The following is a 144,179-nucleotide window of genomic DNA, read 5'->3' on the forward strand; positions in this document are numbered from 1 at the left end:
CAATATTATAATAAGGATATCTACTGGCAATTGAGGCTGACTCTGCATAAGTTTATGGTAAACCACAAATCTTCATTTTAAACTGTTTAAGGCTGAGGACACAACTATCTGAGCGATTTACAGTCACAGCGCAATAGATGGGATGATAATATGATTATGTGAACCCCTACACCAGATGGTTTCGTACCTCTTACCTGTTTTGTACATCAGTGGAAATCACTGCAGAATGTTTGCATTGGACACTTGCCCACATTTATGAAAGTGTTTGCACCAGTTTTCTGTCTGACTTTGTGATGCACGCAACCGTTCTAGTGAAGCACTGTTAGCAGAGCACTTTTAGTAAAGTTTCCTACATTCTTATTAAATTTGCCCCACTGTGTCCGACAATACAGAAAAAATGTGCACCAAAAGGGCTGTGCGAGTTCTTAGTGAGACCGTGCCCACAATTCTGCAGCATGAACAAAGTGCACCAAAAAAATGGTGCACACTTCCAGAGCAGTGCAGGTGGTTTGTCAGATTCATGAAGAACACGCACCACAATTCATGAATCTGGCGCCCTCTGCACATTTAATGTAGTTCCGTTTGCACTGTTTTTGATAAATGTGGGCCATTGTGTGGCTTTTCTGATCTGTGTCTTCCCAGCCTTATATAGACTTTTATTTAACTTAAATAGGACCTGTCACCAGATTTAGCTTATAAAGGGTTACAAGTCCTCCCCATATCACCTAAAATGAGCTCCCAGTGGGGCACTGTACCTTAATTACAGATTTTTTCTAATATGCAAATTAGCTTTTGTAACTCATGCCTGGTATCTGTGAATCTTCTCACTCAGGCTTGCAGTGAACCACGCCCCATTATTGTGACTGAAAGCTCTGTGTCTCTTCAAATCACTGCCCTTCCTCCTTGTACTCAGGGGCCGCCTGCTAATATTCAGCTACAGACATATAAAGCTCTATGTACAGATAGGAAATGTTGTGTCAATTTATTTACACAGAGCCTTGTGTTACATTCATAACATGTGACCAGTGACATCATAGCAGGTCCTTTACCCTTCTAAGAATAGCAAATTGTACACCGTGTATGTGATTACTTGAAATCACAGCAGGAGTAGAAGTCCATGGAGGCTGCTATGACTTCATGTGGTCAGATACATGCATGGGGTACAGTTTGCTTTTATTAAGAGGCTAAAGCATCTTAGATGATGTCACTCTGGTCACATGACATGAACTGTGACCAGTAAGGCATGGGGAGGATGAGATGGGAGGGGTTGGATGAACAGGACACGCCCCCTCTGATGCCAGGTGATATAAGATAAAAGGTGATTTATACAGATGTGAGCAAAACTATTTTTAGCTAAAAGAAGGGGTCAGTAAGTGAACAGGGCTCTACAGGAACATATTACTGGCTGTATATGTGCAAATGTGGTGACAGGTTCCCTTTAAAGCTGAGTTTTCCCCCCAATACTTTTTTGTTGAATTCAGTTATTTTATTCAAAATTAAACCTAAGGTAGAGATAATAAGAAAAATATCAAGGCTACTTTTTCCAGCATAGATTCACTTCTGAGAAGCTCACACTTGTACGAGAGGGAATTGCAGTATTCCTTAGTATTCTTCTATTATCAGGATTGCTCAATTTATAAGCAGGAGTGAGCTTTTGTAAAAGCCTGTGTCTGCTCATGGCTGCTAGGAATCAGTAGGGAATATGATTTTTCTAAGACTTCCCTTTTGTATTATCAAAATTATGTCCACTAGGGCTCTTATTGCCATTTGCAGCAACGTAACCACAGGCAACACAATTTTCTGTGAGCTAAACACAGCAACACAAATCACTCCTATGTCCTGGTCTCAAGGCTAATAGCTGTTATCTACACAGATGCATTGCGACAAACTCTCAGCTCTCAGTAAGGAAATATATTTACTATCTGAATGTAAAGATTACTTTCATTCCCTGAGAATGCAGAAAACACATTTAAGAAAGTTTATGGCTGGGTTTTCACAAATTGCAGTTTTGTCACATTTTTTGCAATAAAACATACATTTTCAATGTCATTTTGATCATTATGATATGCATTGTGTGAACACAGTCTAAAAATTACATTATACAATGTTTAACCCCTTAAGGACGCAGCCATTTTACAGCTTAAGGCTCAGCCCGATTTTTTGGATTCTGACTTGCTTCGCTTTATATGGTTATAACTTTTGAACACTGTTACTTATCAAAACGATTCTGAGATTGTTTTTTCCCCACATGTTGTACTTCATTTTAGTGGTAAATTTTGGCAGATAAGTTTTGCGTTTATTTACAAAAAAAAGAAAATATGATACATTTTTTGAAAAATTTGCCATTTTCGAAATTCTAAATCATTGCGTTTTCAGGCAGATAGATTTACCACCTAAATAAGTTGCTGAATAACATTTCCCATTTGTCTACTTTACATTTTCATAATTTCTGAAATGTCTGGATAATTTATTTTGATGTCACGCGGCTTACAAATAGAATATCGCTTTTCCGGATTTTCAGAATTGACTATTTTGGGGATAAATACAGTTTTGAATGAAATTTTACATATTTAGCATCAAAACCCCCTATATAATCTACCCATTTTCAAATCTGCACCCCTCAAGCTATCAGAAACAGCTTTTACGAAGATTGTTAACCCCTTGAGATCTTCATAGTAATTGAATCAAAATGGAGGTGAAATTTAGAATGGTCATACTGTTCCCTTATACGTTCATTTAGCCCTAAAATTTACACATTTCCAAAATATAAAAAGAGAAAACCCACCATACAATTTGTTCTGCAATTTCTCCTGAGTACAAAGACCCCCCACATGTGGCTGTGACTTGTTTTATGGGCGCACAGCGAGACGCAGAAGGGAAGGAGAGCCCTGCAGCTGCCAGGATTTTAGTTTCCTCATTGGCCCCTTTTGAAGGCTATAAAATTTTCGCTTTTTCGTTATTGGGGCCATGTGATGGCATTTTTTTTGCGGGATGAGATGCTTTTTCCATTGTTACCATTTTGGGGTTGGTATCACCTATTGTTGAAAATTTAGGAACTTTTTTTGAGGGCAGGAGTAGAAAAGCATCAATTCTGTACTGGATTTTTGACTTTTTTTTTTTGGTGTTCACCGTATAGACTAATAATCCTAATAAATATCTTTATTCTATGGGTCGATACGATTACGGGGATACCAGACATGAATATATTTTCTTACGTTTTACTAAATTTGTCAAACAAAACCCTAATGTGGGGAAAAATCTATAATTTTTGTATTGCCATCTTCCAAGTGGCATAACTTTGTTACGTTTTTGGCTACGGAGCTGGTTGATGGCTTGTTTTTTGCGGGACATGTTGTACTTTGCACCAGTATCATGTCTAAGTACATATGGTTTTTTGGTCGCATTTTATAGCATTTTTTGTGGGATTGAAAAGGTAAAAATCATAATTTTTGGAGGGTTTATAACAGTTTTTTTTTACGGCGTTTATCGTGGGGGTTCAATAATGATTTACTTTTATTCTACGGGTTGTAACAACCCGTAGAATAAAAGTAAATCATTATTGAACCCCCACGATAAACGCCGTAAAAAAAAACTGTTATAAACCCTCCAACGGTGACGCGGTGATACTATATATGTGGGGTTTGTGTTATGATTTAGACTTTTTTTTTGAGTTATATGTCTCTTTATATGTTTTGGGGGTTTGGGGCATTTTTAGTGATTTATGACTTTATTTTTTTATTGAATAACTTTTTTTTTTACTTTTTTACTTTTATACCATGGGATATGAACAAGCAATCCTCTGATTGCTTGTTCATGATAATATTCTGCAATACTCATGTATTGCAGAGTATTATCAGTGTCAGCCTATGCACTTGCATAGGCTGGCACTTTGCCAGTAAGATGACGTCACAGACGCCATCTTACTGGCAATTCTTGCTAGTAACTCTGGGGTCCAGATCGGACCCCAGAGTTACTATAGCAACGATCGGCGCCCCCCGAAAACGGTTCGGGGGGGCCGATCGTGGGGGAAAGACACCCCAGATGCTTGTTAGATGCCGCGGTCGCGCTGACCGCGGCATCTAAAGGGTTAAGCACCCGCGATCGGAGACAACTCCGATCGCGGGTGTTACACTGGGGTGCCGGCTATTAGTTACAGCCGGCACCCCGTGTTTCCCGATGCCGGTTCGGCTCTGATCCAGAGCCGAGCCGGCATAAGCGCCGTGGCGGATATATCCGCCACTGAGCGCTAAGTCACTGCGCTCCGTGGCGGATATATCCGCCGCGGAGCGTGAAGGGGTTAAGGACTCAATGACCAATCACTTTTTGCCATTTTATCTCTCCAAAAGGCATGACTTTTTAGATTTTCTGTTATCAGAGCCATATGACACCATTTTTGGGTGTACATAGAATTTATTGCTGAACTTTTATTATTGTTTCAATTTGTTCTTCAGGCTGTACGTATAATTCTTGGTCACTATAATTCTGGAGACATCGAATATGTACACTCGCGGCCACTTTATTAGGTACACCATGCTAGTAACGGGTTGGACCCCCTTTTGCCTTCAGAACTGCCTCAATTCTTCATGGCATAGATTCAACAAGGTGCTGGAAGCATTCCTCAGAGATTTTGGTCCATATTGACATGATGGCATCACACAGTTGCCGCAGATTTGTCGGCTGCACATCCATGATGCGAATCTCCCGTTCCACCACATCCCAAAGATGCTCTATTGGATTGAGATCTGGTGACTGTGGACGCCATTGGAGTACAGTGAACTCATTGTCATGTTCAAGAAACCAGTCTGAGATGATTCCAGCTTTATGACATGGCGTATTATCCTGCTGAAAGTAGCCATCAGATGTTGGGTACATTGTGGTCATAAAGGGATGGACATGGTCAGCAACAATACTCAGGTAGGCTGTGGCGTTGCAACGATGCTCAATTGGTACCAAGGGGCCCAAAGAGTGCCAAGAAAATATTCCCCACACCATGACACCATCACCACCAGCCTGAACCGTTGATACAAGGCAGGATGGATCCATGCTATCATGTTGTTGACGCCAAATTCTGACCCTACCATCCGAATGTCGCAGCAGAAATCGAGACTCATCAGACCAGGCAACATTTTTTCCAATCTTCTACTGTCCAATTTCGATGAGCTTGTGCAAATTGTAGCCTCAGTTTCTTGTTTTTAGCTGGAAGGAGTGGCACCCGGTGTGGTCTTCTGCTGCTGTAGCCCATCTGCCTCAAAGTTCGACGTACTGTGCGTTCAGAGATGCTCTTCTGCCTACCTTGGTTGTAACGGGTGGCGATATGAGTCACTGTTGCCTTTCTATCAGTTCGAACCAGTCTGCCCATTCTCCTCTGACCTCTGGCATCAACAAGGCATTTCCACCCACAGAACTGCCGCTCACTGGATGTTTTTTCTTTTTTGGACCATTCTCTGTAAACCCTAGAGATGGTTGTGCGTGAAAATCGCAGTAGATCAGCAGTTTCTGAAATACTCAGACCAGCCCTTCTGGCACCAACAACCATGCCACGTTCAAAGGCACTCACATCACCTTTCTTCCCCATACTGATGCTCGGTTTGAACTGCAGGAGATTGTCTTGACCATGTCTACATGCCTAAATGCCGCCATGTGATTGGCTGATTAGAAATTAAGTGTTAACGAGCAGTTGGATAGGTGTACCTAATAAAGTGGCCGGTGAGCGTATAATGTTTTGAAAAGGTATTGTGACTTTTGCATAATGAAAAACACCCTGGGGGAATTTATTATCGACTTTCAAACAGAAGTCCCCGGGTTACGTACAAGATAGGGTCCTTGGGTTTGTACTTAAGTTGAATTTGCATGTAAGTCAGAACTGTATATTTCATAATTGTAGATCCAGTCAAAAATATTTTTTTATCCCAATGACAATTGGATTTTCAAAATTTTTTGCTGTAATGGGAACAAAGGATTATCAATAAAACTTCATTACAGACAGCTTACAGCTGATCATTGGGACTATAGTAAAGCATCCAGAGAACTTCACCAGAGGTCACAGTGGGCAGAGAGGTCCGTCTGTAACCATGAGCCGTCTGTAAGTCGGGTGTCCTTAAGTAGGGGGCCACCTGTAATGTAATTTAAGCCACAATTCTGTCACATCTCCCTATATGGTCTGCTGTTGCATGGAAGCTTGAGTGCTTACTGTAAACCACAAAAATAATGCATATCATTAATAGATATGGTAGTAAAAAGTTATTTCATATATCTAAGACTCCCAGAGATGACAAGGTTTAAGCCCTCTTTTATAAATAGAGTAGTAGTTTTTCCAGTTATGTTCAATGGACTGCTGTAGAAAAGCCTCTGCAGAACTTGGTTATCTACATTAGCTTCTTACAATTGAATGGTTGCATGTGTGCATGAAGACCACTACAATTAAACAGGGGTAGCATATTACCTGTGGATTTACCTGCTCTTTTAATCTGAAGCAGAATATAGAACAACAGTGTAGTGTATGGGATGAATGAAAATCCCATGCACACATTGCAAGAAAAAACCTTTCATGGTAGAGATATCAACATTTGCAATGCAAACTCATTTAATAAAATGCCTCAGCAACCTGACTATTTATCTATTAGAACCTGTCAAGTGCTGTTGGACAAACACAACATTTGAGAATTGAATCTTCATTGAGTCATCCTTCATTGAGTCAGCCAAAAATTTGGGAATTAAAGACTTGCTTATAAATACCATAATTGGTAACAGGAAATACATAACATTTCTTGACTCAACATTTAAAATGGTGGATGGTTGGTTGGAATACAATAGAAAGAACAAATACCTGTATTTTAAGCTCTCCGATCTGACAATTTGGACTTTGTCTCCCGGATTTGAATGCTAGCATATGGGTAAAAGCTGGTATTTCAACGTCGGATTTATTGCTAGATAATGGGAAATGCCGTTCATTTGAAGATATTTCTTTAAGGTTTAATTTAAAGAACATCTACCATCAGATTACCTGGAGGTAGATGACTATTACGTACCTCCCCGTCCTATCCCCGTGTGTCCCAGGCTGCATTTTTTATATATTTGTATGGCCGTGTTTTTTAAAAAAAATAAGTTTCTGAGATATGCAAATTACCTTGTGTTGCTCTGCAGAGCACCATCAGGCTCTACTGTAATATAATTTATGCTCAACCCAGGGCCGCGCCAGCCGCATTCTGAGAGCCGGTGAGATTTGAAAAGGGAACCAATGACATCAACGGCTCTCAGAACGCAGCTGGTGCAGCCCTGTGGTGGGCATAAATTATATTACATTGGAGCCTGATGGTGCTCTGCAGAGCACCACAGGCTAATTTTCACATTGGGACGGGGAGGGACGTAATAGTCATCTACCATTAGGTAATCTGATGGTAGATGTCCTTTAACTCCATCTGAAATTTCTCATACAATGTAATTTAATATTTTTTTTGCAAAAGTCAGATTGATGGAGGAAAAAAGTGCATCACATCAACATAAAATTCTTAAGTGGTTGTAATAAGGAGAAAACGGGCATTGCTTGGGCTTATTCTGACTGCCTAGATTGTACTGTTGATGGCAAAACTCTTTCCCATGAATGGTTGGATAAGTTCAACTCTTAGAACTCACAAAAATATGTTTGGTTTATTCAACACCAAACCTTGTTTGAAATACAAACAAGATGAGTTTTGTCCCCAGCAAGATAAGCTAGATCTTATCCACACTATTCTGACCAATGCTGGAGAGGCTGTGGACAAGTGGGAGACTTGCCCTTATTTATGCAAATTCTAGGTTGAGTTGTCAAACTTAAAAGCTATTAGTATCAAATTACTATTAATAAATATTGTTCTTCCAAATCATGGTGTTGAATATCAAAACGGTAACCTTTGGATTATAGATACGATTTGCACAGCAGCAAAATTCTGTTTGATAGCATTTTGAAAGACAAGGACAATATAATCAAATATTATAAAACTGGAATTGGAAAGTTGAACAATCTATGCACAATCGGTATTAAAAACAATAATAGCCTGGATAGGCTTTGGAAGTCTTTCGTTCGTAGCTAGGTTGGACTTTATAGGATATAAGGCACCTTCTCTCTCCTTCTTCCTCCTCCTTCTTCTATACCCCCATTGATGGTGAATTTATATGTAAATTACTCTTCCCTTTTTTTCTTTTTTTTTTAAGTAATCTGAATCATGATTCAGATCTCCAAGGTCAAACGAAGTTGGTGTACTGGAAATTTGTGAACAGATAGTGCGGATCACCAAGGCAAAGACTAAAAAATTGTAATTTTCATGTACTCACAAAGATAGAATTAAAACTGTGCGTATCTCAAAGTTTCTCTTAAAAACACCAAACAACTCGCCCAGCCTAGGTTTCACCCTCTCCGGTTTCTTCCGGGTCCTGGTGTTTGACGTAATGTCCGATGTTTAAATCCAAAATACGGTGCATTGATTACATATGACTCTATACAGGGGCGGACTGGCTGGCTGTATCCTGAGGGGGGCTGTCTGTATACTGAGGGGGGGCTGGCTATATACTGAGGGGCGGGCTGGCTGTATACTGAGGGGGCAGGTGGGCTGTATACTGATGGGGGCAGGCGGGGCAGGCCAGCTGTATACTGGGAGGACTGGCTGGCTCTATACTTGGAGGCAGCTGGCTATATGCTGGGGACTGGCTAGCTATTTACAGGGGGCTGACTGGCGGTGTTATATGGCATAGTAGTTGTAGTACTTGTTATATTCCTGTACATAGGGGGCAGTATTATAGTAGTTATATTCCTGTACATAGGGGGCAGTATTATAGTAGTTATATTCCTGTACATAGGGGGCAGTATTATAGTAGTTATATTCCTGTACATAGGGACATAGGGCGCAGTATTATAGTAGTTATATTCTTGTACATAGTGGGCAGTATTTAACAGGGAATTGTGTTGCATGCGATTGGAATTTGGCACAGCTGCGCTGGCTTCCATGTGGCAGAAATGGGGGGGGCATCGGACGATCCGACTGAATTGGACCGAGCGCAGGATTTACCTTTCAAATTGTGACGCAAGATCAAGCACTTACATGTACTAGGAAGAAGAAGGTGAACTCCGGCGGTCCTCAGCGGGGAAGTGACACATGCACTTCCGCATGATCTTTGTGTATTGCGGCAGAGTGCATTATCGTTGGAAAATCTGTGAACTCCTCTGGATGGGTAAGTAAATGTGACCCATTGATTAACCTTGAAGGGAATGGATAAGGGAAAATTACAGAGCAGGTATGAGCCGGTCACTGCGCCACACACTATCACCTCTACATTGCATTGGATTGAGGAACACAGTCAAGTGACTTCCCAGGGTTCTTAGTTTAAAAAAAGTTGAAGAACATATAACTATAACTAAGCCTAAAGGCAACATTACATACTGTTATGGTTGCAGTGGACTCTCTGAAGTCCAGTGTAATATCAGCTTTCCTACGCTTGTCGATACTTCATCACTTCTTGGTGCCAGTAGCTGAGCAAGTTACCTTTGCCGTGTGGCCGTTTTCATTTGATTATTGGCCCTGGGGAAGTTAATACTGTCAGTGAGAAAAAGAAAATATTCATTACAATAAAAAAGGTGAATGCCCCTCTCATGGTCATCTGACAGATTGACAGCTGTGGAATGAATATTGTATGTGTAACGTTGTTCATCACACAGGGGGTCTGACTTTTAACTTCACCGCTCATCAGTTTTGACAAGATAATATTGCGCTGTTATCATTACAGCCATAGCATCTGGCTAGATTCAGAGCTACACTCTCTAAGTCAGGGGAAGCGCCAAACGTTTAGGCAAAGTTCTAATGTTAACTCATTCTTCTTAGTGAAGCAAAGGAAAAAGTAAATCTTTCAGCTAGAACACATCATGCACTTTATTATGTGTCTCCAATCTATTAAAAAGCTAGTTTACTTGTAATAATTTCCTGGTCTCCCATCCCCCACGTGTCCACATCAGGAATGGGCACAGTTCTTGTAGTACCAGTAGATGTAGTATAAAGAGCCTCTGTGTGTGCAACTGGATTCAAGCCACTGCAGCATAGGAAAGGGGCCATGCAACATACAGCTGAGGCCTGCAATATGATACCTAAATCTTTCATAGAAAAGCCTATGTATGTGACAAGTACATGTACTGAACAATGACAGACCCGTGCATAAGTGATATACATTATAGGACATTTCTGTGTGTGCAAAGTCTTTTACTGCTTTGACTTTCATTTTCTTCCAGATTAGTTCCAGGGGTTGTCTGGAATGAGGCCAGGTAAGGCAGTGATCTCATGCAGCTGGATTTAGGGGAAGCTAACTTATCCAGGTTATGAGCTGAAGACGCATAAGACTTTCAATGTTAGGCCTGCACTGGAGTTATTCTAAATGTTTAACCTTATGTGTTTAGGAATTATAGTCACTCCTGCAAATGATGCAACTAAGTATTATAGATTTCAGTTCCAGGACTTGTGACAAGCGATTCAATCCTGCCTATGGTGTTGTGTGCCATATTGCCTTCATCTGGTCGAATGATGAGAGCCATCCCATACAATAGTTTGTCACCCCATAAGTGGTACAAATGACATCATGGCACACGTGTGGCTGGGCTTTGAACTGGCATTCCAGGTAAATCTCCACAGATTGCTTCACTTCCTTTCCCTGTCTGCCCATCAAATTTATCATCAGGCGAGCATGTATGGGACCGACTGGGGCAACAGATTCCACAACCTATAAGTGTGTAGGATCTATAGATGTAGCAATGGTTAACATGACTTAAGGTGTATAATGGACTATAACTGTGTGTCGGGGCCCCACATATCCAAACTTGCATTCTGCACATTATACTGGAGCAGAAACATACACTTTATAAACACTCCACACAGATACACATAATTATATACCAGCATTTAATATGCTGTGCATATAAATATAGAGGTAATAAATGTACAGAGCACCAGGGCTGAGATTCATATAGCATAGATAGACCTCACGTACTGATTAAACCAGTAGCAGCTCCTGCATTCTGCTTCTGGCCTGCTCCATCCAGTATCCTGGTGGACTCTTCACAGGTTATGATTCATCTCCATCAGGTATACTGCCTCATTATAACTGCCGCAGGATTTGCCACCCAGTTGTTTTTAGTTCCTTGCTGCACCAACACATTTTTATACAGCACCAGCACTCAGTTCATTAATTAATATGCTGAGCCAGCACACCTAATTAAAAAGCACCACAGTATCACTACTCAATTATTTATATATTTAATAGCAACACCTCTCCGATAGTTCATAGCAGAATTCCTCATATATTTAATAGCAAAACCCTAATATATTTAATCGCAGCTCCCGTTGTATATTTAATAGAGGCACTCATTATTTAATAGCAGCATCCTTCATTAGTGGCCAGTTAATAAAATCAATACTTAATTAATAATACAAATTAATAATAAAATCAATACTTACCTCTAAATTGTCGGTGATGCAGTAGCTTCTTTTGCCTGGGCTCTTACAGAAAGACGCAGGCATGCATGCCATCATCATGCACGCCTGGGTCATAGGAATGCCGCAACCACTGGCACTGGCTCTATCGCTTCCTCCATCTTAAGTGATGGGGGGACCCGGTCCTACCTCAGGCAGATGCGAGCCCCCTCCACCTGTGGGCCCAGCCTCAATATCTGTGAGCAATTGCGTTGCAGAATACTATACTAAACCTGTATTCTTCAATAGCTTACCGCAATATGGTCTACAAGTGTCTCATCTGGGCACAAGAGCCTCCTTTAAATTACATAGTTTTTGCTATTGAACTTTTTATTCTCATATTGTAATTACTTACTATCAAATTTGAGTTTCTATCAACTCCTTTTTGGTGCACTATTTTTTGGTCATTGTGAGAGATATATTTTTCTACAGACGCCATTTTGGTATAAACTCACACCATCTTGACTTAGCCGGGGGTTATGCTGACCACTGTACAGCCATATCATGATTCAAACTTAATTTTGTGTGAACGGTTTAGAAATTACTGTGTCCTCTCTCCTCTCTGCAGCTTCTCTGTTTGAAGGCCATGTTGTGACTTATACAAAGCTAACACAAGGACAATTAGTATAAACATTCTGTTTAGATGAGAACAAGGCCTCTGAAAGAATGTTTTAAAGGGAATGTTCTGGTAAATTCAGCTGACCTATAGCATTGCAGTATTTTATCACCTTTTCACGCCCCTATGCAGATGATTTTCTGTGTTTCATATATGTAGCTGCATGCTAATAAAGATTATGAGTCTGGATTTTCTAAGAGACTGGTGTGTCTTGGTTTCTGCTCTCATCCCGAAACCGGTACCCATTTTTGGCTAAAAAGGGTTAATTCAAAAGTCATCTTACAACTGCTAAGGATTGATTTGAGTCCTAGATAACAATCTCTCTTACAGTCATCGAGTACATATCCCTCTCCTGTAGCTACAGTAATGGGATGTCCAATGACTGGACCCACCTACTGCATCAAACTCCCAGCTGTAGCTGCCATGTTATACCTCCAAACCACAGCCTATGTTGCTGCAGCTACATTGTCACAAATCAAGTCAAGCCTCTGGGCTGTACCTTCAAATCTCTGCACTCTGCACTGCACATTAATGGCAAAGTCTACATAAAGAGTCTTCTCACTTCCCTGACCTAGTCAATAGCATCTAACTCAGCCAAATCACTTCCCTACACCATTTTAAAGAGATGCACTGGTTGAGCTATTATTCTGCATCATGTCATTAGGCTTTCTAATGTCTTGCAAGGTAGCCAAGAGGCAATTTTTTCCCATCCTGGAAAATGTGCATTTTTTAAATTTCCCAGAATTTCCCTGTTAGAGTATGAATGGCTTTTAGTCTCCACATGCCTATAGGGGTGGCCTTTAATGGCAGTATATCCTTAAGGAGTCTTCTCACTTCCCTGATTCACTAGCTCTACACTCAGGACTCAGACTGGGCTTCAGCTACTTTGTCATGCTGGACTGCTATTGTCCTCTACTGCTAAGCGCCACCATGAGCCCACAAATAACTGGTACCTGACCTTATGGTATGGTGTAGCAAGTAACCTAGTTTAGTTCACTAAATATATAGAAGAGAGAAAAATTAGAGTACAAGGTTGAAACAAGTACCATATTATCTCTATCTTAAGATATTATCACAACTTTAGACTTTAGAAGCAATTACATCTTTCTGAACTACAAACTACTGAAATCTTCCTTTTTATCCAGCACTTACACAAAGATGACAGTATTCAGGATAAGATTATACCTAGGGGAATAAATAACACACAAGACAAGGAAGTTGTGGAACAATTGCTTGCAATGTCTATTAAAGGGTAATGCAAAAAATAAAAACATAACTTGAATCTGATAAAAAAAACTACTAAATGTCCTATTAGTTGGGATGATTATGGGCATTTAGTGAATGCTTATTGACAATAATAAGTTGAGAGCCCTTCATACAGATTTATATATTACATGGGGATTCAGGCAATAGTTCATGCTCCTTAGTTTTCATTATCCGGGCATCACATCTAGTTTAGATACCAAATGCACACATTGGGGCACATTTACTAACAACAGTGCAAACTGCACTAAATGCATTTTGCCTGTGTAGTGTGCAGAGGGTACCAGATTTATGATTTATGGAACACATTCTTCATGAATCTGGCCCCCCCTGCACAGCTCCGACAACACTTTTTTTTTCTTACACATTTCTGTCGGACTTTGCATTTTAAATCTGACGAACGGTGCGACTGAGCAATGAAACGCCCCCTAATTTGTGTCGCTTGATGCTTAATTCAGCGACGTGACAAAAGGGTCATGTGCGACCACATTTGTGGTGCAGACACTTCTTAAAATGTGCAAGAAGTTTGCACTAAAAAGAATGTGTAAAGTCCGACAGAAAACTGGCGCACGGCACGTAGTAAATATGGCCCATTGTATGTAGCCTGTGGAAATGGGCTCATACTGTATGTCAGGCCAAGGACTGCATACTTTGTACAGGACTGGAATCCTTGCAGTACACCCAAAATATGATACATTGATTCCCACCTGCCGGCAAAACTTTGGTTCTGCCTCAGTTACAGAAAATACAGTGCCGACACTGCAGTCTGACTGGCGGATTGGAAGTCCTTGCATCTTATCATATTTTGATATAACGCATGTATTCCTCTTCTGTAAAAGTTGTGCATTCCGTGGGATCGAGATGATATTATTGGCCATGGCCTCCACACGATCCCTTACACAAGGGAATGCGTTGCCCTCCGGCGCTAAAACAGCATTTGCTTATTTGATAATTCAGGATATGCTTACACTGACATATCATCAGTAAACACATATTCCCTACTACTGGCTTATCTATTAGGGACTTAAGGATGTTTTAATATGTGTATTAAAAACTCCTGTTGCGAGCTATTGTATCTTACAGAGTCATTCCTTTACGCAGCATTATTATTATCATTAGACCTCAAAAAGTGTCAAAAATGACAGCACTCCTGACAGACCTTTTGTTAGTCAATGGGGTCCATTGGTGCTCAGTGGTATTTATGTCACAGTACAAATATAAATATTATTATTGAAACAATAGAACAAAAACACAACCTAGTAACATAAACATAATGACATTTAAAACACCAAAAGGTCAGAATTGCCCTTTTTCCATCCATGAAAGGAGTTAATAATAGTTATCCAGTAAATCCCTGTAAGGATTTAAAAGCAGATGCTAATAGTTACCTGCTGCAGGGTATTTATATTTGAAGGTGCTTAGAAGTCAGATCTTCCTAATTTTTATCTCCATGGCTCTGGTGAGGTAGCGAAGGGGTATGCTTTCAACAAAGGGGCGGAGGAGAAGCACCTAGCCCCATGTAAACTTTGGTTGATGAAAAGTCAAGGAGGGGGCAACACAGTTACTGTTTGAGGTTATATTCTTAGGTCACATAGAGCTATGTATTGACTTCTCTATTGAAGTCAGAGGTAGGACCTTACAGTTCAGACCTTAGGATGATGCATATAGCTAGGCTTATAAATCACCTTATGGTTTTATGAAGCATTTGAGGGGTCTGGATAAAGAGTCTGTATACAGTTCCACCTGTTCTCTTTTATTGAATCTTTCTTAGTCTCTCTTCCCTTGTATCGAGGGTCTGCTATATTCAATACCTTTATTTACCATAATTTTTTGGGCAGATATATTTGGCCAAATATATAACCTTGGCAGTACAGCAATTAATGAAATTACTAGTTACATATTTTGGTTCCAGTTGGGAATTTTAGAAGTATGTGTTTTATATGCCTTGTAGCCGGACAAAGTCACATCCGACACATCTTTGGTGCAATTTTTGGTGCACACTTAGAGCTACAAAAAGCTAGTCTACAGAGTTCTATTTCACCTTCATCAATATGGAGTTTATGCAGATCATTTTCAGCTGTGCGCCAATTCATTAATCCCTTATGCCACAATCTCGCATCCCAATGGAAATTATAGCACGGTTGGTGTGACAAAAGAATGGACCCTGTGCCTGGATGAATGCCTGGAATGGTGTTTTAGGTTCAAAAAAATATTTGCTCAGTGAATTATTATATACAGTACAGTATAAGACTTATGAACTGATGCTGTCTCCTTGATCTGTAAATTTAACAGGTTTGTCAAGTTCATGATATTATTATAGAGTGTTATTCCAGAAAAAGGCAAATATATTGAATAATATATTCAATGCTTTTCAATTTGAAATAATAAAAAATAAATACGGAACATGTTAATTATTGTATACAGCAGAATGGAAGTCACATTATTGGTTAAAATATTCTGCTTCTGTAATTTCTAAGGATTTTCATTTGTAACTTCAACCTTTCACATTTAGATCAAGGAACTACTTTTTCTGACTATACAAACATATATTCTAAAAATATTAACAGAATGAACAGCCAGAGAATCTTTCTTTTCCTTTCCTCCCACACACTTGAAAGAGTGGTGGGTGGAGATCCTTTGTAGAAGGCAGCTCACAGCACAGATCTCAAATTGGTAGCTTGAAGGGCCTTGAGCATCCCTAAACTTTTAGTTTGTGGTTGTGGCATAGCCACCCTGCTACTTGTATAACGAGGACAAAATTTAATTACTAGAAGATGATCACACAATGGGGATGACAAGATTTAATTTATTTAGGTTACTTAGATGTAACAAAATATTAGACTATAAAAACCTCCAAACCAAGATGTGAACTTATTTTTCAACAAATCTGCACATCCAACTGTATAACTAGGGGGCTTGGTTTGCCTTGAATATGCATCTTGTCATATTTGATTATTAGTCTTTATGCCCTCATGACTATGGAGGTTATTTATAATTAGGACAGTTCTATATTTGTTTTTGGAGCTTTGCTGCCCATCAGATTCATTAAAGGGGCTTTAACCCTTAAATAAATGTTCTTATGCTCTACTTTCTGTCTGGGTTTATTTTTCTCAAAAAGTTGCAATATGCATAAAAATTACCAGTACATACACCAGCAGGGGCCTGGATTGACAATTCAACTTTTTTTGTGACTTTTAAAAAAAAATGCAAGTCATGAATCTGGCTTTGTACTACTAGCAGTAGCTCTTATGTTAATGCAGTTCTTTATGTTCCCCTAGGCTCTGTGGACACAGTACATAGGGGCTCATTTACTAAGGGTCTGAATCGCATCGGGTTTCCCGAAGCTTTCCGATTTGCGCAGTATTGCCCCAGGATTTTGGCGCACGCGATCCGATTTTGGCGCAATAGCGCCGGCTTTCACGCAACAGAAATCGGGGGGGGGGGGGCGATGGATTCGGAAAAAACGCAGTATTTAAAAAAGAATTTGTCTTGCAAGATCAGCACTTACATGCATCGAGAAGAAGCAGGTGAACTCCGGCAGACCTTGCCGCAGCAGCGACACCTGGTGGATATCGGGCACACGGACCTTAGTGAATCCCGGCAGATCCGAATCAGCTTCGGACAATGCGGGAATCGGGACTGTGGCCAGTTAAGAGGGGAGCAGAGTCAAGGGGTGCAGGGTCAAGAAAAACTGGTTTGGGTCAGGTGTTGGTGGAGCAGGCGCTAGGCACATCTGCTTCACAGACAATTGATATTGATTTAGCTGGCTGCAAGCTTCCTGCTGTCGGAGGAAGAAAGGAGAGGGAGAGTTCATCTAATCAGCAGATTAATCCCCCGATGTCCTCCATTCTTGACAAGTGTGCAGCCATCCATAATCAAGTTGAGTATATGTATCTGTAACATCCTCACTGGGGCCTAGACAGTTCCTAACATGGAGAGGGCGCTTTCGCAACAACTACCTACCTTATGCATTGGCAGAGTTGTTGCATATATGTGACCTGTAAGCGTTTAAAGGAAATCTACCTTTTGATTTCATGCATTATGAACCAAACATACCTTGAGAATGTTAGAGCTACACTGATGCAGAAGCATATCTTGTTTAATCCCTGAGCTGAGCGGTTTTGCTGAAAAAAACAGTTACATCATTCTCTCAAGCAGCACATACTTAATGTGAGAGGAGAAGCGCCAAGCCTCAGCACAGGAGTGACAGAGTTCATTATCATAATTGTATAATTGTTATTTCAGCAAAACCAGCTCAGGGATTAAACAAGATATGTTTCTGCATCAGTATAGCTACAGCATTCTCAAGGTATGTTTGGTTCATAATGCATGAAATCAAATGGTATTTCCGTTAATGTCTGTGTATGTGTAACCTGTGTGTATTTATGTATGTGGTAGTCAAAGCATATGTGGATGTAAATATAAAGGATATCTGTATGATGCTGTTGTGAATGTATGGATGTATTTATTGCTAGATAGGTGTGTATGAATGTGCTATAACTGGGAAGAGGAGGCTGTGTATAGTATAACTGGGTAAGGGAGGTTGTATATAATGTAACTGGGGATCAGAGGCTGTATATACTATAGCTGGGGAGGGGGCTGTTTATACTAGAGCTGTATATACTATACTTGGGGATGGAAGGATGTATGTACTATAACTGGGGAGGGGAGGTTGTATATATTATAACTCAGGAGGCTGTACATACTATTAATGGAGAGGTGAAGCTATATATAATATAACTGGGGAGGGGAGGCTGTATATACTATAGATGGGGAGAGGAAGCTGCATATGATATAATTAGTGTGTGGAGGCTGTATATAATATAACTGGGGAGGTGAGGCTGCAAATAATATAACTGGGGATGGGAGGCTATATATATTATAAATGGGGAGGTGAAGTTGCACATAATATAACTCAGGAGGGGAGGCTGTATATATTACAAATGGGTATGGGAGGCTGTATAAAATTCTGACATATTTGCAATGCAAATGCATTGGGCAAAACTCAGCAACATGTGTTTTGCCTTTCAACATTAATAGTGATCACTAAAATGTCATCAGCAACACATGTTGCTTCTTAGAAAAAACATCTACATGTGATGATACATTTTGCCCAATTCATTTCAAAACGCAATGCGAACACATCATGTGAACACATTCTAAAGCTGTGGGGTTATAGACAGGTGTTATCTCTATGAATTTCTCTATATAGATATACCTCCATATAATAGTACATGGAAAAGATTGTTATTGAGGTTTTAAGACATCCTCATTCTATTATTCAGCTTGCGGCTCAATATTTTAATAGTCAGCTTGTGGTTCACCAAACTATGTTGCTTTCGCCAAAACCAGATTCATTGACCTTGGATTTTGTATATAAGATGATGGCTGATGGCTGGTTAAAGCAGTAGCAATTTTATTTATTAAATTATTTTATTCTGTTGCCTTATAAGGAATGGCTGGACCATTATACAAGCTCTTATACCTCCTGTGTCACGCCCTTCATCCTCATAGACTGTTGATCCACATGTCTGTACTCTATAATGTAGTATTTTATTTCTATATGTCCCCAACGAGTTGTAAAATGCTACAGAATATGATGGTAAATAAATATAGATTAATAAATAAAGATTATTATTATCATAAAAAATTTCCTGAAATGATTAAAAGCATCTCAGGAGGATCATGAGTGTTCAGAGGAGTGTAACTCTCTGGTGTCCAAATAAACGCGAAGTACTCTCTACTCCTGCCATAGAGAATCTTCCTGTCAACGAAGAGGCTGAAAAACTCCTATAGGATGTAATAATGAATAATTACATTATATGAGGTGTATATTTGGCAGTAATCTATCGTTTGCACCCTTTTGTTTTTACTGGACAGTCCCTTTGAGCAGTTAAGCTTATTCAGCGGCGTAGTTATCCATAATGCAATAGCTTGGGGCCCTAGAGATGAGGGGAGCTCAGTTGATAAAAACCCAGGACATTGATATGGGTGGGGTAAAGCTGTGGATATATTTTTGTCATAGTGCCAGTGTTGACAATTTTCCATACCTGATTTGCGAAAGATAAAAGACAAAATGCTACCGTACATATATTAATATTGGGCTAAGGTCCCCTTAAGAACATGCGGCCTCAGCCCTATAGATATAGAACAATAATATTAGATTATTTGTTGTATTGTCTGTGACTTTTAAAGAAATTATGAACAAGCGAAATGATTAATAATTACACAAAAGGACAAACAGTTACAAAATCAGATGGTGCCTTCCTACCAGGGCCGGCTCCAGGTTTTAGTGGGCCCCTGGGCGACAGAGCTCTAGTGGGCCCCTTTATGGGCCGCCCTCCAGTAGTCACACTGCCCCCCCCTCCCGTATACACACTGCCCCCCTCCTCCTGCATACACACTGCGCCCCTCCTCCTGTATACACACTGCCCCACTCCTCCTGTATACACACTGCTCCCTCCTCCTCCTGTATACACACTGCCCCCTCCTCCCCCTGTATACACAGTGCCCCCCTCCTCCTCCTGTATACACACTGCCCCTCCTCCTGTATACACACTGCCCCCCTCCTCCTGTGTACACACTGCCCCCCTCCTCCTGTGTACACACTGCCCCCTCCTCCTCCTGTATACACACTGCCCCCTCCTCCTCCTGTATACACACTGCCCCCTCCTCCTCCTGTATACACACTGCCCCCCTCCTCCTGTATACACACTGCCCCCTCCTCCCCATGTATACACAGTGCCCCCCTCCTCCTCCTGTATACACACTGCCCCCTCCTCCTCCTGTATACACACTGCCCCCTCCTCCCCCTGTATACACAATGCCCCCCTCCTCCTCCTGTATACACACTGCCCCCCTCCTCCTGTATACACACTGCCCCCCTCCTCCTGTATACACACTGCCCCCTCCTCCTCCTGTATACACACTGCCCCCTCCTCCTCCTGTATACACACTGCCCCCTCCTCCTCCTGTATACACACTGCCCCTCCTCCTCCTGTAAACACACTGCCCCCCTCCTCCTGTATACACACGGCCCCCCTCCTCCTGTATACACACTGCCCCCCTCCTCCTGTATACACACTGCCCCCTCCCCCTGTATACACACTGCCCCCCTCCTTCTCCTGTATACACACTGCCCCCCCTCTTCCTGTATATTCCCTGGCCCCTGTAAGTCTCCCCCTCACCTCACTGATGCAGGTCTCTCTGTGTGGTCACTGCTTTCCCCGGCAGGTCATGTGACCATGACATCATCACAGGTCCTTCAACCTCTGATGCTGCAGCTCCTGCCGGGGAAAGCAGTGAGTGACTGCACATGTTCTCATCGCGATCGCGATGAGAGAGGGAAAGAATCTCCCGGGCAGCGGGGCAGATGTCCTGCTGACCCGGGGAGATCGGGGACCTGAGTGGGCCCTTCTAGTACCCCGGGGCCCCGGCACTTGCCTGGGGTTCCGGGTGCTGGCGCCGGGCCTGCTTCCTACAACAGCTCACAATCTAACTACACAACTAGAGATTATCAATTCCATTTGCTGGTGAGTTTTAAAATAGAACTTATTGTAAATTGCCCTGTATGTAAGTATTTTAGCTCAGAGCTGAAAATTTTGAATTTATTCTTTCACCTATGACTTGTAGCTCTATGGTAATTGTTGCACCTTGGCCCCTGTGTCTGAGTGGGCTTTATGACCACATTGGGAACAATTAGGGTACTGTAGCTTCACATACAAGGCATGTCTCATATGCGACATACAACTAAGTTCACTCTGCCTCACGAATGTGCCGGTTGCGGCAGATTATTGAATACTCAGTCTTCACTTACCTGGAGCTCCCTGCACTACTCAGAAATTGTGCACCTTCCTTTCTCAGCTGCATATTTAACATACAACATGCAATGTCGATGTATTAAACTTGTTGCAAACTCCAACAAAGCTCTAAAACGCCCCTTAAAGGAAATCTACCACCAGGATGAAGGATTGTAAACCAAGCACACTTACATACTGATGTGAGCCCCCTCTGTCAGGTTCTACTTTTCTTTTAGCTTCTTAGGACCTTGTTTTTACAATAAAAAGGTTTCACAAATTATGCAAATGAGCATCAGGGGCTCCAGACTCCATAAATGTCAATGGAGCTTGGAGCCCCGAAGGCTCATCTGCATTGAAAAGCTCTTTTCTTAAAACAAAGGCATACAAAGCTACAAGAAGAGCATCTTCTGCCAGAGGAGGAACACACCAGTATGTTAGTGTGCTTGGTTTACAATCCTTCATCCTGGTGGTAGATTTCCTTTAAGTGCACATTTTTTCTGTCTTGTCAACACAGTGCAGCCACAACACAAAAATAGAGCAAACGTTTCTTAAATACGTGTGCAAGCTTCTAAGATGTTCATTCTAATGCAAAGTCATAAAGACAGAAAACTGCCAGTCTAATAGATCTGGCGCTATGTGTGAATAATTTGGATTGGAATGAAAAGTATGTGAAATGATGAGGCCGTAAAATACTGTATACATGGGCGGATACTCATCACAGAGAAGACATTGAGGATGAAGTGCTGGTAGATTATTGCATTAAGTGGAAACTAGATAAACATTAACAATGCACAGTGATGTACACAGTAAAAACCTCAGGATGACATGAATAATCTGTGAAAAAGAGAATGGAGTCTACACAGTTAATACTATTGGCAGCCATTGACTTGCCTTGTCTGCAGTATGATATATAAGTAGTAGTCTATGTTTTTGGTTTGTCACATTGTACTTGAGTACTTAAATATTATAATAGCGTTATTATCTGATTGTATTAAAACTTAAGGAAGAAGAAAATAAAGAATAAAAAGCAGAGTGTTAACGTTTGAGGGATTATACATATGATTCAGCTGAAATTTTGCCACTCTCTTTAGCTATGTAAGGTTGCAATAATTGTTCAAATACCCATATGTATTTTCTCTATAACATATTTATTTAAATGTTTTACATTATTTACTTTAATGTGTTACTTTTTTTATAAATTAATTGCAATGTTGTTTACATTTTTCACTATTGGATATATCACCAATGTGTAGGCAGAATATAGACAGAAAAGGTTGAGTTAAGCCAACAAGAGATAAAGTGGCACACTACTTTACTAGTTCTGCTGCCACTAGTGATGAACCATCTTTGGTTGAGGGAAGCCATATAAATAGAATCTTCTAATAATATTCTGACACATGGGCTTAAATTCCATGGAAAGTAAATTGAAGAGAAAGTTAGTTGCCTCTTGCAGGCCATACGCTGTTTTATTCATGGCACAGGGGGATACAGCCAGTTGTTTAGACTAGATTAGGAGAAATGTGATCTGAGTGTGGAATGAGTGTTGATGCCATATGGGTTGTCACCATAAGTGGACAATTAGATGAGTGTTTCTACAGCGTGAATTGTGTTTCAGTGGATGATAAAAAAAGGCTTACTTTCCTTCCCATTCCCTCGCATTCTAGTTCATAACTGTAATCTGTTAGTTAGTTGGAAAACCCCTTTAAGGATTGTGAACGCCATTGGTCTTATGGTCAGGATCCTTAAGCTGTTTTCATGCACATAATAATGAGTTTAATTTACTACAAGGAACAAGAGAACCTCTAGAAAGTGCTAAACAAAAGATCTGTACATTGAATATGGAGAACATGGAAATTTTGAAGACACTATAAGATGCTATGGCAACATGTACTAAATTGGTAAGGAAAGTTTCATGCAAACTATTGAGTCTATGGGCAGATAATACAGGGTGTTCTGAGGGAAAATCAGTGGGAAGTTCTTACCAAATATGGAAAAGATAGCTGATAAAAATTGCTCATAAAGTGCTAGAAAGTTATACCATTGTGTGCATGACTCGAGAGAAATGCGTCTGTCAGCAAACAATGTGATTACCACTAATCTTTTTACTGATGAGAACTACATAAGAAGTTAAGTAAGAGCACAAGGTTTCTTTTTTTGCACAAAGATAGACATGAAGTTGATCTCTGTAGTTCTAAGTGGTTGATGAAATTTTAGTGTTAAAGATATAAAGCTACATTTGTTTCATAAAATCATAAAGTGCAGAGTGATATGCATTTCAATAAAGTCTAATGTTGTAATATTGTTTTCAGGCCATTATATAATTTACAGTCTGCATTTTATATTGTTTTTCCTTCCACAGGATATCTTTAGTTCTTAGCTTTCCCTGAGTTAGTGGGTGCAGGCTAGTTGCTATGATGCTTCCCAGGGAGGATCCAGACAAGTTGTGGATTCCTCCTGTACATTCAACTGATGGGATTCCCTAAAGCCCTCTACTGTCAGAATACAACTGTAAGAAAGCCCAGCAGCCCATTGTCTACATTTCCTACAGTAGAGAGCAGCAGTGAGCCCCGGGACCTTCCTTACTTGCCAGGTGCACATAGTTTTTATTATGTACATTATTTCTCCCAATAGAAATATTGTAATAGTGATTAATATGGGATCAGTTCCAATAGTCATACCTTATCTTCTCTTTTTCCATATCATACTCTGACCAAAATATTCTGGAATTTGGTGTTTTGGCATCTGTCCAACAGTAAAAGCTGGCCCAAAACTGGGTCATGTATCAGGAAAATGATCCAAGGCAAATCTATAACAGAATGACTGAAAAAAATCATGTTGATGCAATTGATCAAAGTCCAGACTGTAACCTTATTGAAATGCTGTTTTGTAGCCTTAAAGAGAACCTGTCAGGCAAATGAACCCCCTAAATATATTTTCATAAACTGCCATTAGAGAGCATTGCCTCTATCCCTTTATTGTCCCTCTACATGCCTGTAAACCTAAGCAATGAGGTCCTAAAGCTGTATGCAAATGACCTGTGAAATGTCCAATGAGTCACTATCATATTCATGAGTGGGAGGCACAGCCACAACCCCAGTGCTTGACTGACAGTCTGTATAATGGTGTGAGGTATAATAGTGTAATGGCTCCTCCATGTGCTTCCTGGTGCTGGCGCCCCCTGCAGCCTGTGTGTGTATGAGATGCTCCTATACACATGACTGACAGCCTGTATAATGATGTGAGGTGTAATACAAAGAGCACATATAGGGTATCGCCACGTCCGAACAATAAAATAGAATAATTACTGAACCTGTATGGTTTTTGCTCATCAAACCAAACAAAAAAAACATCATAAAAAGTGATCAAAAAGTCACATTTACCCCTGCATGATACCAATAAAAAGTACAACTTGTAGCACAAAAAATAAGCTGTAAAGCAGCCAAATCAACAAAATAATAAGAATTTTGCGCTGCTTAGTAGACGGCAATGCAAAATTAAGGGATTTCTTTCTCCAAATGAGTTTTTACTGTGTAGAACGAGTCAAACATAAAAACCCTATATAAAAGTGATATCACCTTAACCATACTAACCCATAGAACAATGGGGTATTGTGCCCCAAATATAGTGTTACTGCAATCCTTGAGGGGTCTAGTTTTTAAAATGGGTACAGGCTTTGGAGGTTTTTATTGCCCTACTATATTAGGGGCTCAGCCAAAGCGACATATTGCCTGTTCCAGCAAAATCCGCCAATAGACGCTCCTACCCTTCTTAGCAGCATTGTGCGTCCATACAGCAGCTTGTGACCACATTCATGGAGTGGGTTTGCTTCTTTAACCCCTTTTCAAAATAAAAATTTAGGGGCCAAATGAAAGTTTTTTTGGAAAAGGATTTTCTCTTGCACAAGCCAATGTAAATACTCGCTATGAAACATCTGTGGTGGTAAAAAGCTCAATATCAATGTAAATAAATTCTCTGAGTGGTGTAGTTTTCCAAAATCGGATCATTTATAGGGGAGGTTCACTGTTCTTGTAGCGCAGGAACTTTTAAAATATATAATAGCACCTGAAAACAACGTCTTCAAAATCTGCCCTCTAAAAGCTCAATGCCTTCTTCCGTTTTGCGCTCTGCTGTGGCCCCTAAAGTAGTTTACATTGTTACGTGGGGTATTGCCGTACTCGTAAGACACTGCACACAAAAAATCTGATATGTATGATATATGTTTTCTCATTTTATCCTGCATGAATGTCAAAATGTAAAAATTCCAAATAGAACGTCCATTTTGTTTAAATTCTTATGAGAATCTTGAAGGTTTAACAAGCATAGCAGATACTGTTCTGAATAGTTTGATGGGTGCTGTTTTAAAAATATGAATTGTTGCCTAAAAACATTGAATCTGAAATTTACTTAAAAAATTGGAAAATCACAGTTCGAACTGTAAGCCTCCTAACATCCTAATAAACTAAATGAACATATAAAAAATTATGTCAGCATAAAGCAGACATATGGTTAATGTTAGTTACTAACCAATTTGTTAGACTAACTGTATGATGAGTATAACATTTAGAATACAGTAAATAGAATTTTTTTTCAAAATTTTCACCAAATTTCCATTTTTTTTTTACAAATATGTGAAATATATTTTAACTAAAATATAGTCTAAAAATAAACTTGGTAAGATGAAGCATTCCAAAGTTAATTGTAACACAGCAGATTTGAAAAATCGGGTTGTGTCCTAAGGGTGAAAATGAGATTTGTCACTAAGGGGTTAATGAAAACCCTCTGTTTTCTATAAATAGGCCAATTTCTTTACCAAGTACACAGACTTTTCCTTAGTCCCAGTAGTCTTTCTTAAAGTAACAACCTTAAAGTAACAACCTTTTTATGGAACATGTGACGAAATTGCCCGGCACTCAAGGATCTTGGATAAAATTCTGTATATCTTTATTTCTCCATACCATGTGCATAATGAGCAGCGTCCAACCTTTGTATGTACTGCATCAAATGCATTGGAAAAAGTCCCAGAGGTCCAGTATAGAACTTACCATATAAACTAGAGTATAAGCCTACCCGAGTATATTACTCCAAAAAAGTTTGGAAGACTTATTGGCTTCAGTATAAGCCTAGGGTGGAAAATGAAATGAAATGCCCCATGCATCCTCCCCTCACAAATGAAATCCCCCATGCAGCCTCCTCTCACAAATGAAATGCCCCATGCAGTTTTCCCGCAAAAATAAAATGCTCCATGCAGCCTCCTCTCACAAATGAAATGCCCCTTTCAGTTTTCCCTCAAAAATAAAACACCCCATGCAGCCTCACCTCTCTAATGTAATGCCCCATGCAGCCTTCCCTCACTAATGAAACGCAGCCTCCCCCCACTAATGAAATGCATATTGTAACCTCCCCTCACTAATGATATGCCCCAGGCAGTCTCCTCTCACTAATGAATGCCCCAGGCAGTCTCCTCTCACTAATGAATGTCCCATGCAGCCTCCCCTCACTAATAAAATGCCCTATGCAACCTACCTTTGCTAATGAAATGCCCCATGCAGCAGCACCCACTAATGAAATGACCCAAACAGCCCTCCGATAAAAAAAATTCTATACCCAGCCACCGGTGCTCTTTTTGGCTCTTATCTTCATGTATGAAAGCAAGGGCACCCTGCGCACGCACATACTATGATGTTAGCGGTGTGTGCACGGGTTAGAGTTCATGTACCACTCTACCAGCACTGCACAGAAAGATGTGAAGACTGTGGAATCGGGCTGTACTTGGCCTGATCCCACAGACTGCACACACTACAGTGGATGGGAGTCCCTGCGTTATATAGTAAAGCTGAGAAGCACGTTACATAGAGGAGGATTCACATACTGTGAATGGAAATTAATTAAAAAATACACATTGTAAAACATAATTGAATTGAAATATGGAATTGTCTAATTGCGTAATAACATAATAATAAAATTAATAATAAAAAAACAACATCATAAACTGTTTAGCAGTATACACAAACATCACAAACATAAAGTGGTTAGCTTAAAACAACATATGTATATAGACATCGCTGCCTGTACTCCACAGTACTGTGCACCCATCTGTTACTAGGAAATGCACAGTTATTTCTATCTAACAGGCATAGTGTTGTTCCTCTCAGGCTTACACATAGTTAAAGAGAAAACACAGTTATGATTGGTCCATTATTAAACGGTTACATTATATGGCAAGTTACAAATTTGCTCATATAGTGTTTGTGATGTAGGGGTTAAGCAGACAGGGTGGGACCCCAGTGTAACGTGAGTCCCTCTTCCACTCATTCTGTCTCTGCAGTCAGCAGTAGCTGTATGATGGCTGGAGGACGCTGTTTTCTGCTCCTGCTTCTTCTGGGGGGAGTCCTTCAAGACATGGGATCTGAAGGTAAATTATTTGGGGTCTGATGGGCACAACGGATAACTAAAAGTGGTTCTGCATGCACTCGAAAAGAAACTAGAAACTTTCTTGGACCCCCCCTTTCATTCTAGATCAGTGATACAGCCCAGGTTTCCCTCTCTAGGATTTAAACTTCTGTATTACCAATGTATTTCATGCACAGATATCTGGATGCATTCTTATTCTTATCATATTGTTCCCTATCAGAATTTCCTGGATTTCCTTATATTGATCGTATTCTCTTCATTTGTAAATTGTTGATTTTAGAATACAAATCATTCAATTGCTTTAACCTTCAGCCTCATTTTAAAAAGCATCACTCTTCCGTGTAATATTCATAAAGATGTATTGTATACACATACATTGCTCATGCCTGCATTTAATTCTCACTTTGCTTGTATTGTTATAATCGCACTCCATAGGAAGAATAAGTGCATTTAGCTCTTATTATGTAAATGTTTCCTGATGGATGAGGGAATATTACAGCAGTGATTTATACGGGATCTGTTCTTGTAGCCATTACTGATCTTTTTGCTTTCCATGTTATAGTATAAACTGTATGTCAACATCGCACATCAATTCTTCCTCATGTCAGGCTTCTTTCATAAGTCCCTCTGTTTATGCGTATCTAAGGAGACCACCATTCATACAGTATATGCAATATTACTCATAGATCAGTGAGTGATCCATTATCACACTTATACCGAGCATTGGACAGTTTTTCTCTTGATAAATGAGATATATATTGAATGTCCCCTACCTTCCTATTTTTATGGCTCATCTTGCTGTTATACACCTTGTCATTGATACTTTGTAGGTAATAGACATATTTGCATCTATAGCAGGGATCCAATTTATTCATGCCCCTTCTGTTTTCCTCCCTCCATGTAGGCTGGCCACAAGCGCAGCAGACAGCCGATGAAGTCACCTGGCTGACTGCTAATCTCGCGCATGCGCGGTAGCTACCTTCCTTGCGCAGCCGGGTAACTTCACTGGCTGTCTTCAGAGGTTGCAGCCAGCCTACATGGGGGGGGAGGAAAGCAGGAGCCGCTTGGCTAGCCGAGGGGTGAGCGCCTCTGGCTCATTTGCATACATTTTATAAGTCAATATTTCATTATAGACACCCCGGAGCATGCCAGCAGGAGTCCCCCATCACCCCTAAGGTAACGAGCCTCCGTTTCGGAACAGTCTACCACCCCTAAATGGGACAGTATATGTCCTTTTCACGGGCTGAGTGCTCTCCATAGTCGGTAAGTCTTTGGTGCATATCGCAGCAAAGACTTACTGGTAACACCCGCGATCGTCCCACATCGCCGCCAACAAAGCTGCATATCGTTGCTCCCCGTGACGTCACGGTGAGCTCCAATCCGTTGCCATGACAGCCCCGGGTCTTCCAAAGACCCTAGGCTGTCTCGTTTCAATCCATTGATTAAAATTTGAGATTTGCACATTGTAATGTATGAGGGGGAAAATCTCCATATACTGCCATACAGCAGTATGGCAGTAACAACCTAGGGTTGAAGTACCCTAGGGAGTCTGAAAAATAGTAAAAGTAAAAATTAGTTAAAAATTTATAATAAAAAAAACTAAAAATTCTAATCACCCCCTTTCCCTAGAACTGATATAAATATAAATAAACAGTAAAATTCACAAACACATTAGGTATCGCCGCATCTGAAAGTGCCCCTTCTATCAAAATATAATATAAAATAGCGCCCAAAGTCGAAAATGGCAGTTTTTGCCATTTTGAAAAATATTAAAAAATCAATAAAAAGTGATCAAAATGTCGTACAGTCCTAAAAATGGTAGCATTGAAAACTTCATCAAAAAAAGATACCACCCACAGCTCTGTACACTGAAGTATGAAATAGTTATTAGCGCCAGAAGGTGGCAAAATTAAAAAAAAAAATTCTACACAAGTTTTTAATTTTTGTAAAAGTATGAAAACATTATAAAACCTATACAAATTTGGTATCCCTGTGATTGCACCAACCCAAAGAATAAAGTAGACATGTCATTTCTGGCTCAGTGAAAGCTGTAAATTCCAAGCCCACAAGAAAACGCTGCAAATTTCACTGCATTTTGAATTTTTTTCCCGCTTCCCAGTACATGGCATGGAAGAATAAATAACATCACTATGAAGTGCAATTTGTTACATAGAAAACAAGCTGTTTTCTCTGTACGTGTAAAAAAAGTTATAGATTTTTGATTGTGGGGAGTGAAAAATAAAAATGTAAAAACAAAAAAGGACGAGGTCCCTTAAGGACAGTCTGCCGGAGCAGTGCAGGGGGAGCCAGATTCATGAAGAATGTGCGCCACATTTCAGGGATCTGGCACACTCTGCACACTTCACAGGCAAACTCCACATAGTGCTCCTTTTTTGATAAATGTGGGCCAATGTGTTATACTATTGTAGCAAACTGTCAAGTTAAGGTTGCTACATCTGAAGACCATGGTCTCCAACGTTGTACATGTCATTTCTAAAAGTAGAACAATTCAATATAACATTGCCAAAAACCTCAATATTTGAAGTTTATATATATAGAAAATATTACTATAGAACTATATAAATACCACAATAGACAACAGACTGGTGGAGTCCTGCATGGTGCAACCATGTGTGCCAGGCTAAGAAACACGTTCTTTCCATTGGCATTAATGGCATCACCATATATAGTGTGTAACATTTATATAATTCCCTGTGATCTAAAACAATAAGACAATTATTATTAACATTATTCTAACATTCTGCTGTGTCCTTCCACAACATGTGTCAATTATCATTTATTAGTTCTGCTTCAACACGTCCTATTTTCTCATGTATTTCTGTTCTGTATGCCACATAGAAGTCTATGGGTACATATATAAAATACAGGTTGCATAAGTGCTGAATACACCGTATTCTGTGCACCGTACAGTGTATGCTGCCATGTATAAATGCAGTATCCAGAATCAGTGGGAGGTGTCATCCAGCCAATAGTAAGCCATCCATCATTTGCCAACCCACTGTATTTTTTACGGATATGGTGCCATACATGCTCATATTCAGGTGAAAAATGGCTGTATTTATGGCAAAATTCAGCTGTATATACAGAACAAGAAAAAACATATGTCATGTGCAAGAGGCCTAACTCTTATTGCTTAACACTTAGGACGCAAAGGTGTTGCACCGACAGAAATTTGGATTGCCATGTTGTACATATGCAATTATGGGCATTCAAAATGGTATCAAATATGAAGACATCTAAGTAATCAGATGACTTTTCTTGAATTGGCCAATCATCTAATGTTTAAGAGGAAATCCTGAATCTGAATGGTGAATGTCAAACGCTCAAAAATGTTCTTCTAGTTGAAAAGGCTGTCAGAAGTCCCTGTCCCCTCACTTTATAGATAATATACATATGTTTGGCCTATGGGGGAGTCAGATAAGATAGAGGTGTGCATATGCTGCTACTACTGTAGTATTTGATCTTAAATTAAATCTATTTTCAGCATATGCAAATGTGTGTCTAAGCATTTCAATAATTTATACTTTTGCAGTACTAGTCATTAATGGGAATTTCTAGCTGTAGAAAGAATTATCTGTTTCTATTTCTGGGGGTAAATGTCTATTACTAATTGTATGACAGCTGGGATCCTCAGTAATGAGAGAGAGCTGTAAGTACACTCAAGTGCTGCATTCACTATACACAGCAGGACTACACTCACCCTCCTGTATAGAAGTCACATAGATGGGAATTAAGAGGGAGCAATGCATGTACACAAGGAGTACTACGGGTACTTCACCTGTATCTATTCTGTAAACATTCCTCCAAACCAGTGGTAAAACTCTTCCAGATTAATATAATTCCGGTGATGTTAACAACTTGCAGATGACATCCATTACATGTGTTTTTAGTGTCCAAATCTATTTTTATTAACAGTCCATGGACACAAGTGCAAAATGTCTTTGAACCTTAAAGGGGTATTCTCGTCTGGGCATTCACATTCAGTTTAATAAATCTTCCATACATAAACATTTCTTCAATTAGATGTTATTAAAAAAAATGTTCCTGGGTGAAGATAATTTCTCATAAATGGAGCGATATGGGCCCTTAGAAACGAAATAGCTTCCTCGGATACGGCCACCTCTGCTGGAGGTATTTCACAAATAAACAAAAAATTTTTGAATATGAAATGTCCGTGAGTTACTGCAGGTCCTACAGGCGTCCTGTGGTAATGATCGCTGAAGCCAGGGGCTCAGTCAGGACTTAATAGCGCATGTCTGGCCACTGCTGCCCAAATGTGAGGTGGTCGTAACCGAGGAAGCTATCTCGTTTCTAAGGGCCAACATGGCTATGTTTATGGGAAATTATCTTCACACAGGAACATTTTTTTTAATAACATCCAATTGAAGAAATGTTTATATATGGAAGATTAGTGAAACTGAATGTGAACGCCCAGACGAGAATACCCCTTTAATGATAAAGACTTAAGCATTGCTTTGCTTCCAATACCAAACATGCACCAGTGTAAAATTACTATAACTTGTGTTATAGAGTAACTTGAGGGTGTGCAGAGAGAGTGCATCCAGGTGTTGGGGCCTTAACCTTTAAGGTGTCTCCTTTGCATACAAAGAAACCAGTAATTTAAGCAATGGGCCAGGATTTGCGACTGTTCCCCTATTATGCCACCTATGTTCCCCTCTTATGCCATGCTAAGTAAGCATGGAGGGGCATGTACTGGGCTGTGCTAGACCATGGAGTGAGCCGGCTCAGGGAAGGACAAGGCATAGAATTGTCTGGGCTTGCGGCTGTCCATATGATATATAAAATAAACGCCAGAAGGATAAATGAAATACTCAGCATGAGCAAAGTAGCAAGGTTAACGTCAAGTGCTGGCGTATGATGCACCAGTGTTTGACAAATCCCCCAAATAAACAGTTATAGCTTTCTGGGGCATGGTAAGTGTTTTACATCAGGGCCCCACAGCTTCAGGTTGGACCTATGATCATGTATCCATGAGAGACTACTTTAGGATGCTATGGAAGTTAACTCTTCTGTATATATAATGGAAATGAAAAGTAAAATGCTTTTTACAGACTGACCCATTCAAAACTACCTGACATGATGTGTAATCCATCTGCCTCTGAGCGCCTCTTATATAGCATCCACAGTTATACCTCAAAAATGACATGGGCCGGTATGATGTGATAACCTTCATATTTCCAACTAAACAATATAGGCCTATATTTATTAAAAACAGTGCAAAATGAGCTTTGTAGTTTACCTGTGTAGTTTGCAGGGTGCGCCATTATTGCAGATGCACGTTCTTCATGAATTTGGAGCTCCCTGCACTGCTACGACAGAGTGCACCACTTTTTTTTGGGTGCACCATTAACATGACGCTTACGATACAATTCTGTCGGACTTTGAATGATAAATGTGGCGCAGGGCCCGACTAAACACAGGAACAAGTATGTCTTGGATACTTCTTAAATACATGTGCACATAGAATATGCAAAATCCGCCAGAAAACTGGCGCAGGGGCTTTAATTAATCTGGGCCATAGTATATAACTTTCTTTAGATTTACTCAATTGATGGAATAACCACATGTACTATTAATGGGTAAGTACTATTTTAAACTAAAAAAACATGGGTAAAATTGCTAGTCCCTTCATCTTAAATTCCATTTTGAGTTATGGGACTAGACTTGATAACTGATGTCACAGTATAAGTTTTACAGATTGTCAGTACAAGATGTAATCATCATGTGGACTAATGTCATGTTCCATGATGATGTTCTCATATAACTGACTTTATATGCATGATCTCCATCACAATTCTAATTTGGTTGACTATAGAGGTCTAGTAATGTACTAATACTTAAATGATTACTGGTAACTCCAAAATATAACAGAAATATACATATATATGTAACACTTATGTGCTCCATAGGTATGTAGCTATAAAGGTTGAAAAAAAAACACAGACATTACAAAGTTCAACCCATTTTTTTGTACAACTACAATAACTCTTAATATTGTGCCATTTCTACCTATTTGGGTGCTTTAGCCTAAAATGTGCCTACTTGGACTATAAATAACCATTTTCTTTGTTGATGCTGAAATCATTTCTTCCACAAATAATAAAAATCTCCTGTTCCCCAGTAATTTTATAATTTATTTAGGTTTGTTATGTAATGAAACAGCACAATCTCATTCCATGCTTCAGTAACTGCCCATTTACAGTCCCTCAAACAAAGCTTTGGTAATAAATGCTAATTTTCTAGGAATTATAGAGGTAGACATATGTCATCCCCTAAGGAAGCAATATACAGTACATTGAATTGAAGTAGGTGAAGTGAGAAGCACTGAATGAACAGACATCTTTTGAACAAATGTTTTTGCAGACACAACCACACTACACATTATAGTCCATGTACATTTAAACCTGAAGGGGCATTCATTTTGTTGAACTCATCAACTCAAGAACTTTTGTGTTATTTGTATTGGCATCTAAATCCTGAATTATAAATGTCCCCTGAACCTTTCTTCTCCCATATGACACTCTAGATGCCAGACTAGATGTTTTTATTATGTTGCCAAGAATGATGGTTCTGATTCCCCAAACAAGTATAATTGACCATTAGTAAAATGCTCTTAAGCACAAACATATATATCTCCATTTCATCTTAACAAACAGGGCAGTGCTAGAATATTATCTCACATTACTACTGTAGATAGCACTACTTTGCCTCACAATTGAACAAAATATAAAATAAACTCCAGTGTCCCAATTCCTCAGTGGCTTTTACTTGCCCCGATGTGTAGTGGGTGGGCTGACAAATGTCATAGATATCTGCTATCCCAATCCATTCACTAGATCCTAGTGACATCTATTATTAGGTAGAGTCTTCAGTAGTCTGGGAGAATGTCAGGCATCTGCTCCTAGCATGATTACTGATCAAAAACATACCAATGCTGGATCTAACTTTTCAGACCTTGGCACTTTATACATTGTAACCTTCCCCGTGGATATTCACTAAGATGCAACCTTTCCTCACTTAGAATCTCATTTAAATATATCATCCTGTCCCATATTTAGTCAGTAATACAAAGATCAGCATACATTGGTACTCCCTTCTGAAACTACCCTCTATCAGCCTGACACCTAGGTCAATACGCTTAGTTTTTAATCAAGTTCATTTGCATCAAAATAACCGTATAACAGCAGTAAATTGCATATGGGCTTAAGGGACTTATTTTCCATTTAATGTAATACACAGAATTCCAATAAGATCTTCTCTAAACACTAATATGTATAAATGTGCTTCCAGCATAGTCCCTATTTAGCTCAGTGCATAGTTTAGCTAACATTATTTATTGGCCTCACTCTTAAGGACAGCGGCATTGTCTTATTTAATCTGAATAGGGACCTATGTGCTTGGAAATTCACATGTTTGTGCTGTGCCTTAATATATTATATAATATATAAACAGAAGATGCATTCAACATTGATCACATTAAAATGGTACAGGATGTGTCTGTTTTACTAAACCACACACCACGAGGCAAACACATTCAAATTAGTTCTAATGCATTGAAGTGTCTTCAGCCAAAGTGCTACATAATTATGTACAGATCCCAAAAATATTAACGGATATTTGTTCAAGACTGAAAAAACCTTCTTTTTTTATGTAAAAGAGATGTTTGTGTATGCGTCTTCTGGATCTTTAATTTACCAAGTGGATTTTATGTGGCTGTTCTCAATCTCTCTCATTTGTCAAGGTTTCTCGGGTCCCTAAATTTAACTCAATGACAGCGACAGTTTTAACACTTGGAAATGTACTCGTCATGCAGAAGCTCATGACAGCAACATGCTATATTGATTACAAGGTCAGGGCCTCTGTAAAGTACTGTGACCTGGTGACTTCAACAGGTTATAGTTCTGTTCATTCATAACATCTCACTGACAGGCGGTTGTAAGAGGTGTGTGGGGTAGGGGTGGGGGAGGACCACATTGAAGCTTAGACCCTGCTGAAGGATAATTTTTTCCATCAGGGTGTGTCTAGGAGCTAGTGGGACAGACAGAGAGGCCTGTGTTTGTGTGACTCCGCTCCACACATCTGACATTAAATGTTCCTGTCTGTAAGAAAACCCTCTTTGAAAAGTAAGTCTAAGGGGGAGAACGTTCTGCTTTTGCACACCATTTACACACCCTGTGACTACACCCCAGAGCGACGCCCTACTACAGCTTCTGTAATAAGCACGTAACTGTTTCCTATTAAGAGTTCCTATAATAATCTTGTTCTTCTGACTAATTCTACAGTGATGTCTCATAAGTTCTAAAATGTGGATTTGGTAGAGACTCACCCTTTCCCTACACCTCAGAACCACTGGAAGGTTCCGCAAAGATTTCAAAATCACCATGTATGATTGTACTAAAAGATGCCCATAGATAGATAGATGTCAGAATCACAGACTTGGGTTCAGGAAGGGAGACTGCTGTGTTACACTGGAACCTGCTCTGACAGCTCTCCAACCTCGTAAACCTCCATGCATAGACTATGCCCAAATGCAATAATACACTCACTATTTAAACAATCAGTTCAAGCAACATCTCTTCTGAGTTTATGGAATTGTTAGAACAAACAAAGACTCTTATTGAGTTTTAATAAAAGGACAGTGCTTACAAACAAAGGGGTTATCATGCAAAAAGGTAGCAAAATAAACAGACATATACATGCAATGCAAAAATAAACAGTTTGGGATAATAAAAGGGCTAAAAAAGAACTAAATACATTACATGACGCTATTAGTCTGCTGCCTATGGAAGTAGAAATACGCAATCAATCTAACCACTAGGGATCCCCCAAAGAATTAATAATTTGCTATGTAGATGAAAGTTGAAAGTCCACAGTTGTTGATACCTTTAATTGGCTAACATGAAAGGATGATGTTACTTGCCAGCTTTCAAGACATCAGCCTTTTTAGTTAGAACTCCCAATTTTTATCTATTTAACCACTTGCTATGGTAGCACTTCCACCTAAGTAAGATTCCAAAATCCACACTAGCCCCCTATCTGTGGTGAAATGAGGAAGACTTAATGATGTCTACATTAATGTCATTCAATTAAAGTGTTACATTACAAAATATTTTACTCCTGAAAATCTTTAATTTTGATATCTTGCAATCTGGCATCCTAGGACCTTGGTCTTACCTTCATCTATTCCCTCATAATGTTACACACAATTTATACTACTAAACATGATGATAAGAGTAGGAATAATTTCATAATTATTTAACTGCTCTCAGTTGCTGGGTACCCATTTTTAGCCTTTTATACAGTAATAGCATAGACTTGGATGGAGTTATTAGACTGAAGCATGTGGCTGAAGTTTTAAATTATGCCACATATTTCTTTGTTGTGTACATCAAGAGGGGGTTTCTAGATGTGACTTGACCTATATGGGACATAATGTTTGCTGACCTAACGGGTGTGAGTAGATTCCCCCCACTGGACAATTAGGTTATATGATAGAGTCTGGTTCCTGTGAATGCTGATCTATAGCACAAATATCCTGTCCTGGTTTAGGGAAAAGGAGTGGAATTGATAAAGAGTGGGGGCACCTACTTTTACTCATAATGTTGATGTGTCCCTTTCTTTATTACCACAACCCCCTTTTTATATGGTATGGGATTATTGATACATTCATCATACCACACCAGTCTTAATCGTTTCTTCCTAACAGGCCATAATTACTCTCTTTTTTATGCTGTATTGTGAATTCATATTGCTGTAATGACAAATTCAATCTCAGCACCTTCCCATTAGGTGTTGCTGAATACTAAGCGACCAAGTTAATCGCCTTATAACACATTCATTGGAATATTGTCAGTCACTGCCACCTCTCTTACTCCACTCCTCACACCCCAGTGAAAATATACCCTGGCTATTGACAAAGGACAGGTATCCTCCTCCAATGCCTGTAACAGCCCGTGTTTTACTGGAATTAAATCTGCATCACTCCGCCTCACCCAAAGTAACAGATTGCATGTTATCAATGGGCTGCCCTTCTCATCCACCTACAAATAAAAATATTATTTCAGCACAGAAGTAAAGTTACACTTTCATCAAATATTAAAAGTTTGTGGAACCACTAATGTTAATTAAAAAGGCAGATTTGTTAATTAGTGTGAAAAAGGCTATGAAAACCTGTCTTTAAAGGAAATATACTATCAAAATCATGCATAGATAAACCAGGGACACTTACTCAGAGATCCAGGTACTGTGACTGTGGTAATCTTCTTATATTTGTGATCCATTTCCTCCTTCCTTCTAAACTCAATTTTTAAAAATCTTTTCACAGGCTGTTACAATGAGCAGAACATGTCTCACTCTCCACCTGTTCTTCCCCTCCTTCATCTGCCTGTGTAATCTAGCAGCAGCAGGAAGTGCAGAGGGAGACCTGCTCTGCTCATTGTAACAGTCAGTGAAAGGACATCACTGAGGGGCTTTGGAAACAACCCCAGAGCCCCTCAGACTCATTGACATTATTTGAAAAGTTTAATTTAAAAGAAAGGAGGAGATGGATAACAAATATAAGAAGATCCATGGCATCTGGATCTATGAGTAAGTAAGTGTCCCTAGTTTATCATGATAGATTCTGATGGTAGATTTGACAGGTTGCTCAAAGCATAGAAGGAAACTTCTGATCTTGTAAATGTACTTTTCTTTCCTTCAAAATAATATGTTTTTAAATTTTGTGATATGTTGAAGATGCAAAACCAAAGTATACTGTAGAAGCCAAGTGAGTGAAATGAAAAATGTGTAGAATAGAATCTGAAAGTATTATGGCAAATGAATGATCAAGTTCCCCAATTAAAAGCAGGGAAGCCTTTTCCAAAGAAGCCTTTTGGGAGAATTTTACCTGCATTTTCTCACACTACATCTTCCACATCCCAAAGGTAAATTATTTTTATGTCATTTAATAGGATACATAATATAAAATGTATTCCACTTAGACTTTCCTGGTTCTATTACAACACAAGAGGTCTCAGGAACCACCATGCATTATATTTAAAAGAAACAATGCTTCTGCTAACAAGCACAAAACCGAAGTACAATGAATGCTTGCACAATAATAATAATAATAATTCCTTTATTTATATGGTGCACACAGATTACAGAGTGCTGCACAGAGCTTGCAAAATAAGTCATACAATCTGTTCCTATTTTAGTGTAAAATTTTTTAAAAAATCTATAACATATTATATATCAATGAAAACAAGATTAAAAGAATACATTTTCAAATGTAAAATAAATCCAGTTTAAGTCATTACTGTTAACATTGGTTTGTATGACATATCTGTAATATCCTCCTGTGCTATTTTATGAGCCACACAGTATTATACTGTGAGGAGGGGCCTTCATGTGTGTGCTTCATGCTCTTCATCTGTGCCATATTAAAGTATATAAAAGCCACAATGTAAATTGATAATAATAATACAGTAGATTAGTCCACCAGCTTTACCAAGGTAATAAACAGAAGAGAAGTTTTCAAAAACTCAACAGAGGAGCACTATGAGAAATGTTATTAGGTAAACGAATGATTGAGTCATTCATCCAAATATCTGACCAAATTGAAACCTCATGTGCTGCATAGGAATTATTGGGACCCTGCTGAGAATCTTTTAAATCAGATTTATTTTAAAAATGAAAACTGTGTAACACTCTTCCTTCACTGGTATATCAGTCTTAGGCTACATTCACAGGAATGTGTGCCCGCCGTGGCACGGTAGAGGAGGAGGGGGTGAGTGCTGCTCGCCCCTGCTAATGGAGATACATGGCGCAAGGCGCCGTAATACGGAGAAAGATAGGACATGTCCTATCCTTTCCCCAGGTATGGAGCGGTACCGTACCGCACGTGTGCGGTACAGTACCATTCCATGTACCCATTGCCAGCCTATGGGGGAAATATATACGTCTCCCAACGGTGAATGTAGCCTTACTGCTTTTATGGTACAACTGTAGTAAAACATAGCTTATGAACAAAAGCATGAAACAATACAATGGTTTAGACATTATCAAGGAAACCTTCTTAATTGGTCAGCATACATTGATGACTGAAGCAAAATCTCACCTCCCCTACATCCCCAAACAGGGCTTTGCACTTAAGATACACACCTTTCTCCATCCTAATTATCACATTTATACTGTCCTTGAATTCTCTCATACCGGGGGGCAGCAGGACACCATGTGAAGCTTAGTGTCATACACCCGGACACACACAAGCTCGGGAGATGTACCGTACTTCTCCAAAGAGACTATTAAGGAATTGACCCAAGGGCACACAGTTCCAGAACATGTGCTAACGATCTGCCAATCCCATGTAACATCTTGGGCAAGCGTCATCTGATTTCAGCCTGATTCAATGCAGAAAGGCTGGTCTCCTATGGATCAAGTACAGTGATAAGCATCACTAGTGATGACCTGGTAGTAAAGCTCATCAGAAATTGACCAGATATCTTGGTTTCACATCTTCTAAGCTATCAGGTGATATGGTTTGGCAATTGTATTGAGGAGAGAGTAACTTGCTTCTCTTTAGCTCTCAGGGGAGCTCAAGGTCCGCTTCCTTGATTTTACTTTAGAGAAAATGTAGCTTGTGCAGGTAGGCTTTAGAAGTGTCACAGACTATTGATGGCAATGCTGAGCTGTCAGGAACAGCACTTACACAGTATTATTCAGAATCGGCCATTTCCATAGACCTAAGTCTAGGGTGACCAAAAATTGGGAGAGAGGTATGCAAGAGGGAGAGAAACATGAGTATCTTTTCTCCTCTGGACACAAAGCCCTCCAGATATCTATCAGCCATACTAAAATCTCCCATCAGAATCACTGATAATAATGACATATTCATTTCATACAGTTCAGTCCTGTGTGTTTTTTATAAACTAGAATGCCCTAATGCAAAGAGCTTTACAAAATATGTAAATGAGGCTGAGGAGCTCTTGGGTGTCAAGGGAGCCCCTCTGAGGTCTCTTTTATTCACTCCAGTACAAGCTGGCCACATCATCCCGCTGCTACTCCTCAACACTATACTCTCTGCAAATCCTGCAGATGCGTGGTATTATCTTCCTTGTACAGCTACTTACTACACACAGAAAGATATATACACTGTCTGCAGCTTATTATGGTCAAAACTAATGACGGATTCCCTTTGACATTACCTATCATGAGAGTTGGTGCACTTGGTAAAGCAATGAGGAAAGAAGGAAACCTTTATGAATATCGGCAGTATAGGATGGTCGTTTTCATTACTGATAAACATACAGATCTGCACACCCTATTACGATAGGTTCAATCACATTTAAAAAGGCACATCCTTATGCACTACTTCGCTCATACCATAATAATAATAATACTAATTATTTATTTATATAGCACACAAAGATTATGCAGCGCTGCACAGAGCTTGCCAAATCAGTCTCTGTCCCCATTGGGCTCACAATCTAATCAACCTTTCAGTATGTTTTAGAGTGTGGGAGGAAACTAGAGGACACTTACGCAAACATGGAGAGAACACGCAAACTCTTTGCAGATGTTGACCTGGATGGGACTTGAACACAGGAACCCAGCGCTACAAGGCTGTAGTGCTAACCACTGAGCCACGGTGCTGCCCATGTGTTCCATAATTTCCTCTACTACTGCCAAACCTGAAGACAATTGCTGCTAACACTTACACAAGTACACATATTCAGCAAAAAAGGATCGATAGAAAGGCTGTGCTCAGCAATGTGGCATTGTATGCAGATGCTAGATGATGATCTCTGTTTGGCAGCACTGCCTTGGTTTGTGGGAGATAAAGAATCAGAATCCAGAAAATGTGGTTGTTTAAACAGAAGCGCAGTATTTATATGTCCATGTTCATGTGTATATTCATGTGTCTGCAAGAATAATTCCACTGTGTGCTCTGTATTGTCTATGTGGCTTCTTATTACTCTTCATGGGGATGTGTGCTCTGGTGTGTTACTGTGTGTCTCTGTTTATTTATGTGTGTCAGAACATTTCCTGTACAGTTTTTGGTTTGACTCAGAGGGACAGAAATTGAACACAAATTTGTACAGTCATGGCCAAAAGTTTTGAGAATGATACAAATCTTAATTTTTCCAAAGTCTACTGGATCAGGTTTTATAATGGCAATTTGCATATACTCCAGAATGTTATAAAGAGTGATCAGCTTAACAGCACTTAATTGCAAAGTCAGTATTTGCCTAGAAAATTAACTTTTTCCCCCAAAACACATTTCAACTTCATTGCAGGGCTGCCTTAAAAGGAGCAGCTAACAACATTTCAGTGATTGCTCCATTAACACAGGTTTGGGTGTTGATGAGGACAGGGCTGGAGATCAATCTGTCATGATTAAGTAAGAATCATACCACTGGACACTTTAAAAGGAGTCTGGTGCTTGGCATCATTGTTTCTCTTCTGTTAACCATGGTTATCTCTAAAGAAACACGTGCAGTCATCATTGCACTGCACAGAACTGGCCTAACAGGGAAGAGTATTGCAGCTAGAAAGATTGCACCAGCAGTGCAAAGCTTGGTCAGGAATGGCAGCAGGCAGGTGTGAGTGCATCTGCACGCATTGTGAGGCAAAGACTCTTGGAGCAAGGCCTGGTGTCAAGGAGGGCAGCAACGAAGCCACCTCTCTCCAGAAAAATATCAGGGACAGACTAATATTCTGCAAAAGGTACAGGGAGTGGACTATTGAGGACTGGGGTAGAGTCATTTTCTCTGATGAATCCCCTTTCCGATTGTTTGGAACATCTGGAAAACAGCTTGTTCGGAGAAGACAAGGTGAGCTATACCACCAGTCTTGTCTCATGCCAACTGTAAAGCATCCTGCAACCATTCATGTGTGGGGTTGCTTCTCAGCCAAGGGAATCGGCTCTCTCACAGTCTTGCCTAAAAACACATCCATGAATAGAGAATGGTACCAGAATGTCCACCAAGAGCAACTTCTCCCAACCGTCCAAGAGCAGTTTGATGATCAACAATGCCTTTTCCAGCATGATGGAGCACCTTGTCATAAATGGCTTGGAACAAAACATAGAGATGTTGGGTCCATGGCCTGGAAACTCCACAGATCTTAATCCCATTGAGAACTTGTGGTCAATCATCAAGAGACGCGTGGACAAACAAAAACCAACAAATTGTGACAAAATGCAAGCATTGATTGTGCAAGAATGGACTTCTGGCAGTCAGTATTTGGTCCAGAAGTTGATTGAGGGCTGCCAGGGAGAATTGCAGAGGTCCTGAAGAAGAAGGGGCAACACTGCAAATATTGACTTGCTGCATTAACTCATTCTAACTGTCAATAAAAGCTTTAGTTACTCATAGTATGATTGCACTTGTATTTATGTATGTGATAAAAAACATCTGACAAACACACATAAAAACCAGAGGGCAACAGATGAAACACGTGAAAATATAATATTTGTGACATTCTCAAACCTTTGGCCATGACTGTAAGGTCACAAGTTATAGACATAGAGAAGAGAAGGGTAACATACATACACATGCAGACAAACATCTGGTCCAACATGTAAAAGTAGTGAAGGGAACTGAGCCCCTGTCAAACAAATATGGTGGTAGATACATCTGTATAGAACAAAATGGGCATATTAAAATTTACAAAACATATGTGTTGAGGTAATGAAGGATATGTTTCATTGTGTTATTCTTCTTTGTGAGAGTGTGCCCTAGAATGTATTGCTTACCATATAGGTGTGTGGCCAGGTTAATACAGATTAGATTGCTAGCTAGAGGATTAGCAGATATTTATGTTGACAGATCAGGTTATTAAGTCTTAAAACCAAGTTATACAGCAATACTGTCCATGGGTGTATGTGCTGTGTATATGAATGTATATACTGAGCACTTGTCCTGGTGTTAATTAGTAGCAGTTCTGTGCATTATGTACTGGTGGTATGTCAGTTAGGGGTATGTACTAACACCATTCACATTTAGTGAAACCCCACACCTTATATCAATGTGATTGTGGAAAGACCACTCTTTATATTTAACCTCAACATGCCACATCCTAATATCTCAGCCCCTACCCTACCCTTTTTTTGTAAAATTCTCCCTTTCCCCAGGGAAGTCTTTGCGGTCAGGATGAATTAGAATCCCATTTAATTGAGTACAGAATCACTAAGAACATGGTTAGGGAAGAGTGTGGGAATGAGGAAGCCCAATTTATAAGGAGGAGAGGAGAGGGACGAGAGAAAAGCAACACAGAGCCAGCGACTGACTAAGCATCTTCCTCTCCACTCACTCATTTTTTCTACCTCATTCCCCTTCACTCCCCCTCCTCCGTTGTGTCATTCCCGCCATCACTACATCCTTAACCTTTCCCATGTTTTATGTTCTAGCTAAAAATACCCCAAAACATTAATCAGAGAGCCCCTGGGGACTGGTGTATTACTGTGCACATTAACTGGGGAGAAATGAAGTGTGAGAAAGAGGTAGATTGATAGAGTAAACGAGAGAGGGGGAGCGAGAAATGGAAAGAAAACAGGTCGGGAATCACAGAGTCTATGCCGTCTGCAGCTGGGAGGGGGAGAGTAAATCATGGGCCTCCATAAATTCAGCTTTATTCTGATACAGCCCCTGGAAATAGGACAAAATTACCCACACACTTCATTCTCTCCCACTATTGCTGTTTCTTTCCTGATCACAACACCTGCTGTACAGATTACAAAGGCCTTACTCCTTTCTATGTCTGTACCCCCCACAATGCCTCTTATTTCCCTACCCCCATCAGTGACAAGCACCAGAAATGAGACGTTCAGGTTGTTGGATTAGTTCTTATATTTGTAGCTGTAGTTCAGTTTAGGTCACGTTTAATCTTGGAAAGGTAAGAAATATCCACAGGTTCACTTAAGGCCAGACTTGTCAGACACAGAACTCCCTTTTAGAACCTACTGAATTCAAAAATTTGCTTGACTCTTTCCTAAGGGAGTTTGACTCTCTGTGGATGTCGTAATATCAGACTATTATTGCAGATCTGTTAGCTTTACATTCCGCTTATTATGCTTATGCTATATATCTCGGAGACCGTTACATTTAGCGTGAGATGTGGTAGCAGTATAGACCATTAGGGCACATATAATATCTGAAGTAGCAAATGAGTAGTCTGTGGCTACTGTATAAACGGCTACACGTGGTCAGACACATATCAGGTAGGTTTAAGCATTTAACAATACTAAAAATGCCAAATTTACATCATAGAAGGGGCTTTCCTCACATAGAGAAGTCCGTCTTTAACTATGGGTCGCTTGTAAGTCGGATGTCCTTAAGTTGGGGACTGCCTGTATCTATCTATCTAAGTAACAAAACACAGAAGAACAATGGGACTTATTTACTGAGGTCCCGTGGCCACATTTCCGTCGGGTTTTTCGACGTTTTCGGGGATTGTGCAGGGGATTGCGTCGCACGCGATTGGATTGTGTCGCAATCACACGCAGGATTTAACGTTTAAAATTGTGTCGCAATCCAAGCACTTACATGCACATGGAAGAAGAAGGTGAACTCCGGCGGACCTGAGCAGGGAAGCGACACAAGAAGGAAATCGGGCGCACGCTCATAGTGAATCGCGGCAGACTTCATCCTCGTCGGACATTCCAGATTGCAGATCTCGCAGGACCGGGTAAGTAAATGTGCCCCAATTAATCCATAGATTAATAAGGTTAAATGAGTAATCTCTGCCCGAGCAAGCTGCATGGTACATCAACAAAATAAACTAAAGTACATTAAAGAAACAAATGTCTTACAATCTTGCCAGATGTTGTGATACATTGGCCCAGATATATTAAAATGGATGAAATGTGCATTCTTTTTCTTTGCACTTGCTTTGTGCAAGTTGCAGCACAATATATAATAGTGTCACACACTCTTAGTTAATCCTGTCAGTTTTCCAGATGTGACATAGTTGCACCAGTTTTTTCTTGTTGCACTTTGCTCCATGCTGTGGTGACAGAATTGTGTTAGATATGTTATAAATGTGTTGCAAGCTAGGAGCTCACGTAAGCACGCCCCTTCAAGTGAACAGTATTAAAAGGTGTCGGATGAAATGTAACTGCGACACAATTGTGGCACTCCAACATTATTAAATACATGTGTAAGCTCCAAAGACTTTTTATTATATGCAACCGTGGACAAAAAAACTGGCGCAGAAACATCCAGTACACCAATCTGCTCTCCAATGTTGTTGTGGCACTTCATCAAGCCCTCTTCCGCATCCCGGCCAGTTACAACAGTTACGTGTGCACTGTTCACATCGCTTGTGTGCAACAATGTGCTTGACAGGAATAGAAGAGACCGCAACATTCATCGGAGCACTGACGTCTGTTCATTTTAACAATCTTACAAAACCCTTACAAATTTCATTGTGTGCTTTCATAAATACATTTTTGCATACCACTTAATACTTTGTTATGTCAAATACTCAAAACCCCACCAACATACTGACTCCCACCCCATTTCCCACAATAACAGGACTCTTATTGGAGCAGTGCATAAAAGGAGCATTATCATAATTTTATAACTGTTTATTCAGCAAATCCACTTAGTTCAGGGATTAAACAAGGTATGTTTATGCATCAGTGTAGCTAAAGAATTCTCAAGGTAAGTTTGCTTCTTAATGCATAAAAGCAAATGGAAGTTTCCTTTAAGTGCTTGTGCCTCTAAATCAGGAAAAGTGTTAATACGACATGCAAAAAGGTAGACTAGACATAATATCATAAGCATCATTATGCAATTCATATCCTACACATGAGTATCTTAAAGTGCCTATGAGTGGAGGTGAGGTACCCCGAAGCCCATTTTGCATGTCACTGCTTCCTCAGGCCCCCTTGGGCTGCTACATTGTCTGAATTTATTTAGCTCTGAAGTGTGTGGTGTGGTAATGTATGAAACATCAGAAATATTTAGTTCATGATTTTGTCCATAATTGTATGGGTTTCAATGTGATTTGTCAATAAAATTAACTATTTTTTAAAGTACCAAAGTTTTTGGATTTGGACTAGTGTATTTCTATTTGGATTGGATTATTGACAGCGAGGGTTTGATTTAAAGAACATTTAGATTTGTGACTTCACAATTATTGTGGATGAATTGTGCTTTTAATCTAGTGTTTTGAAAAGTTCTTAAAATAGTCTGATGAGAAAATCACCGTAAGACATACTTTACTAATTACCAGAACTTTGTTAAAATGACTAATTCTGACAACTGCCTAATGGAAAAACACACAGGAATAGTCCTCAGAGAGGAACAAACTTTTTTTGTCCAGACTAGGAAGTTCAAATATATTCTGTAGTTGTATAATAAGAGCAGCAAAGCCCTATAATTTATACTCTGCTACTCTGTAAAACCCATCATTTGTGGCAATGCACAGGACAGCTTCAATCACCAGTGCATTTTTCTGGGTATATAATCCAGACTGGTTGGCACTTATGTGGGCACAGTAGCTGCCAAGATTGATGGCACTGTGGCTCTTGTATGTGTGAAATGTGGAGGTACTTAAAGGGAACCTGTAAATTAGTTTTTCCACCATAAACTGGGCTAAGCATCAGCATTAAGCAGAGCTGTTTCTTTTATTGGCATATGCAAATTTACCTAGTAACTGGCAGCTTCAGACAGTCATGCAGACATCACATGAAATTAAGTGAGACATGACTGATTGACAGATCAGGAGGGCATCAGGTTGACGTCAGACAATTAGGAAAATGTCAATTATGCCTTAGATTTAGGGTGCATTCACACAGTTCGTTTTTGGTGCCGTGCGTTTGGATGGTTTGAATCAACTTTTCTTCATTATGGAAGTGTAAGCAGCTGTGAAAATGTTAACACAGCTGCTTACACTTCCAGATATTAAGAAAAATGGATTAAATCCTGCCAAATGCATGCTAACATGCAAAAACATGTTTTTTGCAAAGTGTTTTAAAACGCACTGTGTGACCGCACCCTTTGGTTGCATTCCCACAAACGTTGCACGACCGTTGGGGGACATATATACGGCCACAATAGGCCAGCAATGGGCACACGGAACAGCACGTGCAGCACTGTAGCGCTCCATACCCGGGAAAATGATAGGACAAGTCCTATCCTCCCCTGTATTATGGCGCCGTGCGCCATGTATCTCGATGGAGAGGGGTGGGGGCGAGCAGAGCTCACCCCCTCCTCCTCTCCCGTGTGCCGACGTGAGTGTGAATGTAGTCTTGCGATGTGCGATGTTTCTCACAACTGTCACTTGTGATGGTAAATTTTCATATGCCAATCTGAAGTTTTAAAAGCTCAGTGACATAAAGTTTAGTGAGTGGCACCACAGAAAAGTCTTTGCTTTATGCTGCCCCTAGTCTACAGTTGGAAAATCACCTTCGGAGTATGTGAAATATCTCCCTCTAAGTATATATAGTATGTATACGCTTGGGAGAATGGCTGCATACTGCATTATGCTAAAGAGTTGCTCAGTGATACTAAATCCTAAAATCCCCATAGGACTAATCTATATGGATTAAGAATAAATTAATATGTATGTGACAGATTGCTCATGTTCATGAATCCCTGTAAAGTATGTCAGTCTAAGTTTGCTCCCTATACAGTATACAAAATAAAAAAATCAGTTGCACAATTACACACTTCACTCTTTAGGCAAATGATGCACCTTAAAGGAACAGAATCATATTTTTTCACAAGATATACCAATAAAAACACACAATAAAACTGTTGAACTATAACAACCAAAAAAGATGACAAGAAGCATGTGTGAATTACTACCAAAAAGTGTGCTTCATGACACATTGTATTATCCCACAATACCATGGTTTTTATGTAATTATGGCTTGCATTGCATTATGCTTATTTTTTGCATATTCGAGTTTATTGTTTTTAGTTGTAACAGGTAACATTACCATACAGGTAAAAGAAATACAATACAACACAGTACAAACATTTATGGGCATGCATTTTGCTTTTATGTGCTCATCATATACCAAAAGTCTTGTTACTGTAAAAAAAATTTGAGAAAATCCATAAACTACTAAAGCAGTTGTGAGCAATATGAATGGCGGTAACCTCAAGAGATTTTATTATTATATTACACAGAAAATAATGCAAATTGTAAACCAACATCTGCTCAGAGCAGATATATCAAAATTAGTGCAAAGAAAAAGGAAAGGAACTGCTCTTCTCAATGCTATTTGTTACTATGGTGTTCATTGCCTATGGACTTATTCTGATAGGTCATTTCCTTAATTTCCTAAGAAAAATGTCCCTAATATATAATTGTACACTGCACAGAGAACTCTTTTAGGCCTCTTGCCCATGAACCATATTAAAAATCGCATGACTTTGCTCAATGATTTGATTTTCATTCAGGGTTCAGTGCTATGTGACTTTGGTCCATATTTATCAAAAACTGTGCAAAATGCAATATGAGGAGTTTGCCTGTGGAGTGTGCAACTTTTTTAACATTTAACATAGGGGGGCACATTTACTTACCCATTTACTTACTTATCCTTGATCCAGAATGTCCCCCGGAATGCACATCTGCCGCGATTCAAGAAGATTGCGTGCCCGATTTCCTGCTTGTGTCGCTTCCCCGATCAGGTCCGACGCAGTTCACCATCTTCCTCCCAGTGTATGTAAGTGCATTGGATGTGACACAAATTTAAATGTTAATCCCGCGCTTAGTAAGAATCCGTTTGATTGTCCGACGGTTTCTGCCGCATGTAGGCCGGCGCCGATGCGTCAATATCCGGTCGCGTGCAACACAATTTACGCGAACCCCGAAAAAGTCGGGAAGCCGGACGAAAATGCGGCCGTGGGACCCTTAGTAAATAAGCCCCAGGGTGTGCAGCACATTTCTGTCAGATACTGCATGATAAACATGGTGCATGGTCTGACACCATTTTCAGTACAGAATTTGTGTTGCATCGGGTGTGGTGCATTTGTGTCGTGGACACTTTCTAAATACATGTGCAAAGTAAGCCAGAAAACAGGGCCGGGGGCTTTAATAGATGTGGGCCAATGTGTTGGAGCATGACTAAAAAGGTTCTGAACTGTCTCCACATTCATGAAGGTTAAATAGAACTTCATAACACAAGTTTTTAGCTCTTTTATTTGTCCTCCAAAAATGTGTCAGAAACGCAAGAAGTGTCGTAATTACCAAGCTTTGCCAAAATTGAGCAACCAAAAACAAAAAAATGTTTTAGTGTCAGAAAAGGAGCAATAATGTAGGGTGGACACTTCATAAATATGGTGCACAAGGCGCAGCAAGGAAAGAAAAAGCACAAAAACTGTCAGAAAGCTAACAGCTCATTCTGTATATGTAGCAATGATACTACCAGTATTTTGCCTAGGTGGCAGAAGGATCATGAAACTCTAAAACTTCACTGTGAGCATTTTTAACCTTTATATCCACTCTGCTTATATCCATCCAAACCGGCAGGGTAGCAGGACAGCCCCAGCACACCCAGGTGCACTACTATGTGAACTACTCCTTTGTCTAAACTCAGTTATTGACATCCATCCATGTATGAGCATACCCACTATGACAGCCATCCATGTATGAGCATACCCACTATGACAGCCATCCATGTATGAGCATACCCACTATGACAGCCATCCATGTATGAGCATACCCACTATGACAGCCATCCATGTATGAGCATACCCACTATGACAGCCATCCATGTATGAGCATACCCACTATGACAGCCATCCATGTATGAGCATACCCACTATGACAGCCATCCATGTATGAGCATACCCACTATGACAACTATCCAAGTATGAGCATACCCACTATGACAGCCATCCATGTATGAGCATACCCACTATGACAGCCATCCATGTATGAGCATACCCACTATGACAGCTATCCATGCATGAGAAAACCCACTATGACAGCCACCCATGTATGAGAATACCCACTATGACAGCCACCCATGTATGAGAATACCCACTATGACAGCCATCCATGTATGAGCATACCCACTATGACAGCCATCCATGTATGAGAATACCCACCATGACAGCCATCCATGTATGAGAATACCCACTATGACAGCCACCCATGTATGAGAATACCCACTATGACAGCCACCCATGTATGAGCATACTCACTATGACAGCCATTCATGTATGAGAATACCCACTATGACAGCCACCAATGTATGAGCATACCCACTATGACAGCCATCCATGTATGAGAATACCCACTATGACAGCCATCCATGTATGAGAATACCCACTAAACTCCTAAGCAAAAAATAAGTAAATTAGGAGCAGTAAATTACAACTTAGTGCATCTCTATGCATAAATCAATCTGCTCCATTTCCTATATATGATGCTACCTCCATACTGGACTGCATTATTAACATAACAGTTCCTTTCAAAGAAATGAATAGTGTTTTTTGACACAAGACATTTTCTAAATGCATGGGTATAGGAAAATGTGGATACTTATTATTACATGTGTGTAAATTTGCATTTTTCCATAAAGTAATGTACTGTTGACTCCTTAATCCAACAAAAGATGCAAAACCATTTTTATTTTTGAGAATGTGTCAAAAAAATTTCTCTCCCAGACATCACAATGCTCCTGTATTAGTGCAGTTCAATTTCTTGTGTTATCTAAGTTAAATTCAATACAGCCCAACAAATCACAGAGCAGACCTGTCTCCTTGAGTTGTCATTTTCTGATTCAGTAAAATATCATAAATTACCTACGCCACAAATGCATACTTTTACTGTCTCCTCCATCATTTCTTTGCTTTGTTAACCTTTGCATAATGCAGCCAGAAGAGAATAAAGAGATTGCCGATTTAGCATTCAAGTACCTTATTAACCAGAACATCAGAGAAGAAGGTTGGTTTTGATGATGACAATTTTTTTTCCTTTATTTTTTTAATATGCAGGAGCATATTGAACCATTGTAGTATGCGGTTATTGTACAGAGCAGTTGTGCAGAAAGTTTCCACAAAGAGTTGCATTTTAAAGGAGTTGTAAGCACTGGATGGCAAGCATTCATATTACTATGACAAAGTGGTAATTGTGTGATAGTTCTTAGTGGAAAACATTAAACCAATCTTTTAATGAACATAAAACATTATCATATCTCAGTTATAAACATCTTTATAAATTACAATCAAAATTTTATACCATGACGTTTAAAACGGTTGGACTTTGTAGAGAATTGAGTTGAAGTCTCACAGAAACATTGTAGTACAAGTAACTGTACTGCTACTGTAGCATGTGATTTGAAGCATAGGATGTTAATGGATGCTACAGGTACCCACATCAGGCATGAATTAGGTTAAAAAGGGTGTGGTTTAGATGTGTGTAGGCATGGATTAACTAAGATATCGAACCTGAGACAGCTCCACTTGGAGTAGGTGTTAATGGAGCCTCCTCATGCTCATTTACATCATTTTAATGCCTTTTTTCTTAAAAACGAGGGGATAAAAAGTTAGAAGAAGAGCAGATCCTGCTAAAAGGGGGCACACACCAGTATGCCAGTTTGCTTAGTTTACAATCTTTGATACTGGTGGTAGATGTCCTTTAAAAACACAAGTGAGTATCTGAGATGGAGGAAAAGGAAGTAAGATGGGTAAGATGCTTTGGTAAGATGAGCTGTATTATGATATGGTATATCTGTGATATAATAGCACAGCTACTCTTACTCCTACCCCCCTACCCCAGATACTCACTTATGTTTTAAAATTCACATTATGTGCCAATCTATTTCCTCTGCAGCCTCCCATGTACACTGACCTCACACCTACTGGTGAAGTGCGAGCAGTTGCATTGGTTGGCTGCTCCCTTCTGTACACTCATCTGCTTTACGTACATGATGTTGTGCCCAATGCACCACTCCCTGAGGTGAAAGTCTAACGTGATTCATTTCTTGATCTCAATGTTGTTTTATACTACAAACGCTTCTCTTTTTATCCTTCTATTTCCCCTACACCATTGAGTGGGGTGTTTCTTTCCCAGTCATTTGATTCTCAGACATGTCACACACTTATCACAGTGATCCTGTGCACCATGAATCTGCTTATCTTTGTGAATTGATTCTGTAGCTTGTAAGGGGAGTGAAAATCTTCTTGTCTGCCTAGGGCAACAAAATGCCTTGTCCTGCCCCTGCTTGTGTCTTTGGACATGTTGGTTGGTGCACCAGCTCTATGTATCAGATCACTTAATCTTCCAATCCTAATGAATTCATTGAATTAAAATTCTATTACTTATTGTAACCTATTTTATGCTATTTTATCTACAGTATTTAATTTCCATATATGAAAGAAGAACTGTTTACTGTTTCCATTGCAATTTTTAATGCTTCTTGAGGTCATCTATACTAAAATCCTGGAAAATCCACTTAAAAGGCGGAATTATTATTGTACATCAAGAAAAGAATTCTTAAAAATTCCACTTAACAAATATCTGTACTACCATATTTCAATAACCATCAGGTAGATCAGCTGACTTGAAGTTGATGGGGGAGATTTATGAAGGCTTCTATAACAGTTATCTGCAGCCACCCACTAAGTACATCAGGGGGGGTACATCGGTGCTGTAGAGGGGCGTGGCTTAGATCATATGGCAGTGCAAGCGCCGGCATATGATAAATGTCTCCCAAAGTCTCTGATTAGAGTTTACTTTTCCAGTGGCAAAACAATTTTCATGAGATTTTCTCAAAACATCATAGTTTTTTGGGCAGCACTACACATTTGTAGTATGTATTGTATAGTAAATATTGTTTTATATTTTGCAAAAAGAGGCCTGATACAACATTGTAAAAAATGCCTGTGAAATATTTAGTATGTTGGTTCTGGAAAACAGCAAAGTACATCAATGTTCTGCAATATTATATGAAGTCACAGACTTCTGCAGTCTAGACCTTTCACAAATTCTCGTCCTTTCCCTTGCACACACAGCAGGCCCTGTGAATGCTTCCTCATGCTAGACGTTTATGGTGATCTCACAGCTTCACTATTTATATAAAGCACTATTTTCCATCTTTCAGCTAAATGTCTGTCATTCCTCAGGGGGACCTGCGGAGTATCAGTATTATGGACAAGCATCACTGAGCTATAATTAGAAAGGGGAAGGGTTACAAAGGAATATTTAATGTAGGCCAGCAACTACTGGGTTACTGAGCTGATTCTAACAGGAGTTAATTCAAGTATGGTGTCAGCTTTTGGCATGCAATAATATAAGTCATCTCTGTGCAGCAGCTCAAAGATTCTTAGTGCAGAATATGAGTAGATGCTGACATGTTTGCCTTTTGAAGAAAATAGTTCAATCAAATTAAAGCCTGATTATAGTTAATATGATTATTTCCTACTTCCAGCTTCATATCTTTTCTACAACAGTGCTAAAGCAAAAATAGGTGAACTGTGAGTATGAAGGTGACTATATACCTTAGACAGCTTTTTAAAAAACACTTGTTTGGCCGAAAACTGATCAGTGGTATAATAAGACTGTAATGGGCCCCGATGCAAACTTTGTCCCCACCGATGGGCACGAGAGCTGAGATACATATAGCAGAGATATACCTCTGTTCTGACCGACTCCATCCTAATCTGTATCCTGGTGGGCTCCTCACAGGTTACAATATTTCTCCATCAGGTATACTGCTTCACTATGACATCTCTGGGACGTCACCGCAGGATTTGCCTGCCAAGAGGTGTCTTCAGTTCCTTGCTGCACATCTCCACAGCCCCTAAAAATATAATATATAATTTATATACAGCACCCAAGCACCCACACATTTTTATACAGCACCAGCATCCCATTCATTAATTAAGCAGCAACCCTCATGTAACCCACAGTATTCAACATATATTTAATAGAAGCACGCATAATTTCAAAGCAGCACCCCTCATATATTTAATAGCAGCACCCCTCATATTTTTAATAATAGCACCGCTGATATTTAATAGTAGCAAACATCATATCATACTAGCAGTTTAGACTCCCTTCACCTGCAGGCCCTGATCGCACACCATGCGACCGCTATCGTTACACCCCTGCTACTGAACCCCAAGGTGTATGAACAACACTTGGTTGAAGGCAAATGTACTCTCAATAGGGAATATCAACATCAAACATTTATAATGTGCTTTTCTCACAGGGGAGTCAAAGTGCAGACAGGTAGAGGGAAACAGTTGCTAGGCTCTTACCCCCCTTTTAAGGGCAAAAAATTGCTACAATATCCAACAACAAAGAAGTTTGTTTTCCAGTGCAGAAAGCATATGCATCTATCTGATGACACAGCCACAGTTGACCCATCACTTTGGTCATGTGACAATATAATAAGAAAGATTAATTTATAGAGCGCTATCTTACAGTATTATGCAGCACTTTAAAGATCATACAGTAAATATACAAATAAAATAAGACATTACTGAGTAATAACAACGATTGGAGTGAGGACCCTGCTCTCAAGAGCTTACAATCTATGATATTGGGCCACATTTATCAAAATCAGTGCAAACTGCACTAGTGCAGAGATTCATGAATCTGGCTCCCCCTGCACTGCTCTGACAGAGTGCACCAACTTTTGGAGCATAAAGCATACAACACAATTCTGTCAGACACTGCATGATAAATCTAGCTCACGGTCCTTCTGCACTGGAACACCATTTTCAGTGCAGAATTTTGTATTATGTTAGGTATAGTGCAGCAAACACTTTATAAATACACATACAAGCAGTTTGCACTAAAAAGAATGTACAAAATCGGATAAAAAACTGGTTCAGAGGCTTTAATAACTGTGGGCCATTATGCGCGAATGGCAGTGAACATGGTGGTGGTGGGATTATGTGGTAATACTGTATCCCTTATCAGGTACTTTCTGTTAAATTTTTACATAAGAAAAGTATACATACTATGATGTCATAGTTTAAGTAATTATGTAAGTTTATTTTTTTATGTGGTTGGCAAACTGCGGCTTGGCTGGCTACTAAAGGGGCTGGCTGTACAGTAAAGGGGGCTTGGTGGCTGTATACTTAAGGGGACTGCCTGGCTGTTGTATACTTAAGGGGGCTGGCTGGCTGTCTGTATACTTAAGGGGGCTGGCTGGCTGTATACTTAAGGGGGCTGGCTGGCTGTACAGTAAAGGGGGCTGGCTGGCTGTATACTTAAGTGGGCCGGTTGGCTGGCTGTATACTTAAGGGAGCAGGCTGGCTGGCTGTATACTTAAGGGGGCAGGCTGGCTATATACCTAAGGGGGCAGGCTGGCTGGCTGTAAACTTAAGAGGGCTGGCTGGCTGTATACTTAAGTGGGCTGACTGACTATATGCTACTATGATGTCATAGTTTAAGTAATTATGTAAGTTTATTTTTTTATGTGGTTGGCAAACTGCGGCTTGGCTGGCTACTAAAGGGGCTGGCTGTACAGTAAAGGGGGCTTGGTGGCTGTATACTTAAGGGGACTGCCTGGCTGTTGTATACTTAAGGGGGCTGGCTGGCTGTCTGTATACTTAAGGGGGCTGGCTGGCTGTATACTTAAGGGGGCTGGCTGGCTGTACAGTAAAGGGGGCTGGCTGGCTGTATACTTAAGTGGGCCGGTTGGCTGGCTGTATACTTAAGGGAGCAGGCTGGCTGGCTGTATACTTAAGGGGGCAGGCTGGCTATATACCTAAGGGGGCAGGCTGGCTGGCTGTAAACTTAAGAGGGCTGGCTGGCTGTATACTTAAGTGGGCTGACTGACTATATGGCTGGCTGTATACTTAAGGGGGCAGGCTGGCTATATACCTAAGGGGGCAGGCTGGCTGGCTATATTCTGCTGGGGTCTGGTAGGCTATATACTATTTGGGGATGACTATATACTACTGGGGGCTGGCTGGCTATATACTGGGAGGCTGTGATCAATGCATTTCACACCCTCGGCTTATACTCGAGTCAATAGATTTTCGCAGTTTTTGGTGGTAAAATTAGGGGCCTTGGCTTATACTCGGGTTGGCATATACTGAGTATATACAGTACTTCACTTTCTATAACAATTTGCAAAATGTTTGACAAGATATGTAAGATCTGTGATAAACCATGTCGTGCTATGAAAGTGTTAATGATACCACATACTGTAGATCCCTAGTAAAGAGTTAGTTAGGGGATTAAGCTCTGTAGGTCCCTCATCTTGATGTGGTTTTCCTGCTGTCTCCCAAGTCTCCCGAACTCTGAATCATCAGCATTGGCACCAACACACTGGCTATTATACCTCCAAATATAGTAACAGTGTACTGCCCAGCCCTGCATAGCACTCTTTAGCTTTCAACAGCAGCTCCACTCATGTTATATAGAACTCATTTTGCTCCTTCACACAAGCCTCTTACTAGGTCAGTCACACTACCTCATTGTACAGCATCCTCAGCGAATCACAAGGGATCACTACACACCACCCATTAACTAATCACAGGACCGGGCCCTATGTTTATGTCTTTGCCGTATAGGTTATTGGGTTTCTGTGTGTGCAACAAAGTCTGTTTTATTCCCCTTTTCTTGTTTGTATCATGCATTTTTCGGTTGGTGTGTGATCCCACAGCATAAAAGCGGGAAAAGCTGAAATAATATTTTCCTCCAGAGCTGAAAGGCCTTCTGTTTTGCAGCAAATGAGTCACAAACACTTACTCAATAGCACATGCATATTAACGGCTTGCCATAAGCAGGATGGCAGACACTCATTTACACTTGAACATGACGCCCATCTCAATAATTTTTAGGATCTAATCTTCTCAACCATTCAACTGATTCTAATTTTCAAAAAAAATAAAAAGTAGAATAAATAGTTAAAGCATGTGAAAAATTACTGAACTGCTTTGTAGGAAATATGAAAATATACAATGTTATTAACTGTTTGCAACATATATCAAAAGTATGGGCAATAGCAAAATAAAATAAAATGTAATTTATCTAGAGATTCAAAGATTAATACTTTTCAAGAGGTTGTTCAAGTATTTTTTTTGTGTTCAAATTGATCTATCTTTGTAGCTCACATTCATTTTATAGTTTCTCTAGAATCTTAAAACTACTATTTTTTCCCGAAGCGGAAGAGTGAGCAAAAAGCAACACATTTAAGGACCCTCCAACCTGGTATTAAATCCAGTTAAGTTCTAGCTTCTCAAGGGGAAGTCATAGGGTCAGGATTCTGGTATCAATGGATATCTGGATCACATGGATAACAAACCTGACCCATTTGCTATGGTTCCATACAGAGATATTTGTATCTCTGTGTACAAGAATATTAGAATCTAGTGAGTCATAGCTATACGATCCTCTGGCTATACCAAATCTAAAAATGTATTTGCCCTTGGGCAGAGATGGACCATAACTTCATAACTGCCCATATCCAACATATTGGTCTGGGATTTTTATAATCCTTTGTCTGTTGCCAAACAAAATGGAGGGAAGCCTCTGAAACAGTTGGTACCAAGCAGCCTGCGAAATTCCTTTGAGACTAAACCTCCTGTGGAGTTTATGACACTTCTAGCTTCAACTCAATTAGGCTATTGGGGATGAGGCTGGAGAAAGTGAGGGATTTGTGCCTTCACTGAAGACCTGGCCATATTTATCACCATTGGACATGGTATAAGAGAGTGCGTGTACATTGCAGAATACCATGTTACTTTAAAAGAAAGCAGACAAATCTTAGTTATGGCACATTTTAGTTTCACAAATATCGATGCAAAGCTTAGTTATAAATTGCATACTAAAAGAAATCCACAGAAAGATAATAAAGCAGGAGTTGAATACGTTATCTAGGAAGAGATATATTATGCCTGTCAATAGATAACGAGTGAAGTTTACGCTTCCAGCTTTCCATAACTCTGACACAATTATATTGTGTTTTGGCAGATACAGTTTCCATGCTTCATTTATTTAACTTTGGACTGAAGCTACTGTAACTTTAAAAGTATGCATATGTTACCCAATCTGATAGCTTACAGTTGAATATATTTAAAGGGATATCCTATTTTCACCTTATTAAGATTATTGTATATAAAAAATGTATATCTTGGTAGCTGTTTGTATACGTTTGGCATGTGACTGCTGTAGGAAATCACTTGTCACATTGCTTCTATGCTGGCTCCCATTATTGTGATACAATGGCAGTAATACAACACATGGGTGATGCAGCCATCAAAATGTAATTTGCATGCAAACAGAGATTGGGAGGACATATGGAGCATTGCTCAATCTCCAAGGGAAAGGACAGGTAAGTATTTTTTTCATTTTTTTAAATTTTACTCTATATACGAGTATGTAAAATGGTTCATTACCTTTAAATCTACAGTAAAATTAGCCAGACTATGACCCCTTACAAATCATACATCATACATGTACCCTATAGATTGGCCACTCTCATGTGGGTCATTTTGTGACCTAGATACATTCTTATCCACTAGAAATAATGGGTGTACGCGATATATATATATATCCTTTGTACTTTGATTATGCTATTTCACCACAATACTGCATTTTGTGGTCCATACTGTTATAGAGGCAGTGCACATTCTGCAGCAGACAAAATATACAGACATAATACGACATTAATTACGACAGTAATAATGAAACAATATGAATGAGGTAACCACATATTGTTTTACTTTGCTAATTTCTGGCTAAGGTAATGTGAATATTTCACTTTTAGGTGTACAAAAAGTGTAAAATAATGTTTATTAAGTTTGTGTATCTATCGCTTTTCCAGGACAGAATACAGAAGAGACTGACCCCCCAAAAAATCTAGATGTCAACCTGCATATGACATTTGTGCCAACTGAGAATTCTGGTCTCCTTTTCCTTGCATATGGAGAATCTGAGTATCTACTGGTAGAGCTGGTCAATGGGACAATCCAGGTGAGTCTGTGTACTGTGTACAGAACTATCTAGCCAGAATCACTTTGGATATTACTTTTTACTGTTTGGGCAGATACTGGCAAGTGTTCATGGTGAGCAATTTGTAAGATTTGCAACATTAAAGTATAACACTTTAATATACTGTACACATATACACTTGGTTCATTTACACTTATATATTTTTTTAAAATAATTTTGTCCTGTAATGGGCACTGAACTTGTAAAAGACAAAGATGAGTTTGGCCTGCCAGTGCTAAAGGGTACCCTTATCTAATTCAGCATTGAGTAAACCATACAAATTAGATTAATTATGGCCAAATCCACCAACTCATCTAATATGTATGTATGTATGAAGGTCTCCCACGTCTCTCCTAATGGCAGATGTCATGGTGGGTACAATGGATTTCAACAAACTTTTATTGGAGGGCATTTATCAAGAGCTTGTTTATCGTGCCATGTCTCCAAATCCCCCCACCCCACTTCTCGATGTTCCTCTGCCCAATATGTCCTATGGCACAGCCCTCTTTGCTTACAAGAGTACTTCTTCCATATACAGAGATTTAAATAATAAATCTAAAATCAGAAAATATAAAGGGATTAAAAAAAAGTTTTTCTATCAGGTTTTAAAAAGGCAGAATAAATAATGTTGATACATTCTCTTTAAATGGGGTTTCCTGGATTGAGATATTGATAACCTATTGATTACCTATCAACCTCATAAATCATCTATATGAAAAGGGAGAGGTTACTCACTGATCAGCTAATATTGAAAGCTGGGGAACTGGAACTACAAAGGATAGATAAATGGATACTGCCCTTTTGATTCACTGATATAAACGTATTAGTGAATTTCCCACTGTATCATCATAATGCGAAAACATTGCAGCCCTAAAGCTTCATTGCATCTGTATATACAATCATGTAGCTGCTATAAACACAGCCCAAAAAAGAACATTCATCTTTGAAGCAACAAAATCACAGACAAGAGAGAAAGCGAATTACCAGAGGGAAAATAATAACAAAAAATCCAGCTTCTTATGGGAACCGTAAGAGACCAATACACACAAATGTCTTAAACACTTAAACTACTGAAGATGTGCTTGCATACTGAGATACACTAACACAAACTTCCGCTATAAATCAGTTTGTTCCTACAATCTTAATTAAAACCAAATGTCATGCTGTGGGATTCAGAAACTGTCCTCAGCTGCCCCCCTCTGTCCACATACATATGTACACACATCTCTTCTTATACAGCTTCCTGCAACTAAACTAAGCAAAGCAGCAACTTCCACGCATTAAAAATGTGAACAATTCTTATCTTTTGCAACCAATTAAAATCCAGTTTTCATGTACCCAGAAGGTTAAAGGTTTTCTGGGATTCAATAGTGTTCAGAAAACTCTTTCTTCTTGAGACCATTAGTAGAAAAACAATAGTTTAAAGGAAACCTACCACTTTATAATGGCAGTTATAACCCTCAAATACCTTGCACCAGCTCAGGTTGAGCTAATGCCGGAGCATATCTTCATTATTTGCAGAAACCGCCGTATTCCTTATTAAACTGTTTTATTCTTTATATTTCAACCACGCTTTGGCGCACCATAATATGTGCTCGGCGAACCATGCACGCGACCGTGCGCGTGCCTGATTAGGAGGTGCCGGAGAGCTGGTGACGTCACCGAGCTCTCGGGCACACTCGCACCTGCGCAATTTCGCGTGCGAAGCCGGCCAGGATAAAAATTTGAAGTTGCGCAGGCGCGAGTGTAGGATCGATCAGACAACCTAGGGTTAAAGCACCCCAGGGAGTCTGAAAAATAGTAAAAATAAAAATTGTCCTAAAATGCCTGATCTATCAAAATATAATAATGGTTTTTCACAGCGTTTAATCCCATAATGGAAAATAGCGCCTAAAGTAAAAAATGGCACTTTTTTGCCATTTTAAAAAATATAAAAAATTCTATAAAAAGTGATCGAAAGGATGTACAGTCCTAAAAAATGGCAGCATTGAAAACGTCATCAAAAGTCGTAAAAAATGACACCACCCACAGCTCAGTATACCAAAGTATGAAAAAGTTATTAGCACCAGAAGACGGCAAAATCCAAAACAAAAAATTTGTACAGGAGGTTTTAATTTTTGTAAATGTATAAAAACATTATAAAACCTATACAAATTTGGTATCCCCATGATCACACGGACCCAAAGAATGAAGCAGACCTGTCATTTGGGGCACACAGTAAAAGCCGTGAAATCCAAGCCCACAAGAAAACGGCACAAATGATGTGTTTTTTGACCATTTTCACTGTATTTGGATTTTTTTTCCCACTTCCCAATACAAGGCATGGAAAAAGGTGGGGAGTGTAAAATGGAAGTGAAAAAACTAAGAGGGCCAAGTTGTTAAGGGGTTGAGGAAATTAGCACCATGTGCCAGATTAACACCATTAACTTGCAGGTATCTGAAAGTTTACTGAAAGTGTTATTTTAAAACATTAAAATACTGCTATTTTACTCATGTCAGGATATAGTCACATAGGACTACACAATGACCTTGATATTTAGGAAATTGTGTGTTGTTCTTTAATTTTAATATGCATTGTATATTAGGTATGTGGCAACTGCACTTCCACTCCCACTTCTCCCCAAGGTTTTTTTTTTTTTTATTTCAGAAAACCCTTTAGATAATAAATGACAGCATACACAAGATATATAAATCTTTATGCTTTTAGCTCCCACTAGTGGAGAATGCAGGAAAAGTTTCTTTTTCATTTTATGTGTGAGGTATAGTCAAGGTCTAAAAGTACTTCTGGAACAATTCAGATAGACATAAAATTGTCTGTCCCAAACATTTACTTCTTCAACATTATATATTTAACACTTAGCACCCTAGACCATAGAGAATACTGTTTATTGATATTCTCTGTGTAACTTGTATAGACCGCCAGAGATAATTGGTATTAACCCAATAATCACTTTGGACTACCAAGAATATTACAATTAACCCTCCTTTTAGCATTCTGCATTTAGCCCTGGCATGCTCGGGAGACATATTCAGCACACATCATTTAAGTAACCATAAGCAACCACAGATATATGCCAAAGAGATAAGAGCTGCTGGAAAATGAAGTCTATAAACCACATGATGTTCAGAATCAGTGTTTTTATTCCTGTAGTAGTTTCTGGTATTTACGTTTCTTACGTAGTTAGATGGATTATATCCTTGGCCCAGATGCCACCGCATCCACTACATTCCCTCTAATAACGTCTTAGCCTAATGGGTCACGTGTACAAAATGATCAGAAAATGTGCAACTCTTGTGCAAAGTATACAATCAAATTTAAAGGGAGCCTGTCAATTACTTTTTTCCAGAATATTAACAGTGCCCTCAAGTAGTGTCTGAAATATGCTTTTCAGAAATCCCTCTTTTAAGCTTGGAATACAAAATAAAAATTTGCTTCCAAAATCATAAGCAAATAAGTCACCACTATCTTGGGCTGAATAGCACCTAGGAACAGGTATAGGAAAAGGCAGTGAAAGACATAGCTGGGAATGTGAGCTGCAGAAAAAGAGTGAAGTCCTGACTATAGGAACTCCCTGTAGCTTGGGCTCAACATCACCAAGAACTGTATTTTTAAAACTGAGATAGGGGCATCAGAAGTGATGCTCTCCCCCCAGCTTCCCAGCCTGTAAATATGACTCTTCAGCTCATTTGCATAAAGAATTTGGAGTAGATTTGTAGCTTAATGGGGGAATGCTAAAAAGGATATTTTATACAATACCTGAGAGATCTGGTAGTATACCTACATTACCCTTAGATGAATGGAAAGCGATGACAAATCAATAGATAGATAGGAGATACATAGATAGATAGAAGATACATAGATGGATGGATAGATAGATAGATAGATAGATAGATAGATAGATAGGAGATACATAGATAGATAGATAGATGATACATGGATAGATGAGGTGCTGCTTCATTTTTTGGATTTCTGAGGCCTCCGCATCCCCCCTTGTAGGGGAATTTTGGACATTGTGCTGCTGTGGACTTTCCTTTTTTTAGATAGATAGATAGATAGATAGATAGATAGATAGGAATGTCTTTATTACTACTACTACTGTACTAAGTTTTAACATGTTCTTTTCTTTTATTCCTTTCAGACTCGATTGAAAAGAACAATAGGAGAATCCATACTCACCTTGCCAAAATCAATTGTTCTGCAAAATAGCAACAGCCATAAAATAGATTTACAAGTTACAGAGTCTTTGATGACTTTAACACTGGACAACTTCACCAGCATTTTGGATTTTTCATGGCCACGACAGAAGCTGTTCACATATCACAGTATCCACCTTGGTGGGACTGGTGGAAATAACACATCTGATCATTTTGCAAATATTCCTACATTTAATGGCTGCATTATGGAAGCCACATTTGATAAAATGGACCTGCTTTCTGGATCCTTTCCTCAAGTAGAATTTTATGGTGATTGGGAAATTTGTCATGCGGACCTTCGGATTACTACTGGATCATTTGGATTTCTGGGACCACGCTCATATGTAAAGTTTCCAAGCTGGGAAATTAAACCACATGGGTCAATTGAAATTATTTTGGAGACTTCTAGACCAGGGCGTGCACCTTTGATTTACCAATCAGGACCTCAGAAATCTTACTTATATGTTGAAATTGCTGGTGGTCACCTTCAAGGAGTTTTTGACACTGGTATATCTGCTATAAAATTTGAAAACTTGGCATACATCAGTGACAGTCAGATCCACACTATTCAGATTTCTGTAGATGATTCTAATATTCAGCTGGATGTGGATAAAACATCAACTCTAATCTCTTTAAATAGTGTGGGACAAAAATGGGACTTCCATGGTGATCTCTACCTTGGTGGCGTGGATGGCATTACTTTAGCTAACATGCGGGAAGGTCCTCTTGGAAATATTTTTACGGATGATATGGAGTATAAATCTTTTTTAGGATGCATTATGAACTTAAAGATTAACTCCAAGAAGATGAAAATACAAGATGCTTTGACAAGCAGAGATGTAACAGATGGTTGCCATGAATATGATGACTACGTAGAATATGATGACTATATCACTACAATCATTCCCATCACAACTTCTCCAACAATGTTTGAGAGTCTCGCAGATATTTGCAAGTTGGAACCCAATAAAACTAAAATACCACCACTTCTACACCCTAAGCCTGTAGCAGTAGCCAGGGGGGGAATAGCAGCCCTTGAATGGAGACATATTAACCCCACAGTTGACTTGGACAAAGTTGGCTTACGTCAATCTCAGCTGGTTTTTACTATAGTTGGCAGCAGTCAACATGGTAAACTAGAGCTTGGAATATCAGGTGGTGAAACCAGAAAAAAATTTACCCTGCTAGACATAAACAGTTACAGAGTACGATATATCCATGATGGTTCAGAGTCATATAAAGACCAGATAAATCTAGAGCTATCATTAGCCAGTGGAATAAATGTCCCTGAGTGTCTAAGAAAACCCCAGCGTTTTACTCTTGCAGTAAATATTTCTCCTACATCTACTCCTATTATCCAGTTTCCTAGAGGGAATACATTTTGGATTTTATTTTATGGACAAAAAATTTTAACAGGGGATTTTATCAACATTACAGACCCAGATACGCCATGTGAATTTCTCACCATTTCAGTCACTGGAGATTCTAAACAAGGACATTTCGAAACTCAGGACAAACCTGGGGAAGCTATTCATGAATTCTCCTGCAAAAAATTGGAAGCAGGTCAAGTGGTATTTTTACACAAGTCTGGACATGAGGCAAATTTCACCATACAGGCCAGTGATGGAACTTCAAAAAGTTCTCCAGAAATTGTAACCTTTTTAGCAGTTCAGCCTCTGATAAATGTAACCCAGAATGCAGTAGTTGTACATGAGGGAACACCTGCATTAATCACACTTTCCAACCTACCTGTGGTTACAAATGCAGAAAAACTAGGAATTGATATTACCTATGAAATCATTGACTACCCCAGGCTAGGTATGGTACAGACTCTAGTGCCTGGAGAAGAGTGGAAAGCAACAGATACCTTTAAACAAGATGATCTGCAAAGATCTGCTGTGAGGTACCTAAGTACAGAATCAGAACTTCATGGAGAAGAGTTAAGTGAAAACATGAAAATTCAATTAAAAATAGGCACACAGGTAGTTAGTAATAACACAATTCAGGTCAGAGTCAAGAAATCAAGTTTACAGATGGCAAGAATTATTCCCCTTAAGTTGGGAAAAAAGCGTGAAGTGAACTTCACAGACAAGCATTTGCAAGTGGAAACAAACGTGAATGATCATGAACTAGCATCATTCATATACTTCATTATCCAATCCCCAAGAAAGGGAAATCTCCTATTGGATGGAAGAAGGATAATGGAAGGATCCCATTTTACCCAGGAAGATGTAAATAATAGACATGTCAGCTATGCAGCCACAGTGCGAAATACTATGGAAACGGAGGACCAATTTCAATTTCAAGTGATATACAACACAAGGAATTCCCCAGTGTTTACATACAAAATTCTCATTGGGGTAGATCCTGATGCCCCACAACTTACTAATCAACTACTGCATGTACTAGAAGGTGAAGCAGGAACAATAACCCAAGATCATCTTTTCATAAAAAGCAGTAGGAGCACTGGTTTTACATATGAAGTAATTGATGGACCTCAACATGGGATGTTAATTCGAAAGGGAAATTCTCAGACAGATCAAGAAGAAGGGGTAACAGAGTTTACTAATGATGATATTCTAGATGGTCTTCTCCTTTACAAGCATGACGGCTCTGAGACCACTGAGGATGATATACCATTTGTAGTTTTTAAGCAGCTTGAGGGTAGTGCTTCTGATACCAGTGGAGAAGGAGAAGGTAAAGAAGAGGAGGTTGTGAGAGACGTTTTCCGTGTATCTATTCAGCCTGTTAATGACAATGCTCCTAAGCAAATAGTACATAAAGTATTCAATGTGGTTCGTGATGGGAAAAAGTTGTTGACTACCAATGACATTGCATTTTTAGACTCAGACTCGGGTACAACTGATTCACAAATAGTTCTAGTGAGATATGGGGTGGCTTTTGGAAGAATCGTATTTGAGGATGAACCATCACTTGTAGTAATGAGATTTACACAAGATGATATCAGAAAGCACAGAATACTGTTTATACATAGTGGTCCTGACCAAGGCTCAATACAGTTACAGGTATCTGATGGACTACATCATCTTACTACTATTTTAGAGGTCCAGGCATCTGATCCTTTTATCCATATTGCCAACATGACTACACTCGATGTGGTCGCAGGAGGAGAAGGAACTCTGACACCCAAAAATCTTAACATAGAGACCAACTTGGACTTGCGTACAGATGATGAAATAAAATATCACATCAAAACTAAACCAAGGTGGGGAGAAGTTTTAAGGGAAGGCCAACCTACAGAATCATTCTCACAACAAGATTTAGCAGATGGATTAGTAGTTTACCGGCACAGTGGAGAAGGAAGTAACAGAGACCATTTCAGGATTTCGGTTGAGGTCAACCAGGTTGAAGCAGTAGGTGACATCAAGGTGCAAGTCATTTCTGATTCCCCACCTGTACCACTGAATGTGATACATAATGAGAAAATATATGTCTTTCAAGGTGAAGCAGCAGAGATCAAGAAAGAATTTCTTTTGGTGAGTATATCTAAATTACTATCCACTGAGAATGAACAATTTGTATAACCTAGCAATATTATATAATACTATAATCCCCTTTGACCCTTTTTTAGATCCTCTTCACTCTGCTATGGCAGGTCATAGTAAAAGGTCATGTTGCTGGGTAGCATGCACTTGTAGCACTATGACAGTATTGCCATAGTAATACTATGTTTTGATAAAATTTCTGCTAAATTTGTAATTAAATTTGAAGATGTATCAACAATCAAAAATCCGTCTATTAGGCTGCATTCACACTGCCGTATTGGGGATGTATATACAGCATCATAGACGGCAATGGGCGCATTGCGCCATACCGTTCCGTACCGCATGCAAAGATAGGACATGTTCTATCTTTTCTTGGAATACAGGGCATGCCCCATGTTACTCTGTGGAGAGGGGTGGGGGTAAGCAGCGCTCACCCCCTCCTCCTCTCCTCAGTGCTGACGTGTGCCCGCCGTGCTAAGGTTTGTGAATGTAGTCTTAGGCGCCGAGGCTCACTCCCGCCCCTCTCCATAGAGAAACATAGGGCACATCCTTTTTTTTCATCACTACGGAACGGTACAGTGCCGCAAGTGTGCAGCACCGTACCACTCCATATGGCACCACACGCCCATTGCCGGCCTATGGGGGATGTGTATCCGGCGTATATACGTCGCCCTGTATATGTCCCCCAATGGCCATGTGAATGAGGCCTTAGTCTGTAGAATATAAGTGCCTTGTGTGTTTTAACTGTTGTAGTTTTTTAATGTTTAATCTTTAGAAAATGTCATAAGAGCGGCCATACTTACTTCCTGTATTGTCTGTATATGCTTTGTGTGCTTAAACAATTAACAAGGGTTCCATTTTAGGGTTCCTACAGAGGGAATATTTCTCATAACAATTCATCTCAGTGAGGATAAAAGACTATCCAGTAACTATCAAATTTAGGGTTAAAGCTCCAACAATACCTTGTAATGCAGTTTCTAGATGATTCAACATTCCTTCAAAAATAACTTTTGTTCAAACTCTCTGTGCTTTATCATATAGTTAAGGAGATGGGGGAGTTCAACCATGCAGTCAAGCTCCCTCCACCTCTTCACTGCTGTTTACCCTCCAAAACCAGTGCCTCTCATTCTATGTCACTTCCCTATTCGCATTCTGGTACTGGCACATTATGCCTGTGATTTTTTGGCTAGCCCTACGCACCCTTCTTCACAGGTTCCCTTTTAATCATATTAATCAAAATACTTTTTAAGATTAAACTTGTCTATGTGAGGATGGGAGGAAATGTTCTTGTATTTTATATATACAGTCATGGCCATAAGTTTTGAGAATTATACAAATGTTAATTTTTAAAAAGTCTACTGCATCAGGTTTTATAATGGCAATTTGCATATACTCCAGAATGTTATAGAGAGTGATCAGCTTAACAGCAATTAATTGCAAAGTCAATATTTGCCTAGAAAACACATATCAACTTCATTGCAGGCCTGCCTTAAAAGGAGCAGCTAACATCGTTTCAGTGATTGCTCCATTCACACAGGTGTGGGTGTTGATGAGGACAGGGCTGGAGATGAATCTGTCATGATTAAGTAAGAATCACACCACTGGACACCTTAAAAGGAGGCTGGTGCTTGGCATCATTGTTTCTCTGTTAACCATGGTTATCTCTAAAGAAACACGTGCAGTCATCATTGCACTGCACAAAACTGGCCTAACAGGGAAGAGTATCGCAGCTAGAAAGATTGCATCTCAGTCAACAATCTATCGCATCATCAAGGCATTCAAGGAGAGAGGCTCCATTGTTGCCAAAAAGGCTCCAGGGTGCCCAAGAAGGACCAGCAAGCGCCAGGACCATCTCTTAAAAGTGTTTCAGCTTCGGGATCAGGCTACCAGCAGTGCAGAGCTTGCTCAGGAATGGCAGCAGGCAGGTGTGAGTGCATCTGCATGCACTGTGAGGCGGAGACTCTTGGAGCAAGGCCTAGTGTCAAGGAGGGCAGCAAAGAAGCCACTTCTCTCCAGAAAAAACATCAGGACCAGACGGATATTCTGCAAAAGGTACAGGGAGTGGACTGCTGAGGACGGGGGTAAAGTCATTTTCTCTGATGAATGCCCTTTCCAATTGTTTGGAACATCTGGAAAACAGCTTGTTCGGAGAAGACAAGGTGAGTGATACCACCGGTCTTGTCTCATGCGAACTGTAAAGCATCCTGCAACCATTCATGGTTACGTCTCAGCCAAGGAAATCGTCTCTCTCACAGTCTTGTCTAAAATCACGTCCATGAATAAAGAATGGTACCAGAATGTCCTCCAAGAGCAACTTCTCCCAAGCGTCCAAGAGCAGTTTGGTGATTAACAATTCCTTTTCCAGCATGATGGAGCACCTTGCCATAAAGAAACGGTGATTACTAAATTGCCCAGGAAACAAAACATTGAGATTTTGGGTCCATGGCCTGGAAACTCCCCAGATCTTAATCCCATTGAGAACTTGTGGTCGATCATCAAGAGACGGGTGGACAAACAAAAACCAACAAATTGTGACAAAATGCGAGCATTGATTGTGCAAGAATGGACTGCTATCAGTCAGGATTTGGTCCACAAGCTGCCAGGGAGAATTGCAGAGGTCCCGAAGAAGAAGGGTCAACACTGCAAATATTGACTTGCTGCATTAACTCATCAACTGCCAATAAAAGCTTTTGTTACTCATAATATGATTGCACTTGTATATCTGTGTGTGATAAAAACATCTGACAAACACACATAAAAACCAGAGGGCAACAGATCATGTGAAAATATAATATTTGTGTCATTCTCAAAACTTATGGCCATGACTGTACTGTAAAACATGGGGGTGGCAACATCATGTTTCTGGCCTGTTTCTCTGCAAAGGCACCAAGGTGACCGTGTCCATGAAAGAATGAATGGAGCTGTGTATCGTGAGATTTTGACTGCAAACCTCCTTCCATCAGCAAGGGCACTGAAGATAAAACGTGGCTGGGTCTTTCAGCATGGAAATGATCCCAAGCACACCGATGGGGCAACAAAGGAGTGGCTTCATAAGAAGCATATCAAGGTCCTGCACAAGTAGCTTAGCCAGTCTCCAAATCTCAACCCCATAGAAAACCTTTGTAGGGAGTTGAAACATCACTGCTCTAGAAGGGAATCGCATAGAGGAATAGACCAACATACCAGCAACAGTGTGTGCCAAACTTGTGAAGGCTTACAGAATACATTTGACCTTATTTTCCAACATAATTTGCAAATACATTCTTTCAAAATCAGACAATGTGATTTTCTAGGTTTATAGTTGAGGTCTATCTATGATGTCAATTAATGGCCTCTCTCATCTTTTTAAGTGGGAGAACTTGAACAATTGGTTGCTGACTAAATACTTTTTCCCGCATGGTATATTTGGTATCACCACTTCTGTAACATCATGAACGACAAATTCATTGCTTTGTCTTACCTTCAAATTGAACACTAAAAAATTTAGGTCCATTTACATTTTTATGCATTATTATGCACTAGCAGCCACAATTAACCTAATAATTTATTTTGTGTCATCAGGTCTCCGCAGACGGCATATTCCCTCAGAAAATTGCATACAGTCTTATGGGTTCTCCATATTTTGGACACTTGGTTTCTGTTGGTGGAGAACTATCTTCTGATGGATCACCAAGTTTGGACTTTGTATATACTTTTACTCAAGAAGATATTAACAAAGGAATGATCTTGTATCTGCACTCATCCACTGACATGCTCCCTGACCAGATGATGCTGGAAGTGTCTGCAGGTGGAACAACTCAAGAGATTGTGGTTCCTATTGAGGTATTATCTGTTAATATACCACTGGAAGTTAAAGAACTGAAAGTGACTGAGGGTGGGACAGCAGTCTTATCCAACAGCATTATTCAGGTCCCCAATGACTACTACATGAGTCTCAACTTAGACCTTATAATACTTGAATCTCCAAAGAATGGGCGTATTATCAATCAAGAGAAAAATGAATTGCGAGAATTCAATTGGAATGAGGTAAGGATTTCATTTACATTATATGTCCCGTTTAATCCTTAGGATGAGCACATAAGTGACGCAAGCTAAATGTTGACACCTGAGGAAGAACTTGCTTGTATGGTGGCTTGCAGAAGAAGGCTAGCGATAACAAACAGTCAGGATCCTGCTGCATCTGCCCCATGGACAGAAAACGCTGATCAAGGCAATCTAACCCCATAACAGGGGCGTAACTGCAGCAACTGCTATGGGGCCCACAGGGTCAGGGGGCCCCAGCATCTGGGTTATTTCATGTGAATATGCTGCATGTGTGTATTTGTGATGTGTATATGCTCTAAATGTATGCTACGTATATGATTGTGTTATATGGTGTATATGGTGTTAAGGGGTAAGTGGGGCCCTATTCAGAAGTTCACTATGGGGCCCTGCCTCTCCTAGTTACACCACTGCCCCATGGATGCCACAGTCAATTGTGATCATATAATCTAAGAATTTAGATGGAGAAAGAGCTTTTTTATTATATTTTAAGATATTATCAGATATTATATTATAAGAGCGGAAGCCGAATGGACCAAGCAGAGGTTAATTGTCAGTGACAAAGTTACAATACAAAAGTAATTCATTGTATTATAGAAGCAATGAAGTGATACCCTATTGAAGTCTAAAGTGGAACTTTAAACAAATGTTAAATAAAACATTACAAAATATTAAAAATAGCAAGAAAAAATATATCATTATTTTACTTTGTTAATAACCAGAGCAGCTTTTATGTCAGCATACCTATACGGTGAAGGGCATAAAAATATATCATATGGACAATACCGGTATATCATATGTAATATGTAATAAGTAAAACTGCCCCTTAAGATTAATGGGTGTTTCCATTTCAGCGAAAAAATATTGTTTTATATATAATGAATAGTTATACAATTTTCCAAAATACTTTCTGCATCAATTCCTTGTGGCTTTTTAGGTTTACTTCCAGTGGATAGGAAACATTAACCCCTTAAGGACGCAGCCATTTTGTAGCTTAAGGCTCAGCCCGATTTTTTGGATTCTGACCTGCGTCGCTTTATATGGTTATAACTTTTGAACACTGTTACTTAACAAAGCGATTCTGAGATAGTTTTTTCCCCACATGTTGTACTTCATTTTAGTGGTAAATTCTGGCAGATAAGTTTTGCGTTTATTTACAAAAAAAAGAAAATATGATAAATTTTTTGAAAAATTTGCCATTTTCGAAATTCTAAATCATTGCGTTTTCAGGCAGATAGATTTACCACCTAAATAAGTTGCTGAATAACATTTCCCATTTGTCTACTTTACATTTTCATAATTTCTGAAATGTTTGGATAATTTATTTTGATGTCACGCGGCTTACAAAAAGAATATCACTTTTCCGGATTTTCAGAATTGACTATTTTGGGAATGAAATTTTACATATTTAGCATCAAAACCCCCTATATAATCTACCCATTTTCAAATCTGCACCCCTCAAGCTATCAGAAACAGCTTTTACGAAGATTGTTAACCCCTTGAGATCTTCATAGTAATTGAATCAAAATGGAGGTGAAATTTAGAATGGTCATATTGTTCCCTTATACGTTCATTTAGCACTAAAATTTACACATTTCCAAAATATAAAAAGAGAAAACCCACCATACAATTTGTGCTGCAATTTCTCCTGAGTGCAGCGACCCCCCACATGTGGCTGTGACTTGTTTTATGGGGGCACAGCGAGGTGCAGAAGGGAAGGAGGGCGCTGCAGCTGCCAGGATTTTAGTTTCCTCATTGGCCCCTTTTGAAGGCTATAACATTTTCGCTTTTTCGTTATTGGGGCCATGTGACGGCATTTTTTTTGCGGGATGAGATGCTTTTTCCATTGTTACCATTTTGGGGTTGGTATCACCTATTGTTGAAAATTTAGGAACTTTTTTTGAGGGCAGGAGTAGAAAAGCATCAATTCTGTACTGGATTTTTTACTTTTTTTTTTTTGGTGTTCACCGTATAGACTAATAATCATGTTATCTTTATTCTATGGGTTGATACGATTACGGGGATACCAGACATGAATATATTTTCTTACGTTTTACTAAATTTGTCAAACAAAACCCTAATGTGGGGAAAAATCTATCATTTATGTATTGCCGTCTTCCAAGTGGCATAACATTGTTACTTTTTTGGCTACGGAGCTGGTTGATGGCTTGTTTTTTGCGGGACATGTTGTACTTTGCACCAGTATCATGTCTGAGTACATATGGATTTTTGATAGCATTTTATAGCATTTTTTGTGGGATTGAAAAGGTAAAAATCATAATTTTTGGAGGGTTTATAACAGTTTTTTTTTACAGCGTTTATCGTGTGGGTTCAATAATGATTTACTTTTATTCTACGGGTTGTTACGGACGCGGTGATACTATATATGTGGGGTTTGTGTTATGACTTTTTTTTGAGTTATATGTCTCTTTATATGTTTTGGGAGTTTGGGGCATTTTTAGTGATTTATGACTTTATTTTTTTATTGAATAACTTTTTTTTTTTTACTTTTTCACTTTTATACCATGGGACATGAAGAAGCAATCTTCTGATTGCTTCTTCATGATAATATTCTGCAATACTGATGTATTGCAGAGTATTATCAGTGTCAGCCTATACACTTGCATAGGCTGGCACTGTGCCAGTAAGATGACGTCACAGACGCCATCTTACTGGCAATTCTTGCAAGTAACTCTGGGGTCCAGATCGGACCCCAGAGTTGCTATGGCAACGATCGGCGCCCCCCAAAAACGGTTCGGGGGGGCCGATCGTGGGGGAAAGACCCCCCAGATGCTTGTTAGATGCCGCGGTCGCGCTGACCGCGGCATTTAACGGGTTAAGCACCCGCGATCGGAGACAACTCCGATCGCGGGTGTTACACTGGGGTGCCGGCTATTAGTTACAGCCGGCACCCCGTGTTTCCCGATGCCGGTTCGGCTCTGATCCAGAGCCGAGCCGGCATAAGCGCCGTGGCGGATATATCCGCCACTGAGCGCTAAGTCATTGCGCTCCGTGGCGGATATATCCGCCACAGAGCGTGAAGGGGTTAATGGTCACACAGGTGCACAGCGCATACTAACAAGCCATGCACCTGCGTGACATCACATGACCATTGACCATAGAAGCTTTCTATAGAATGACATCAAGCAGAGATCTAAAAACTGTGATGAGGTGATACAGAAAACATATTGTAAAACAATATCTCATCATGCAAACAATTTATTTTCTGAAACAGGAACAATCAATTAAAGGTGGTCAATAAACTTACAGGTTGTCCCATTAAAAGAAACGGAATGTGTTACTGTTCAGGCTTTCCATGCATACTTTCCCAGTTTCTCATTTTAGAGAAAATTCTGTTTTTATATTTATGCAAATAATATTATAGGTGCCTTAGTAATAGTCATTTTGGCTTCTTGTCAAAATTTTTGCTTTAAATCCCCTTTACAACCTGTCCACCAACTTATTATATAGCTCTTATGCTTCCCACATGTACCTCCATACTAATATAATTCTGGATGTTCCTTTTCAGCTGGACCAAGGGCAAATATTTTATGAACATGATGCCAGTGAAACTAGGAATGACAGTTTCACCATTATGGCCAATGCTTCTGATGTGAATCACCATAGCCATCCAGTAACAATCAATGTTGTTGTCCAAGCTATAAATGATGAGAAGCCACGTGTAATCACCAACAATGGGCTACAGGTATGTAGTGCTGACTTACACTGATGTCTCGTTATCATTAATTCATTGAGTTCTACAACATCTAGAAGATCTTCCTAACTATGTTCACTTGTCAAAATGAAACGTATAAGACACTTACTTGATTGGCTCCTTCTTCCTAAAAAAATTCAGACACAGTGGGACTTATTTACTAACGGTCCACAGATCGCATTTTTGTTGGAATTTAGACATTTTCGGGATTTGCGCCCCTGTGACAGGTATTTAACTGGGGATTGTGTCGCACACAATCGGATTGTGGAGCATCTGCACTGTCTTTAATGCGACGGAAATTGGGGGGGGGGGGGCAGGCCGTCAGACAATCCGACTGATTCAGACTGATTTAACATTCAAATTGTGTCGCAAGACAATGCACTTACATACACCAGAAAGAAGAAGATGAACTCTGGCGGACCTGAGTGGGGAAGCGACAGATGCAGGATATCGGGCGCACGATCTTAGTGAATCGTGCCAGAGTGCATTCCAGTCGGTCACTGCACTTTCTTGGAATGCGACAGGATGGGTAAGTAAATGTGCCCCAGTAACTTACTAAAATGGTTTGTCCTTAGTTTCCTTGCTATAAACTATCCACAGGACAGGGGATAACACTCATATCCATGGAGGTCCCACTCTGTCTGTAAGCTCCTTGGGCAGTTCTGGAGAGAAAAAATATTACGGGTTATGGGGATAAAACATTTATTTAATTTTTAAAGGTTGGCCTTGATGGACTTGTGTCTTTTTCCAGCCTTATATACTATGAATGTCCAGTTGAATATAGATAGAGAAACAATCCTAAGATATCCTAAAGATGGCAAGGTAGCAATATAAGTATGATTAAGTGCCCAAGGATACACAAAGCATGATAACAGCTATCAGTAAGTGAGCATAGCACTATACTGATTTTTTAAGGTGGTAGATTTCCTTTTATGGGACAGGCCATAACATAGCAGTCCCTGAAATCCTCTTCCACTCAGAACTATGGCTGTAATACATGAGCATATCCACTGGGTGTCCTCATTGCTCCTGTAATGTCCCTGCATACTTTTAATGAGTCCCAAATAATATCCTGCCTGCTCATAGCAACAATACCACCTGACAGGTTCACAGTAAGACTATTGGTGGATGAAGTGTAACATTGCTGGAGGCTAATACCACATTAACGTAAAAATGCTGTGGATATTCTATGCTGTTTTAATGTGTAGTTGTGCTCTGGATATTAAATCTGGTTTAAAGCAATGCAGGGCAAGGTTTGTCAGGGGCCACAGGTGAAATAAAAACATATCTGGGGATTAGGCATAACATAAAATTTGCATAGATGTTATGTTGTTATGTTAATAGTGACAGCAGGATAAACTTCAACAACAAATTTTAAAGAACCTGAGATTTCTATGGAATCCTTCAGCATCATGACCCTCACTTCGCCAAACTGGTAAAAAAAACCTTTGAATTTGGTAAAAGAAACCTTTTTTGAGCATTTCAGGAAGAATTTAATATCAGTGGCCTATAATTATGATATGTTGTAAATGGTCATCCATTTCAGACAATAGGCATCCCCAACAATCAGCTGTTCTGACTAAATAGTAAAAAGAGCTGTTTTTGGTCTGTTTTCGATTACTGCAAAGCTATAGTGTCAGCAACAAATGAAATATACAAGGACTTAACTATAGAGGTTGCAGTTGCTACCAGACCCATAAGCCACATGACCCACAACTCATTGATGTCTTTTGAAGCCTCAGCACTTCTTATGTGCACTGAGATTTATGATGAAAGCTGCCAAATGTGGCCCCTTAGGAGATCATTTTAATGTCAAAAGTAGCAGTCGGTCAATGTATTGTTAAATAACTTAGTATATATGCAGCTGCAAGGGTTAAGTCAGCAAAAAAAATCCCAATGCCTTTACTGTTTTATTTACTGATTAATTTTTCAACTACAGGAAGAAACTGACACTTGTTTTAAGTTACAATACACCTGTTTCCCTTCTGTACGCTTTGGTAATGTCCATAAAAATTAGTTTTATTACAGGAGGAATATAATTTTGTATCCTTTCATCAGAGAAGATGCTTAAATCGAAAACCCTATTGTGTTCCTTATGAAAACTATTGAACTCTGAGCTAAACAATCAAATAACATTATGTTTTGTTATAAAACAGCTTCTACCTAGTAACTATTGTGGTCAATAATAGTAAGTGCCTAAACTGAATTCATGTTTTTACCTTGGACCTATAAATCATTTTGTTACATGTAAAGCTACAGTTGGGAACAAGGTTATAGACAACATTGTGGATTTATTTTGCTGTCTGGAAGCCAAGCAGTCTGATGAGTTCTCTCTTAAATTTCACTGTTGACATCATTTTGCAGTTTGTTAGGTAACGTTGTATATACAGTGGGTATGGAAAGTATTCAGACCCCTTTGAATTTTTCACTCTTTGTTTCATTGCAGCCAATTGGTAAGATCAAAAAAAAAATTTTTAAATTATTAATGTACACTCTGCACCCCATTTTGACGAAAAAAAAACAGAAATGTAGATTTTTTTTCTAATTTATTAACCAAGAAAAACTGAAATATCACATGGACATAAGTATACAGACCCTTTGCTGTGAAAGTCATATTTAACTCACATGCTGTTCATTTTCTTGTGATCCTACTTGAGATGTGCAACACCCCTGCCAATGTGCAGGCCGAGGAGTGTTGCAAATAAGCCCCTCAGTCTGTGTCTCTCCTGGCAGGTCAGCCTGCACAACTCACCTCAGGGATTATACAGTCGTAAAGAGGTAATTGGCAGTGGTAGACCCTGCCTGTACAGCAAGGGTTAAGATATGTAATGATTGTTATCCAATTATATTCTTCCACGTGAACTGGAGAGTGAGCCACCACCTGACCAGGGCCTAACAAAACCCCTGGACAGGAAGGGGCAAGGCCTCTTAGGCCAAGGCTCTCACCAAATGAGCAGCTCTTAGGCCCCAGCTCCTGATGCTTTGGATGATACAGACAACATCACCAGCACTGTCTTTGTACACTTGATAAAGGGGAACTTTAACCCCGAAATCCGTTGTGTTTCTAGACCTTTAATAAATCTATTTGTATACCACACTCTGAGTGCGCCATCTGGTTGAATCACAAGCATAATACCACTTCCCAAAAATCCAGAGAGATCCTCCACCAGGCAGCACCAGACCATCTGTCATCCAATTCCTAATATCTCGTAGCGTTGTGCCTATCCTAGCACAACCCCACACGGTGAGCACAATTTTCACCTTAAACCTCCAATTTAGCGCTCTTCCCCTGTCCTCTCCTGCCATATTCTATCACAAACTTCCCAGCCCCTGACAGAGGAGAGAGCACACCTTGCAGATTGTCAGTGAGCAGAGAGATAGTGTGACACACACCTTCACCCTCTGAGCCCTCTTCACACTCACCGGGCGTTTGCTAGCACCGATTGTGTGTGGCGCCATTAACAAGCTGGGGCGCCGCCATCTTGGCTCCGATCGTCATGACTCCCCATGACCTCATCAGGAAGCTGGGATCCGTTGCTATGACAGCCTTGGGGCACACAAAGATCCGAGGCTATCATGAACTAGGCTATAAATTACAGTTATAATAGCTGGTGTACAAAATCCCCATATGCTGCCATACTGTAGTATGGCGGTATATGTGAGAATCAATCAGACAACCTAGGGTTAAAGTACCCTAGGGAGTCTGAAAAATAGTAAAAAAAATAAAAATAAGTTTTAAAAAAATTATATTAAAAAACCCTAAAAATTCAAATCACCCCCCTTTCCTTAGAAGTCATATAAATAAATAATCAGTAAAAATCATAAACACATTAGGTATCCCCGCTTCCTGAAAATGCCCGATCTATCAAAATATAATAACTGTTTTTCACTGTGTTTAACCCCATAACGGAAAATAGCCCCCAAATCCGCAAATGGCAAAAGTATAAAAAATGTAATAAAAAGTGATCGAATGGCCGTACAGTCCTAAAAATATAAACATTGAAAATGTCATCAAAAGTCTCACTGTACATCAAAGTATGAAAAAGTTATTAGCACCAGAAGTTGGCAAAATCAAGAATTTTTTTTTTGTACAGGAGGTTTTAATTTTTGTAAATGTATGAAAACATTATAAAACCTATACAAATTTGGTATCCCCGTGGTCTTACCGACCCAAAGAATGAAGTAGACCTGTCATTCTGGGCGCACAGTGAAAGCCTTAAGATCCAAGCCCACAAGAAATGTGTTTTTTAATCATTTTCACTGCATTCAGAATTTTTTTTCCGCTTTCCAGTATACGGCATAGAATATTGAATACCACCACTATGAAGCACAATTTGTTACGCAGAAAAAAAGCCCATACACAACTCTTTACATGTAAAAATAAAAAAGTTATAGATTTTTGAAGGTGCGGAGTGAAAAATAAAGACGCAAAAACAAAAAAGGGCTTGGTCCTTAAGGGGTTAAAGATTATGAGAGACCATTTTACCCAAATCCTGGCGATTTAAATACATTTTTTAGATGTTTTTATCTTGACCACAGACAACAAAATATCTGTATTGAAACTAAATGCAAAGACAATTATAATTTGTCTCAATACATGCAAGTGCAGTTTATTCTTTACCACTAGAGGTCCTTACCACTAGAGACTCTCCTTGCTGCTGTCTGACAGTCTAACATCAATGGGAGGGGTGAGTCACAGTAATAAACAAACTCTTCCTGGCTGTATAGCTTGTAAAGAGTTCTTAAAAAGCAACCACAAAGGCAGGTTATTACTGGTGGCATGCACTGTAAATAAATCGCTGTCCCATCATTAAACTATTCCTACTAAAAACAAATGTGTCCGAGAATAGGCGACTGTCAGGGGCAAATTAAGAAGGCCATGGGCCCTGGGCTGTATGAATATTATAGCACCTACATATTTCACTAGAATCAAGCTTCTTGGGGAATGGATGATGCGCCCTTTCTGCCTGCTTTCAATCTGCAGTTTCAGGATCTTCAAAGGTCCTGAAACAGCTCTTGTGTACAAATGTACTGAGAGCAGAAACAGATGTATGAGGATTTCATGGGTGAAGGTGCTTCTCAGTATGAAGGCTACTACCCAAACTGCCTACCCCTGCTTCCCCAAAAATAAAACAGAGTCTTATAATAATTTTTGCTCCTACAGCGGTTTTATTTTTCCATGAACAAGAATTCACAAAAAAAAAAAAAAAAAAAAATCGGCATTTATTAATCTCCTGTAGTCCTGCGATCGCATACATCAGCATATAATTCTGAATTCCATCGAATAAGTCTTTTTACTCTCTGTCCATGTACAACAATCTCTGGTACATTTTCCAACTTAGTGATTATGCATAAAAAGCAGGACTTTTTAATTAAGGACAATAATGTCAAAAACTTCTCTAACATGATTATAACACTGAATTTCATGCTGAATTTATTGGGACTCTATTTCTATTTGAATCTCTCATGTTTAGCACTTTCCTTCAATGAGCCCTGCTTGTCCGGATAGCTGCACGTAGCCTTTGCAACAGTAGCAACAGTCAGTGGTTTTATCCCGTGAACCTTTTGCTGTATCTAAATGATCTACCAATACTGTGGGGCTTATTTACTAAGAGTCCCGCGGCCGCATTGCGTTGGGTTTTCTGTCGCTTATGGGGATCGCGCCCCTGGGCAGGCATCTAGAAGGGGATTGTGTCGCAGACGATCGGTTTTTGCCGCATCGGCGCTGGCTTTCATGCGACAGAAATCGGGGGGCGGGCCGTTGGACGATCCGACTGATTCAGACAGAGCGCGGGATTTAACATTTAAATTGTGTCACAAGACATACACTTACATGCACCAGGAAGAAGAAGGTGAACTCCGGCCGGACTGAGCGGGGAAGTGACACATGCAGGAAATCAGGCGCATGACCTTTGTGAATCGCGCTGGAGTCCATGATCGTCGGACAACGCACAGCAGGGATTGCGACAGTACCGGGTAAGTAAATGTGCCCCTATATGTATTGGGTTGGGGAGAGGCTGTAGCAATGACTGCCGCTAGGTCTTATTTTCAGGGGAGGCCTATATTCCTAAGCTTGAAAAAAATTGCACTAGGCTTTATTTTCAGGGACCCTTTATTTTGACCACTAGGGGTTTCATCAGTCCAAATCCCACTAACCTATAACTTATTTGTTCTGAAGCTATATACAGTACTCCACTGTGCCCAACAAGGGCATATTAAGACTCCCCTGGGCCCTGGGCTGTTTGAATATTATAACCCCTACAAGTCTGAAATTCACTTCCTAAATATGGTACTAGAATCAAGCTTCTGTGGGAATGGAGGATGCTTCCCTTCTGCCTGCTTTCAATTTGTGTTTTAAGGACCTTTAGAGGACCTTCAATGGCTCCTGTGTACATGTGTATTGAGAGTATGAACAAAGGTACAAGGATTTCAAGAGTCTAAAATTTGGTGGGTTGTTCAAAAGTTAAAATTGTGCTAACATGCACAATTTACTCACCTGAAATGTCAATTGTTTTTGTATGTTTATTTACACATTTTTATATTTACATATTTAATTTGTATTATATTATCATGGATATAACTGTTATTGGTTAACTAACGTATATACCCTAGTATAAGCCGAGGCACCTAATTTTAACAAAAAGACTGGGAAAAACTTGAGTATAAGCTATAGGAAATGCATTGGTCACATGCTACCCATTATATAGCCAGCCCTTTCCCCCTACTATATAGCCAGCGCCTGCCCCCTAGTATAAAGCCAGAAGCCTATGCCCCCCATATATAGCCAGAAGCCCCCTGCCCAGCCACAAAAAATAAAAAAAACCTCTGTACACCCCCCGCAGGTCCTCTTCCGTCTTCGGCTCCTCATGCGGTCTGCCGTATACACCATGATATTGGCCGCTCGCTGATATCATGGTGTGTGCCGATGGCGGTGCACACACTATGATGTCGGGAAGCGACTGTTTAACTGTATCATTTTTTAGCTGAGGATTCTAACTTAACATTTGTTTCCTGTCAAGCTAAATTTAGACATGTAGAAATTCCATGCTTACAACAGGCATGTCATACGCTTCTTGAATGTTGTACTTTGATCTGTAGAGATCTGCTTTCTTTAAGATAGCTCAATATCCATAGTTTTCATGCTCCCATCTTGGGAAACTTATTTGCATATTCCTTTTTAAATGACATGCTGATGACAATGCAGAGATTGCTTGTTGTGGTTGTGAAATAGGAAATTTAATTGAGATGTTCTACTTTACTTGAGTTATGCTTTATGTTGCTATGCAGCTTTATTGGTTGCTCATCATTGGAACAAATCATTTCATAGTTTCCATTATTTCCTTAATGAGCAGTTCAAGGTCTGTGCTACACACGTGTGCGGCATCTCTTCACTGGACACAGCACAGCCCCTCCCTTATGCTCTGAGTAAGAGCAGGATCAGGTTATTGGTAGATATTAAAGCAGAGGGGAGGGGCAGGGGAGCAGTTTGAATACAGATATCATAGAGCGGATTAAATTCAGAGATCAGAGAATACAACTGTTTGGGAACACTCCCGCATTGCCCCAAAGTCCTTCTACAATCCTCACACATCGGGAAAGAAGGCAGGAACTTCCTATGTGTCTTCCGATCGGACTCTAATTTAGGTAAGCTTAAAAGTTTATTTTTCATTTTTCTCAGCGTAAAGACTTCAAACAGGTCGATTTGACATGACAGGTCCTCTTTAATAAAAAAAAAAAAAAAAATACCAGGACTTACTGAAAAATATTTGTGACCAGATTTTTGTAGGACAACTTGATTGTTTCTAAGAATGAGAGCAAATTATGCAGTTGTTTTTCCAGAAGGCATTTCATTGGCTTATCACACTTGTAAAACAAATGCTGATAAGACTTAAAGATAAGCTGACATTGACTTGAATGAAACTTTTTCCTGTTCTCAGGGACATGGCAATTTTCCGGTTCTTTATGCTGAACATACCTAAAATAACCAAATGATGTATAGTTGCTATCTGGATGTAACGATAAGGTCTTTTAAAATAACTTTTACATAGTTTTGACATTCTGTGAATGTGTGACACTCTTGGGGGGATTTATTATTTTCTTGTCCTACTGTTTGACAATTTTTTGTCTCAACTGAAACAATAAAAGTCTTAAAATGTATTACAAAAAAACAGAAGTCAGTGGGGATCATTGGTCACAGCTTCCCCCAATATATAGCTAGCCAGCTCACCGGTATACAGCTAGCTAGCCTACTGCCCCCCCAATATATATCTAGCCAGCCATAAATTGTGCTGAAAAGCTCAGCTTATACTCAAGTATAAACAGTATATAACATTAGAAAGCCCGGTGTGAAGTCAAATAGTTACCCATGTTATGGTAAACAATTGTGTTAATCATGAATCCCATTTCTGTTTGAACACAACCTTTGGAAAAAGCCTTTGTGATACATTCTAAGACAGACTTTCCAGTAGTCTATCCTAATAGGGAAATTCACCAGTACAGGATAAAGATCATTAGTAAATGTATTAGCTGCCTTAAATTCCTTCTCTGGTTGGTGTATGAAAATCAGTCATTTCATTCCTCCCTGTAAGAGAAGGCCTGTCCACTCTCCAGCCATGTATGTGAAAAATTGCATGTTGCATTATGTAACAATTTACTTAGAAATTGACAAATGGGTGTTACTAAATGGGGTGTGTCCCTGAATCGTCCGATATGGTCCTAATAGAGCTCATGTTAGCAGTTGCACTTCTTACACCTAAATTGCAAGTAACTGATAAAATCTCAGAGGAATAACAAAGGAATGGCATAAGATGAAATGACAATACTACTTGAAAATATAGACTATGTAGGGGTCGTCTGACCCCTTCCTGCAGCCCAACCTAAGGCTGCTTTCACAAAGCCATTGTTTATCCGGCCACAAAATTCCTATAGACGAATATGGCGCCGGGCAGCGGTACAGTGAGCACACATGGGTGGCCCTGTACCATACCATGCACGGGGGAAAGGATAGAACATGCTCTATCCTTCTTTGTGTTTACGTCCGGGCACCGGGCTTTGCTATGGAGAGGGCTGGGAAGTGCTCATCCCTCCTCCTCTTCAGCGCGCTGCCTTTTGCTGGTGTGGGTTACGTCCCAGCTAACATACCTGTGTGTAGAAGGAGACTAATGGAGAGTTTGCTGTGCGTGCTTGATAACTCCACATTTCAGTCTACCCGAGCACCAGAAATAGCCAAGGCTCAGCTATCTTCTACACTCCCATAGACATGAACTCTACATGTGGCTGGGCTGTGGGAAGGAGATCTGTCCCCAGCTCCTGAGATTGCTTTTTGAGGGGATTTCAAAACAAAGAATATAAGAAGTACATCTCTTTTTTTACAACCCACAGCAAAGTATTATTACGTCATCAACACTAAGGACTGACAGTTTATGACTTGTCAATTGCACATTGAAATCTACGTGAGACGTTTTTGCAGGAAAATGATGGGACCATAACTGGCGCACATACAAGAAGCCCATAAATAATGTTCTATATTATGTTTTGTAAAAATTGAAACAATTGAGTTTCTTATGTCTGTTTTCCATATTTCTCAAAATTGCAAACTCTACTTACAAAATACTGTATTACTACTACAGCTACACTAGTCTACAGATGGTGTGTGCCTTGTTTTAGCACAAATCTGGGCAGGGTGTGTGCATGGAGCCTTAAAGGGGTATTCTTGTCTGGGCACTCACATTAAGTTTCATTAATCTGCCATATATAAACATTTCTTCAATTAGATGTTATTAAAAAAAATGTTCATGTGTGAAGATAATTTCTTATAAATGTAGTCATGTTGTCCCTTAGCAACCAGATGGCTTCCTCGGATACGGCCACCTCTGCTGCGGGGATTGCACAAAGAAACAGATTGTTTTTGTATATAAAATGTCCGGACGTTACTACATGACCCACATCAGTCCTGTGATAATGATCGCTGAATCCTGGTGGTCCGGCAGGGCTCTATAGTGCATGTCTGGCCACCGCTGCCAGAGTGTGACATGGTCGTATCCGAGGAAGCCATCTCATTTCTAAGGGACAATATGACTACATTTATGAGAAATTATCTTCACACAGGAACATTTTTTTTTATTAACAGCCAATTGAAGAAATGTTTACATATGGCAAATGAATTTAATTAAATGTAAATGCCCTGATGAGAATACCCCTTTAAGGTTTCCATGCAGAGCCTGGCATGTTTTGTGTCAATACAGCAAAGAGATCAATTATGTCCATTTTTATACTACTATTTATGTCATAATAAGTAAGGAAGAGATATATAGTTATACACCAAATAACCATGTTACAGCATTAGCTTTAATATACAGGAATTGAAGCTAATATTTCCAATTTGCACTGTTGGTTAGGGTAAAAATTAGAAGATTTACTGAACCAGGTGCCAAAAAAAGTATGTGCACAAAAAGGGGAGAGGGTTTTTTGAGAGTATTGCGGTATCTACCTACATAGCTTTTAGACCTGATGAAGACGCCGTTACGGTGTCGAAACACGTCGTCACAATACCAATAAAAATCCTTATCACTTTTATTTGGACGTAGTGCGTCTATCTATTTGACCCCGTTTTTCTCTTTCCTTGCCTTTGAATTTGCACTGTTGACATTAGCACTTACCCGGCAAAAAAAGAAAAATGGTATTTAAGAAGGTTGTATATATCATTACTATTGATCACCTATCTTTACAATAGGACATCAATATCTGAATTGTAGGGATTTGATAAATGGACGGAGCTTTCAGAACCTACGTTGGCAAATACACTTATAGAAAAGGATAGACTTTTCCTTTGAGTATACCCCAAAAAAAGAAGTCTGGTAATGTCAGATATGGAAGCCATAGTAGCTAAAGTCGCTTTAAAATTAAACTCAGCATCCCTTTAAATTCTGGTTCTGAAAAAAGAAGAGACTGTATTTCTACCTTGCTGTTTATTGACACTTTGCTCCATCTTGCTGAAAGTAACCTTTCATTGACTCATGATCATCCAATAGATTCAAAAACTGTTCAAAAATGATAAACCAAGTTATCATGCATAATAAACTCCCTTTTATCATAGGGTAGGTTTTTTTGATTAGCAATAGGATATTCCACTGCCCATATACAGTGTTTAATTGTTTTTAATGCTAACCTAACCCCATGAATGGAATCGAGCCTTATCCAAAAACTATGTCAATTATACCTCTGTTGTCGTTTCCATATTCCTGGAACCATTGACAGTATATGACTTTTTTCTCCATATCAAGGCACTTGCCCTTTTGGTAGTTTATTGACGTGTTGAATAAGATCTCACGGTCTCCTGCTGAAGGCCTCTTGGAGGTTCAATCGGCAGATGCTCCAGGCGATGTTGAATATCGGCCATGATGAGGGATCAGCAATCCTGTTGTTTCCCGTTTCCATATGAAATTCTACTGCACACCACTGTCTTAGTGAGAAGTCCAGTGACTGCACTTGGAAGTCACAAGCGAAGGTTAAAACATGCGACTTATCTGTCTTGTGACTATCTCATGACTCCATAAGGCAGAGATATTTAAAAATATTCAAGGTCTCTTTAGAGTTAATTTTCCTGTATAACCTTTGACATTTGCATACAGAAACATCATCCAAGCTCTTTGTGAACTCTTTCAATGGACAACTTCCTCGAACGTAGATTTCCATAGTTGCATTACCATATCTTAGGGTAGAAATCTTCCTTGTTCTAAAAGTAGAGGACGCCTCCACGTTACAAAATTAGGTAGGTGCTAGAGAAACCATATGACATGTTGAGCGATTCTTTTTCCTAGTTCCTGAGCTACGGAAAGAATTAAATGTGCTGTCCTTTGTTGTTTACATAGCTTACAATTACATCTATGGCAGTTACAAAAACTGCATCGCTGATGATGTAGATGTTCTGGTATCGCCAGAACATGCAATGAATTGCTGACACGTGAATACCTCTTTGAGGGCAGCAAATTATAAATCAGTAACATGGATCTTCAGTCGGTATCCTCAGCCTACTGCTTCCAATTGATATATTTCTTTCCTGGAAGAGCTGTACACATGCATTGGAGTTTCTGTACACATCTTCAGCAGTGTCAAAGTGGACTTTGGGGTAGATTTATCACTGCTTATACAAAAGTTTTCTGCCATATAAACAGTGAAATATTTGCAAATTATTTGCAGCTCCTGGATGGGGTGGATACAGGATGTTTCCACCCCTTGCGGTGTTCTTTTGAAAAAAACTACAGACCTGGTATAGTTTTGCCAGCAAAAAATGTGCTGAAAAACCCAAACTCGGGTTATACTCGAGTCAAAAAAATAAATATATCTAAACTCACCTTTCCGGCGCCCCCTGTATATCTTCTGTGCGATCTGTCCGGCAGGGGCTGGCAGGCTATATACACTGGGGCAGGGTCTGGCAGGCTATATACACTGGGGCAGGGTCTGGCAGGCTATATACACTGGGGCAGGGTCTGGCAGGCTATATACACTGGGGCAGGGTCTGGCAGGCTATATACACTGGGGCAGGGTCTGGCAGGCTATATACACTGGGGCAGGGGCTGGCAGGCTATATACACTGGGGCAGGGGCTGGCAGGCTATATACACTGGGGCAGGGGCTGACAGGCTATATACACTGGGGCAGGGGCTGGCAGGCTATATACACTGGGGCAGGGGCTGGCAGGCTATATACACTGGGGCAGGGGCTGGCAGGCTATATACACTGGGGCAGGGGCTGGCAGGCTATTTACACTGGGGCAGGGGCTGGCAGGCTATATACACTGGGGCAGGGGCTGGCAGGCTATATACACTGGGGCAGGGGCTGGCAGGCTATATACACTGGGGCAGGGGCTGGCAGGCTATATACACTGGGGCGGGGGCTGGCAGGCTATATACACTGGGGCGGGGGCTGGCAGGCTATATACTGGGGAGGCTGTGACCAATGCATTTCCCACCCTCGGCTTATACTCGAGTCAATAGGTTTTCCCAGTATTTTGTGGTAAAATTAGGGGTCTCGGCTTATACTCGGGTCGGCTTATACTCGAGTATATACGGTAACTATAAATAATATGGCTGCATTAGTGTTCTTATGCTTTTATGTATTTAGGCACTCCAGAAACTATTCTGTACATGCCCTCATATTGCACATGCAATCTCTTTCCTAGTAACCAGGTGTACAGAGCTCTCTGTGTATACAGTGCTTATTACTTTGTTTACCTCTTCAGTAAAAGGCTGTTGTCTCTCTCCTCCTACATTTCCATCAATTATCCACCTGCTACTCGTCATGTGAGCTCTCGATGAAAACTAACCTGGGAACCTGAGACGAACTGATACAGGAGTAGGGAGGGATACAAACAAACTAGTGTTGTATTAAAGATTAGTACAATACTCAGAAGCCACTGGAAATTATTATTTTTTCTTTTAGTGTATACACCTGGTTGAATTGAATTTCAAGTGTAAAGTTCACTGCATATTGCACACATGTAATATACATGTATGTTACATAATTTGAATAATTTTTTTTATTCTGCACCAATTATAACATTTCTTGTTTTGATGCTAGATGCTAGAGGGAGAAACTGCTCTTATCACCACTGACGCCCTGCAAGCTATTGATGACGACTCTGCACCAGAAGACGTTGTATATTCTTTTATCCCACCATCCAATGGAGAAGTGATAGTGAGGGGCTTCCCTGGTAGAGTCTTAAGCTTTTCCCAGAGAGATTTGGATCTTGGGATGGTGCAATTCTTGCACAGAGGTGAGATATATATTATGAGATATATTATCAAAATAAATATAATAATTATATAAAAAGTGGCAACATATTTAGCAGTAATGTGCAGAGCTTGGCATCACTCAAGTCAGTACTGATACCTTTCTTGGAGAACCTCAACTAGGTACACCACCCCTCTCTAGCAGCTACTGCAGGGTATATTTGTGGCATGAAGACCACCCTGTTGATAATAATTTATCAGCTTGCCCTGGTCAGCTAGGAACCGCTGTGATGTCCTACTACAATTTAAAGGGGTATTCTCGTCTGGGCATTCACATTCAGTTTCACTAATCTTCCATTTATAAACATTTCTTCAATTGGATGTTATTAAAAAAAATGTTCCTGTGTGAAGATAATTTCTCATAAATGTAGTCATTCTGTCCCTTAGAAACGAGATGGCTTCCTCGGTTACGACCACGTCACACTGGCAGCGGTGGCCAGACATGAGCTATTGAGTCCTGTCTGACCTCCTGGCTTCGCAATCATTACCACAGGACGGCTGTGGGTCATGTAGTAAATCCCGGACATTTCGTATACAAAAACAATTTGTTTCTTTGTGCAATCCCTCCAGCAGACGTGGCCGTATCCGAGGAAGCCATGTCGTTTCTAAGGGACCATATCACTACATTTATGAGAAATTATCTTCACAGAGGAACATTTTTTTTAATAACATCTAATTGAAGAAATGTTTATATATGGCAGATTTATCAAACTGAATGTGAATGCCCAGGCGAGAATACCCCTTTAACTTGCCCTAAGATGACCTATTAATACTAACAGCTGGATATAAGAACAATATTGAGGTACAAGGTATTCGGCAAATATATCGAAGGAATGATGAACTAACAGGGAATAAAATAAAAGTCTATACTTTTCCTTTCATATAGGAGAGTTGGATGGGGGGTTCTTCTTCAAAGTAACTGATGGAGAAAATGAATCCGAGCAATTATTTTTCCATATCCGAGCAACACCAATCACAGTTACCATGGAATCACTATATAACCTTGTAGTGTGTCCACGTAAGTGACTAAAATTTATTCTTAAATCTTTCACAGAACCTCTATTCCTACATTCAGAATATCTTTATTTATGTGCTAGGTTCTCTTCAACAAATCACCAAGCAACATATGAACGCAAGGACCAATGAGCAAAAGGGCACTGAACCCATACTAGTGTATCATATAGAAAAGCCTCCACACATTGGTGACATTGTCCACGGAGGAAACGGCGAGGTGTTGGCCAACTTTACCCAAGAAGAGGTGCGTTGTGTCTCCTGCTTGCTCACTTTCACATTACATATCATTTCTGGGTGATGTGGTCAATGATAAAACTTCTCTGTATTACAGATAGATGCAGGCTTGGTGTTTTATCAACATGTAGACTCACCAACTCCATTTTGGAGTGCTCAAGATTTCTTTTTGTTCCATGTGCAATCTACTCATACAACCTCCCAGCAATATATATTAAATGTGACGGTGACATTCCAGAGCTCATGTCCACAGTTGCATACAAAGCTCTGGAGGAACTCAGGTAAGATTAATTTTCATAATTCCATCTACCTTCTTTTTCTTATATTAATAATTAATATTAATTGTTAATATAACATTTCATGGGAATTAGGCCTTATACAAAATGCTCTTAAAGGACATCTACCACAAAGATAAAGGATTGTAAACCAAGTACACTTTCATGCTGGTGTGTCCCCCCTCTTGCAAGATCTGCTCTTATTTTAGCTTCTAATGTCCTGTTTTGTTTTTTTTGTTTTTTAAAAAAGGCTTTTAAAATTATACAAATGAGCCTGAGGGGCTCAAGGCTCCAGTAACATCTATGGAATTGGGAGCCCCTCAGGCTCATCGCATAATTGTAAAGCCTTTTTTTCTTAAAAACAAGGGTATAGGAAGCTTAAAGCAGAATGGATCCCACCAGAGGGGGCACACAGCAGTATGTCAGTGTGCTTGGTTTACAATCCTTAATCCTGGTGGTAGATGTCCTTTAATATCTAGCTGAAAAGAGAAGAAATATTTCACAAGCTGAGAGGGTATATACAGTCAAGTGGTTAAAATATGGGAATGTACATAGTTACCAGGTCTAACAACATAAAACATTGCTACATCATGGTTACAAGTCTGTGTGGATCACACAAGTTAATGTATGCATAACAAATTCTTAAAATTCAACTAAACTGTGACTATGAGCAAAGGTCATATCATGCTCTGGGTGTAGATTACCAAGTCTGTATGACATGCTCCAAACAGTGTATACACCTGCTTTACACACCGTGAGCAAATAACCATTTACAAGTACTATTTAGTGGTGCACAATGTGAACATTTTGCAATAAGCACATGCTGTGATGGAATCACAGGGATTAAATAGGAGACTACACAAATCCACAGTAGTATGTGGCAATGGGAATTGTAAATCTAGCTAATTATATGTTTGGAACAGTTCAAATGGGTGGTCGCTTATCAAAAGAATTAGGTTGTAAATGTTCGGGAGCACCAAAGAACATAAGGGGTCTTTGTCTCCTATTTCACTGGAGGCGCAGTCACTCATATAGCAATATAAAAAGACAAAAAAGCAAAAAAAGGGTAACGGCTCACCATAGGAGGCTGTGTAATTTCCAAGTGCCGGATGGTCAGGTGCACCGTATCCCCTGAAAGATACTGGTCCGGATTTCCAGTGTGCTGAATACTTATAACAAGGAAGACAAATTGCAGGATGATGGGGATCCAACATCGAAAAATGTGTGCATAGGACTGTTAAGATTTCATCAAAATTTAATCTTCATTTTAAAAAATAAACATCTTGTAAATGGAAAACATAGCCACAAAAAAACACGAGACAAAAAAGTAGCAGCGGTAACGCTTTTCAGACTATAACATCCTAGTACTTAGTCATAACTAGATGACTAAGGACTAGGATGTTATAGTCCGAAACGCGTTACCGCTGCTACTTTTTTGTCTCGTGTTTTTTTTGTTATTTTTGTGTCTATGTTTTCCATTTACTAGATGTTTATTTTTTAAAATGAAGATTACATTTTTGATGAAATCTTAACAGTCCTATGTACACATTGTTTGATGCTGGATCCCCGTCACCCTGAAATTTGTCTTCCTTGTTATAAGTCACTCATATATGATGTTGTTCATATCAAAGTTGTACAACACTTATTGTTTGTCCCATGGTGTATGACAGCAAACCATTTAGGTAACTCAACCACAAAAGAATAATAAAGTCAGAAATTCAACAAATTTTAAAACTCCTGACCTGACAAGTCACTAAAGACTACAATAATACTTTTTCTTTAGCAAAGTGTTTACCAAGAGACCTTCAAAACTTGTTATGTACAATAGGATGTGCACTGATTCAATGATAAAAATGAAATCATTTTATTGTTACTATTTTTTTCTACACAGGTCTCACTGTTCAGCAAGGTGGTTCGTCACCAATAACTCTAGACACCCTTGACGGTTCCAACCTTTTGGCAAATTCAAGCTACTCCAAACAAACACATGATGTTGTTTTCTCAATCATCAGTTTTCCTTCATATGGTCATCTCTCCGTTAATGATGGGATTCTTGACTCAGAAAATCCATATTTCTTACAGTCTCATCTGGAAAATGGTAGTCTATACTATACCAATTCCGATACAAAGTCTGAGAGTCTTTTAGATGGCTTTCACTTCATGGCCCAATTAAGGCCAAAAATCAATTTTCTTCATGAATCCAAAGATGTGTTAGCCATAAATGAATTTTTTAACATAAGCTTCACTAGTGCACCAATAATACCTCTTATTTTATCTCCACCAAAGTTAAGATTACAATTAGCAGTGGGTTCATATATTTCACTTACTGAAGGTCATTTATCTGTAGATAACTCACTTGCTCCTCCAAATAATATAGTGTATACAATATTGGATTTGCCACTAGGTGTATCAGTGGAAACAAGTGGAAACCAATCTTCTCAAGTCTTCCAGTTTACACAAGAAGATCTTACCAAGTCAAACCTAATGCTTTTGGCTAACCAAACTGCAGTTTCAGGAGAAATAAGATTTAATGTAACAGATGGACTGCAGATGCCGTTTCTAGCAAATCTGCCAATAAAGGTTCTCCCAATTCATCAGGCTATTCTTGAAGTCGAGCAAGTATCTGGAAGAGCCAACATTACACTAGGACACGTCTCTCCTACACTTGACAAAATGGCAAATACATATGTATATAAGATAACTGGAAAGCCAACTTCTGGCCAGGTTGTTGTTGGCCGGACACCAGTATTAGAGTTTCAATGGGACCAGGTGAACAACAATGAGGTATCTTATGAATTCACCAGCTTTCTCTCCACCAAAGATGAATTTGAATTTGTTGCCATCTCTCAAATGGAAGAGGAATATATTGGAAAAATCACAGTACAAGTATCGGCAATGGTGAAGATAGGAGACAGACAACAGTGGCCAAGAGGATGTACAGTTAAACTAGGAACTGAAGTTATTGATGCAAGTGAACTTGGCACACAAATAAACAGCATCCCACAGTTTATAGTACTTCGCCATCCAAGAAAAGGGAGGTTGGTGAGATTTCCTCATAAGGGTGGCAGTGGTGAAAGGACAAGCACCAATGTCTTCACACAAGAGGAGCTAGAAAGTGGAATTATTGGAGTGGAGTTATGGGAGGATGACCAGAGTGGACAAGGCATACAAAGTGACCGCTTTAGTCTGTTGGTCAGTGCTAGTCACGTGCCTCCAGCCAATGTTACAGTCAGATTTAACACCGTACCATACAATTCTTCTAATATTAATAATGTCATTCTGCTCAGTGTTCCCGAGAGCTCGTCAACCACCACAAATTCACCTACATCCAGATCTGCAGATCCCACACATGAGATGTTTGTCACTCACATACAAACTACAAGTTGGGAGACAACTACTGTTTTGGGGTCTACAAGCAACAAGCCAACAACACAGTCAGAAACAACTAAAGACTTTATTTCAACTTCTAGCGATTCATTTGTCACTGTAAATATTTCCCCAACTACAAATTCAACACAGACGACATACTTGGTACCAGCAAGAACTCCTAAAATTTTAGTCAATATTACAAGTCCTAACACTTTGTCACCAGACCTTTGGATGTCATCAGAATATCAAAGTGAAATCACTACCCCGAAATATATCTTCAACAGTTCATTGAGTACAAATGCATCGGATTCCTCTAGCCCAGCAGTTGAGGGTACAGTTCTTGGTTTCATGAGCTCCCACATGTATAGCATTGTACTTCCTGTCTGTCTTATATTGCTTTTAATTTTACTTGGTCTGCTTCTTCTTGCTTACTTTGTACGAAAGAAAAAGATGGGAAAACATCACGTCCAGAAAGCGGCATCTTCAGCAGCAAAGACTGAGAATGGAGCCGGGGATAGGCAAACATTTCGTCCAACAGAGCCTGATAGGGGTTTCCCTCTTCATGATGTTGGGGATCAGAGAGGAAATGGTGCTGCTGCACAACCAGGTAGCCAGTACTGGGTCTGAACACAGGAACTTTCCCCTGGTCGGCACTAAAGGCAGGATATTCCCTCCAAACAACACTCAGGATGGAGAGTGGGATTACAAACTTAAACCTCAGCACTTTTCTTACAAAAGCAGTGCCATGTTAGCCTGCCTTATTAGGCATGCAGAATCTTAAGATATTTGCCTTGTAACTGGGACACAGTGTACTGGACATTTTCTAGCATGTCTACCCTAAAAAAGTAACTAGTTTGCCCATTGACAGCTTTGTGGCATCTTTACATTTTAAAATGTAATTTTTCTTTGTTTTTTTGCGGGTATATGTAACATATGCTGGAGAAACAGTTTTTTTTCGAGAGCAGCAACAACAGAACCATCTGTGCAATAGTGAGGTCCCTACATGATTTGATGCAGAGGTCAAACCTGAGTAAATGCTATGTATATTTATTAGCCTACTGCATCAAGTTGGTGCTAGGTGGAAATTTTTCAGTATCTAACAGCTAAATTATTTTTAATTCTTCTACCAAGTCTACGTTTCTTTGTATCCATTTGTATACTTTTTAGCATCTGTGTATTTTTGTGGCAATGTTCAGGTTTTGTCTCTGCCCTAAATGAGGGAGGTATAGTATTTCAAGAGTCCATTGTTTTGGACAGAAAAGACAGCCAGCTATTGTTTCAGATTGCGATGGACACAATTGTCTTCTAGATTCAACAGTGAATCCTCTTTCTATGGTCAGTGTCACTTTGTGTCAAGAAATGCTATGCGATCTAAAATGTAGATTCAGATACTAGCATTAAAGGGGTATTCCGGGAATATGAACATTGAATACATGGCGCAGAAGCCCTGATAAATATTCCTCTATGTGTAAAAAAAAAAAAAAAAGGAATTTAAGCAGATAAAAAAGGGAACTGTCCATGGAAATCCAGTCCAGGACATGAAAGCAATAGTTTGGGGCCATAATTTTTGCTATACCTCTGTGTAGGGTTATTCTCTTCACAGAAATTGCCGTTTCTATGTGCTATTTACTCAGTCTTTAAAATAAGATTTGGTAATAATATTTATGAAAAGAAAGAAATGTATTTGCCATGCAGTAATCCAGACATATCCTAAATTATTTTAGTGTAGCAAATATTTTTTTAAACTCAAATATTGATTGTTTTATGCAAAGTTTAATAATATTATTAAATGTAATGAAAGTTCTGATCTGATACAACGTATACAAACACAAGTAAACTGATGCTCAGGAGCTATAAATATTGGAGAGAAAAACTAATGACTGATACATCAGGGGGGGAGGGGGGGGGGACGACCAGCCAATCAATTAAATTACACTTCATATTAGGTTTCTGCCTTTTCCACAATACAAGCGGAAAAGCAGTCATAAAAGTGATTAACCCTTAAGTCCTATATAATTTCATTGTTTGTGGGTAGCAACTGCATGGGAGGACGAGTTCAGACTAATGGCAGAACAATTTGATCTTTGCTAGTTTGTATTGTCCTTTAACATGGAAAGACCTGGAGGATAAATTCTTCCCTGCACTATTTTATTGTTTCATCCCAATGTACTGCCAAGAAATAAATGTTTTTTTTACTGCATAAAAGATTGTTTATCAGGTAATCATCAACACTGAACAGTTCCCCTATGCTCTAAGAGTCTGCTGCAGTATCCAACCGGAAGTCTCCTGCAGTTTTTACTCAGAGCAGGGGGAAAGGTTGTGGAGCAGCTAAATACACAACATTCATAATAATGAACAAATATACATACTATTTAACAGTACAATATGAATCCACCTTTCACAGTCCTGCTGCAACTAATAGCATACACTAATGTATTATAGCATGGATCTCCAAGGCAGCTACCCAACAATGTCTGCAATATTGCAAATTACAAATGGTTTAGATTCCTATAAAACAAGTGCTCATAGAAATGCCAGTTCATCATGTAATTCAACTGTTCTACTATGTACTTTTGCACTGTATGCAGACCCACATTATGGACAACTTAGGGCAGAGACAGAAAAGGCAGCTGAGTGTATATGTAGATGGCAGAACCAGGAAAGGCGGAATCTTTCAAAATACACAAGTACATACAGTATACATGCACTTACATGTCTAATAGAAGAGATTTATTGAAAAATGGCCAACCACTTTAAAGGGAACCTGTCACCAGGGACCTCATTTTCACTAAAGACGGGTTGCAGAAGCCCATCACACCTGCAGTGCAAATATGTCTATCTGCCTTTTCTAAGCATTTGCATTACAATATAATTCTGTGTTATAACTTACCTTGCACCCTGTCTGAATCCTATGTGTAGTCCTAGGGGTTGGGCTTTGGTTTGGATGCATTTCAAAAAGCAACATGTGACTTGTCTGTGCTGCAGACTGCTCAGCTCTTGGCCCCCTTCTTTGTGATCCTGTACAGTTTCTCTCTCTCCCACTGATGTCAGCTCACCAGACTGTGATATCTGTGGGGAGGAGGAGGGAGGAGCTGTACAGGAGCACAAAGGTGGGAGCTGCGAGCTGAGCACTCTGCAGCACAGACAAGACACATGTTGTTTTTAAAAATGCATCCAAACCAAAGCCCAACCCCTGGGACGACACAGAAGATTCTGTCATGGTGCAAGTTAAGTTATAACACACAAATATATTGTAATGCAAATGCTTAGAGAAGGCACAATAACTATTTGCAATGCAGATGTAATAGGCTACTACAACCTGTCTTTGGTGAAAATGTGGTGCCAGGGGACAGGTTCCCTTTAAGAGCAGCTCTATCTTACTAATCTTTAACTTTAACTTCTTAAGGACTACCCAATGTAAATATATGTCATAGCCTAAAGGAGAAGGCAGTTTTCTCTCCATATAGGCCAGGTATCTGCTGTATTATACAACAGACACCTGCAGTGTAGTTGGTGCTGGCAACAGTTGTGGCAGTTAACCTGTTAGTTGCTGTGGTTAAACCTGATTATTTCACATAATCAGCAGCTTCACGCGGGCACAGCCATATTACTACCAAGCAGCACCCACCATAACATAATCAGGGGTTGTTTATTGGTTGCCATGACAGCTGAGAACCTCTGGGAGGCTTCTATAGCTGCCAATGAATGCTCTCTATCCCAGCCTGCTGGAAACAGGCTGTAATAATAGACCTTTAAATTCACATTATATTGCAACACCTTTGTATTGCCATATATTGCATGAGCCATCAGACCACTTAGCGTTCAAATACCCAAGGGGACCTATAAATAAAAAGGAAAAAAAAAAAATCACCCTTTGCTTAGAACACATAAAATAAACATATGGAATCACAAACATGTCAGGTATCATTGCGTCCCAAAAATCTCCTGATCTATCAAAATATAAAAAAAACATTTATTCCCAGTGGTGAATCCCATAACAGAAAAAAGTGACCAAATGTCAGAATTGCCACTTTTTGCCATTTATGCAACTCATAAAAATTTGAATAAAAGTGATCAAAGAGTCATACAGTCCCCAAAATGTTAGCAGTGAAAATGTCTGCTCGTCCCGCAAAGAATTATATTTTACCGAGCTCCATATACCGAAGTATAAAAACTTATTAGCGTCAGAATAGGGCACACATATCATAGTTTTTTGAAATCTTTCAAGTTTCCTGAAGTTGGCCTACTTTAACCATTGCAATGTATCTTAAGTTTTTTCCCATTGTGATACATGTGATGTGTTGCCCGTTTAGTTTCACTTTTGCGACTTTGTGTTTTGGTTTGCGACTTTTTAGTCACAAATATTAACTGCGCTCATTCCAATTCACAACATCATCTGCCATCGACAAGACTCCAAACACCATTTAAAGACAGGCACTAAAGCATGGATCCCATTAAGTTCACGAAACACAGGCTTGGTGAGACAACTAGGGTGCTTTCAAATGTTCCGTTTTTCAGATGTAATTTTTGTCCAAACCAGGAGTGGAATAGCAGCTTCTCTAAAATGATATTTTCTCACCCATTATGATCCACACCTGCTTTTTGCTTCAAAAACTGCATCTGAATGTGTGAATGCACCCTAAGAAAGTGGCCTGGCCGGACATCATATTGGGTTTCGGAAAGTCTTCCTTCTGCACAGCCCCCCGATGAAGGATTTGAGGAATCTGATTTGGAGACAGGCGGAATAAGCATTTAATTATGAGATCATCTTTTAACATTTGTGGTGTCCAAAAAAGGGGATTGTCAAATCTGCCAAGACTTTGGTTTAATTTCCAACATGTTTGAAAGGATGTCAAACAAGGGTCTGCAGTTTTTGCATGGGTCCAAGTAATGGATTTTGAAAAATGTCAATTATGTTTCAATGACCTAACAGTAAAATAGTATTGGAATTATTTGTGATGTTTTGTTTTTGTTTTTTGTTTTTTAGCATAACTGAAAAAAAATACATTTATGTAGGCCATTGTAGGCTAAATATGCGTTTCCTTTTATTTTTGCTGACATTTTATTTTCTTCTTGTAAGTAAGTCTGAGTCTAGCATGCTCTGTTTTGTGACTTTTTAGGCGCAAAAATGGGATAAATCCATAGTCAAACAGTCACAGAAAAAGAACTGACAGTGGGAGTATAAAGATATATATGGCACACTGCATGAAATCTTAGAACCAGCGTAGTTCACTACACTGCTAGCAAATGCGACTAATTAGTCGCAAGTTGCTTAAAGTTGCAAATTAAAAAGAAAAACTATGCCAAAAGGGAATTGTACATGTCCCCAGGGAATATTAAATACGGTCACAAGGAAGGACTATTTGTTACACAGAAAACAAGCCCTCATACAGCTCTGGAAACATAAAAATATAGAAGGGGAGTGAAAAATGAATATGCAAAAAACTAAAGTAACCTGGTCCCTAAGTGGTTTGAGATGTAATTTTCTATTGCCTTCTTCATCATACAGGAACTTGTCATGGCTATACATACATAGATTTAGCATCCCAAGGTTATTACCATATTTAGTAGCCATCATAACGGCATCTAGAATTTCCAATTCATTATAGTTTTTCTTTTAAAAGAGCCGAGCTCAGCTGTCCATACTTCAGTCATTTATATTCCATAAAAGAGAAATACAGACGCACTATAACCTCCATCCATTGGATAGTGAAAACTAACTACCTCAATATATCAATCACCAAAAAGAATTCTTGAAGTGAAGGAAGAGAAAATCAACCAAAGAATAGAAACAAAAGAAAAAAAAACTGTAATTATTACACATCACCGCTAAACAAGAAGGCATATTACAATAAGTCACCATGAGGAAACGCTGTATTGAACAGATGTGTCCGATCATATGATATGTCTTCCTACCATGTGATGACGGAATGGGTATATCTACCCTTATATTGCCTATAAGGCTGGGAATATAGAATTGAAAGCAAATCTAGGGTAATGGACCTCCTCTATAGAGAATGGCAGTGTTAATAAGGGCAACCCTAAAACCTAAAGCTTTCACCATAAAAAAAAAAAATGAATGAAAAAAACATGCAAGTGTGAAAGTAGCCAGAGAGGCTTTTATTCTTCTCATTGGAGATACAGTATAACAACATTGTTGTTTGCACTAGTTTTGAGGCTATAAGCAACTTTTTCTGCTCAATGGCATCTACCCATTAACAGTGTAATTTTTTTTAATTTTGGTGCCCACCATTTAGCAATGGGCATAGCAATGGACAATCACATAGTTCTCATGTCATTTTCTGCTTATCTGCTATTTGTATGTACTGTAAACACATACAGAATGGCATGATGGTGTCATCAGCTTACCTTCCCATATTTCATTAAAATAAAAAAAATCAGTGATTTTATTAATGCGCTATGTCTGTTAAACATACTGAAATGTAATGTATACAGAATGTTGCAATAAAACAGAATATGAAAATCCTTGAGGTCAAAATACATGCTTCCTAGATTAAATACTATATAGAATTCTATGGCAACATGAAGTCCCTACATATCTCTACATCCCGTTTTTTTTTTACTGCATGGTACTGAGGTGCCAGAGTTCAGCTCAATTCCACTCTGATGGGGCACTGTGGTTTAGTTTTATAATGAAGATTCTACCATGTACAAGGTACTTTCTGAGGGTGCATTCACATGGCGGGAAAGATAGGGCAGACTATCTTTTCACAGTGTACGGCGCAGAGCGTCACGGCCGACATTGCCGTCTATGGGGACATATGTGTTGCCGCATACACGTCTCCAGAGATGGGCGTCTGAATGTACCCAGATTCTGTTTTTGCAGTGGAAATATGACAAAAGTGGTTTGAGCTGACTAAAGGCGATCCAGTGCTATTTAGTGGAAAATACACTCCATGCGGACATTTTATCACAATGGTCTCAAAAGACATTGCAAAGTTAGGCCTCTTTCACACTTGCGTTGCAGATCAGAGTCTGATCAGAGTGCGATCAGGGTTTGGTCAGTGATAAGTGATATTTTTCACTGAGTTCAATCAGTTTTCAGTCAGAGTTCCTTCTTTTTTTTTGGTGTTCAATGCATTTTCGATTCGTTTTTCAAGCCACGATAACTCGTGTGAAAAAGACTCAGGACTGAGCTCTATCTTTTCTATGGCTATTGATCAGTGAAAAACACATTGCACTTGCATGCGTCTCAGAGTGCAATACGGTTTTGATGCCTCTCCATAGACTTGTAAAAGTAAAGCATGATGAGATTTAAATGTGCGTTAAAAAAATGCAAGTCTGATAAAAAACATTGATTACAATGGGTAAGAGTGCAATGCAAATTCAGGGCATCAAAAGCATGTGTCGAATACGTGGGTGAAAAACGGAAGTATGCAAGCGGGCTGAGGCCGCGTTCACACAATGCTTTGCGTTTTTGACGCATTCCCAAGGCTCCACCCTTCATCACTAGCTAAGGTTACATTGTGTTTCGACTGCATTTGCTTAAACGCAATGTAACGTCAACATGTGATCAAGGCTGAAGCCTTGTGAATGCGTTAAAAATGCATCAAAAAAGGCGATGCAACGCATCGTGTGAACGCGCCCTCAGACTGAGCAGTCTTATGCTGCACCAGATTTATTAACCACTTAAAAGGACCAAGTCACTCTAGGGCTTTTGGACCAAGCATGATTTTTTTAAATCTGCCCTGTGTCACTTTAAGTGGTTAGAACCTTCAAATGCTTTAACATATCCAGGTAATTATTAGAACATTTTCTCGTCACACATTGTACTTCAAATTAGTTGAAAATGTGGATGATCGTTTGCGTTTAATTATGAAAAAAATTAAAATTTAGCAAAAATTTTGAAAAGTTCTCGTTTTTCAAAGATCAACATTTTTTGCTTTTCAGGCAGATAACCATAGCACCCAAATAGCTTCTTACCGAACCATGTCTTGGCAAGGTTTTGGCATGGTATTTTACACTTCCTCTTATTTCTCTATAATTTTATTGGGGTTACAACTGTGGGTGCAATTTTTTTTCATTTTTAAGAAAAACCTATATTTACAGGCACCTGCTCATTTTCTAAGTGACTTTGAGAAGGTAAAACCCCATAAATTACCCAATTATAGAAACTACACCCTTCAAATGTATGAGAAACCAACTTTAAGAATGTGTTGGTAAACTGCTGTATGGGCACATGACAGGGCATAGAATAGAAGAAGCCCCATTCACAGCAGATTTGCATTGTCATATTTTACAGGTTATAAAATATTTCTATTTTTTGTAATTTTTTACATCATTTAGGGGTTCAATAGCAAATTGATGAGATTTTATTAGCTCTTTCTTGGGGAGGAAAAGGAAATCATTCATTCTGGTCTAGGGTTTTTAGCCCGGGCAATCGCCGAGACATACATGTACGTCGGGATGCAGCAAGGGACCGCATTTCCCAACATACTTGTACGTCTTTTTGCACCAGGCAGTTAAAGTGTCTGATGCTGGATGATAAATGTAGCCTAAAACTGTGTGGTTTAACTTTTATACCTGCTATTAGTTTTTGGCAGAAAATTGCATTCGAAAATTTTTTTTGGGTGCACACTGTTTTGCCTTGATACCACCCCTTGTCGGTGTACTAGAATGAAAGGTGTCCCAAATACTGTCTTAACCCCTTGATAAAGGTGGCAAGGAGTTAAAAAATAAAAAAAACTGGGTTTTTTTTTTTGCATAGAATTCTGTTTTTAGCAAATCTGACCCTTTATGTCTCGCACATAGGTTTTTCTGCAAACCAATGATCACTGTGGGCTCCTATTAGCCTAAATTTGCTATATTCTGTATCTGTTATAGGTACAGAAACCACCTAATGCCGATCCTATGTATAAGAATTTGATATTTGCCCCGAGGATTATTTCTACTCTTTACAACAATTTTGATCCACCTTTTTCTTAAGATGCTGTTATCTCTATGTAATTTAAGCTACAAAATGAGTAACACTACTTTCTGATTCAGTGCCAATATATTTACGAATGGGAAGAACAACCTGGCTGTAAGAAAAGGTGATCAATATTTTATTTCATGCAGAATACAATGCAGACCCATATGGGTTTAGTTTCCATGGGCTGTACGTGATCGTGTGCAGCCAGCCTTATGTAGGGCATTTTTTAAATTTTTTTTTACCTGGGAAAGGCGTAGATGTATTTCTAGAGACAATTTACAATTGGAGGACGAGTACCGATCAATAATATTACACTTCATATTATACTTCTGCCTTTTCCACAAGACAAACTACATTGAAGAAAGGTGATCACAAAAGTGAACATTAACCTACTAGTTTCATTGTGGGAGGACGAGTTCAGACTAATGGTAGAACAATTCAATCTTTGCTTCTTTGTATGGTCCTTTAACATGGAAAGGCCTGGAGGAGAAATTCTTCCCTGTATGATTTTATTGTTTCATATCAATGTACTGCCAAGAATCAAATGATTTTTTTTTGCACTGCATAAAAGATAGTTTATCAGGTAATCATTAACACTGAACAGTTGCCCTCTGCTCTAAATGAATGCTGTAATATCCAACCAGAAGCCTCCTACAGTTTTTACTCGGAGCAAGGGCCCTGGAGCAGCTGCATACATAATATTTAACAGTACATAATAATGTTAGCATGGAGATAGCTGTAAGTGGGCGGAATGCGGCCATGACAGGATGGGCTGGGAGGGCAGGAAAAGGTGGGTTTTTCAGAATTGGGGGTGGAACTTTATGTGAGGTGATAGGTGGGCTAGCTTGGGGGGTGGAGACCTAGGGGGTTTATAAGGGGTGCCAGGAAGGGCACGCCATCTTTTGGCTGGAGAAAATTGTAGGGAGAGGTGGTGCCGGTCCGTTTTGGCGACTTTTTTCGGTTTTGCGTTTTCTCCAGCGGTTTTTTGGCGACAGGACTGGGAATGGCGGAGTTAGAGGCCTTTTTGGCCCAGATGCGGGCACAAGCGGAGGCCAGGGGAGCAGAATGGATGAAGGAGCAGGTGGCCATGTTTGCCGCAGGGGATGACGGCGGGACCCGGCGGTCGGTCAGAGCATCTAGGGCAAGGCCCCCTGAGAGGTTAAGCCCCTCGGAGTCACCTGTACGGGCCGGGAGGAGTGAGGACTGTGGCTTACCTGGTGGTTCCGGAGGAGCTGCGGCAGTCGGCGGTTCCGGGAGGAAGAGGAGCAGGCGGCCGTCAGTGGCATCCTCGGAAGACGCAGGGGCTGGCGTGAGGAGTCCTAGGACACCAGGGAGTGCAGGATCGTCTGGAGGCGCTAGGCGCAAGATGGCGGCGACACGTGGAGGTCCCAAGATGGCGGGCGGACGTGCCGGTGGGCGGAGCGGCAGTGGCCGGAAGTCCGGAACCGGAAGTCGGAGGTCGGCGGGAGCAGAGGGGAGGAGCCAGCGGCGACGCGACACTCACCAGGAATACAGAGCGGTGAGTGTGAATCGCGGGCCGGGCAGAGCGGCAGCAGCGAGCGGCAGTGGGGGAGCGGGGGCTGGGGAGGAGGACGCCCCCAGCAGCCCAGGCAGCGAGGTGAGCGAAGCGGAGGAGGCCGCGGTCGGGGTGCTATATGCGGCCGCGGCTCCGAGCTCAGCAGCGGCGGGTGGGGGGGGTCGGGTCCCCCCTTCACCCAGGGCAAGCGGTGGGGCACGGCAGCAGCATGGGTCCGCGGATGGGGGCACGAACCCTCCATCCAGGCACAGGGGAGACGGCAGCTGGATTGGTGTGCCTAGAGATGGGCCTGCTGGAGGGATGCAGCACCTCACGGGGCCTCCTGACAGCAGCATGGGTGTGGGGATGGCGCAAGGTGCGCAGTGGTTAGGCGATGCTGGTTGTGTTCGTGGTGTTTCGTCTGTCTTTTTTCCTTACCAGATGCAGAGTGGCGCTGAGGCGGCTATGCTGGACACAGTGCGTCGTGCGCTAGGACTGGCCGGGGTCCCATGGTGTTGCCGGCAGCAGGATCAGCGGTTGCGGTGCCGTCTGTGGCTCCAGGAGTGATGGCAACGGCGGGAGCGGGTCCATCAGGCCAGGGCATCGTTGCGGGCCCCGGCGATGCCGGGCAGACGCCAGGAGGCAGCGGCGTCACAATTACAGGTGCGTCCACAGCTACACAGGCACATCTACATACGAACACACTGAACAATCCAGGGGGATTAGCCGTTACTATGTCTGATGCAGGGGCCGTTGCTAGTGGGGGGCCCCTTCAGGAATTTATGCAGGGGATGCAGCGTTTGATGTCAGTCTTTGAGAGGGCTATGGGGTCACAGCATGGGGGGCCTATATCGGCCTGGGGTGCTGGGGCGTCTGGGTCATCTAGTTCAGGGGTGACCACAACGTCTAATGCGCTAGTGGCAGTGACGCCCGTGGTGGCGGAGGTAGTCAGCACAGGGGCAAGGGAGAATTCGGTGGGGGCAGTTAGTGCAGGGTCAGTGACGGAAGGATCAGAGAAGGCAGTGGTAGCAGTGAGTGGGGATAAGGCTCCGGCAGCTAAGTCTGCTGAGGCGTCCAAATTATTGCCGGTGTCGGACGCGGCGTTGGGGAATTTGTACATTTGTTTTGATGGGCCTCTTGGGGGGCATCTAAAACAAGAAGTGAAGGATAGGATATGGAAAAGGGAGAATTTGGATATTTTTACGCTGTTACCTTTGGAGCGTTTTAGCGTTGAGCGTTGGGAAAAGGGGAAGGAACATCGTAAGGAAGAGGATGAGGAGAGGCGCCGGTATCGGCTGATTCCTCGTAATTTTGGGAATTGGCTGCACGCTTTTTCTATCCTGGGCAGTGTAATTGGGGAAAAACAGCCTGAATGGTGCTCGGGGTTGTTTTGTCATCAGGAGACTATATGGGAAGCGTACAAGACATATGGGGGGATAGCGTGGCTGAGATATGATGAGCAGTTTCGTCAGAGAATGGCCGTGAGACCTTCCTTGGAGTGGGGGCATAGGGATATTGGGCTATGGATGAGGTTGATGACGGCGCCAAAGCCGGCGCCGAAGAGTTCGTCTTTTGGTGGGGTGGCAGTGGCTGGTTCATCCTTTCAGTCGGGGCCCGACGGAGCCAAAGGTGGGCCCCCGTCGGGCGGTGGTAAGAAGGGAGTCTGTTGGAGGTATAATGAGGGTAACTGCACTTGGGGATCCTCTTGTACATTCAGGCACGAATGCTCTGGTTGCGGGGGCGTCAACCACCCCTTATCTCGTTGCTTCAGAAGAAAAGGTCAGGGACAGAGGACGGGGGATAGTGCTCAAAAAGGGGGTGACTCCGGTGAGGCTCGGCGTAATGATGCCGTGGCTCGGGAGATATCCAAATGAGGAGAAGGCTTGTCTGTTGATTCAGGGCTTTCAGGAGGGGTTTCGGATCCCTTTTAAGGAGGGGGAGACGGGTTGTTTTGCGAGGAATCTGAAGTCTGCAGAGGAATTCCCCGGAGTAGTTAGGGAAAAGCTGCAGAAGGAGGTGAAGTTGGGTCGTATGTTAGGCCCCTTTGTTAATCCACCAGTGGAAAATTTGCGGGTTTCACCATTAGGTGTTGTTCCTAAAAAGGAGGAGGGAAAGTTTCGCCTGATTCATCATTTGTCTTACCCGCGGGGGGGTTCGGTGAATGATGCGATAGATCCAGCTATGAGCTCGGTTTGCTATACTTCATTTGATGAGGCTGTGAGTCTGGTGAGGGCAGCTGGAAGTGGAGCGTTGATGGCGAAGGCGGACATCGAGGCGGCATTTCGCTTGTTACCGGTGCATCCCGAATCGATGCATTTATTGGGGTGTTATTTTGAAGGGGGTTACTACGTGGATGGCTGCCTGCCGATGGGGTGTTCTATTTCCTGTGCTTATTTTGAGGCGTTTAGTACATTCCTGGAATGGGTAGTTAGGGAGTTGTCTGGTGGGGCTGGGGTTATTCATTATCTAGACGATTTTCTGTGTGTAGGCCCGGCAGAGAGTTATAGGTGTCAAGTTTTGTTGTCCACACTGTCCGAAACGTTTGAGAGTTTTGGGGTGCCATTGGCGATTGATAAGACCGAAGGCCCGGCCACGAGATTGTGTTTTTTGGGTATAGAATTGGATTCAGTTGCCATGGAATGTCGTTTGCCAGAGAAAAAGTTGGAGGAGTTGCGTTCTTGTGTTGGTGAGGCATTGGTGAAGTCAAAGTTGACATTGCGGCAGGTTCAATCCTTGCTGGGGAGATTAAACTTCGCTTGTAGAATTATGCCCATGGGGCGGGTTTTCTGTCGGAGGCTGGCGCAGGCGACAGCTGGAGTAAAGCGGCCTGAACACTTTGTTCGGCTAAGGAAAGAGCATAGAGGGGATTTGAGGGTTTGGGATGAATTTTTGGTGGCTTACAATGGGAAGACTTTGTGGCTGGCGGAGCCTGTTTCCAATGCGGAGCTCCATTTGTTTACGGACGCGGCAGGGTCGATAGGTTACGGGGCGTTTTTTCAAGGGGAATGGAGTGTGGGGTCTTGGCCGGAGTGGTGGCACGAACAGAAGCTGACGGCTAACTTGTGCCTGCTGGAGTTGTTTCCGATTGTAGTGTCATTGGAGTTATGGGGCAGCCAGTTAGCAAACAGGAGTGTGGTTTTCCATTGTGACAATATGTCAGTGGTTAATGTCATTAACAAGCAGACGTCGAGCTCTCCACCGGTAATTGTGTTGTTGCGGCACCTGGTGTTGTTGTGCCTTCGTTTGAACGTATATTTTCGGTCAGTCCATGTTCCGGGTGTGGATAATGAGGTGGCGGATGCTCTGTCTCGATTACAGCTGGTCAGGTTCCGGGAGTTGGTGCCGGGGGCGGCGATGCAGTCGATGCGGTGTCCGGAGCATTTGTGGGAGATGCTGCGTTGAAATTATTTCCATGGGTGCAGTTGTCGTTAGCCCCTTCGACATGGGATTCTTACAAGAAGGTATGGCGTGATTGGTTTCTGCTGCTGGATGAGTGGGGTCCGGGCAGGGAGGTGCCTAGTAGAGAATCTGTTTTGTTTTGTTTGTTGATGAGCCATTTTGAGAGGGGGGCCTCGGTGGCTGTGGTTCAGAGGACATTGGCAGCTTTGGCCTTTTTGTTCAAATTAACCGGGGGAGAGGATTCGACTCAGGGTTTCTTGGTGAAGCAGGCGGTGAAGGGTTACAAGAAAGGTCGTTATAGAGAGGACTGTAGGAGACCTGTATCTTTTGATTTGTTGAGGGACCTGTTGGGGAAAGTCCGGGAGGTATGCGTGTCGGATTACGAGAGTTGTTTATTTTCCTTGGCATACTCATGGGCATTTTTTGGGGCGTTCAGGATTAGTGAGTTGGTAAGTGGAAGCTGCTCGCGTAACGGGGGCATTCAGATGCGGCACGTGCAGCGGGTGGAAGATGAGGTTAGGATTGTGTTGACAAATGCTAAAACGGATAGCTCTGGTCGGGGGTTCTTGGTGCGTTTGCGGCGGGTACCGGGGTTTGTGGGTTGCCCGGTGGAGTGCCTGGATTCCTTTTTGTCTGTCCGTTTAGCGTCGGGGGAGGCGTTATTGGTTCATCAGGATGGGAAGGCTTTGTCTAGATTTCAGTTTGTGGCAGTTTTTAGAAAGTGTTTGGGTCTGTTGGGGTTAAATGCAAAGGAATATTGTTCACATTCATTTCGCATTGGGGCTGCAACTGAGGCAGCCAGGTGGGGTCTGTCAGAGGCCGATATCAAGAAAATTGGGCGTTGGGAGTCGAGGCGTTTTCGGTCATACGTTCGGCTTCATAGACTGGAGAAGTAAAAAGGGGAAGTGGGCTTTGTTGGCTGTTACGATTGTTTATTTCTTGATAGGTATTAGAAGGTGTGTCATCTGGATTTTCGGACACTCTTTTATTCATTGGGCGGAAAAGAGGGCTCAGCTTCGTTTGGGTGGTAGGTTTCTTGGGCTCGATGGAAATTTGGTAAGTGTGCGTTGGCTTGGCTATAGGGGGCTTCAGTGGGAAGCGGTGCGTGCAAAGTTGCGAATGGCAATTGAAAGATGGGGTGCTCCGGATGTTTTGTTGATCCATGCTGGGGGCAACGACATCGGGAGTTTTCCTATGCGTCAATTGATTAAAGCGATGAAGAGAGATGTGTTGTGGATTATGAGTGAGTATCCGGATGTTTTGTTAATTTGGTCGGAGATGGTGAGAAGGGAGCGATGGAGGAACGCAGTTTCAGTGGCGGCACTGAATCGGTCTCGGGTGAAGATCAATAAGTGTTTTGGTAAATTCATCCGTTTGAATGGTGGTTTGGTTGTGCGACATGGGTTGTTGGAGGCTGATCGCAGCTACACGGGTAAGGATGGTGTGCACTTGACGGACCTTGGGTTGGATGTTTTTAATTACGGATTGTCTGAGGTGGTTGGTTTTGCTTGGAGGGTGTGGCGGTGCACAGCGTCTTGAGGGGTCAAGACGTTGTGCTGTGGCGGGTGCTTGGCAACAGATAATTTATATTTTGGTAAATTGATTGCATCATTTGGGATAAAGTCCGGGAATTTGGTGAATTGGATTGCAGTCTCCTTGAGAGTTTGACATCAGGAGCTGGATTCATTTGATATTTGCCACATTCTGCCCTCGTCACTCGCCAGGTTGGTGTGCGGCTTGTGGATTGGTAGGTGTGGTTGTTTACACGCTGAGCGTGAGTTATGAGCAATTATATTTTACTTAATGGTTACACCGGACTTAGTTGGTTGTCCAAAAAGGGACAAACAAGTTCTGCTCTGTTGTCAAGTACTCGGCCACTAAGGAAATTGATGTTTAACGTATTTTTATATTTTTTGCAATTGTTAATATATGTTTAATAAAGTTTATATTTTACAGATTTTCAAAGAATAAATAAAGCTGTGACCAGCACTTTTCCAACAACAAAATGTGTGTGTTTTATTTAGTTGGTTAAGGAGGGTTCCTTTTTCTGCTCTGTGAGCCGGTCCTACGACTCAGCCCTATCCTGGTCATGTTAGCATGGAGATAGCTGTAAGTGGGCGGAATGCGGCCATGACAGGATGGGCTGGGAGGGCAGGAAAAGGTGGGTTTTTCAGAATTGGGGGTGGAACTTTATGTGAGGTGATAGGTGGGCTAGCTTGGGGGGTGGAGACCTAGGGGGTTTATAAGGGGTGCCAGGAAGGGCACGCCATCTTTTGGCTGGAGAAAATTGTCCCACCCACCCTCCCCTTGTTAGTTGGTTTTGTATTAGGGCCACATTGTGTGTTTTTCTTTGGGGAGGAGGGATACAAGTAGATGAGAGTTCTTTGTCAGGAAGGGGTAGGTATAGCTTAGGGAGTTTAGGTCATTGATTGTGAAGTAGGCGGGTGCTTGGCAACAGATAATTTATATTTTGGTAAATTGATTGCATCATTTGGGATAAAGTCCGGGAATTTGGTGAATTGGATTGCAGTCTCCTTGAGAGTTTGACATCAGGAGCTGGATTCATTTGATATTTGCCACATTCTGCCCTCGTCACTCGCCAGGTTGGTGTGCGGCTTGTGGATTGGTAGGTGTGGTTGTTTACACGCTGAGCGTGAGTTATGAGCAATTATATTTTACTTAATGGTTACACCGGACTTAGTTGGTTGTCCAAAAAGGGACAAACAAGTTCTGCTCTGTTGTCAAGTACTCGGCCACTAAGGAAATTGATGTTTAACGTATTTTTATATTTTTTGCAATTGTTAATATATGTTTAATAAAGTTTATATTTTACAGATTTTCAAAGAATAAATAAAGCTGTGACCAGCACTTTTCCAACAACAAAATGTGTGTGTTTTATTTAGTTGGTTAAGGAGGGTTCCTTTTTCTGCTCTGTGAGCCGGTCCTACGACTCAGCCCTATCCTGGTCATGAACAAATATGCATATTATCTAACAGTATAGCAGTCTGAAGACTCTCCCCAGAGCATCAAATCCAGATAACACAGATCTCCAAAGCAGCTACCTAAAAACGTCTGCAATATTGCAAATTATGAATTATAGATGGGTTTCGTTTCAAAGGGCTGTACACAATTGTGTGCAGCCAGGGTTACCGTATGTAGGGAAATTTTAACTTATGCCGGGAGTGGGGAAGAATGTATTGCTAGAAAAATTAAAGGGGGAGGTAAGCCACAAAGGTGCTGGGCAAAAAATAATCACTAAGAGTGGATCTGTGTGGGTGTGCTAATGGTTAACAATCAGTGGGAGTGTTGGTCTACACCCTTTAAAAGAAAAAATAAAGCTGCAATTTGAGTACTCAATGACAATAGCCCTTGTAGTGTTATTTATCTATATTTCTAAAAATGAATGTCGGAATTTATTAACTTTTTTAATGGAACGGTGATACCGTAATTCGTGAGTGAGAAAATTTTCTAGAATTAGACTGAACCTAATATATGTACATATGTCAATCTTGGCATCTACGTTACCATACATGTATGTATGTATGTACGTACGTACTTACATATTACTAACTACTGCTGCGCTTCATGTGAACAGAATTTTCATTCACATCAGTCTCCATGTATACAATTTCACAAGCACTCTTTATTGCCAAGGCCGTTTCAGATAGTGAAATAGGAGATGACAGTTTAAAATGCCTTGCATTGCATCTAGTACTGCTCATGAATTTTTAAGTATTATAGTAACAGTGATCCTTGACAGTAAGTGTGCATTCAGGCATAGAATACAGTTCAATGATCTACCAGGTTTATAGAGACACGCAACCTATGAGGCTAGGAGTGAAGAGAGAAAAATACTTCAGCTACCCCTTTAACATAGATTTAACATTCCCAGGAAAAATGCAGTTATAATTTCCATGAAAACCTTGCTGCAGCACTGAGCAGCAGTATGCACCACTAGTTCTACATAGTGAATGACACCGCTCCGCTCCACCACTCACATGCTTTTGCATTTGTTGCTAAGCAAACGGCTCAGAACACACTTGGGTTGCTGCTCAGTATCCATGTACTAAGGCACCGAGTTAAAAAAAAACAAACAAAAAAACAAAAAAAAAAAAAAAAAAAAAAAAAAAAAATCGGTTGAAAAACAAACAAAAAGAAATGAAATACTAACTGCATGGCATGTCTAAAAGTCACTCATTTAAATTCACTATACCTAAGTAAATTAGATAGGATAGCAAAAACCTTAACAGTGCCCTAGTTGCGGTCATACTGTTATTTGAATCAACTGCCCATTCAATCACAACAGATGTGGTTTCCCTCCAGTTCTGAGTAAACTTTGGTACAGGAGGTGTCCAAGAAAATGATCATGATCTTGGATATGGGGGTTCTCTAGCCATCCAGAAAAACAAGTATATTGAATGACAGTGGCAGTTACAGGAACAATACTGCAACATTTACCCCAAATATGCTTACAACCCGAACACACACTATGATGTCAGCAAGGACCTCTGTAGGGTGTCGGAAAAGGGTATGGAGTTTATTTTTTTATGTGCTGGGCATACTAGTGGCTGGATGGCTATATCCTGGGGTATGGGCTGGCTATATAATGGGGGCAGGGTGCTGGCTATATACTGGGTGGAGGCTGTGACCAATCCATTTCCCATCCTAGGCTTATACTCAAAATTAGGAATCTCGGCTTTTACTCAAGTATTAATTGCCGTTTCTGCCACCCACATAAAGCAGACATTCGATAAATGTTAGTTATGAAGTTATTTTGGTGTTATGACTACGTATAAGAAAAGTAGAAAACTTAGAATTTTGAAAATGTTTCCAAATTTTCAAATATGCGTTTTTTTAATAAACACAAAACAAAGTCAGATTTAAAAAAAATGGGCCAGGCCCTGAAGGTGCCAAATGGATAAGTCGTAAGGGGTTAAGTGCTTTTCGTGACACTCATCCCCAAGCCTTTATTAGGCAAAACAGGGCATTTTGGGCTGCCACCTATTATAGGAGAAGGTTCCAGCTGGGATGGCAGAAATATAGGGTTGAAGACCACATATATAAACATATTTGGGGCATAACATGCAGAATTGGTCCTGTAATATCTGTCATCATTCACTGTGCATTTCTTTCGCGGATGGCCAGTGAACCCAAAAATCTCAGATATCAACACTTTCTTGGAGTTACGAAGAATTAGAAGAAATACTAATCTGGCCTGATAGGCGTGGTAGTTGATTCATGAATATTGCTATCCTTACTAATAGTACTCGGATATAGTTAATTAGTAGGAGTGACTTTTTTGCTAATTTGTCACAGAATTGTTTTTTATATATACATTGAGAGGGAGAACATTTGCAATCTAGTATTTATAGGTGCCCAGTGTATAGTATTTTTATGCTTAGATATTAATACAGGCGGTCCCCTACTTAAGGACACCCGACTTACAGACAACCCATAGTTACAGACAGACCCCTGTGACCTCTGGTGAAGCTCTCTGAATGCTTTACTACAGTCCCAGACTGCAGTGATCAGCTGTAAGGTGTCTGTAATGCAGTTTTATTGATAATCATTGGTCCTATTACAGCAAAAAATGTTTAAACTCCAATTGTCACTGGGGACAAAAATTTTTTTGTCTGGATCTACAATTATAAAATATACAGTTTCGACTTACATACAAATTCAACTTAAGAACAAACCTCCGAACCCTATCTTGTACGTAACCTGGGGACTGCCTGTAGTTATGTTTTGTTTCTTCTGCACAAGTTGGATATATTATACAACAGCAAAACAGAAATCTGTATTTCAAAATAGAAATATATATACACATATATACATATGTGTTATATGTGTCCAAAAGAACAGTCACTGTGCACCCAAATGGTCTGGATAAGACCTTATTTACAATCTCCCTGGTGACTTGAGTCTCAAAGCCTTTGAATTTATCCAGCATGCAAAAACACTCAATGGAACTTGATAATGGCTCCATGGAGGAGCTGAAGTCCATGTTTTTTTGCCATGGGTAAATGAAGGAGCCTATGCTTTTCATCAGGAGTGCTGCGTCCATTGAGTCTTTTTGCATGCTATAATATGTGTAGTCTATACAGATTCCCTACAGGTGGGGTTTGCACGGTTTCAGGGTGGCCTGGTCTATTGTTAATAATTTAGTAGAAATAAGCACCCACTCCTTTCCTCCAACATTTGCTTTCACAGGATATTTGTATTACCCACACATGACATGGTCACTGGGCTGCTGATGGATACTACAATTTCTAATTTCACAAAATAGAGAAAAATATTTTCACTATGACCGGAGCTCCAAGGATTCTAAAACTTCGATGAACAGCACCAATCTTCAATTTCTCCTGCTGAAAGTATGTCACCATTCAGACTAGCACCATCGCACTCTCATTCTCCTCCTTTATTATATTGTAATTATATTGTATTGGAAGAAAATATGCAGGCAGATGGTGTGGTACGTTCCAACAAGGTTAAAATTTATTCCAATTCGTTCAGCAACGCCCCGGAAGAAGTGTTGCCGGCGAAACCCTGGGTCGGGCGGAGAGAAAGCTAGCGTCCCGTTATGTGAATTTGTGATATGCGCATTTTTATTGGATTTTTGTGAGTATAATGAATTGGAATAAATTTTAACCTTGTTGGAACGTATCACACCATCTGCCTGCATATTTTCTTCCAGTTACAATATAATAAAGGAGGAGAATGAGAGTGCGATGGTGCTAGTCTGAATGGTGACATACTTTCAGCAGGAGAAATTGAAGATTGGTGCTGTTCATCGAAGTTTTAGAATCCTTGGAGCTCCGGTCATAGTGAAAATATTTTTCTCTATTTTGTGGACTTTTTCAAAGACTGTGTGGACCGGTCTTATACCGTGAGTAGCTACTTAAGGGGCAAACTGTGCACCACAAACAACTGTGTTAATTTCTAATTTCCTCTAAAATTCCAGCTAAAATATCTGACAAAGGAAAAAAACATTATGAATACTGACTGAACAAGAAAACAGATTTGTTTTTTCTACAAATGCCAAGTTTTGCTGCCAGCAGTTAATGCTCACGTTTTTTCCTTTTGCTGCCTTTTATGCATTTACAGACTATAGTTGAATAGTTTATGATAAAGGATGACACTTAAGCCACAGGTTATTTCTATACATTCTATGTAACATTACATATAGGCAGCTTCTGGTTATTACAGTCTGTGATTGTATGTAATCTGTGGCTACACTCCAGTGGGATATATAATACATCAACAAAACAAACCACATCTCCATAATGGCTGCTAATAGTACTTATGTTTCAGCAATTTTGCAATATAAATTTGTGGTACAGATTATAGACCCGACAGTGTCTATATAATGATACAATTCCAGGAATTAGATTTATTCCTCCCCCAGCAGGCTGGGAATAACCCATCTAAACAGAAGTCTTATGTGTCCTAATTATTCTGCATGGGGATGGACATACAAAAGGAACTAACAGAGCACTTCCAGATGTTGGAGAGTCTGTTGCAATAAAGAGGGGGGTGGCCACATTCCACAGATACCAACATCCACAGCACACGCTGCTGCTATAAAGCACACCTCTATACTATGTACATAACAGTGCACACACTGTGCTCATGCCAAGCCACAGCAGAACAGCACAATCTGCAAGAGAACATAACAATACAGCCTATTGATGGAAACAGAGGTTATGGAAGCAGTAACAAAACACAATACTAGTGTCAAGTCTGACAGTCTTGTCATTTTTGAAGGCCTCTATGACTGAAGAACAAAACAAATTTCCTGTTATGTGTGGTTACTACATTTAGATAGGAGGAAATATCATGTGAAGTATAAACACGTACAATATGCATTAGATAGGGAGCATAACATTTTTCAAAATATCATTACAATAGGGCGCCTTAGGAAAATAATTCCTCCTGAAAGATAGCCAACCCTGCTCATGGAAGAGAGAATTTCCAGCAATAAATGCAGCATCATAGGCAAAACAGTGGAGGACCGTATTCAGTGATGTCTATGAAACAACCCCTTTAAATTATCAAGATTGTTATTTATACAACTGATTTTATAATAGAAGAAATTTAAAAGAGAGATAAACTATGTTGTGTTACAGAAGTCCTTGGTATTCTGGCTTCACAAACTGTTACACTGCAGCAGCACAACTCAGTCTCACTCTCCCCTCTGCACTTCCTGTAATCTTAACAGTGAGAACAAAGTGGGAGGAGGAAAGTGTAGCAGCCTGTAAATCTACCGCATGGGGGATAACACAACCATAGCCTTTCAGGCTCATCCGCATAATTTTACAAGTTAATTTTAGAAGGAAGGAGGCTATGAAAAACCCTGTGCCCCTGGTGTATCATGATTGGTTTTGTTGGTAGATTCCCTTTAAGTTGCCAATAAGAGAATATTTACAAGTTTTCTATGCAAATTTGTCTTACATGTCATTATAGAGTGTAGAGGAGTTGTACCAAATTTACTGCCATGGTTTTTCATTGCAGTCCTACTCACATTGATGTAACAGACTAGCAATATTAGACAACCAATGAACATGTGTGGCTTTATATGTACAGTGGGTATAGAAGGTATTCAGACCCCCTCTTTACCCCATTTTTCACTCTTTGTTTAAGTGCATGCAAGTAGTAAGATCAAAAGTTATTTTCTTTTTGCTCATTAATGTACAGTCTGCACCCCATCCTGACACATATTTTTCTTAATTTATTAAAAAAGCAAAACTGAAATATCACATGACCATAAGTATTCAGACTCTTTGCTGGAACACTCATATTTGAATCACATGCTGTCCATTTCCTTCTGATCCTCCTTGAGATGGTTCAGCCCTCCACCAGTCAGGGCTTTATCATAGAGTCTGCAGGCGGAAGCCTCCCCTCAGTGCAAGAAATGTGAAGGCTGCATACAGTCTGTGAAAAACACATGAAGGACTCCCAGACTATGAGAAATAAGATTCTCTAGTCTGATGAGATGAAGATTGCAATTTTTTGTGTCAATTCTAAGCGGTTTGTGTGGAGAAAACCAGACACGGCTCATCACCTGCCAAATACAATCCTAACAAGACAATGACCCCAAGAACGCAGCCAAAATAACAAAGCAGAGGCTTCAGAATAACTATGTGACCATTTTTGACTCCAGCCAGAGCCCTGACCTAAACCCAATTGAGCATCTCTGGAGAGACTTAATAATGGCTTCCACCAACATTTACCATCCAACCTTAAGGAACGGGAGAGGATCTGCAAGGAAGAATGGCAGATGATCCCCAAATCCAGATGTGAGAACTTGATGTATCATTCCCAAGACGACTCATGGCTGTAATAGCTCAAAATATGCTTCTAGTCAATACTGAGCAAAGGCGATGAATACTTATGACCATGTGATATTTCAGTTTTTCTTAATAAATTAGCAAAAATATCTACATTTCTGCTTTTTTCTGATCAAGATGGACTGCAGAGTGTATACTTTTTGATCTTACCAATTGGCTGCAATGAAAGTGTGAAAATTTTAAAGGGGTCTGAATACTTTCCGTACCTACTGTAGAGGAATGATGTTACTGTAGTAGATTTAAAGGGGTTGTCCACTTCCACAAACAATATCAATTATTTGCTGAAAGGAAAAGTTATAAAATTTTCTAATATACTCTCTGTATCAATTCCTCACCGTATTCTAGATCTCTGCTTGTTTTGCTTCTACATAAAGCTTCTTTGTTTACTTCCAGTGGACAGAATCTGTCCATTTGATGTGATGGACATGGAGGTGCAGGAGCCGTTATTATTACCCAGCTCCTACTACTCTCAGTGATAATAGCAGCTCATGCACCTGCATGTCCATCACATCACATGGACAGATTCTGTCCACTGGAAGTAAATAGAGAAGCTTTCTATAGAAGTACATCAAGCATAAATCTAGGAAACAATGAGGAATTGATACAGAAAGTATATTGAAATATAGCATAACTTTTCCTTACACAGATAATATCAATTATTTACTGAAAGTGGCCAAACCCTGTAAAGTTCTCATTCCTAATCTCTTTTTGTGGATCAGTGGTACTTAACGGACTCGCTGAACATATTTTACAAAGACACTCCAAAAAAGTCCTGATGGGGTTTTATAGAAATTACTTCATGTGAACACTAGGCCTTGGGTCACTTTCGGTTTTTTGCAATTCAGAAACAATAAGTAGTAACATGTGCATCAAATGAATATTTGACTCATACCATCAGTAATGACTTAAGCACTATTAGACACTTCTGACACAATGGGGCAGATTACCAATCCTAGCTAATATTTAGTGCAAAATTAGACTAAACAGTCAATGAAGAACCAGATTATCTCAACTGCTGGATGATAAATTAAAGGTGCTGTGCACTTTCGACAAATAACTGATCTTGGCACATTTTTGTAGATCTCTGCTTGCGGTCATTCACCTGGAAGCTTCATTGTTTATTTCCTGGGGATATAAACCGGTCCAAGGTCGTGTGATGTCACACAGGTGCACCACTCAGAGCCTTGTGTTATAACGAGTCATGCACCTATGTGACACCAGGGATGAGTTTTTATTCACAGGAAGTAAACAACAAAGCTTCTGGTAGAAGGACAGCAAGCAGAAATCTAGAAAGCTGTGAGGATTACATACAGAAAGTATGTTTAAAAATTGGTTAACTTTTCCTTACAAAAACAATATCAATTATTTGATGCGAGTGGACAACCCCTTCAAGAGCAGCTTAGACTATATAACCTAGTTTTAGGGCATACCACCTATACGTTGCCTTACTGTGCTCTTTATAGGACACACTGTGGCATCTTAAACCACACTCCTATCAGAAGAGCCACACCAGTCCTTTCCAAGTCATGCCCCCTGATCTGTATGGGAAAATAAAATAATAAAAAAGCAGGGTAATGTACACTGCAGTCATTTCTTTTACTGCACAAATTGCTCCAGATTTCCAATACCAAGTCTTTTCCAGTGCATATATAATAAAGGCATTTCGAAACAGGCCTAATATGTAGAAAAGGTAACAGAACATGTACAAAATGTATCTATAAGCATCACCAAAGTGCAAAATGTAAAGTAGAAAGAAACAAGCAGGCTGCTCACTGCACATGCAATCTACTGACCTTATAGATCCCACTGTAGAGTAAAGCATGGTCAATACATATTGTTATCGATTTCCACAGCCATGGGAGTAACATGGGAGCGCACATTCTATCATATAGACCAAACAATCAATCAATCGGCATATGGATTCTAAAAACAATGCAGAAAGAGGCAAACAGTATAGGAACCTAGGAGCTTGCACTCAGTTTGCTTCCCGATGAGTGAGAACTGACTATACAGAATTTTGTGGAGTATTTTATGATGTGGATGTCTTTACTGCCTCTCTCTGAACGCTGAATGGATTCCATTCCTATTGGGTGACATCACTGCCTCTAGGGCACACATGGAGTGCGTGTATGCAGGCAGATCTATACAAACATTGAATCAATCTCCACCCTGCTCATGACATACTCAGACGCACCCTTTACTTCTGGGGCTTTTGCTTGCCAGAATCTGAGCAAAGACACTCATTATTGCAATGTCAGTAGGGGAGAGACCCAAGTTTCTGCTAATTGCCAATTTGAGCAAGAAAAACATTTTGTTGACAATGCCGAGACTATGTGATGTGTACTCTTCCAACACATCTTGAATATGTCTATAAATGAACTAAAGACGCATTAAAGGGGCTGGCCAAAGTTTAAGACAGGGGAAAACAATCTGATCAGAGTTGGGATCAAACCGCTAGGACCTCCATTAGTGGCACTCTTTAAATAGTGAACCACAACGTACAGCTATCCCAGGCACACTAATATAGGCCAGTGATAGCAGATCAGCCATTTGCATCATTCCGATAGACATTTAATAAATCAATATGACACATGCTGGAACGGACCCTACATCAGTTAGGGGGAAGAGGTCCCAGTTTGTCAGATTCTCACCAAATCAGATTGTTATCTACATTAGGGCTAACAATTAAACTTGAACCAAGCCCTTCACAAAGTAAGGTAAAGACTATAAATACATGACAGCTTACTTCCAGAAACAAAGCCACACCTCTATATAGGGTGGCACTTTCATTGAAAGAAACCTTTTTTTTTGCTTTTTAATCTTTGACCAATTCTGAAAAGAGGGCCTTTAACTGCTTTCATCTCTACGCTTCCTTTAACTAATGGCATTATGCTTGAATCTCTAGAGTTGAGAGCCAGTGTTGTGGAAGTTGGTGAAAAGTCCTCTTTAAGGTCTCAATAGCTTTAATAGCAATATCTAGAATAACACCAAAAGAACTATACAGGCAGTCCCCGGGCTACATACAAGACAGGGTCTGTAGGTTTGTTCTAAGTTGAATTTGTATGTAAGTAGGAACTGTATATTTTATCATTGTAATCACAGCACCAAACTTTTTTGGTCTCTGTGACAATTGGATTTTAAAAGTGTTGGGTTGTCATAAGAATCAGGATTAATAATAAATCTTCATTACAGACACCTCTGATAACTGTTATAGCCGTTTACTGTAGCCTAGGACTAAAGTACTATAAATTACCAATATCCAGTGGTCTGTTTGTAACTGGGGGTCGTATGTAAGTCGAGTGTTCTTAAGTAGGGGACCGCCTGTATTACAATTGAGTTCTGTTTACAATGGTGTCTACGGTACAGCTGCTTTATAATGCAGGAAGTACCGATACTTACTAGGTGAGAATTTACAGTATTTTTCAGCAGCCAGAAGAAAAAAAGAAACAACACAAAACTTCATACCATGAAAATACAATCTAATTTGGAGACAATGTTATAGAATGGAAGGAACAGTGGAAATAAACTGCTATATAGTTTTGTGTATGGTTTGCATGAGGTTTCAGTAGACACCTTATTTAATTTGTTTACTCATGGAGCACCCAAATAAGTGATTGGCAGCCATCTCTATGGACAGCCGTACAGTCATGGGGATGGCCCCATGAGGGAGTGCTCTGTGTAGTACAGTCTTACATACAGGGGTGCACATCACTGATAGAAGCAGTTATGGGAAGTAAAGCGCAAATATATATATATATATATATATATATATATATATATATTAGTATAATACCAGTTAAGATGGGTTAACACTAGTGTTTTAGAACACAAAATAATTGACGATACTAAATTAAAAACTTCCTGTGGATAGGGCCTAACTTGTTTTGTGGGCAAACCACTTTCAAGTATCACTTTAAGCATAGAAAGAGCAAAGGCATAAGTGAACAACATAACAGCTAGCCATCATTTTCCCACAAAACGATATATCAATCTACTCCGCACCTACTGCTCTAGTTTATTCTGCCAACATTTTTTGACGATTGATCCATTTTAAAGTTGGCATTGGTAAACCGAATTGTTGCTTTCACTGTATGCATAACATAGGTGTATTTAGTGTTGTAAACATTACTCATTGAGCATTATAGTAACTGTAAATATCTTCCTAGCAAATATCCACCCTCTGGAAACGTACAATAAAGCTCCGATTTATTTCTGCTCTCAGCATCATATTTACCAGTATTAACACCCATTTATTAAAAAAAACTCTTTCTATAACCAAATTTAAGTCTTTAAACAAAAGTTAACATTTTGTATCCCATTTAAGAATGTCCATGGAGTGCACATGGAAAAGAAGAAAGAGATGTGCTCTGTTATTAAAAAGAGATCTTACAGACAATGAAAGACAAGTCACAAGTTATCATACATCTTCAGAGTTTTTTCCAGCTCCTGGCTCACCCTTCTATAAAACATAATCTGTTCCTTTAAATAATGCTGGATCGTCATTTTAAAGTCTTGCAGTCGCCTTTGATGAAAATGGTTAATCTCTGCTTGCAATGCGAAGCCTACTACCCGACACCTTTTCCGAATTCCATCAGCTTCCTCTTGCTCCATCTTTCCTTCATCACTCATGCGCTGGCTGTCCTTTACCTTTGCAAATGCTCCTGAAGGAGAGTTTATAAGAACAAAAAGTTAGATAAGGATAATAGACCTACAAATCTGTTCTTTGAAATATTGCTAAAGGAAGGGCGAACACCGACAACAGAGGGACCTCTGCAGGAAAAGTAAATTGGCACCTTTCTTGTTAACATCATCCTCATCACAAAATTACTCGAGCCCTATCAAACTACCCATAGGTGCTAGCAAGAAGCCATTTCCTAAAAATGGTTTTCTGTTGTAAACATTTGATTTACTAACCATATGTCGCTTGAATCAAATTGGTGGCAAATCTAAAACCCAGAATCTGATAAACAGAAAATGGAACAGTAAGCAGACAAGTGATCAATGACCGTGCGGAGTGTCGTATCCTCAACATCCCAATTTCGAAGATCTATTTTTTGGATAGATAAATTCAAATTAATTAGCCTGGAAACCCCTTTAAATTTAGATCAACGAGGCCTGGCTCTCTGCAAGCCTGCTAGTCAATTCTTTGTGGTCATATTGGGTCCATGTGCAACCCCTAGTTTTGGTATGCTATTGATGTTTAGGGTTTTTTTATCCCAATTAAAGTAGCCAGGACTTTGTCACAGCATTGTGCATCAGTACTCCCTGGGCTATAAAGATAGACCTGACTGAACAATTAGCTCTACTGAACATGCCTTACCTGCTACAGCCTCACCGTATGCAGACCGCCTATAAACACCATGTTCTAAACTTGCCTACGTACACTAGTTTTGCTGCCCATTTCCTGTAAGAGCTATTTTAGTCAAGAGCGGTTCAACCAACCTTCTCTCTAGATGTTGCACTGGGAGCAGTTGCCAGATTACATCCTCCAGGGGAAGATATAACTCTGGTTCTGTCAGTTCTCAGAATGAAGCATATTGTTTTAGGACAGCAAACTGTAACACTACCTTGAGCTCAAGTCAGGGAATTTAAGAAAGGACAAGTGACCAGTCTGCAATTCTGCCACACAAAAAAATGTCTACACCTGGAAATCGAGATCTATAGTGTTGTTCACCAGGGTCTCCACAACAGAGAGCACAAAAAAAACCTAGTTAGGGGTACTGAGACCACTATTTCATACAGCCCCTTCCGGTAGGTCCCCTTAAGCTATACATTATTTGGGCATCAGTGCTAACCCAATAGAAATAAGAATATAGAATTTACATAAAACTACCTTGATACTACATTACATACATTTTCAGCAAGAGTGTGTAAAAATTAAAAGTACATCGTACTTTAGCAAGTTACTGAGATACATGTTCCAGCACTGTCGTTGTCAGAGCAGTTAAGGTTGAGTAATATCAGAATTACGCAGATTAAGTAGACATAGCAAAAAGAATGTATAGACTACAGATGAACGTTTGTGCAATTGAAGAAGTTACAGACTGTTGCATCTTACTCGTTTCCCTAGTTTTGTATCTTCTGGTCATGGCTTTACTGACTATACTCATAAATGATGTCATACCACACCCCTACAATTTCACAGACTGCCCTTTCTAGCAGGCCATGCCATGGCTATTATTATATTCTGACAGGATTATCATGCCTTAATAAAAGTACACAGGAGATGGACTGCTAGTCGCAAGATGTGATGACCCAAACAAAAATGATACGTTACACAAACAGAGTTGCTGGTATTCACTTAGAAACTATAAAATTACCTATAATAAAAAGCGAAAGATTCTTTACTGCAAGCCGAGTACTACATATAGTAGCATATAGATGAAGTGTGCAAAATCAGGGAGATTTAAGTGTGAAGTCATGACTTACCTTTTTGAAGGTGAATGATGTCTGGAAAGTTGGAAAGCAATCCTTGATACAAAGACAGTGTATCAAGAAATCTAAACTGATCATTTTTGGGTTGTTCAGCAAACATTTCTCCTACAATTTCATAGGTGCGACCAGTATGAGAAAGAGCGCCTATCAATGGCTCAGAAGCATAAGGTGGGTCTAGCTGGAACGAATGGCTTAGATTTTGCAGGGCACCACCAAGCTTCTGAAACTCCTTACGAAAGCCGCCCAAATGCTTACGGGCTAGTTCAGAAACTACACCACTTAATTGGAGAACACTTTCATCCATCTTCTTTGAAAAGGCTTTGAATGTATCCACACGCTCTTCTACATCTTGGAGGTCCTGATGTTCAGTGGGTATCTGCAAAGTCAGCAAAAAACTAGCGCCAACCATTTCATCTCTTTCTGTGCGTCTTTTTCCAGCTTTCCATTGTTTTTCATCACGACACGTTAGGAAATGCTGAAAGCCATCATATTGGGATAGGACTGGATGACTGGTCATATGATCCATCCATAGAACCAATCTACGCTTACGCTTTTGGATAAAATCTTCTTCAAAACGTCCAGTGGCCTGCTTCTCAGGCAAATGGGGGACAGAAATGACAGTAAATTTGTGCAGGAGGCGGTTGTATAACCAGTCAAAGTGCTTGTAGCGTCTGTAAACTGGAGAACTGGTGTGACCAGGAGTCAGCCTTAGGGAAAAATAAAAATGGATTTTTAATGCACACTAAACATATAAATTTTACAGTAATATATTACAGCTTTCCCTTCAATTTAAGGATTTTTTTTAGTAATTAAATATTATATATAAAAAGGGCTCTACAGAGGGGGAGTAAAACAATATAATGGTTCTTTACCCTCACTGCCATTTCTTTGTGTTCTCTTCCGGTTCTTGCTGCACTTTACTTTTTAGGTGTCTCCCAACACTATTGAAAGCACGCTCAGCCAATCACTGGTTGACAAGGGTCACCCCTCCACCAGTGAATGGCTGAATGCATCTTGTATTGAGAGCAGTTGAAACACCAGGAATGGCAAGTAGCTTTTGTAATATTACTGGCCCCCACGTAGAGCGCTTTAAAGGGCACCTAACACCCCGATTCTACCTATAAATGTAGAAGGGGTGGTAGGTGGATGGATGGATGGGACGTGAGGATAGCGCTTTTTTTGGGCTGATCCTCACGTCCCGGGTGTCTTTTACAAAACTTTATTACATGTATATGCTAATTTTTTTATGCGGCTACTGGGGCGTGGAGTAGCCGGACATGAGGCTACTAGTCGCGGCTACTCCACGCCCCAGTAGCCGCGTTACTCCGCCTACCAGGGAATCTTCGGCGCGCAGCTACCAGGAGCTGCGCGCCAAAGATTCCCTGGTAGGCGGAGTAACGCGGCTACTGGGGCGTGAAGTAGCTGCGACTAGTAGCCTCATGTCCGGCTACTCCACGCCCCAGTAGCCGCATAAAAAAAATTTGCATATACATGTAATAAAGTTTTGTAAAAAACACCCGGGACAGGAGGATTAGCTCAAAAAAGGGCTAATCCTCACGTCCCATCCATCCACCTACCACCCCTTCTACCTTTATAGGTAGAATTGGGGTGGTAGGTTCCCTTTAAAAATAATTCACTAGAATATCCAGTCTTCCAATTTATATTAAAAAAAAAATCTATGGGAGAGATTTATTAATCTGTCCACGACAAAAAAAAAAACAAAAAAAAAAACACATTTATAAAGGGTTTTAGTAAAGTAAGCCAACAATTAGGTGGTGCAGAGTACAACTCAACAGTCTTATACTATGACAGATTTATCACCCAGACACTTATATAAATCTGGTGCAGAATAAGACTGTCTAGTCTAACTCTGCACTGTCTAACCTTAGGACAATTTTTATTAATCTGCCCCATTCAGTGTGCACTGGATGAAGGACACGGCCATGTTCAAGATGACAAAGAACTACAAAAATAGCCTCCGGCCATCCCAGGTGCAATGGTAAAACTAAGGGTACATTCACACGGCCGCACACACATGCCGGAAGATAGAGCATGCTCTATCTTTTTGCGGTGTGCGGCCCGGATCGGTGCCACACATGTGGCACCGTATCTGCGCCGTGCCGCTATTGCCGTCTACATCCCCGCAGACGGCCATGTGAATGAGCCCTAATATAAAACTTTAAATTCAATATTAAAGATTATAATTTAATATAAAAATAGTGATATAAAAACATAAAAGTATAATATCCAGGAACTCTTTGACAATAAGGCCTAATAATAGACTGGCAATTGGCAATTTGGTAGGGCATTATATATAGAAGTCAATTCATATACATTACACACACACACACGCACGACTGATAGCATTACAATAGATAACAAAAGATTATGACATCCTATCTGCAATGTCAAGAAAACGCTACATAGGGTTCCATCAGTGAGCTCAGACCGCAAAGCATATAGCTAAATGCTGTTATTAGATCTCATGCATGATCGCAGTCCCCATTATCATTTACAAACCAAAAAATTACAAACAAATAGAAACAAATTAGGAAAAGAGTTTAATTTTGTTTTAAGGAGACTATAACAAATCGCCACTGTCATCATCCCTCTGTATCAAGACTTTTTGTACTGAGCACTATCATAAGACAATTTGCTATAAGCAAGTTATTTTACATAAGCCATTCAATATGCAAATCACCTGACAAATTAAAGTTTGCCCATAACTCAATACAAAAAAAAAACAAAAAAAAAAAAACGCCCAAGCAATCTTCAACCAATTGTTTATGTGGCAAACCCGCACACTTCAGCCAGACATAAAAGCATCTCCTAATAAAACTCATTCCACAATAACATAAGATTTCATCGCTTATAACAAACACTAAACAAACCTAAAGTGAATCACTTGACAAATAGCAGCCATTGCTCAACAAAACACAAAGTTATGCAGTGTGCACGCTTTGTGCAAACATGGGTTTAGGCACTTTTCCTTCAGCACACAGAGAACTGAACATTGCCCTATACAAAATACATTTCTCTCAAAGAGCCTACAGTACAAGAATGGCTCACAACTCTCATTCCCAAATTCTTTCTCACCTGTAAGAAATGTAACTCTTAATCCCCTTGAATTTTGTTTGCTTGGTAGGTTCCTCCACAGAGCAAATGAAAGAATTAGGATTTGGCTTCCACTGCGGCCCCTTGGGTCCCATTTCAATAACATAGTTTTCAGAAACTCTGCCAAACTGGGGAACATCTCCAAGTATAAAGGCTTCCACACCCGATCGTACAAAACTGGAGAATCTGTTCAAATTTCGACCCACAACACTCCCCCTTTTTCCACTGGCGATGCTATCCTGACGTTCTAGCTGTGGTCTTGGCCGGTGGGTATACTCAGGTCTTGGGTAATAATTGTGCTTTGTCTCACTATGTGGAACTCCATTTGATCCACTAGGCTCGTCAGCCACTGACTGTCCATCATCCCAGTCATCCCAATCATCATCATCCTCTTCATCATCTTCATAGCTCCCATGATGAGTAGTGTCTGTATAGCTTGTGTGGTGTGTTGGGTAGTCTACTTGGACTGATCCAGAACGTGATGGTTGAATAATTTCCACATACGACGCAGGAAAAAGTCCTGTCTGGCCACGGCTATTTGTACCCTGAAGCCATCCATCTAAAGAAACATCACTCAACAATTGTAGCTCCTCATTCTCCCGGATATCGATTTCTTCCTTGTTTTCACTTTGAAAGTTATAAAGTGCTCGAGCTTTTAACGCCATGATGAAAATAACCCAATGAAAGTACTGCAACATAAAAAGAAACCATTAAACAATATTACGGCTACATAAACTATTTGAACAAACTAGCTATGTTAAACTTTAAAAAGGGTTGGTTGCCCAAGATTAGAAAAAACATGTATGCCATTATTCAAAACCATCAGTCTACAGGTTGTGCCCAGTATCATAGCTTCATTGAAGTGAATGTGACAGGTATACCGCAAACTAGGTTTTTTTTTGAACATGGAAAAAAAACTCTTAGGTTTCTTAGTTTTGACAAGTACACAGATAAATTCAGTGTATATACAATACATTTAATTCTGTGCACTATATACCTTAAACTGATCCAGGGTGAAGGCTAATGTACACAGGTCAAATATTAGGTACAACCACTTCTTTTTCCCCCCAATAATGAGCCTCTGCTTAGCTGTCTGTATTAAGCCAAAAATCAAGCACAAATCTTTTATGTGACACCCAAAATCAATATTTGTCAGTGGCACATGGCATCATGTAAATGGCAATGTGCTGTTATCAAATGTAAATTCTATGAGGATGAATGATTCAACATTAAGCCCTAGGCCTGTGTAAAAATGGAGCTTTGCAGCCAGAGCTGTGCTCACAGTTCTACTAGTTTCTGCTGGATACAGTCAACATAAATTAATAATATCCTTAAAAGATCTGGATAATAGGATTATTATTCCCTATTTTCACATTACCTAAATGTTATTGTGTACAGTGTCTGGAGTAGCAACATCAATTCCTGAATTGCAAATAATGAGATTTAGTGCAGTCAATGAGCTAGTGTAAAAAAAATATATAATTTGTAGAAAAGTTTATGCAGCTTTGATTGTCTGTCTGTAACACAGGCCCAATACAAGACAGGTATTGCAATGTACGTACATAGAACGAAGACCATTCCAATTGGCTAAAACCAGCATATGGAGAAAAAGGTAATAAAAACACTATTTTTGCCATATACAAAAACTTGTAGAAAGTTTCAGTATGTTCTATTGCCCTTCTCTTCACAATTTCTCCAATAAACTAGCAGCAATCACTATGGTTTATTCTGTGGGGTATAAAATTGCCAATGTCTGGTGCACATGGAATTGTCTGCTGCTAGGTTTTTGGCAGTGGACCAATTTTCATCGGCTTACAATCAGTGTGACAGGATGCATCGCTATTGGTAGGAGTAACAGCAAAGACAAATACATACAGCGAACATGGGGCAGATTAATCAAGCCGTCTGAAAGTCAGAATAGTCTCAGTAGCCCATGGCAACCAATCACAGCTCTCCTAAAAAATATTCATGAGCACTGGTAAAGTGAAAGCTGAGCTGTGATTGGTTGCCATGGGCAACTAGGAATATTCAGAAAGCTTGATAAATCTGCCCCTATGTGTCTATATCAAGAGGATCAAAAAAATTCTCCTAAACTCTGTGGCAGCAGAGTTTTAGATAATGAGGATCCTATCACTTTGTACTTGTCACAACCTATACTGCGCTTATTATACAAAAGTTTAATAACACCAGTTCTAATGAGCTTTTCACTTTTTGTTCCCCAAACCATCACAGAAGTAGATGCTGCAGTTGTTTCCACGATTTCCCCTACATTTCTAAGTGCTGCACATCTGGATAAGGAATAAAAACAGAAATAAATTCCTGTGATTCTTTCCATGTATCTGGCACTTTTAAGGAAGGACGGTGTAGTGTTTAAGGATTCAGCAAACCAGACTTTCCGCTTCAAAAGTGAAAAGGAGTCAAATGAGAGTTGAAGATTAGTAATAATGGATCACCATGCCCAGCCCAAGAAACTTTTGTTTTAGCAAGTGGAATCTTCATTTTATTACATGGTCTATAACCATGTTCTGGAAAATGCAGGACGTGCAGCTTTTATTATTATTTTTTTTTTTAAAGGGATTTATCCATTTCTGTACTGAAGGAATAACATGGTGATATCCATGACCACCAGAGCTATCAGCCTCACCAAGGGCTCATAAGAAGACCATAAGAGGCAATAGAAATAGGTTTTGAAAGATATCCTCCGGCACAGCGTGTCCATGGTATAAGACTGACGCATTTTGAGCGGAAGCTCTTAATCATAGTCTGAATTACTTAGTTAAGAACAAGTTAAGTAGCACGCCTGCCCTATACAAAACCTTCTTATAGAAGTTTCACTTTAAATAACGCATGACCATTTTTTTTGACTCATTAAATCCAGAAAATATAGATTTTTATCTATTGTGGCTGCCATCTTGACTAAGCTCTAGTTACATTTAGCTATATTTTACAGCATCCTTTAATGCAGGCTCTGTGCAGACAATAAGCTGAGACATCATCAATTGTCAGTAGTGGCGGCAATGACTATAGACATGTTTTCTTTTACCTTTCCATTACCAAAAAAATCTAAGAGTTCAGGTTACAGTATATTAATAAAGGGCTTTAAACAAACTGTAACTCAGGCCTGGGGAGCTATAAAAACAATAAAAAAAACAACTTATGTTTACCTCCTGTGGTGCTCCCGCTGTCCAGTGGCACTGCTGTGGGCGCTCCCTTCTGACTACATGCTCACCCGCATACCCATTGAATGTGATGCTGTTTGAGGTGCAGGAGGAGGCAAGCATAAGTCTTTTTATTGTTTAAAGCTCAAACAACCCCTTTAGGCTGTTAGCTATTAAAGTAAAAAAAAAATTGTAGGATACAGTATTTTTGCCGAATGTAAATATAGATATTGACATGGAAAGAAAATGAAAACAAAACAAAAAGAAAACAGGAAAGAAAATAAAAATTCCTAAGAATAAGTTTTAATAACTACTTGGCCAGTCAATCTATGTAATCTAAAGCAGTGTTCCCCAACCAGTGGTCCGCAGCCCAAGACCAGGCCATGGAACACCTGGTTCAGGGCCACGGCCGACCTTTATGAAAACAAACCAAAAAAAAAAAAGGAATGAAGAAGGGGATGAAGAAGGGGAGTATTTTTTTAATACAGAATTCTGCTGGGAAAGCGGATATTGGAAGCAGAGGGTGGGTGGCACCCAAAGAAAAGGGGATATGGGAGGGAGACACGGTGAATGAAAGTGGACAATATGAGTGGGGCGTGCTTCCTCAGGAAATGGGACAATATAGGCTAGGCACATAGGGAGTTATGATGGGGCATGTAAACATGCATTTTTGGCTATGCAACTGACACCAGACCCCATTTCCTCACCATCAGTCCCTGGAGAAAAAAAGGTTGTGGACCACTGATCTAAAGCACAGTTTGCATATAGCATTTGCAGAAGTGATGTGTTTTATAGAAATAAACAAAAAGGACTGGGATTTGGAGGAATCACTACAGAAAAAAATAAAATAAAAGTGGACAGAAGGCATTTTAACTGTTTAATGTATGTATGTATGTATGTAAGTATGTATGTATAGTGAATTGGAGGGTGGCTAAGAAAAAAAACAAGCAAGCATGACTTGCAATATGAAACAGACAGCTTGCTAAACTACAATCAAGGCACATACCTTCAATAGGTAGAAAATATATACAGTTATACAGATCTGTACTGTTTATATAAAGATCTTAACATATTTGTATTTATTGGAATGTAAAGGATTTTATGTAATACTTGTTTTTATGTACATAAAGCTTAATAATTTCACAATGCAATATGTAGGATTCTATAGGGTGCACCCAAGTTGTTATAAAGGAGGGGTCCTTTGTACGAAGATTCACAGCTCCACGTATAACTTGCACCATGATGATACATTATGAATCCATTTGGAAAAATATTCCATCAACTTCACGAATCTGCCAAGTGTCCTTTTTAAACTTAACAGAATAGTGCAGCATGTTTTGGCAGTTTAAAAGCTATCGAAACTCAAAAGAAAAGAACCTATGCAAGTCTGAACAGAGCCTAAGCCGTGCACATGTGTCATTTGGACATAAAACAGGAAAGGTTTTCAACCTCAAGATAAAAGGAGAATGATTCTATCCACCAGCAGCAAGCACAGGACTGGAAAATTGTTAAAGACTATAAACAGCGGGGGACATTCATCAAGGCGTGCACACCAGATTTCTAGCATACAAGCCATGAAATAATCACAACTACGATTATTCCCCTCCTTATGCCACCTCCATGCCGTGCTCAGCCGCAAGTGGGTCGTGTGGGGCATGCCTGCTCCACACCTGTGCACTCCTTATAGCCTGCGCCCGTTCAGTCAGATTATAGCAGAATTCTACAGCCGCACAATTCAACAGCATGTGAAAAATCAATGAATGTTAAATTAGAAATTATCAGAAGTTTTCATTATAGGAAAACACTTCTCCAATATCAAAAATGGAATGTTACATTCTTTCATGTTATTACTATATCAATTTAAACAGTGTCCGAAATTGTAAGGTAGTATAATTCATAAGCCATGTGTCTTGTTCACCAACATTTTACATATATGGTGTCTGGGGTTTCCGGTTACAGCCTCAAGCACATGCAGGAAAATAGCCTATGTGCAGAAGGCTTGGCTGCATATTTGCATAAACATATTTTAAAGTGGTGAGTAGGAGACATACATGTTACATCATGCAGGACAGTCACAGATCTTGTATTTTGTAATGTTATATGCACTAAGATTGCAAAAAATCCAAAGACATGAATGTACCCTTTGCCATGTATGACTCTTGTGCTTACTGTGTCCGTGCAAACTAAAGCAAGAACCTGTTAAAAACAAAACCCAGAGACAGGGTTCACGCACATGGCCAAACTGTGCGTACGTAACCTATACATGGTGTCTAGCAGGAATACATTTGTTATCAGGTGTGTAATACCACATGGGGCCTTCCAGTAACAATTTAGGCTTCTGCATAAAACATTCAGAAAGCAGATGTCTGTATAAAGTTACAGAAAAGTGCAAATACAAAATGTTTAACTAAAGGCCAATTATTAATCTTTCAAAGTCTACATCAATGTTGTGCTGCTGATTTATATATAAGAGCATAACATGTGAGTCTCAAATATAATTGTTAAGTTCACAAAATGGCTGTGTCTATGTAGTTTTATCTGGTACTCCTAGGCCCTAGGAGCATTTTCATGAGAACTTTCCATATGCCTGCTTTTTCTACAGCGATAGACTATCTTGTTCTAGGTAGAAATAACTATTCATTACTGTAAAATGCAAAGCATCTTGATATTGCTGGCATATAATCTTACAATGACTATTAGTCCCTGTGCACACCTGTAGCCACACTAGCATTTCCTGAACTACCTGTGGAGAGCTATTTTACATATGAAACACTTTACTAGTCACATGTAAAACATTAGCAAATCCCCTTTCACACAGTAGGCAATGTTTGAGAGCCTAGTGCTATGGGATATTTTAAGTCTTTATGCTTCCCTTTCTTCCTAGCCATATATAATTTGAGGACCATATGTTTGCTTAGCATTAATGTCTTGCTGTTTATTGCACCTTTCACGTATAAACTAGTATTACTGTAAATATCAGTTTAACAAACTGTTTTTACAGAGGTTCCCTACTGGTGTGACATATACAGGTCACAATTGACAATGCATCACCATGGTGTTATAAACATGACAAAAGCCGTGTCCTGTAGGAGCAGCTGGAACCAGAGACTCATAATTCAGCATGGTTCTCATTTCAGGGTCCACACTGTGTCCTGATACTATGGTTCTGGTCAGATGTTGGTGTTGGCAGTCACTATTACTCACAGTTAATTAGAAATCTATGTATAATGGCTGATGTGTCGTGTGCACAGTACTAAGTGTGACCTGTAAATGTGTCGTTCCTCACTGAGAACCGGAATGTGAGTGTTTAGATACACAATGAAAACGTTTCCCTGCCACAAACAGGTATGACGTGAATTACAGCTCCAGAGCTCGGATCGTAAGACAAACAGTCCAGGAACTTACCCCAAGTGTGATCCGCCTGCAGACACCGCACTGCCCTGCCAGAGGTAGCGTCACTCATCTATAGCATAACGCAGGGAAACTTGGAGGAGCAATCGTCCAGCTGGAGAATCCTGTACATTAGGCAACAGATCTGAACTCCTGCTGCAGCTGGAATGTCCCCAGCATGTCCAGGAAACAGGCACAATCCACAAAAACAAATGTCAAACTTCCCGTGTGATGCGAGGAGTCACAACCTCAGGAATTCAGCCCTTAAAAAAACCATTTCCGCCCGCAGCAAACAAGAGTGGAGTCCCGTCCATGCACAGCACAGCCCAGCACGCCCGGGGGTCACTCATCCCCAGGACACAAGTGTCCTACATGTCCCTGCAGCCGGAGCATGTGTTACCTTCACCCCACAGGGTGTGACACGGCCAGCCCTCCAACCTGGGGGATGGGAGAGCTCTCCTCAGGATAAAAGATCTTTTAGGATCTTGTTAGAAGAGCCCTGGCTGCTTCTCCTTACCCCTGTGCTGTGTGTAACTCCTCCTATTCTCATCCCCTTCCCAGAGGAGGCGCTTCCAGCATCAGAGAGCTCCACTGCTTACCCTATGCTGGGAAAGTATAGAGACATGGGGTCAGAGCTCCCCACACACCCTCCACTGCTTATCCTATGCTGGGAAAGTATAGAGACATGGGGTCAGAGCTCCCCACACATCCTCCACTGCTTATCCTATGCTGGGAAAGTATAGAGACATGGGGTCAGAGCTCCCCACACATCCTCCACTGCTTATCCTATGCTGGGAAAGTATAGAGACATGGGGTCAGAGCTCCCCACACAACCTCCACTGCTTATCCTATGCTGGGAAAGTATAGAGACATGGGGTCAGAGCTCCCCACACAACCTCCACTGCTTATCCTATGCTGGGAAAGTATAGAGACATGGGGTCAGAGCTCCCCACACATCCTCCACTGCTTGTCCTATGCTGGGAAAGTATAGAGACATGGGGTCAGAGCTCCCCACACAACCTCCACTGCTTATCCTATGCTGGGAAAGTATAGAGACATGGGGTCAGTGCTCCCCACACATCCTCCACTGCTTATCCTATCCTGGGAAAGTATAGAGACATGGGGTCAGAGCTCCCCACACATCCTCCACTGCTTACCCTATGCTGGGAAAGTATAGAGACATGGGGTCAGAGCTCCCCACACAACCTCCACCGCTTATCCTATGCTGGGAAAGTGTAGAGACATGGGGTCAGAGCTCCCCACACAACCTCCACTGCTTATCCTATGCTGGGAAAGTATAGAGACATGGGGTCATAGCTCCCCACACATCCTCCACTGCTTGTCCTATGCCAGGAAAGTATAGAGACATGGGGTCAGTGCTCCCCACACATCCTTCACTGCTTGTCCTATGCTGGGAAAGTATAGAGACATGGGGTCAGTGCTACCCAGACATCCTCCACTGCTTACCCTATGCCAGGAAAGTATAGAGACATGGGGTCAGAGCTCCCCACACACCCTCCACTGCTTATCCTATGCTGGGAAAGTATAGAGACATGGGGTCAGAGCTCCCCACACAACCTCCACCGCTTATCCTATGCTGGGAAAGTATAGAGACATGGGGTCAGTGCTACCCACACATCCTCCACTGCTTACCCTATGCCAGGAAAGTATAGAGACATGGGGTCAGAGCTCCCCACACAACCTCCACTGCTTATCCTATGCTGGGAAAGTATAGAGACATGGGATCAGAGCTCCCCACACATCCTCCACTGCTTACCCTATGCTGGGAAAGTATAGAGACATGGGGTCAGAGCTACCATTACCCACACTGCTTATCCTATGCTAGGAAAGTATAGAGACATGGGGTCAGAGCTCCCCACACAACCTCCACTGCTTATCCTATGCTAGGAAAGTATAGAGACATGGGGTCAGAGCTACCCACACACCCTCCACTGCTTATCCTATGCTGGGAAAGTAATAGAGACATGGGGTCAGAGCTCCCCACACACCCTCCACTGCTTATCATATGCTGGGAAAGTAATAGAGACATGGGGTCAGTGCTCCCCACACACCCTCCATTGCTTGTCCTATGCTGGGAAAGTATAGAGACATGGAGTCAGTGCTACCCACACATCCTCCACTGCTTGTCCTATGCTGGGAAAGTATAGAGACATGGGGTCAGTGCTACCCACACATCCTCCACTGCTTACCCTATGCCAGGAAAGTATAGAGACATGGGGTCAGTGCTACCATTACCCACACTGCTTATCCTATGCTGGGAAAGTATAGAGACATGGGGTCAGAGCTCCCCACACAACCTCCACTGCTTATCCTATGCTGGGAAAGTGTAGAGACATGGGGTCAGAGCTCCCCACACAACCTCCACTGCTTATCCTATGCTGGGAAAGTATAGAGACATGGGGTCAGAGCTCCCCACACATCTTCCACTGCTTACCCTATGCTGGGAAAGTATAGATACATGGGGTCAGAGCTCCCCGCACATCCTCCACTGCTTATCCTATGCTGGGAAAGTATAGAGACATGGGGTCAGAGCTCCCCACACATCTTCCACTGCTTACCCTATGCTGGGAAAGTATAGATACATGGGGTCAGAGCTCCCCGCACATCCTCCACTGCTTATCCTATGCTGGGAAAGTATAGAGACATGGGGTCAGAGCTCCCCACACATCATCCACTGCTTATCCTATGCTAGGAAAGTATAGAGACATAGGGTCAGAGCTCCCCACACAACCTCCACTGCTTATCCTATGCCAGGAAAGTATAGAGACATGGGGTCAGAGCTCCCCACACAACCTCCACTGCTTATCCTATGCTAGGAAAGTATTGAGACATGGGGTCAGAGCTCCCCACACATCCTCCACTGCTTATCCTATGCTGGGAAAGTATAGAGACATGGGGTCAGAGCTCCCCACACATCATCCACTGCTTATCCTATGCTAGGAAAGTATAGAGACATAGGGTCAGAGCTCCCCACACAACCTCCACTGCTTATCCTATGCCAGGAAAGTATAGAGACATAGGGTCAGAGCTCCCCACACAACCTCCACTGCTTATCCTATGCTAGGAAAGTATTGAGACATGGGGTCAGAGCTCCCCACACATCCTCCACTGCTTATCCTATGCTGGGAAAGTATAGAGACATGGTGTTAGAGCTATCATTCCCCCCACACTGCTTATCCTATGCTGGGAAAGTATAGAGACATGGGGTCAGTGCTACCCACATATCCTCCACTGCTTGTCCTATGCCAAGAAAGTATAGAGACATGGGGTCAGAGCTCCCCACACAACCTCCACTGCTTACCCTATGCTAGGAAAGTATAGAGACATGGGGTCAGAGCTCCCCACACATCCTCCACTGCTTATCCTATGCCAGGAAAGTATAGAGACATAGGGTCAGAGCTCCCCACACAACCTCCACTGCTTATCCTATGCCAGGAAAGTATAGAGACATGGGGTCAGAGCTCCCCACACATCCTATGCTGGGAAAGTATAGAGACATGGGGTCAGAGCTCCCCACACAACCTCCACTGCTTACCCTATGCCAGGAAAGTATAGAGACATGGGGTCAGAGCTCCCCACACATCCTCCACTGCTTGTCCTATGCTGGGAAAGTATAGAGACATGGGGTCAGTGCTACCCACACATCCTCCACTGCTTGTCCTATGCCAAGAAAGTATAGAGACATGGGGTCAGAGCTCCCCACACAACCTCCACTGCTTATCCTATGCTAGGAAAGTATAGAGACATGGGGTCAGAGCTCCCCACACACCCTCCACTGCTTATCATATGCTGGGAAAGTATAGAGACATGGGGTCAGAGCTACCATTCCCCCCACACTGCTTACCCTATGCTAGGAAAGTATAGAGACATGGGGTCAGAGCTCCCCACACACCCTCCACTGCTTATCATATGCTGGGAAAGTATAGAGACATGGGGTCAGAGCTACCATTCCACCCACACTGCTTATCCTATCCTGGGAAAGTATAGAGACATGGGGTCAGAGCTCCCCACAAAACCTCCACTGCTTATCCTATCCTGGGAAAGTATAGAGACATGGGGTCAGTGCTACCCACACATCCTCGACTGCTTGTCCTATGCCAAGAAAGTATAGAGACTTTGGGTCAGAGCTTCCCACACAACCTCCACTGCTTACCCTATGCCAGGTAAAATAATAGGAGGACATGGGGTCAGCTGTATGCTACCATACCCCCCACACAACCTCCAGTGCTTATCCTATGCCCGGAAAGTAATAGGAGGACATGGGGTCAGTGATACCATTCCCCCACACTGCTTATACTATGCTAGGAAAGTAATAGGAAGACATGGGATCAGCTGAATGCTACCATTCCCCCCCCCCCTCTACTACCTTCTGTCATGTGAGCTGCTTTGGATCATGTTGTTTTTACCTATGTTTTACAAATAATGTGATACATGTTTACTTATTTACTACTTGATCTAGTAAAGAAGGCCAGCTACAGTGTGTGCATTTCCCATATGCTTCGTGGTGTCGCCTGTCACATTGCATTTACTTCATTGTTTTTTCCATGATGTCAGGAATAGAACACAGACACAATGGGCGTGAAAAGAAAGTGTGGGAAGGAGGTAAAGCTGCCCTCATGTGCCCTCTACAGGGGGAATCCTGCACACACACTAACTCTAACCTCTGCTCAATATGATATATATACAGCATATATATTTGTTTATGTGTGTAAATCCTAATGTTATATTATTACATAGTATATATTAAGCAGCAATATTTATATATTCTCTAATAATATATTACGCAGGGGCATAACTAGCAAAAATTGAGCCCCATGGCAAACATTTTATGTAAATACCGATCGCCATGGCTAGATTATAGGGGGGGGGGGGGCGCACAGGGCTTAAAGGGGCCCCCACCAAATGTGGGTGATTCCGGAAGTCACATGACCGCCCAAATCGCCCACAGTGTATTTGAGTCCGGGTTCACTGGGCCGTATCCAGCCGATGTGCCCGACTTCAGTCTATGGTAGAGCGAGGAAACAATAAGTTCCCTGCTTTGCCATAGATGATCGGAGGTAAACAAAGATGGTGGTGCAGCAAGGCATGTCACTATCCTGACACCAAGAGGGAAGGGAAGGAGGTCGGCGTGAATCAAGGGAACGATGGAAGGTGTGTTCAATTTTATTATTTTACCTAGGTCTGTATATAGTTATTATAGGGGGATTGTATATAGTTATTATGGCGGTGTATATAGTTATCATAGGAGTCTGTATATAGTTAGGTATTATAGGGGGCAGTATATAGTTGTTATAGGGGGACTGTATATAGTCAGGTATTATAGGGAGTCTGTATATAGTTGTTATAGGGGCTGTATATAGTTATTATAGGGGGACTGCATATAGTTATAGGGAGGCTGTATATAGTTATTATAGGGGGACTGTATATAGTTATTATGGGGAGGCTTTATATAGTCATTATAGGGGGTGTATATAGTTAGTTATTATAATATTAACAATAATTCCTTTATATAGCGCACACAGTTTTGCCAAATCAGTCTATAGGGAGGCTGTATATAGTTATTATTGTGGGTTGTATACAGTTATTATAGAAGGACACTATCTAGTAATAGGGATGCTGTATATAGTTGTTATGGGGGGGCTGTATATAGTTATTATAGGAAACTGTATATAGTTATAGGGAGGTTGTATATATTTATTATATGGAAACTGTATATAGTTATAAGGGACTGTATATAGTTATAGGGGGACTATATGTAGTTATACGGAGTCTGTATATAGTTATTATTGGGAGACTGGGGACGCGGTACATCCTGGACAGTGGAGCACCCTCACGTTCTTTACCTGGTAGGAGACGGTTTTTCCATTTGCTTATTTACTTCCCTTGTAATGCATATTCTGTCCCACTCTTGGGCACTAATGTTTTGCTAATTGATTGACACATGGATATAACACCCTTGGTGTAATACATACCTCAGGCCTAGCTCCATTTGTTTTTACTGCATATACCATCCATTTCCACTTTGTCCAGGTAGTTCCGTTTCTGTATCCGTGCCACCTGTTTGCTCATTTTTGTCACCCCTTTATACAAATTTTATTCATATATTAGTGTCATACCCTGTCACTTGTATATATTTTTTATATGTTCGCATTGTTCCACCAATAAAAATTTAATTTTAACTTTAATATTAGTCCTTAGTGTTTGTCCAATTTCCCCTGCAATGCAAGGGGTACTCCTCTTATCCATTTAGTGCCTTTGGATCCAAACACACTGGGTGAGCTTACACTGGGTTACCATTTACAAAACCACAGTAGGTCATTATAGTTACACAGCGATTGATATATCCCTGTCAGCCTGGTACCCACGTCCATGCCTAATCTGTCTATTATATTTTATTCTTGGGAGACTGTATATAGTTATAAGGAGGCTGTATAAAGTTATTATAGGGAGGCTGTTAAAGGGACTTTATATCGTTTTTGAGGGTGTATATAGTTATAGGGGACTGTATATAGTTATTATAAGGGGCTGTATATAGTTAATACTGGGGGAGCTGTATATAGTGATTACTGGGCTCTTGGGGTCATCACTCTTACACCCCATCTGAAACAATTTGGTCGATGTAAAATGGACCCTATGTAAAAGATATATGTTTAAGATTGGCCTCCCGTAAATAGGAGTAGTTAACCAAAATAATCCCTCTAGTATCCCCCAGTTTTGAAATCATGTCAATGGGGCAGATTTAGCAAGCTGTCTGCAAGTCAGAATATTTCTAGTTGCCCATGGCAACCAATTACAGCTCCCCTTTAAAATATTCATGAGCTTTGGTAAAAGGAAAGCTGAGCTGTGATTGGTTGCCATGGGCAACTAGAAATATTCTGACTTTCTGACAGCTTAATAAATCTGCCCCAATGACTACATTATGCAATGATTTTTAAAATTAGCACAGACGCTATAGTATGCCTGATTTGTAGAAACGGGTAGAAGCAAGATTGCGGGAGGTTAAATTCCGATCACAACTGGTCAAAATATTTTGAGATTGTACCCTTATAGAGTTGGGCCACCTTAGTCACTCTTCTAGTAGTCCACTAGGGGAACGGTTTGAGTTTGCCCAATTCGGGAAAGTGTATAATGGGCAAAATGGGGATGTGAACAGTAAAGCCATCCATCCCTAACAAAGCCCCCACTAACATTAATCCAGCTCTGACCCATCCACTAATATACCTATTAAGCATTGTATGCCCTTAAGTGGCCTCCACATAGGTTAATGCGCCTTTCTTCCTGCTGTAATTTAAAGGAAATCTACCGTCAGGAATCTGCTTAGTAGCCCCCTACCTTACGCCCTCCTTTTGGTAGCTACCACAGCAAAGTTTTGTTATTTCAGTAGCCCATTTATTTAGCGTTTGAAACCCACCCATTACTAAAATACCCCATTTAGTGGCCCCTACATTGCAGTGGTGTAAATTTATATAACCCCGTAGCCTTTCCTTTGGCCACCACTAAAAATGCCCCCACATCTTATGTCTCTTTCACTGTATTCTTTCACCATATGTCTCCATTTCTGTATCCCCCTCCTACATGATGTCCTTATGTTGGTAGATGTTCCACCAAAGTTGTGACCCCCTTTCTGTAGGCCATTTATTTATTGCCCTTACCCCACCTTCTAATGTGCACACAACATATAATATCCCTTTTGGTGGCCCCCTCATAGGATAATGCCCTTTTATTTTGGTTACCACTTAAAATGCCCCCCCCCCCTTCGAACCCACCCACCTTATGCCCCACTTTCTTTAGCCCTCCTACCTTATGCCCCCTTTTAAGTAGCTAGTACACCAATGATTTGTTCTTATTTAGTACCCTAACACCATCCACTAGTGTGTCCACAAATGAAAATCCCCATTAAATTGCACCAAAATTGTAGAGCAGTACATTTCTATAGCTTTCCACCCTTTGCCTCCCATTCTGTAGCCACTCACTTTATGTCTTCCATTCTATAGTCCTTCTCTCACCCCATGCATCCCTTTTGGTAGCTACTCTACATAAGTTTTGCCCTCTTTCCTGTAGACCCTTCCAGTCCAGTAAATTGTACAAGTGTGAGTGAGTAAGGCTTTAGAGTTTTGACCTAATTTGTATCTGTTATTGTGAGCCAACATCTGGCGTGGAGTTTTTATAGAGCAAATGTACAATTGAATTATTTGAACATGTTTATGCTTTTTATCCTCTCCTGATTTTGGCTCAAATCACTGATGTGTGAATAAGACCATTTAGGCCTGGCGTTTAGTCTAGCCGACCCCCCTGCCGTCTACTGATGAGGCGCAAAAACCCAGAAATAGTGTTGTCTACAGATGGGAATCTTTGGTTTGGTTAGTACAAAAATATATTACCGTATTTTTCGCCCTATAAGGCGCACCGGACTATAAGGCGCATTAGTCCGATGCGCCTTATATATGTAATAATTCCATATATAAGGCGCATCGGACTATAAGGCGCGGGGTCCGGGGGCGTGGCGGAGGTCCGGGGGCGGAGCGGAGACCCGACGGGACGCGACGGGACGCGACGCCGAGACGCGACGGGGAACGCGGGGAAGGTGAGGGGGAGGTGGAGGAGGGCAGCGGACCATACTTACATAGGTCCCCGCTACCGGAGACAGCAGATCTCCAGCGGGAACTGCAGACCACGCGGCAGAAGTTGTTCGTGCCGCGTGGTCTGCAGTTCCCGCTGGAGATCTGCTGTCTCCGGTAGCGGGGACCTATGTAAGTATGGTCCGCTGCCCAGCGCCATACATAGGGCGCACCGGACTATAAGGCGCACTTTAGATTTCCACGGAAATCCAAGGCTTTTAAGTGCGCCTTATGGTCCGGAAAATACGGTACATAAATATTTAGCACATGAAAAGCTGCTCAGTGCAATTTTCCATGTATCTGTAAAAAGAAAAAATCTAAAAACGTCCTCAGAATTCCTGCTGAATGACACACGCTTCACCATGTGCAAAAATGAGTATTGGCTGTTTTGTATTTGTTTTTTGCCAGTTGAAGTCAATGGGGAAAAATTCCAGAAAAGCACCAATAATTAGAGCTACAGATGTAAAGGAAAATTATGCAGGGCTCAGAAATTACATAACAATTGCTTACAGCTACATCTGTGCTTGCCACAAATGCCCTATAAAAACCCAGCCCACATTATTTTACTACAATAGACAATAAAGATATAGATTATAAGCTTAAGAATGAGGCTTGTAGTAGTAGTAGTATTCAAATTCCACAGTTGCCTTATTGAAAATGATTGAAAAACTAATATATTTTGAGTATGGAAAGATTATTTTTTAAGCATCAAATATCACATGCAGCAGATGGACATATATCAGATATCCCCTTTCCTTAGCCCTTATGCACACAACCATATTTTTACATATGTGCTAGATGTTTTTTTGTGGCATCTCACATCCTCATGTAATACTATGGACATGGACATTTTTTCGACTAGCCTGTGTCTGAGCCAAGTACTCCCGAGGAAAAACTCAGTGTATATCTTATTGTTGGTTGCATAGGGCCTATTATTCTCTATAGCTATTCTCTGGTTTTTGCAGTTAGGCAATGATCATGCGACCTAGGCCCTATTATGAAATTATCTGGTAGTGCGGTGTATGGTGTAGGAGGGCCTGGATTTTTCTTGCTTTTCTTTGTGTCTTCATGTTCTGACTACCTGTGGAGCTGCTCTTCATTTCAGTCCAGATACATCCTATTTTGTGGTATAAGAAGCTGCCCGACTACAAGGACCAGAGGGTGAATTGTGTCTGCATGAATGAGACTGGTGCAATAGCAAGGGCAAAGCTGATATTGGTATGTAGTTCTTTATTTTCTTCTCCTTTCTAAGTTATGTAGTTTTTTATTTTTATTTTTTGGCTAACTATTCATGTTTTATTTTGTCTGCAGGGTTATTATTTGTACACCCATCAGCTCATTGCTTATTTGGGACGTTATTGATGTTGACATGCAAGTTCTTTTTTTTTTAATTTATTGTTTTTTATTCTTTCTTTGTTTGCTATCTTTTTTTTGTTAAAGCGAACCTGTCACCAGAAATGTAATTTTTAGCTTGCTATGCTATGTTGATTTAAAAATGTCAGCATTGTGAATCATTTCAGTAGTTTCTAATAGTTTATTTTACATTACCTGGCTCCCTACCAGCAGCATGTGGTGAGTCCCAGCAGGGCCCTTTGTGTGCCTGTGTCAGTCTCTTCTCCTCGATACTAAAGCAGCTCCTTCATCCCTCCCAACTTCCTGTTATGTGCATTGAGGGGAGGGGTATGGTGTGGAGGAGAGAAAGAATGAATGAGGAGACACAGGCACACAAAGATAGATTGCTGAAGCTGCCCCCGCCCCCTTCCACGACCCACTACATGCTGCTGGTAATGTAATATAAATAAGTCTTTTTTAAACTACTGAAATGATTCAGAATGCTGGAAAAGGCTTTTTTTTAAATCAGCATAGCATAGGCTATAACCTGTAACAAGCTAAAATAACATTGATGGTGACATACCCTTTAAGATTTTTGGGCCTTTTGCTCGCTTCATACTAGCATTTCGCTTTTTCCACTATATTTACTTTCCATTAACGGAGATTGTAATGGAAACACCCTCTTGAAGAACTTGTAATTTCACATTCTGTTAGTGTTACTGTCACGTTCATTCCAAAAGGTCGCTCTATCCGCAGTTGGCAGAATAGGTGGCGTTAATTTGTGCGTGAACTGTGGCTTAGAGTTTGGGTTTTATTATCTGAGCCACATCCTGCTCCTTGCATTTCAGCCCAACCCAGCGGTTACTAGCATGATTGACAGTTCCCCTAGTGTGCTGCTGGAGGCGTGTCTGGGAACTGCCTTATATACCTGCCTACTCCCATCAGACCTTGCTAGTTAATTCAGTTTCCTTTGTTATCTCCTGTGCTTTTGCTTGTTTCTTGCTATTCTGTGTATCAACTTCTGCTCTGCCTACTGACCATTCTATTTTTCTATACGATTCTGTACCTTTGCTGTCATCTTGGTTTTAACCCGGTTCCGTCCGACTCTACTTGTCTGTCTGTATCTGTTGTTTCTCCCTCAGAGTTGTGCCTCTCCCCGTGTTATCCCGCTTTCCATGTCTCTGACCTGTGTTAGTATTCTGTACACCAGTGTAAACACTGGTCTATTTCAGTATTCCGGTTACCTGTCCGCTCCACCATCCAT

At 40.4% G+C, this 144,179-nt stretch overlaps 2 protein-coding genes across 3 annotated transcripts; one reads left to right on the plus strand and one right to left on the minus strand.

Moving 5' to 3' along the window:
- The first annotated feature begins 27,453 nt into the window (after positions 1–27,453).
- On the plus strand, positions 27,454–95,166 carry CSPG4 (chondroitin sulfate proteoglycan 4). Its single transcript, XM_072147866.1, has 10 exons — positions 27,454–27,576; positions 59,350–59,498; positions 63,656–67,207; positions 70,778–71,242; positions 74,787–74,963; positions 88,550–88,745; positions 89,648–89,779; positions 89,859–90,019; positions 90,107–90,290; positions 92,176–95,166. The coding sequence occupies exons 1-10, from the start codon at positions 27,504–27,506 to the stop codon at positions 94,278–94,280; spliced, it is 7,194 nt and encodes a 2,397-aa protein (XP_072003967.1). The 5' UTR covers positions 27,454–27,503; the 3' UTR covers positions 94,281–95,166.
- A 25,870-nt stretch (positions 95,167–121,036) lies between these two features.
- Positions 121,037–133,589, minus strand: SNX33 (sorting nexin 33). 2 transcript variants are annotated; one of them, XM_072147867.1, is made up of 4 exons: positions 133,462–133,589; positions 126,379–127,085; positions 123,277–123,989; positions 121,037–121,508 (listed from the first exon to the last, which is right to left on the minus strand). In XM_072147867.1, exons 1-4 carry the CDS (start codon positions 133,492–133,494, stop codon positions 121,255–121,257), a joined length of 1,707 nt encoding a protein of 568 aa, XP_072003968.1. In that variant the 5' UTR covers positions 133,495–133,589; the 3' UTR covers positions 121,037–121,254. The 2 variants fall into 2 exon arrangements, with proteins under 2 accessions (XP_072003968.1, XP_072003969.1); XM_072147868.1 differs by lacking the exon at positions 133,462–133,589 and adding an exon at positions 132,960–133,455.
- Between the last annotated feature and the right edge of the window lie 10,590 nt (positions 133,590–144,179).

The sequence above is a fragment of the Engystomops pustulosus genome, chromosome 4 (genome assembly GCF_040894005.1).
Source record: "Engystomops pustulosus chromosome 4, aEngPut4.maternal, whole genome shotgun sequence".
Taxonomy (NCBI): domain Eukaryota; kingdom Metazoa; phylum Chordata; class Amphibia; order Anura; family Leptodactylidae; genus Engystomops; species Engystomops pustulosus.

What these genes read in the sequence shown, in the direction of transcription:
- CSPG4 (XM_072147866.1), top strand. Translation starts at nt 27,504, where the DNA reads ATGATGGCTGGAGGACGCTGTTTTCTGCTCCTGCTTCTTCTGGGGGGA. An exon ending in GGTGCAATTCTTGCACAGAG is followed by an intron (nt 88,746 to 89,647) that starts GTGAGATATATA and finishes CCTTTCATATAG; the next exon opens with GAGAGTTGGATGGGGGGTTC. An exon ending in TAACCTTGTAGTGTGTCCAC is followed by an intron (nt 89,780 to 89,858) that starts GTAAGTGACTAA and finishes TTTATGTGCTAG; the next exon opens with GTTCTCTTCAACAAATCACC.
- SNX33 (XM_072147867.1), bottom strand. Translation starts at nt 133,494, where the DNA reads ATGAGAATAGGAGGAGTTACACACAGCACAGGG. An exon ending in GAGTTACACACAGCACAGGG is followed by an intron (nt 127,086 to 133,461) that starts GTAAGGAGAAGC and finishes TTTATGTTGCAG; the next exon opens with TACTTTCATTGGGTTATTTT. An exon ending in AAGAGTTACATTTCTTACAG is followed by an intron (nt 123,990 to 126,378) that starts GTGAGAAAGAAT and finishes TTTTTCCCTAAG; the next exon opens with GCTGACTCCTGGTCACACCA.